General features: G+C 51.5%; 4 protein-coding genes and 1 non-coding gene across 5 annotated transcripts; 4 read left to right on the top strand and 1 right to left on the bottom strand.

Moving 5' to 3' along the window:
• Nucleotides 1-1,515: 1,515 nt before the first annotated feature.
• LMOD1 (leiomodin 1) lies at nucleotides 1,516-32,944 on the bottom strand. The gene is made up of 3 exons (XM_045536221.1): nucleotides 32,433-32,944; nucleotides 3,057-4,571; nucleotides 1,516-2,254 (listed from the first exon to the last, which is right to left on the bottom strand). The coding sequence occupies exons 1-3, from the start codon at nucleotides 32,691-32,693 to the stop codon at nucleotides 2,228-2,230; spliced, it is 1,803 nt and encodes a 600-aa protein (XP_045392177.1). The 5' UTR covers nucleotides 32,694-32,944; the 3' UTR covers nucleotides 1,516-2,227.
• A 5,208-nt stretch (nucleotides 32,945-38,152) lies between these two features.
• On the top strand, nucleotides 38,153-48,870 carry TIMM17A (translocase of inner mitochondrial membrane 17A). Its single transcript, XM_045536222.1, has 6 exons — nucleotides 38,153-38,253; nucleotides 39,642-39,741; nucleotides 39,881-39,944; nucleotides 44,269-44,397; nucleotides 45,185-45,295; nucleotides 48,404-48,870. Exons 1-6 carry the CDS (start codon nucleotides 38,228-38,230, stop codon nucleotides 48,487-48,489), a joined length of 516 nt encoding a protein of 171 aa, XP_045392178.1. The 5' UTR covers nucleotides 38,153-38,227; the 3' UTR covers nucleotides 48,490-48,870.
• An 8,246-nt stretch (nucleotides 48,871-57,116) lies between these two features.
• LOC123626944 (arginyl aminopeptidase) lies at nucleotides 57,117-73,609 on the top strand. The gene is made up of 11 exons (XM_045536223.1): nucleotides 57,117-57,634; nucleotides 60,710-60,850; nucleotides 61,183-61,331; nucleotides 65,786-65,902; nucleotides 66,659-66,894; nucleotides 68,273-68,386; nucleotides 69,242-69,354; nucleotides 69,530-69,638; nucleotides 70,736-70,960; nucleotides 71,782-71,924; nucleotides 72,998-73,609. Exons 1-11 carry the CDS (start codon nucleotides 57,182-57,184, stop codon nucleotides 73,154-73,156), a joined length of 1,959 nt encoding a protein of 652 aa, XP_045392179.1. The 5' UTR covers nucleotides 57,117-57,181; the 3' UTR covers nucleotides 73,157-73,609.
• Nucleotides 73,610-76,824: 3,215 nt separating this feature from the next.
• Nucleotides 76,825-81,813, top strand: ELF3 (E74 like ETS transcription factor 3). Its single transcript, XM_045536224.1, has 9 exons — nucleotides 76,825-76,952; nucleotides 77,336-77,506; nucleotides 77,831-78,052; nucleotides 78,181-78,276; nucleotides 78,470-78,589; nucleotides 78,720-78,809; nucleotides 78,961-79,077; nucleotides 80,120-80,315; nucleotides 80,974-81,813. The coding sequence occupies exons 2-9, from the start codon at nucleotides 77,344-77,346 to the stop codon at nucleotides 81,086-81,088; spliced, it is 1,119 nt and encodes a 372-aa protein (XP_045392180.1). The 5' UTR covers nucleotides 76,825-76,952; nucleotides 77,336-77,343; the 3' UTR covers nucleotides 81,089-81,813.
• Nucleotides 81,814-89,097: 7,284 nt separating this feature from the next.
• On the top strand, nucleotides 89,098-89,204 carry LOC123627166. The gene has a single exon (XR_006731168.1). It is a non-coding gene; the product is annotated as a U6 spliceosomal RNA (small nuclear RNA).
• Nucleotides 89,205-134,203: the final 44,999 nt, after the last annotated feature.

Below are 134,203 nucleotides of genomic sequence, written 5' to 3' on the forward strand. Positions count from 1 at the left end.
TTCCTGCCCCGTCGAGGCCGCGGGGCGGCGTCGCCTCCCTAGACGGTCCCACCCGCCCATCTCCCCCGGGTCCCCAGCGCGGCCGGTGGAGCCGCGGGGAACCTGGCCGCGGTCTGCCCCCAGGTGGCGCTGCGCCCCCGCGTCAGGTTCAAGTGCACCAGGGGAGTGATGACAACAACCTGAACCGGGCGGCGTCCCCCGGCAGCGCGGAACAGGGGCTCGGAGACAGTAGGCAGTGGTTTTTCCTCTGGCTAAATCGTGTTTTAAGTTTGGTAGAAGGGCTTCCCAAGGTGACAGGTTCTGTTGGAGTCTCAAGATTCGCTTCCGGTAGGTTAGGCTTCTAGTGCCTCCCGAGGGACCGTCACTGGTGTCATTGCAGTAAGGGGAGGAGGGGAGCTGTCATCAGAAGCAGTTCTATGGGCTAAAGACCCGAGCGCTGCCTTTTATTGGCTGTGAGATCATGGACGTGTTACCCTCTCGGGGCCAAGCTCTACCTGCAAAATGGGGAGAATCTTGGCATCCAGCTCACAGGGCGAAGGAGCGGCTGAGGCGGCTTAGAGCATCTCGCTGGTGCCCGGCGCCCAGCAGGCGCAGGGTGGACGGAAGCCCTAGCTGGGCTTAGCTCCGGCTAACACCCTTTGAGGTCCAGGAGCCAGCAAGTGTCTGTCTCTGTGTCCTGGGCCCGCCATTGCTTAGGTTACTGGGGTGACGGGCAACGGGTGGACGGAATGGTGGAGTACCGTACCCAGATCTGAGTTCTCTGCCCTCTGGTTTTGGCCAGACCTAGAGCAGCGATCCTGCTTCCTAGCAGGGGCCCCTCACCCCCACCCCAAAGACGGTGGAGCTGCTGTGCTCCCTGCTGCTGAGGCAAAACCTGGAGGCAGAAAAACCTGCAACTGACCCAGCCCCAAGGTGGCAGTTCCACAGTGCGAAGGGGTGCCAGCACCTTCAAGCCAGTAAAAGAAAGATGTCTCTGATGTCCACCTGTGGTGGGCGTGGTGGCACTGCCAGGTCGGGAGGGGCCGCAGCTGGGGCAGGAGGCAAAATCGGTGACGGGGGAGGGCTGGGGATGATTAGGCACACTGGTGGGGGTGCTGCTCCCCGGACAGTCACCCCACTTCTCTGCCTGCTGCCTTCCTGGGCCTGTGACTGCTGTGAGGACCTGGCCCCGAGCCCACAGTTAGGAAGAGTCTTGGAATAAGCATCCCCTGAACATGCCTAATATAGCCATCGCAGGGCCCTGTGCTCTGCTCTGCCCCGTCACCCCGACAGCTGACTCCGCAGCAAGACAGGCGCGGGAGCAGACCCGGCCTGGCCGCCTGGGCCGGACAACCAGGTGCGTGGGAGTCTTCTACTCAGAGTCCGGGCTCCCCGCCACGCTGCACCTCTTGCGGACACGCACTTACTTCATGGTCAACTTGGGTGGCATGGCAGGGACCTGAGCATCCCACGTCCCCCAGGGAGGCCAGGGTGAGGAGCAGGCCCCCAGTGCAGCACAGAGGTGGGGCACAGCCGTTCACAGCTAAAGGTTTGTATATATTATCAAAATCTTATGGAAAAACAGATACACAGCTATTTGTACAACAGCAGGTGGGTGTGAGGAAAATGTCTGCTTTGGCATCAAACCTTCAGGTCCAGCTGCTGTGTGTCCCTCTCCTCCCGTCTGGAGCCTACTCCCCCCAGGCACTGTCCACCCAGGCCAGCTGCCCCCACCGGGTCTGACTAGCCCGGGCCAACCACAGGGAGGGGTTCGGGGTGTCCTCAGCCCCTCCCTGCTCTCCCCTGGGGCCCCCATGCCCGCTTCCTCCTCCTGCCACTGCCCCACACACAGTGCCACTGGCCCCACAGCTGGCCCCGTGGGCTCCTCAGAGGCCTGAATCCTGGCCCTGGAGGGCAGTGGGGCTGGGGTGGACGTGTGGTCCCTGCGGGACAGCCTTCCTGGATCATGGGCCCGGGGCAGTGACGTGCTGAAAGGACTCTTCTTGTCTGGAAACCTCAGCTCCTGGTACAAGAGACATCTTTGGAGAGCCTCAGAGACGAGAAAAGGAAAGTGAGAAGAGATAAGGCATCCTTCCTTGAGCGTGGCCCAGGCCTCAAGCTCTTCCACGGCAGAACAGAGATAGCCACGGCAGGTCGGCCAGGGGTGGGGTGGGCAGGGTCTGCGTGGCCCTGGGAGGGGAGGCCTGGGCAGTCATGGCATTGGCAGACAGGGCCTGGCAGCCTGGTCCTACTGAAGCAGTTTGGGCACTTCCACCTGTAGGGGCAGAGCAGAGTCAGGTTAGGAAGGGAGCTCGGCAAGGGGCCCCTGGAATTCACCCCACGGCCCTCCCTTCTGGAAGGACAGCACACTGGAAACCCCCCTGTGTTGTGTCTGTGGGATGAACAAGGAGGTGCTGGCACCGAGGGGACATTTTCCCTTTTCTTTAAAAACTGGATGCCATCAAATGACCACTGGAGCTACAATCGGGGTTGTCCTTTATCTCCTGGTGTCCGGTCCCACACGGTGTCATGGGGCAGAGTACCCAGTCAGATGGGCAAACGGCCATGGACTCTGCCACCCAGGCGGGACTTCCAGGGAGGCAGGGCTTTGAGAAGCAGGTGTCAGGGATGGCTCATGTGTCCGTGGCACGGGGAGGTCAAAGGCAGGCTCTCCTGAGGGGTGAGCCCCACAGAGACCTTCCGGACAGACGGATCTGCAGGACGTGGCCGGTCCTGAGTGGGCTCAAGTAAAGCAGAGGTCACTGGGAGAGGCCGTTTCTCCATTTCAAGGAGGAACAGGTGTGACCGCAAGATGGCGGGGTCAGAGTGTGGAGTGAGAGGCCAAAGGAAGCCCCTGAAGGAAGGCTGGAGTCTCACCCCAAGAGAGGTACAGGTGTGGCCTGTCTGGAGGCAGGAGGCTGGCTGAGGTGACCTGAAGTCCCCCGGGGCCCCCGGGAGTCTGTGTATCGCCTGCAGCCGACGTGAGCACCTCTGCGTGCGCTCCCTCTGCAGCCCTGCCCTCCCCTCCCGGCCCCTGCCTGCCCCGGCCCTGCCGGCGCCTGCCCACGACTACTTAACTTCTTGAGCTGCTTGAGGTTGCTGGAGCGGATGGCGGCCAGTAGCTGGTCACGAGAATTCTTCTCCTGGGCAGGGAGGACTTTGTCTCCCATCTTCCTCTGGGTAGCTGGTGACAGTGAGTTCTTCAGGTTCTCCATGATAAGGGGTGGAGCCAAGGGAGGGGGCGGCGGGGGTGGGGCAGCTGGAGCACCCCCTTTCTTGGGCGAGTTCTTTGGAGAGGGCTTTGGAGATGGTTGGGGTGAAGGTTTGGGGGAGCCCTTGGCCAGGGCCCCAACCTTGGGCACCTCCAGCCGATCCTTCTTTTCTCCGCCGGCTTCCTGCGCCTGCCTCTGCTCCTGCAGCCGCTTTTGCCGCTGCTTGTCCATGTTGCGGCTGAGCAGGTTGGTGACCGTCATGCGGGGCCCGGCCAGCTCGAAGTGGTAGCCCAGCTTGAGCAGGGTGGTGTTCTCCTTGAGCAGCTTGGCGATCTCCATCTCCGTCTTGCCGCCGCAGATGTGTCGCTGGTTGTGGAAGCGCAGCTCGGTCAGCGTGTTGTTCTGGAGGAGGGCCCGGAAGATGGCCAGGATGCCTTTGCCGGTGATGTGGTTGGAGTCCAGGTTGAGGCTGGTGATGGTCTTGTTGGCCTTGAGCATGATGGCGATGGCGAAGGCCACGTGGTCGTCCGCTCGCGTGTTGGCCAAGGCGAACACCTTGACCACAGTGTTGAACTCCAGGGCCTCGGTGAACCGGACCAAGATCTCGTTTGTGATACAGTCTGAGTTGTTGACGTTCACCTCGGTCATCTCGGGGTCGTTGTTCTTCACCTTCTCCAGAGGCTCGTCGAATATGCTGGGGGCCGCTTCCTCCTCCGCCTTGGCAGGTCCCTCAGAGGGCTTGGGGGCGCCGCCAGGGGCCTGTTTCTCTGCTGTTTTGGTCTTGCTCTCCTCCTTGGCTTCCTTTTCATTGCGGGACTCATCCTTCTTGGCTTTTCCGTCCTCCTTTTTCGCGTCTGTGCTCCCAGTTCCTCTCTTCGCCTTGTCGTCCTGCCGTTTCGTGTCTGTGCTGCCAGCTGCTCTTTTCATCGTCTCGTCCTCGGGTCTGATGTCTGTGTTCCTACTCTCCCCTTTGACCTTCGCACCATCCTCTTTCTTGGCCACGTCCTTCAGCTCCTCTCTCTTTTTATCCTTGTCTCTGCTCAAACCCGTGTTCCTGTCACTCGCCTTCTTCTCCTCCTCCTTCCTGGTGGCCGCCGTCCTCTCCTCCCCCCTCCCGTCCTTCCCCCCCTCCTTCTTGTCCACCGCAGCCCGGACCCGGCCCCTGTCGATGCCCCTGATGGTCTTCTCCTCCTTGGGCTTCTCGCCGCTTCTGCCCTCAGCCTCGTCTCTGTCTCTGGAGAAGCTTTTCTGCAAACCGCCCCTCTTTGGCTCCTTCCCCAGGTCTGAGTCCCGTCTGGGGCCCAGGGACTTTTTGCTGGCATCTTTGCCCCTTTCCTCTCCATTCTTGGCATCCGTCTTGGTCTCTGCTTGCTTGCTCTCCTAAGAATTCAGAAAAGAAAAATAAACATGAAGTGCTGGCCACGGAGGGAGGAATGAGTCCGGGGCTGGGTGGGGGGCGCTTACATAACTGCCCTTGGCCTGTGGGGGACGGTGGCGTTTGGGGGTGGGGGATGTCTCCACTGAGGGTGGCAGGACAGGGACTTGGGCTCAAGCCACAGAGCGTGGGCCGACTCAAGGCCTCAGGGTCTTGAGCCCCCGAAGTGGGCACCTGCGAGGCTGCAGCAGCGCCTTTCCAGAGCATTCTCAGGCCCAGAATTGCCCTCCTCTGTCACGGGTGACTTGGAAGGACTGCTGCCAACCACGCCCTGCCAAATCGTGCGGGACCCTGCGGCAAAAGGAAAACTCCCTAACACTGATCTTGTCTTTATTTAAAATTTTGCATTTCTGTTCATCGTGGATTTTTTGCATTACTATTTTTAAAAATATACATTAAAATACCAGCTGTCTTGCTCACGGAGTTTCCTGGCACTCGCCCACTTGCATTCTGTGCCCAAGGCGAGTGCCTCACGTCCCCCACCCTAGTCCCGGCCCTGCTTCTAAGGGGTAGGTCAGTGGTCCTCAGATACTGCAATTTTGCAAGCCAGTACGTTTGCAAAGAAAAAATAAAGTTGGGGAGATCCACATAGGGTTGCTGACATTTTACCAATTAAGGATATTTATAAATTATATCAACTATCATCATCTCATTGAATTAAGAAGGAGCTAATTATAAAGTAAGGTAGACAGAATAGAGGATATACTTTAACATCAAGTATGTGTGTCTTTTTTTAAAGATTCACAGTACTGTCCCTATTTTATAGCAAAAACTCTGCTAAGGACAAGTACCTTCCTGTGAGGAGCCTGGCGTCTGCCGCGTCAGCTGGGAGGATGCTGCAGGTTGGGGATCTCAGAGTCTGCTACTCCATTTTGGCCACCCAGACACTGAGAAGTTGCTGGGGGGGGATGGGACTGGGCCAGCTGAGCTGTCATAGGGGCTTGAGTTTTACACGCGGCACAGGCCACCCTGCACCTCCATGGGGCCCTGTCCCTTCCTCCACGAAGCCGCATCCGGTCTGAGCCCTGCCTTGGGAGTCCTCGCTTCTCCCCAGCAGAGACCGGATTTACCTGCCCCGCTGTGATGGAGACCGCAGAGCAACCGGGACTTAAAGGGATGCTGTGACGTCCTTCCCTGATGGTTTTGTAAGAGGAAGAGTCTGTGGTCTGAGTATTGGAAGGGTGTTCTGTCTTTCAGGAGTGCCCGGCTGAGGGTGTGAAGAGGGGAAGGAAGAAAGGGAACACAACTCTCCTCCAGGGCTCTGGCCCACAGAGCCCCGCAGAGGGAAGACATGGAAACAGTTTGTACCTGCACTGCAAACACATGCCACTGGGGACCGGCCCCTGGGTTTATTTAGCAGCGAAAGTCTTTGGCTCGTCTGCTACAATCACAAGAGGCAGCCAAGGGGCACGGGGCCTGGTGAGATGGGCCCTGGAATGTGTCTGTCCTAGCCTCCTGCCCCAAGGCCCCAGGGCAGCTGCACTGCAGGCCTCCCCGGGGCTGTGGAGAGGGAGCCGGGGCAGAGTGCACCCCTCACACTCACTCTGGCTCCCAGGGAACTGGCTCTGACCCTTCAGATCACCCTGGGGCAGAAATGATGGTCACTTTACTGGACCTTGATTTGAAAGGGAGAGAAAGAAAGGAGAACGCAGACAGCATGGAAAGGAGGAAACCCGGTGGGTCAGCCCTTTTAGGAAGCTCTTGTAACAATCTGCCCTCGGTCCTTGGGCAATTCCCTTTCCCCCTCCCAAATGCCGCCAAGTTAAGAGTGGTGTCGTCACAGATTCCGTCCCCTTTGGGAGCCTGCAGGTGACAAGCTGGATGGAACAGCCTCTCCAAGCCCGAGGTCTAGAGGTCAGGCCCCCAGGGCAGACTCCTGCCCTCCTCCCCTCTTCCCTCCCTTCCCAAAGTGTGCCCCCTTGGAGAGTTCTGAAGCCCACTGCGCACAGCCCAGCTGCCCCTGCAGAGTTCCGTGCTCCTCACAGCTTCAGTTACAGGGAAACTGGGATCCAGAGAGATGACAACTTAACCAACCTCACGGGCAAGTTCAGGAAAACCTGGGTTTCAGACCCGATGGTCTCACCAGCTGCCATCAAGTCAACGTCATTGTGTCTGACCTTCCCCATCAGGGTCTGAGTGCCCTGCTGTCCACAGAACCTCACCCCCCAGCCTCCTCCTCTCGCCAGCCCCCTTCAGACCCAGGACTCCCGTTCAGAACCTTCCAGCCAGGACTCAGTTTCCAACTTGTTAACCCTCTCCCTTCCCTGACTGACACCCCACATCCTGACTTCTCCCCTTCGTCCTCATCCGGGACTGCTCCCCACCCCCCCCACCAGGTGCTCCCCTACGCTGGGGCCAGTTGGTGAGGATCTGCCGAGTGTCTGTCCCTGAGGAGGTGTGCCAACCCTTTAAAAAGAACCTAATGAAAAACAGGCTGGGGGAGGAGGGAGAGGGCTGATTAATCATCAGTTTCCTCCAAATAGCCAGGAATGAGTGGGGCTGGGGCTTGTTGTAGCTCGTGAAGCCCTGAGAGCTCAGACGTTGCCTTAAAAGGAGAAGGAGCCCAGAGTCCTCCCCGCGTTGGGATTTCTGTTGAGCTGAGAGCTCCGCACATAGCAGAGCTGTTTCCTTCGTGCTTATCTGAAAGGGGGACCGGGACAACGTCTTCTTGCTTCTGGAACTGGTGGTACATCCTGGTGACTTCCAGAGGTTATTTATTTGCCTGTGTTACTGCCCCTGGGCCTTACTTGACCTTCCCTCCCGTGTAGCGAGAGGACTTAGGTCAGATATAACAAAGAACCTCCATGCAGTGAAGGTCCACAGGCCTCTGGATGAGAGACCTTCGTAGCGGTAATCCCTTTTTCTCCTTGGGAGAAGCTTTAGGGTTAGGGGAAGCCCACAGGGGTGGTTTGGGGGTCCCGAGTAGAAGCAGGGGAAGGGAACGGTTGCCTTCCGAAAACCTCTAGTGACCTGTGACACCCTGAGGGATCTAGTGATCAGGCTCAGAGGTAAGAAACAGCTTCTTGTCCCCACCTCCCCCAGGCCCTGTGGCCACATGATGTTGCTCTGTGTCTGTCACGGAGGCAGGAGCAGGGGACATGCCTTTGGTAGGTTCAGATGGGCAGAACACAGCGTCTTCTCCCTGCCTCGGGCCCTCTGAGGCTGCCTCGTCTAGAAGTCCTGTCCCATCCAACAGAGCAGAGAACTTTGCACCAGCTCCCTTGCCAAGGGCCAAACGGGGAGAGGAAAAGAATTGTCTATCCAGACATCCCTTAAACATGAGAACTTGCTGGGGGCTGCACTTAGCACCCAGCCCCCCCATGGCAGTTAGTTCACACTGACCCTGCCCCGGGCCGTCCCTTTCCTTCCTGTGACTCATCACCTGAGGACAGGGCACCTCCCTCTCTGCAGCCATCCTGGCCCCAGGCAGCCGCAGATGGACCCGGGGGAACGGCTCCCGCAGGAGCTGGGGAGGTACAGGACTGCCTTTGCCTGCAGAGTTCACTTGCCAGCCGCCTGCCCACGGGCGACAGAGCCAAAGAGGGCAGGGCTGAAAGGCAATGACTGCACCCTCACCTGTGATGCCACCGCCATGAATTCAGGAGCATTTGTTCCTTTCCCAAAGCAAGACTGATGCGATGCCGTTTCAGGTGGTTCCATGCCACTCTTGCCATGTCCCCCCGGGCTGCCTGGTGGTGCCCTGAAGGCTTCCCACTGGAGGCATCCAGGATGCCCCAACTCAAGTTCCAGGCTGGGGACAGGAACCGTGGGGTCCCCAGCTCTGCCTTTGGTAGACTCTCTTCCCAGGCCTCGGCTCAGGGCCCTGAGGGCACTGACAGCCTCGGGGACCGTGGCTCTGGCGCTCGCTGGGAGGCAGCAGCGTCGTCACCTTGCACTGGGCCGTGGCTGCTGCTTGTTTCTCCCGAATCAAAGTTACATTTACCAGGAAAGTGCCTGGCAAATATGCGCCATCTCCCAGTCCTGCTCCAGGGCACAGACCCCTTACCACCTGTCCTTCCCGGTCCTACACCAGCGTCCCCCACGCTCCTGCCATGGAGCTGTCCAAGCAGAGGGCTGGGGCCCTGGCCCCACTCCCTCCAGCCACCAGGGGACTTCCTGACATCAGGCACTGCAGCTGGAGTGTCATCTGTCTGTACAAGTGAGGGCAGAGAGGAGCTGGCCACAGGCTGGGGGGCCTGCCCATGGTCCCCTGGAGGGCAGCTCCCTGACAGGGCTGGTGTGACAGGCAAGGCGGGCAGCAGGGTACTGGGCGAGCAGGGACCAGGGGAGCTCACCCCTCTATCTCCTGCCTTATTCCACGTGGGGTGCCACCTCTTTTATTGTCTTCCACCAAGAAGAAAGATGCTAGTTGCCATTGTTGGTGGGGATGATGCCTGTCCCTCTCCCACTCCACCCTGCCTCTGTCACCATATGATCGGTGTGACGGAGGGGGAGGCTTCCCACAACAGCCTCATCCCTTCCCAGCTTTAGGGCAACCAGCACTTGTGGGGACCTGTACTTGTGGGGCCCTGTGTCTGGCCTGTGGTCTGTCCCCTAGAGCCAGTCCACCAAGAATCCTTCTGGGGCCTTGCTTGCTCATGCATCCACGGCTTCACTCACGGGAGGCTTCTATCAACGCCATACTAGGGGCCGGGCGCCGTGGCTCACGCCTGTAATCCTAGCACTCTGGGAGGTCGAGGCGGGAGGATGGCTTGAGGTCAGGAGTTCGAGACCAGCCTGAGCAAGAGTGAGACCCCGTCTCTACTAAAAAATAGAAATTATCTGGACAACTAAAAATATATATAAAAATTTAGCCGGGCATGGTGGTACATGCCTGTAGTCCCAGCTACTTGGGAGGCTGAGGCAGGAGGATCGCTTGAGCCCAGGAGTTTGAGGTTGCTGTGAGCTAGGCTGATGCCACAGCACTCTAGCCCAGGCAACAGAGTGAGATTCTGTCTCAAAAAAAAAAAAAAAAAGCCATATTAGGGACACAGTGCTACATGAGACACGGTCTTGCCCTTGAAATTTAGGGGACATGGCAGACAAGGGGACAAACTGACACCAAAGTGTATGCAGCAGAGGGTGCTGAGGACACGGACCCCCCCAGAGCAGGCTGCTGCCTCCAAGGGCTTCCTTCCCTTCAGGGCAGCCACAGGACCAATGCCGTCTCCCTAAAGGGGCCAGGCAGTCCCTTTCTGAGCCATCCCCAGACTGAAGTTCCTCAGTCCCCCCCAGCAGTGGCTCAGGGACTAGGCCTCGGCTCCTCCCAGAAGCCCTTTCTTTGCTATCCCAGTCCTGACTCCTCCCAGGGCACCCTGTGCTGCTTCCCCTGTTTCAAAGTCCTCTGCTCTGGGCAACATTGTCTCCACGGCCCTTGGCAGGGTTGGTGCTGAGAGACCCCATCCACTCACCCCTCGTAGCTATAAGGGGCCTACGGGGAAACTGAGACTCCAGAGATGGGGCTGGGGAAGGGGGGGAGGAAATGGGAAATGGGTGACAGTAAACCCTCACCTCCTTGGAGTTAACACCTCTGGAAACATACTTTCTGGAAGGTTCCAAGGCTTGTACACAGAGACCCACACATAGACTCAGCGGCTGCCCATAACTGGAGTACAGCTAATCCCCTAAGAAACGGGTGCTCAAAACAGAATTGCTAATTTGAGGTTAAAGCCTTTGTTACATGATGGGGGCTCCAGAATTGCCTTCTCACTGTGCTTTCTGAGACCACCGGCGACTCTGCAGGGCTGGAGCTCCCAGCCCTTGACTGAGGCAGGAGGGAGTATAGGAATGCCCAGCCAGGGGGTCTGTACATCGTAGGTGCTCTGTGAATGCTTGTTGGCCACGACAGCAGAATGCACCATCCCCAAATAATCCACAGGGGAACCGTGAGAAATGGAGAGGCATCAGGCTCAGAGAGACCCCACCCGTGCCCCTGCATGGCCCCCCAACGCCAGAGCCCAGCAGAGCTCCCGGCCGGCCCTGCTGCCAATCTGAAGCCCTGGTGACAGTCTGAGAGCCGGTCCACACGGACACACATGACAAGCAATGCTGGGGGCTTGTGCCCCTCGTTCCCCAAAAGAATGCGGGCCATTTGGGCACAGCTCAGGGCTTCAGAAGGGTCATCCGGGGGGCCCCCCCAGGGGAACGTGTGTACCTGGTAGGCTCTGGGCAGAGAAGCCAAGGCCCATGCAGTCACGGAGCTAAGAAAAGCTATGCTCCTGCAGGCGTCCCAGATGCCTCCTGCTGCCCCGTCCCCACCCTGCTTGACCTCTGTCTGGCTTCTCCCTGCTTGCCAGGAGCCAGCCCACTTGTGCGCATGGCAGCAACTCCCGGGGGTGCACACGGGCTCCACGGCCTGGCAGAACATCCACAGATGGGCAGATAGTCTGGGAATGGCCATCCCTCCTGCCAGGGAAGACACCAGAGGAACTCTGAAACTGCAGGAACTCACTTCATAGCTTGGAGCCCGCATTTCCACAGGGCATGGTCCCCACCCTGGTCGCCAGTCCCCCTGAGAGGCAAGTTCTACAACCTGTGTCCAACCGCTTTCGCAGGTGCTCGGTCCAGGGAGTCTCCCAGCAGCTTCCCAACGCCTCACCCTCATCAGCACAGTGGCTCGCTCCCTTTCCCACAGTAGCTGACCTCAGCGAGCGCGGCCCACGTGCTGCTCCACCAGCTTCACAGACAGTCACCAATCTGGGCAACTCCAAGAGGCAGTGAGTATTTTCATCCCCATTTTACAGAAGAAGAAACTGACGCGCAAGATCACACAGCTATTCCACGATGAAGCAAGGATTCAAGTTCAGGTTCTCGGGCTCTGGAGTCTGACCTTTGAACCTGTGTACGGCACTGTCTCGTGTGAGTGGGGCTGCACACCAAGCCACCTTCCACCTGCACACCCGGTGCAGAGACGGCCCTTCCCCCCAGCCGCCCAACACCGACACAAGAACGTTAACAACAATATCCACAGCCACCATTGAGTGTTTACAAGGTGTGAGACACTGAGCCAGGTTTACACAAGTCATCTGCGTAATTCACCCCTCAGCACTGCCGTCCGAAGTGGGCAGAGCCTGGTGAGGCTGCAGTCCCAGCAAGAGGAGGCCCGAGGGAGCAGCCCTTTCGGGGACGGCCGGTGGGAGCCAGGGCCCTTCACACTCGGTGACCTTCACTTGTGTCTCCCGGTCTTCCTTTTCCACTGTTCCCTATACACTTATTTTCACTGTGGTCTTAACGACCATCATATCACTGTAGCACCAAAGAAATAAACTGCTGAAAATTCACCACTTCTGGACAACGGGGACTCATGGCTCCCAGGGTTGCCGTTGACCTTTTCCGCATTTTGTCAATGATGTCATTCTTAAACAAATTATGTAAGTAGTAAGTGGAAGGACTGGAGTTCAAGCTCGTATCTCCTGGGCTCTAACACACATGCCCTTACCTACTATGCCACGCTTCCATTGTCTCAGTGATGCACCAGGGGACGAAAGCCACACTCCTGCCGGAGCTCCCCGCAAAGCACATCACACACACACAGAGAGCCCGTGTGGGCGTCCGATCACTCGGCCCTACACACGCTTACTGAGTGCCCAGGCACTGGGCTCAGCTCCGGGGACGCAGAGACGGATAGAGCGGGAATCTCTGCAGTGGCTGGTGAACTGAATGTCACCCCGAGGCTGTGGGGACACCCAGCGTTCCCTTGGACTTTGTGTCCAGGGTGGGAGGAGGGAGCACCTGGGAGGAAGGGGGCCCATGGCTTTTGCCCACCTCTTGGTGGGCTTCTGGGAGGGCAGCAAGAGCCACAGCACCGCTGCTCCGGGCCGGGCCGTCTCCCCCAGTTACTACTATTCCCTTCACTGGAAAGCCTGGCGCTAAAGCCATCAAGAAGTGTCACGGCGGTCAGGATTCCTCCTACTTTGTGGCAGAGTGTGGTGGCACATTCAGTGCAGGAGCCCAACCACCCCAGTTTGCCCATTGTCACGCCACTGTTCACACAGTTCCCAGTTTCTTCTTCCAGGCCTGACTATGGAGTGGGGTAGAGTTTTCCCACCTCCGTTTATTTCATTTTTAGTCTCAAAGCTAATGCACACAGGCCATTTCAATTTAAGGGTCTCATTGCCAAGCACTGGGAAAACTAACCCAGGAGAGTGACAAACTAAGGTGGCACACCGTGGGGACCCAGGCTATAGACCCTGACTCCTGATGGGGTGAAAATTAGATGCTCAGTGGGCTTCTGACCTTGGTTTTACCCTCTTGAGGCTGCCTTCTCCCCAACCCTGCCCACCAAGAGGCACCAAAGGAAGGCAGGGTGAGCAGTGCTTGCTTCTACCAGGCCCTGCTCCTGCCACCAGGGCTCTGAGTACTGGATAGACGACAGAGGGGTTCTGCGGCGAGGGCTCCGAGCCCCGGCCTGCACTGGCAGCGCCGCTCTGCTTTCTGCCCGGGGCCTGTGAAGAGCCCATCTCTGGGGCTGACAGTCCTAGTGGCAGATATTCTCTGCCGTTGAGGGGTCAGCTCCAGTGCTCTCTGCAGATCTAAATGTCTTGCCAACTGGTCTGGTGACTCATACTGGGAAGCTTGTAGCAAACCCCATTTTTGGAGAAACCAGGAAGCCTCTTTGGAGAGACAAACAAGTCGCTTTAGCACTCTGCTCTCTGAAATGCCTGGCCAGTACTTTCTGCTGCTCCATCTCATCCTAGCACAGACGAAAACCCAGGCCAGTCTGGAAAACTCTGTAAAGATCTATACTCACGCAAGCTATTTGTCCCAGAGCGCTGGGTCCCACTCGGGTCCCGGGGGGTGGCAGGAGGAACATGCTGTTCTCTTGCTGCCTGGGGCTGTGAGCAGGGCCCTGGCTCTCACACACTCCCCCCGTCCCGTGTTCTAAACAGAAAAGGCTGCAGTGGCCTCATCAGGGCCAGCTTCGTGGGAGTTTGACCTCTGAAGTCCCACAAGGCCCCATGTGCAGAAGGGCCCTCGGCTCGGTTCAATGCTCTGCAGTCTCCGAGCTTTTGCTTTAATTGAAAGTCTTAATCATTCTTGAACAGGGGGCCCCAGGACCCCACATTTTCATTTTGCACTAGGTCCTACACATGCTGTAGCCAGTCCTAGGCTTGATAGAAAGGCAGGAGCAGAGGATGTTGGGTGGGGCAGAGCTCCACCTTCCTGCCTTCTCTACCTTCTGGAACAGCATCCCCTGCCCTCACGGCGCTCCCTGCATCCTCCCTCCCTAGCATATCTGCGATCAGCTCCCTCACCACCCCTCCCTCGCTACTGCTGTGCTTGGGGCCACCATCATCTGCCTCCCAAGTGACTCCCTGCCTCCTGCCTTCCTTCTCCTTGAGCCGTCTGCACTCTGCAGCAAGGAAGAGCTTTCGAAAATGTGAATCTGGTCAGTGGCTCCCATGCTTTCGGAATGAAATGCAGACTCCTGAGCTGGGCCGTCTGTGGCCCTGCCTGCACCCCTCTGTACCCTGCTGCCCCACGCTTGCGCTCCGGCACAGCGACCAGCCTTGCTGCCTTTAAGTGTGCTGCACCCCCTCTAGGATGGATGTCCTCTCCTCTTCTCTGCCTGGCGCATTCTTCCTTTCTTCCTCCTCCTTCTTTTTAGCGTTTTATTATGAGAAATTCCAAATGTACACGAACTAGAGAGAACAGCATAAGGAACCTATAACCCACTGCCCACCTTCAACAGTTCTTGACATACAGCCAGTCCTGTTTCATCTATATGCCCGCCCGTTTTTCTCCCGCCTGCGGATTATTTATAAGCAGATTCCAGATATGTCATTTCATGCACACATATTTCAGCGTGTATCTCTAGAAGACAGAAACTTTTTAAAAGATAGCTATGATACCATTATCTTACCTAAACAGTGAATAGCACTAATTCCTCCTAATGCTCTAGCAACACTCAGCCCCAGGGCCCTGTCCCTGGCCCTCACCCAGCCCCTGCGTTAGGAGCCCCCCGCTGTCCCCCTGTGCAGGCTGAGCGCAGGGCGACCCCTCCACTTACCGCCATGCTGAGCCACTGGAGGGCAAGGACAGGTCCTTATTTTGATCCTCAGTGCCTGGCCTGGCAGAGCACTTTGCAATTAATAAATACTTGCTGGGATGAAATGCAAATATTTCAATCCTACCTGTAGTGTCCCTCCCAAGCAGTTTGTGCTTGAACATGTCCAGTGACAGGGAGCTCAGTTCTTCCTGAAGAAGCCAAGCTTTTTTTTTTTTTTTCCTTCTTCTTCTCCTTTAAGCTGACTCTATCTCAGAAGGCCCTTCTGGTTCTGGTTATGTCCCTGGGGCCATACAAAACAAAGCTACCCCCTCTCTTCCATATGAGGGTTCTCTATGTATTTGAGATTAATGTGCTCTCTCCTTGAGGCTGTTCTTCTCTAGGCTACAAAAGTTCATCTCTTAGACTAAGCCCATCATTCCAGCCTGACCAGAACTTTCTGGATCCTGGTTCTGCTATTTAAAAGCTCACTGTAGGTCAGGCATGGTGGCTCATGCCACCCAGTACTTTGGGAGGCTGAGGTGGGAGGATCACTTGAGGCCATGAATTTGAGGCCAGCCTGGGCAACATAGCAAGACCCCATCCCTACAAAAAATTTGTTTTAAATAAATAAGTAAAAATGCCCACTGTTCCTCTCAGCTTCAGGTAGTCTGCAAGCCTAATAGGTAGGCCTTCTAGATCTTTATGCCCACTGGACAGGGCAGAGTCGAGGGCACAACTCTCTGGTGCCCTACTACACACCTCCAGGGAGCCACCAAGCAGCATCCAACTGCACCTCCTTCCATTCCACATCTCTCCAGCCTGGCCACTAAACTATTTTTTTTTTTTTTTGAGACAGGGTCTCGCTCTGTCACTGAGGCTAGACTAGAGTATAGTGGTGTCATCATAGCTCACAGCAACCTCAAACTCCTGGGCTCAAGCGATCCTCCAGCCTCAGCCTCCCAAGTAGCTGGGACTACAGGCACATGCCACCATGCCAGGCTAGTTTTTTCTATTTTTGGTAGAGAGGAAGTCTCATTCTTACTCAGGCTGCCACTAAACCATTGTGAGAAGCCTCTTCAACATCTTTCTAAAGTCTCCAGAGGGGCCCAGGACTGTGGAGAGAAAATGGAAGATATTGGTTTCAATGCCACCTCTGCTCGCCACTGACTCTTCTTGGGGTTTTTACCCCAGTAAAATGATATACCTGGAGCCACCTTTTCCCAGGCCTTGTGGGTTGTTCTGGAAAGACATCATGCTGTGGGGCCATTAACAACTCCCAAATGCGGCTCCCTTCTAGCAGCTGAGGCCCTGGGAGACACAAGATCTCCTTGTGCCAAGGCCACAGAGATGGGATCCCCTTGCTAGCTGAGGAAGTCAGAGCTGGAGAACAGCTGAGCGCCGAGCTGAATCTTTAAGCTCAAGGCCAATGGGAGGTGGGTCTGGTCATTCCACTAGGAGGGAAAATGAGAATTCAGGATCTAGGGGGAAGAGAGGCAGCCAACAAGGATGTCAAACCACTCAATCAAGGATGCCCAGTGGTCTTACACAGCGAAAGACCCAGCAAATACACAATGCGGTCATGGGGCGGGGTGCCTGGAGGAGGTGGGAGTAAAGCTTTAGAGGTGGCCTCCTACCGAGGACGTCATTTGGGCATAGGAGACAAGAGGGGACAAAACAGGCAAAAGCATGTGATTTATGGGAGCATGGCAAATCCAGGGATTGTTGAGGAGTCCTTTGTAACTGGAGCGGGGCAGAGGAAGTAGGGGTGGGACATGTGCCAGAATTTGCCCTGGAGCCAGGTCACAACAGACTTTATGCACCACGTGAAGGAACCTGAGCTTCACTCGGTGGGCAAGGGAGAAGCGTACATATTCTTAACCAGAGACATGACAACTAGATTTTCGTTTTAGAAAAATAGCCCTGGCAGCTGTTTGGAGAGTGGAGTTCAGGCTGGGAGAAACTGAGGGGAAGAGACCAGTAGGAGGCTACTGCCAAGTTCAGGCAAGACATTATGAGATCCTGGACCAAGGCTGAGCAGTGAGTTCAGAGGAGGGAGATGCATCCCACAGACAGTTCTGCAGCAGAACTAATTAATAAGAGTCAGGGAAGCGGAGAAGGACAAGGAGGAATGAAGGATGACTCCAAGATCTCCAGTTTGGCTGACTGGATAGGTAGTGATGCTTGTAACCATGACGGGTAATACGGAGGGGAAGACGAGGATGGCAATGGAGATGATGAATTGTTGTGGCCACAATAAAATTTAAACGCCTAACAAGTTGGCATTAACAAGGATCTGAGGCTCAGGAAAGAGATTTGGGTTTGAGATGTAGGTTTGGGAGTCATAAGTGTAAAAGTAGCAATAAAACCCACAAAAGTAAATATGATTCTGGAAAGTGAGTCATCAGAAAGACCAAAGGGACTTAAGGAATAGGAGCAAGGAAATTGCCACATTATTTAATGAAATAAAACCCATTTCCTTTGAGACTGGCAAAACCACGATGAGACACACTTCACACCTACTAGGTGTCTATAACAAAAAACAGATAATAATAAGTGTTGACAAGGACATGGAGAAATTGGAACTCTCGTACCTTGCTGTTAAGAATATAAATGGGGCACCCATTTTGAAAAACATTCTGTCAGTTTCTCAAAAAGTTAAATATAGTTACCGTATGACCCAGCAATTCCATGTCTAGCTATGTGCCCAAGAGAATTGCAAATATATGTCCATACAGAAGCGTGTACACAAATGTTCACAGCAGAACCACTCACAATAGCCACAAAGTGGAAATCACCCAAATGTCCCTTAACTGATAAATGTGTAACAAATGTGCTATATCCGTACAACAGAATAATATGCAGCCATAAAAGGGAATGAAGTATCATGCGATGTAATGAATGAACCTTGACAATATGATAATTTAAAGAAGCCAGATCCAAAGGGCCACATATGGGATGATTCTATTTATACGAAACGTCCACAATAGGCAGGTCCACAAAGCCAGACAGTAGATTAGTGGTTGCCGGGGGCTAGGGGAAGGGGAAGTAAGGAGTGACTGCTGATGAAGGGTTTCCTCTGGGGGTGATGAAAATAGTCTGAAATTAGGTAGTGGTGTTGATTGTATAATTTTGTGAATATGCTAAAAAAACCCACTGAATTGCACACTTTAAGAGTGAATTTTATGGTATGCGAATTATGGCTCAATACAATTTTTTCTTAATTTAAAAACATTTAAATTTAAAAATTTAAAAGGGGCCAGGCATAGTTGGCTGATGCCTGTAATCCTAGCACTTTGGGAATATTTTTCACTTCAACATGTAATCAACATGAAATTAAGATATTTTACATTCTTTTGTCCCTGCTAAGTCTTTGAAATCCAGTGTGAATGTTCCAGTTACAGCCCATCTGGATTCACAATGGCCCCATTTCAAGTCAGGCGCCTGTGGCAGGTGGTTACCATAGTCAACAGCATGGAGTGAGAGCGGTTGTCACTTCCCATGTGGGCCAGGTCTATTCCATTTGCAATAAGCAATTAAAAAACCCCTAAATCATACAGGGCTTGTGTGATGGGCCCCAGTGTCACCGGGAAGAGGCAAGCTGGGGAGACCAAAGCCTCTTCCACAGCAAGGCGTGGGGAGAAGAACCTCAAGGGAGAGAGAAAGCGGCAACTTTGAGGCGGGCGGAGAAGCCAGGTGAATGAGTCTCTGAGGGTGAAGGCTGGGGGAGGAGCCGGGGCACGTGGATTTTACCAGGCTGGGTGATTCCCGGCAGCTGTGCCCCGGGGTCTATGGGAGGGCAGCGCAGCGGCCTGGCCAGAGCCCACAGGCAGAACGCGGAGGGTCTCCAGAGCACAGCGCGGTGGCAGGAAAGCCACAGGACTGAGCGGCTCTGATCCTGGAACTGGGCATACGGTGGGTGTTTCAGAAATGCCGAATGAACAAATGTATCTCTCGTTCTAGTGGGGGTCCAAAAAGAAGGCTGGAGGGACAGATCTTTTTTTTTTTTTCTGTTAAGTTATGCACAGTTTGTTGCAACTTGATGTCAGAAGAAAGTGTTCAAGACTTTCAGCTGGGTGACCTCTTTAAGCTTCAGTTTCTTCACCTGCCGAGCAGATTACAGCCCACGCACCCAATTCCCCTTACGAGGCTGACGGGAGGATCAAATGAGGTACCGTACGTACCAGCGCAGTCAGCTCAACACAGATGCGGGGCATTAGGTTCTGTCATTAATACTGTTGGGCCTGGATGAGCTGGGGCGTATTGTGTGATGTCCCACGACAGCAACTGAGCGCTCACCTATGCGCTTGGTGTGAGATACTCTTTTTCTAATTTTCTCGGAAGGGAAAAATTACTTTGCCTCATGACCTGGTGTCGTGCGGATCTGGTTCTGGTGTGCCATTGGTATGGAGTGTCTTTGGGACAGGGCCCTCGGGAAGCAGGAGGAGGAACTAGTTGACCTTCCCTGCTTGTCAGCCTCCCTAGACCTGAAGTTTTCTGAGGCTGGAGCCTTGATTTTCTTTTTAAGTAGGAACAATTCTTCCCTCCCAAGACAAGGGGAAACCAGGCACGTCTGCTGCACCCACGGTGCCACAAACCGACACATTCCCCGCAGGAGTCAAAGCGAGAAGGAGGAGGGGTTAGCTTGGCTTGGCGGATATTCCAACATCAAGAACTTGGTCTTCGGCCAGGCGCGGTGGCTCACGCCTGTAATCCTAGCACTCTGGGAGGCCGAGGCCGGTGGATCCTTTGAGCTCAGGAGTTCAAGACCAGCCTGAACAAAAGCGAGACCCCATCTACTATAAATAGAAAGAAATTAGCTGAACAACTAAAAATATATAGAAAAAATTAGCCGGGCATGGTGGCACATGCGTGTAGTCCCAGCTACTCGGGAGGCTGAGGCAGGAGGATTGCTTGAGCCCAGGAGTTTGAGGTTGCTGTGAGCTAGGCTGACGCCATGGCACTCTAGCCCGGGCAACAGAGCGAGACTCTGTCTCAGAAAAAAAAAGACCTTGATCTTCTAAAAAATAACCTGCGTGGCCTCATGTTTCCCGGGGCTGCGGAGCGTTTGCACGGCGAGCTGACCCTCAGTCCCCTCGTCACCAGCGCCCAGTGAGTCCTTTCTCTCCTTTCGGAGTTTTGTTTCACCCGTCTGGCCTTACGGCCCAGCTGAGGGAAGAGCGTGTTAACAGTTCTATTTATCATCTGTTTGGCTGGCTCTGTCTCTCCGGGGATGGGTGCCAGAGGCCAAGGGAAGGAGCTGTGCTGAGGCTCTGGGGATCTGTTTGGGGCCTTGGAAAGTATATTTATTAGGAACCATGTAAATGTCCAAATATAGGCAAATGGGTCAACACAGCCATACGATGCACTATGATGACATCTACTGAAAATGATGTTTAGGAAGAATTTTTAGTGATGTGGGAAAATGACTATAATATGATAAGCAAAAAAAAAAGAGGGAAACAAAAATTTATGTGAATATGTGTGTGTGCATTAAATGATCTCAGCTACAACAGGAAAAGTACATATAGAAGTATACACAGAAAAATTGACCACTCCTAATACCTTTAGTTAATAAGACAAAGAATTATTGGCTATTTTCTCTTTTTTCACCATGTTTTTTATATTGTCTATATGAGCCTTACTACATTATAATTATACATTTTTTGAAAACAGTAAAGGTAGCAATAGAATGCTTATACTCTGTACACCACCCCCTACTCCTGCCTTTCAGGTAACAATTACAGGGACTGGGAATAGAACCAAAAGCCTCCCCACCCGAAAGACCCTTGCCCATTGGAACACTTGAGTCTTCAGTACTTCAGGGTCATTACTGGTGACTTAGAAATTAAGTTCTGCTTTTCAGTGCAGTAGAGGACATGGGACTGGTGGGTTATCACTAAGTGGCAAGTGGAAGAGATGCTGCCATCGGGGTAGGTGGGATGATCCACCTTGGCAAAACCTGGTGTAAGCAAAACGGCCCAATGTCGGGCTCAGGCAACCAGAATTCCAGAAGAAAGTTTAAGCCCTTAATGCCCTAAGGCATCCATTGTACGTGATCAATAAATTTCTTCCTTGTGTATTGAGAATGGGACCAGCTATTTAGCATCTTTGGGAGTGCTATGCTTGGAATGTGTCTTCCAAAGTTCATGTGTTGAAAACTCAATCATCGATACAGGATGTGGGGAAGTGGGGCCTAATGGGAGGTGTTGGGTCATGGGGGCACTGCTCGTACGAATGGACGAATGCCATTATCGTGGAAGTGGGTCCCTTATAAAAGCACGAGTTTGGCCCCCTCTTGGCCTCTCTTGCTCTCTCTTGTCTTTCTGCCTTCTGCCATGGGATAATGCAGAAACGAGTCCCTCACCAGACACTGCCCCTGGATCTTGGACTTCCCAGCCTTCAGAACCACAAGTCAAATAAATTTCTGCTTGCTATAAATTACCCAGTCTGTGGTATCTTGTTACAGCAGCACAGAATGTACTGAGACAGGGAGAATTGAGGAAGTCACTCAGTTCATTTTCTGTAGGGCTCAATTCTCTTACAGAAGCCTGGCTGAGAAAAGCCGATCATTTGTCTACAAGGACCTAATCCCAGCTCTGCTCCTCCTTGACTCCAGCCTCACAGCTCAGGCTTCCGAAGGGCAATTCTTCATCTATATGGCTGCAGAACTGGTGTATCCAGACCTTCTATGTCATCATGCCCACACATCCGGGCACTGGGCCTTCCATAGGGGTAGGCTCTGGGGTACCGCGAGGAAGGCAGCTCCCTCTCCTGCTCTTATGGGTATGATCCAAAGGGAAATCTGCTTATATCAAGTTCTCTAGGAGAGCTGTATTACTTTTTCTAGATCTAGAGGCAAAGCTGATGAACTTCTCCACGTATTTTAGGGAAGAATCCAAATGATGGGAGCTGAAGGCCTCAGCTGGCTGCGTACAGAGCAAATTCTGTGGCCCCAGGGATCATAGGTGGACACGACTGGGTCAGAATGCAAACGTTAGCCTGCACTCTCAGATCCCTACAAAGCTGGAAAGAGAAGAGCAAGAAAAGGAAGAAAAAAATGGAACAAGTTCAAACTGAAGGGGAAATACGGCAGTGACCTATCCCAACCATTCAGACCCCAGGGTGTACATTTTGGACCGATTTACTCAGTCGTTTACAGAAACTGGGGGGAAAAAGGGTCACTGCCAAATCTCCCTTCATTTGAGGAGTTGGACACAAAATCATATTTTCAAACAGTCTCAGAAGAGTATAGATGAATTACAACTTCTGTAAATTCAATCAAGTTTGATAAGAATGGTATTTGCAAACTCTTCATCCTTTGTTCATTCAACAGGCATTTATTAAACCAGGTATCGTTCACTGCTGGGGACACAAAGATGAATAAGAGTCAGCCCCTGCCCTCAAGCAGTTTGGACAAAGCACAGAAACAGACAATGCTGAAATGATGTGTTACGTGTATATGGTACAGGAAGTGCCGGAAGCTGCAGAAGGTGTTTTGTGGACACAGAGGTGGAGCACACAACCCAAACTAGATGGGTCAGGAAAGCCTTCTAGAAAAGGTATCAACCAAGCTGAGCCTTGAAAGAGGAATAAGGGTTGGCCGTGCCTGCCATCCCAGTTAGAGGTGGTGGTATGTCCAAAGGCCCAAAGGAAGCAAGATAAAGCATGGCACCTTCGGCGCACCAGTGGTCAAGTATAACTGCAGCAAAGGGCAAAGGTCAAGGGGAAGAGTATTAGTAGCCTGAGAGATAGGGAGGATAGAGAGGCATTGGATTGCCAAGAGCCTTCTCAGCCATGCTAAGGACTGTGAACTTGATCATGGAAGCTCTGTTGAGCAACTGAAGACTTTTATGCAGGGAGAGTCAAGATCATGATTTCATTTTAAAATAAGACACTGGCAGCTGTGAGGGGGATGGATTGCAATGGTGTGAGAAGAGAGGCAGGGAGATCAGTTAGGAGGTCACGGCATTCTTCTAGCTGATAAGTGATACGGGTGGAAGTGATAGAAGTGGAATAGGGAGGAGGGGCAGAGCTAAGCGAGATCACAGAGGTAGAATCTACAGGATTCTATCCCCAGGAAGTCTGGAAACACTGGGAAAGGGATTAGAGCAGGATAACTCCCAGGGCTATGACCTCCGTGTCTGGTTAGATGCTGCTGCTATTTACCAAAGCGTGGAATGTAGGAGGAAAAGCAGGTTCAGGGGTGACGTGGGGTGACAATGATTAATTTATTTCCAGACTAGTTGAATTCGAGACACTTGAGGTGTCCAAAAGGCAACTGAATGATCTAGAACTCAAAACAGAGATCTAGGCCAGAGATAGAGATAGAGCATTTGGGTGGAAGCTGACTCCATGGAGTTGGAGGAAGGTCCCGGTGAAGACTGCATAGGAAGGACAGAGCCCTGGGGAACAATATTTAGGCATTAGAGGAAGAGTTGCTCTCAGAGGAGACTAGAAAGGAATAGCTAGAGAGATAAAAGGAAAACCAGGCAAACATGGTATCTTGGCACCAAGGGAAATGAGTGTTTTAAGAATGAGAGAGTGGTTAAATGCCACGAAGTAAACAAATGGGATAAAGACTAAAAAGTGTGCCCTGGATAAAGCAACAAGGAGGTCCTTGGATACCTGGTCAAGGCTGATGTCAGCACAGCCATGGAGCAGAGACTTGCAGGGTGACAGTGAACGTAGACACCATTCGCTACAGTGTGGATAAGAAGGAAAGGAGAGAAGGTGGAACTGCAGAGAAAGAGCCAACAGAAAGAAATGTTGAAGAGAGAGAGAGAGGTTTACAGGAGCAAAGGTCCCTGTCCTGTGGAGGCTGGAACGAACGAATCTGAAAAGTGGGAGGGGGGGATGCTAGCCTGGGACAGGAAGAGGGATATCCTTCCCATGAGAGAAGAGAGAAAGGGGAAACCTTGCATATATGGCTGCTTATAAATTTTCAGGTGGCAGAAGAGGAATTTGAAGGCATTCTTCCCTTATGGTTTCAAGTGTCTCAGTGAAGTAAGAGGCTAGATCATCTGTTGAAGGTGAAAAGAGAGATGGTGGGACGAGCAGGTTTTCAGAGAAAGGTTACCTTTTGGAATAAAGTGTAAAGGGAGTAAGGGGTACACGTAGAGGTTTTCTGGGCTGAGGTTATTGGATCTTAATCCACGGAGGCACCTATATATGGCTGTGTTATATTCTCCAGGTGTGATCAGCAGCTTGGGTGTAGAATAGGAATGCCAAGTGGTTAGTTTCATCCAGGCTGAGGGTGATGAAAGGCTGGGAGGAACGAGCACGAGAATTAAGGATAACGCTGAGAACGACCGAAGTAAGAGATAAGCTAAAGAGGAAAATAAGGCCAGAAAGAGCCCCAAAATTGGATGGAAGAGAAGTCGGTCCATATTGGGAGTAAGTAAGGCTAAGAATGAGGAGAGGCCATGAAGTGGGATGTGCCTTTAAGTCATTATCTTTGGGAAAGTTAGGAGTCCTGGGGTAGGGGAATCTGACCTAGGCCGTAGTGAAATGTCCAAATCTCAACAGAGAGGGTCGGAAGGACAGCAGGCAGAACGTGCTCAAAGGATATGACAGCTCTTAAAGATGGACTCCATTAGAAATGATGTTGGCTATCAATTAAGTGCCTACTATTTGCAATGCACCATGTTAGACCTTCTTCAGACTTTTGTATCTGATCCTCACAGAGACCTACAAGCTAGGTAGTACCATCTCTACTTACAAATGAAGAAATTAAAATTCACTCTGCATTCTCCATGACCCAGCCATTCCCAATGTACTGTCACAGCCTCCTAAGTTTCTCCTCCCTTCAATCCAGCCTATGGCCACCAGCGTTGTCCTCCCAGAGCAGCACCTTGTACATGTCAACCCATAAGACATCAACCTCATCCTCCCCTCACCACATTTGTCATCCTGACTGCACCCTCGCCCATCTGCTGCCTCCCCCACACTGAAGATGACCGCCTGCTGCTGAGGCAACCCCTCCACTCCAGCGCACGCCACCCCTCCTTGCCGCCTTTCCTGCTGTCATCAGCGTTTCCCTCTCTACTGGATTGTCCCCATCAGCGTATGAACTGCTGTAACAGTCCCTGTCTTAAAGAACATCCTGCCTGCATTCCACATTTACCTCCAGCTGCCACCCTCCTTTTTCTTCCCATCAGAACACAACTCTGAGAACAAAAGAGACTTGTCTAGACTCTGTCTCTAACCCTTATCCACTACTCTGTCTTTTGAGTCCACTCTTCAGCACAGTGAAATCACTCTTGCCGAGGTTCCAGTGGCTTCCACTTACCAGTACTATGGTTGATTCTCTGGCTCATCTTGTTAAACCTCGCAGGAGGAACGGACATGGTAGAGTACTCTCTCTTCTCCGAAGCCCTTTTATCACTTGGAGTGTCATCCCACCTCTCAGTCCCTTCCCTGGCTCCTTCTCTGCCATGACTGAACGTGGGCATGGGAATAAAAATCCAAACTCCCTCTGCTGCCCTAAAAGGCCCTGCATCATCTGAACCCTCCTTACCTCTAGGGCCTTATCTCCTGCAGCCTTCCTCCCGGCTCGCACTGGCCTGGCTTCTCCTCAACACATTAAGCCTGCTCCCACCCCAGGGCCTTTGCATTTGCTGCTCCCTCTGCCTGGAAAGCTTTTCCCCAGAACTTTCCATGGCTGGCCCCTGTGGTCCACCCCCGGCTCTGCTGCAATGTCACCTCTTTGGTGGCAAAAACCCTGACCGCCCTGTCGGAAATGGACCCACCACTATGGTCAGTCATAGACTCTTTCCTTAAACAGCATTATTCTTCTTTATAATGTACATGCTGTGTGCATATTTGCTCTGTGGGATCTAGACATGCATGTATGGCTACTGTCTGTCTCACCCAGCCCTGTATGGTCTCCATGTGGGCAAGAACCTTGTCTGCCTTATCCACTACTCTACCCTGGCATTTAGAAAATGCCTAATATAATAGGAACCCACTAAATAGTTGGGGGATTAATGACTTAATGGCGTCATCTTCCCCCTTGCACACACAACATCATGGTGAACCCTGTCCATGAGAAGAACGAAGAGAATGGGGATGGGTGGCACAGACAGCAGGGAAAGGTGGGGAGGAGACCAACGTTCACCCGCCCTTACCCCCAGGTTTCCAACCCAGCGCTCTGCTCGGTGCTTTCTGCAGACTATTTGGCTTAAACCTCACCACTATCCTACACCAGGCATTGTAATTTCCATTTTATAGATGGGAAACTCAGGCTCAGAGAGGTAAAGTAACTTGTTGAGTCATTTAGCCAGCCACAGGCAGAATAGGATTCGAATCCAGATCCAGTTGGCCTCTGAGGAGACTATTCTAACCACTCGACTCAATGCATTCTGCACCCAGAGCTTTGCCTGGGACTCCTGCCACAAGGATGCTGCACCTTTCACCTGCCTGTCTCAGAGGGCGGGGGTCCTGCCAGTCCTGCCTGTTTGGTCAGGAAGTAAGAGCTAGCGAGGTGACAACCTGAAGGAGCCCGTGGGTCCTCCATGAGGGAAGGCAGGTGAGGGGAGGAGGCGGTGGGGGGCCATGGGAGCAGGAGGCCCTTCTATTCCTAGCTGTTTGTAAACAGCATCCTGACACTGGCTTGTCCTTTCCGCAGTGGACCCCAGAGACAGCTGAAGCCTCCAAAACAGGCTTGGCTTTCTGAGCTCATGCCGGGCTGGAAGGCTGCAGGCGAGGAGAGTCCACCAGTCTCGAAGCTCCCCCTAATCTCCTTTGCTCTGCCATTTTTCCAACCCAGCAACTCAGTTTGGACCCCTGAGCCGGGGGCGTAAAATAAATTAGGCAGAGGCTCAGAGAAATCAGGCCACGGGGGCAAGTCAATAAGCCCCGCTTTCTTCCTCGAACTTAGCTCCTTGCTTTTCTCCCCCCTTCCCCCTGTCCCTTGTCATGCCTTCACTCCCACTGACAGTATTTTTTTTAACTTCATGAGAGATTTAAAAAAATGTTGATTTAGCATACATACAGGTATGAAGTCTAAAGAATTTAGAGTGAGCCAAGGTCTCTCATGCAGTGCCAGACACTTTCAATATCTTATCCTATTCAATCTGCACGACACCCCTTCAAGGTTGATGTTTCATTCCCACCTGACAGGCACAGTACCTGAGCCTCCAGAGGCTGTGCTAACGGGGTGACACCGATGAAGCCTTTGGCACCAGAAGGGACTCAATAAAGTTAATGTTCTTCCTTCCTCAGGTAACTTACTCAGGTCCACTGGATCCGTAGGGGCAGAAGCAGAATTCAAACCTGGACCTATCTGATTCCGGACACCTACAGGCCTTCCACCTCCCCCACTGCCCAGATGCTAACAAATCCTTGGGGAACTGTGCGCTGGAGCCAAACCGCTTCCTCTTCCCTGGTTATGCCAGAAGTGCTCTGATAGGCAAGGAAGGCCTGATCTGCAAAGGCCTGTGTTCTCTAGCTCAGGGTGTTCCTGCTCAGCCTGGCAGGCACACGGACATCAGCTTCTCTTGCCCTCCCCCGATTCCTTGTGCTTTTGGCAGTTCCTCCGTTCCTGCCGTGTGTGTGTGTGTGTGTGTGTGTGTGTGTGTGTGTGTGTGTGTGTGTGAGCGCGTGTGTGTGCACATGTACGTGTCTGTCTCTCCCAGTGTACTTCAGTCGGGCTTTGCACACTCCGGGCCCAGCTGTGCGTATGCTGACGGCGTCTGACACAGATACTCCAGAGTCTCTTGGTGGAGAGAGAGGCCGAAGGAGCACAGACAGGTTAGACCAGGACTTTGTCCTCACCTTCCTGTCCCAGCCCGGGAACCATGAAGCCCCCAGAAACCTCGAAGCCTCCAGTCTTCCATGAGGGTGGTAGCGGCCCTCCCCTTGGTCAGTAGGAACTCATACCCCCCCCTTAACCATCTATATCCCCCTCCCACTGGCAAACCGTTTCATGTTCCAAGCACTCCTTGGTCCTATCCACGTGTCCTGCCATCCTTTTGCATTTGCCGTCCAGCCAAGCTCTTACACCTGCTTCCCAGCAAGGAGAAGGCAGCACGGGGGCGGGGGGGGGGGGGCAGCACTGGGGGGGGGCAGGCACGATGCCTCGCTTCTCGCTTACTCAACACTCTGTAAAGATGATATATATACAGAAGAAAACTTATGCGAGCAAGAACAATATTTAAAACAAACGCCTGTGGATTCCACCACCTATTTTAAGAAATAGTCAGCTGCTCTTTCAAACTCTGGATGGAGGCAGCTTCAAACTCCAGGGAGAGCCTTGCCCAGCCCTCTCTGGGTGGCTGCTTTTGCCTCCCTGGGTCAACAGGCCCCCATCACCTCTCCTGCCCTCTCCACCCTGGACTCTGGGGCTATTTTGGGTGTGTACCAGTCGGGGTTAATCTCCTTAAGCGACCAGCCGTGCTGCCCAGTGCACTCCTGACAGGGCCCAGCCCTCTGCAAAGGGCATTCTGAGGGTTGGTGCTGCTGGCCTCAGGCCTTCCCCAAGGGATACCACGGACACTGAGCCGTGAACTAGAACCGGTGGGGGAGGGGTGAGTTAGCACTGCAGGGGGAGGGGGCTGCGAGGCTGTGCAGGCAGCCGGAGGGGAAGGTCAGGAGGCTCAGGCCTTGTGGCTGCTGGCTAGTGAGGAGCTTCAGGTTTGCTTCTCAAGTTTACCTCTAGTGAGAACCTCCCTCCACCCCAGCTCGGCTGCCCCCGCCCTGGTCGGGTGCAGGTGCTAATCCCCAGTCCCTGGTATCACCAGGGAGAAGGAAGGGGGAGGCAGGCTGGAGATTTTCTTTCCCGCTTGGGAAGGAAAGAGAACACATGAGTTGACCCGTTGGGATCCGGTTCCTGAAACCTGAGCCCAGGACACGAGTTTCACCGAACTGCTGGCTACACGCTTGCGCAGGGGCTTTGTCTTCCACCTGGGCTGAAGGTGAGTTACCAGAGGACCGGGTGGAGCCACACTGGCCGAGAGGTCTGGCCCTTTAAGGGGAGGGAGAGAAGCCGGGTGGGGTCAGTTCTTCCAGGCTCCACCCTAACCTCCTGCTAACCTGGTAGCATTCATTCAACGAACAGAGGCTGGGGGCCTACTGTGTGCTGGGCCCTGTGTTAGCATTTGCCCTCCGGAATCACACGGGCTGGTAAGGGAGACAGCCAAGAAAGCAGGTAATTCCAAAAAAGCCAAGTCCTGAGGGGGATGGAACAGAGAGGGTATTGGGGGCTCAGACAAGGTGCCTAACCTTGTGCGGGGGCAGGGACGACTAACCTGCAGGAGTGGTGCCCCAGACAGGGAAGGACAGATGGCAGTTGGTCTGGAGGTGAGGGGGCATATTTATGAAAGAGGTGGTAAACAATCCAGAAGACCCCTGGAATATCCCACCCTGCTGAGGGAGAAGCAGCCCAAGGTCCCTTCTGCAGTCCAGACCCACTTGGCATGTAGCCAGAGCATGGCTGTTGGGGCTCTCCCCCCAGGAAAAGCCAGAGCTTAAGGCCCACACTGGGCCTGCCTCCCATTCTTGGTTTCTATTTTTTTTTAAATTCATTATGAAACATTTTAAACATATACAACAGAAAATAATATAACGAACACCCATGTAGACTCATCACCTCGCTTCAACAATTATCAGCTGGTGGCCAATCTTGTTTCATCTATATTCCCACCCAGATCATTTTAAAGCAAATTCCCAAATCCAATCAACTTTTCCCATAAATATTTCAATATTTATGTCTAAAAGATGAGGATGCTTTAAAAAGCTTATGTACAATACCATGATCACACCTAAAAGGAATGAATAAAAATTCCTTAATACCACTCAGTATCTCGTCAAGATTTGCTGTCTGTAACCCACCCTTGCTTTTAATAGTTATGTTCCTACTCACAGGGGTGGGGCGAGGAGCATTCAGCCAGACTGTATGACAGCCACTGCGCCTGTGACAGCCTGTGAGTGTGGGGACACAGCTCCGCAACACTCTGGTGGCTCCGTACGCATGTGTTTTGTGACTCTAATTAGGTTGTACATTCTCGAGGGCAGGGACTGGCATTATTAGGGTGGCAAAGATCTCAAAGTCAGGCAGGCCACTTATTAGCCGTGTGACCCTGGGACAGTTATTCCACCTCTCTGAGATAAAGGGAATAAAAATATTTATCTCCCAAGAATTGTCAGGCTTAAATTAAAGAAAGGGTGAATGTGGTTGGCATGTAGAAGGTTCTTAGTAAATGCTCATCTTGCTGTTCTTCCTCAAGTCAAGAGAAACAGGCTCACATTTCCTCCCTGTTGTGACAATTGTCTAGCTCCTCACACGGAGTGAAGGCCGCTGTTAGTGAGGGCTGCAGCTGGTCCGGCAGCCGGGGTCCACCCACCGTTCTGTGTCGGTGGTGTTGGTGACCCCCACCCTAAGCACCCAGGCTTTGCTTGTTTACTCTGGCCACTCGGTGACCCAACAGGCATGACTTGCACAGCCCTCAGGGGACGGAGGGAAGGGAGGGGCTTGGCAGGGGTAGAGATTTGCTTTTGGCTTGCTTTGCCAATTTCTGGGTTCCTTGACCCAAAGGAATTAACTTCATAGCTGCCGTTTATAGAGTGTTTGTTGTATGCCAAGCTCTGAGCTAAGTGCTTTACATTGTTACCCCTTTTCGTCTTCACAGCAATGCCCTGAGATGGGTACTGACATCCTCATTTTGTAGACGAAGAAACTGAGTCTTGGTACTCAAACCAGGTTTCTCTGATCCTGAAATCCAAGTTCTTTACTGCACACTCACTATTTTGCTAATGGTGCTAAACAGGCCACTTGCTAGGGTTCATTCCCATTCACCCAGATTTACAAAGATGACTTCTGCCCACAGCTCAGTAAGCACCCCGAACTCCAGCCAGCCGTTATGCCGACGTGTGCCCTCAGACTGGGGGGAACAGCCCAACTCCATGAGGGAAAATGGTCCTAAAGGCACCTCCACATACCAAGGCGGTGCACACAAGCACGCACGCCACCCTCTGCTCCTTGCCTCGGGCTCTGTCTGCAGAGAGCAGTGTGCACCTGGCAGGGGCGGGGAAAGCGGGGCAGGGGCGGGAGGCTGGCCACGGAATTCACTGGCTGAGCAAAAGGCTATGAGGATGAAATTTCCAGGAACATGAGAATTCCTCACACCGTGGCCTGAACATCTTGCTTGTGATTAAGAGTGTTTTGTTTGACTTCAGCCTCAGGAGTAGCTTTCTGAGCACTGGAAGCAGCCACTGGGCATGAGGCAGTGATGGGCACAGGGCCTGGGGACCGGGAGTGAGGGACAAGTACAGCCAAAGATTTACAGGGGTGCCAAGGCCTTTGGCTGTGTGTCGTTTCTTTCTGCTTGCCTCCTGATAGCTGTTTTGAGGCACCAGGCCCTCACAGTAAGTGCAATCGTTTTTTCCATAAACGTTTTCGTATTTACTCATCATGATCATAGTTACATCAGGGCAACCACCTGGTGCACAGGACATAAATTCCTGAGCCTCCTGGCTTCCCGCACTCTCCCCTCTTCTTGGCAGAGCCTTAACCACAGGCCCCGGCAGGGGGCGGGGGAGAGATTCAGGGCAGACAGAGCTCCAGCTCCTCCCCTCCCTTTGCCTTCCCCTTCTCGCCTCCTCCCTACTGTCCCATCCCTGCACGCAAGGAGTCAGGGCTGTGTCCACCAACATGCTCGGGGACTAGCAGTCGACAGAATTTCATACCCAGCCAGATATTCCACGGCAGTTTTAGATAATATTCCCTTCATCAGTTCCTCTGTGAAAATGAGCATGTCATCTCAAGCTCTGGGCCTCAGTTTCCATAGAAGTAAAACAAAAACAAGAATTGAGACTGAACTTTCTCTTGCAATAATTCACAAGTAACAGCTAGTGTGCAAGAGATGTGGCTGAGCAGAAGAGAACTAGTGCAGATAATTAGAAGAACAGTTTTCCCACCAAACACTCTTTCCTGTGGGCAAAGGGATGCTAGAAAGTCATTCTCAATTGGAGGGCAGGCTAGTTTGTCCAAAGAAAACACATATGAACACAATGGTGAAAAAAAAAAATTCCTTTGTGCCAGCCCTGAAAAGCAGAAAGCGAGTTTTGCTTAAGCCCATCCGAAAGTGGGCAGAGGCTTCCACAGACATCTCTCCTCTCCCCTCCTCTGTCCCCTTCCGGTGAAATATCTTCATCCCCCAGCAAAATGGCCTTGCTCGCTTGTAAAAGGGAGAGTGCAAAAACCAACCAAACAAAAACATCTTCCCTGGGAATAAAATTGAAGCTGCCACATTTTGAAGACACATTTCCCAGCCCATGGGCCCCTGGCCCTGTCTCCCCCTTTGCTTTGGGAAGCCCACCTGCCCCTGCCCCTCCGCGAATGGTCCATGTGCCACAAGAGGCCCACAGAGACGGGGGCTTAGAAATGAGTCTCTCTCCCATAAGGAGAGTTTAGCTTGCTCTTTCTGGGTGGCTGGCAGGAGACTGCAAGTATAATTCTATCCGTTTGCCCCTCCTCGTGTATGGGGTGGGATGAGTGCTGAAGAAAAATAAAGGCATTGAGGGACAGGGATGGAGTCAACTTGACAATGAACTCTTCAAGGACACCTTCCAGCTCCCATTCGACTAAGAGGCCTATTTGATTTTGTGGGATGGTGTGTTCCTCCAACACGTCCAACTGCCGCTTATAGAACAGAAATTAGGGGTAAGAGGTTCACACTGCTAGTTCAACGTAGAGTAATCAGTTCTGCAGCATTAAATCCTTTGTCAACAAGAACCTTTCTTCTAAGGAAAGAAGCATCCTAGTCCCAGAGTCACAGTCTCCAGCCCTCCGTCCCCCCCTTCCCTCCTTGTGCTCACTCACGTCCACGGACATCTCCCTCTGGATAAGTTTCTTGGTCTCCTTTTCGCAGAAGTTGAGCATGGCTTCCCGGTTGTACGTGCCCGTGGACTGCTTCTCCGTCTGGTTTCTCTGCCGCAGCCCCACGGGAACGCTCCCGTCTGGGTCCACCACATCCAGCTCCTTCTCCAGCTCCTCCATCTCCTCGGGAGACAGGGTGGACAGCAGGCTGTCGATGTCGGGGTCTTCGCTCACCTGCCGGCGGTACTTGGCTACCCTGGACATCTTGGCAAAGTGGGCTGAGGCTCTTGCCAGAGGCTATGGGAGTCCTGGGGGGCAGGGAAGGGAGAGGGTGAGCTGATCTGGAGGGAGCAGAGTGGGCTTGGGAGCAGACCCCCAGCTGGTGGAGGACTGCAGCTCCTTGGCCCTGCTGTGCTACAGGTGCTGAAGTGTTAACTGCTCGCAGCAGCCTCCCTGCAGCCCAGGGCTAGTGGACCCTGGCTGGTCTAACCAGCGGCCAATAAGACGCGACAACTGCCCAGCCCCGAAAGGGGAAGCCAATACCCGAGCTGGGGGCGGGTCTGCCTCGCTGTCAGAGCTGTTTGAAACTTGAGGACATTCCAGGGAATCTTGGAGCGCTGCGTGACCAAATTTAGTACAGAGCAGTTTAGCCTTTTAAAGACAAGGGGGCCACGCAATGAGAAAAAGATACAAAAATGCAGAGGCTGGCAGAAGCAGATCACAGCCACGGAGAGCCAGACAAGCAGGGACGAGGCCATGGGGGTTTGTGAACTGGCCGGCGCGAGGCATGTTCAAGCACATATTTTACTTCTCCATCACCGGGTGGATGTCGCTGTGGTCAGTGTGTGTTTCTTTGACTTCTTGCTACTGTATTTGGTAGTGTGCTGGGGGACTCCCAGGCACTTATGGCCCCAGGAAAGATGCTCAAGATGAGGGGCCAATACCGCTAACCACCCCTGTACCCATTCTCTTCTTCCAAGGACAACCTGAATGCTGAGCATCCGACACTCTAGCCTCCTTTGGCCACTTTGAGAGAGAGAGAGGAAAGAGAGAGAGAGAGAATCCTTCTCACTGTGTACCAAAACTGAAAACTGGCAGGCTGTTTGGGAAAGAGAGTAGGATCTGCAGAAGTCAGGAAACTCTTAAAGGGCTGTCGCTTTCCATGAAGCTCCAAGCCTCTTGGGAAAAGGGCTCAAACCTCCTCCAGTTCTCAGATGCTTCTTCCTCTCCTGGGGCATCTGTAGACAGACCTCCTTTGGGAGCACAGAGGAGGAGCTGGCAGGTTGCCACCCACATATAAATCCAGAGCACGATTTAGCGTGTCTTCAGGGAGACAGAATGCTGGGCTGTTGGGAGAGATACTATTGCAACAGGTCTGGCATGTTTCGTAGAAGGGCTTTCCACTGCTCATCCATCACGCTGCCCTGCACAAGTCACAGAGACATTCAATCTCCTGCCCCCCTCCCTGCTGCCACAAAATCCCTTCTAGAAGCCCTGGTGTAACCCATCGGGGTAGATGCTTCGATCTTTCCTGGCATCTTTCCATCCTAAGCCAGAGAGAGACAGTCACTTGATCAGCATTTGCTGAGTCCAGGGATCGTCTGGGACTAAAACTTGGCAGTGGCATTTAATGTCCACTAGCTCAGCTTTAGGTTAAGGCTGGGGAGAGGAACGGTGCTCGCTGGTGGGACTAGAGGACAGAAGTGACGCAGGGAAAGCCCAGAGGGAAGAGTGGGGGAAGGGCTCCGGGAAGCCTGGGGGCTGTCAAGTTAAAGTCAGCAGACAAGCTGTTGGTCAGCCAGTAGGTACATATTAGTATTTATTGATTGCCTATTGTATGTCAGGCATTGTTCTAAGAACAAAGGATATAACTAAAGATACAAAATCAATGTGGTCCCTGGCTTTTTGGACTTAAATTCTATCAGTGAAGATATAATAGTTATTAAACAAATAATTTTAAATAATCCATTAAATAGTTAAAAGTCAGCAAAATGTCTCAAAAGAGAAGTACAGAGGTTACGGGGAAAATACAACAGGGGAGGCTGGATAGCAGTTTGGTTTCACAGTTAAGAGCTTGGGCCCTTGAAGCCAATGGACCTGTGCTAGGTTCTGGTATCGCCACTAACTGGCCACGTGACTTTGGGCAAGCCACCTTCTTCTCGGAGACTTGGCTTCACCATCTGTAAAATAAGGACAACGGTTGTGCCTACCATGCAAGATTTCTGTGAACATTAAATTAGGTCACACACATGAAAACATTTAGTTGATATACCTGATTCATGGTAAACACAATATTTATCAGTACATAAATATTATTATAATTATTTCCTCTTGTCCTATCTTCTTTTCTCCCCATCCTACATCTTCTCTCACCTTTTCCTCTCTTTCTTTCAACAGTAATCACCCTCACATACACACACACACACACACACACACACACACATACCCCTTCTCACCTGGCTCTCACTTCATTCATTCATTCAAGCATTTATTCAGATACTATTTTATATATGTAGCACCCTGCCAGGCACTATGAGGAGAGGGAAACAAAAATAATCACAACATTGTTACTTTGTTATTCTCTTAAAAATGTATACTTTAATGGGATAAAAAATAATTAGAATGTAAGGCAAAGTAAAGCAAGCTAGAGAGGTAAAGGAATGGTTAAGAGAGCAACTGAAGACACATTAACTTTGTAGGGAGACAGGGTCAGGGTGTGGTCACAAAGGACTTGAGCTAGACCGTCCCTGGCTTTCCCTTTGATTGCTGGGTGGCCACAGCACGCCTTGCACTCATGCCCTGCCCCCATGCCCTCTCAGGTCAGTTGCTCTTCACTCTCACGCTGCCTAGAAAAGGCATCACCTTCTGGGGTCCCTGGCTCTGGGGCCAACTTAGCCACCCTCTAGTCCCCCAGTCAGCTGAAAGCAGCTCCCTTCCCAGCTTCCAAGGAGTCTTCTTTTTCAGGATTTTTGCAAATATAGTCACTGCACCCTGTGGAGGAGTCAGAGCCTAAAGGCAAGTAAGGATCTTCAGCCCCAGGGTCAGCCCCCGGCCCATCTGGTACCAGTGGCCTTTTCTTCTGGGCCCAGTGGTCTCTGCTCTAGGAACATCCTCAAAAATTAAATGCACAATTTCCAAATTTAAAGGGCAGGACTCATGGCCTCCAAAGGTTTCTACACATAAACCCCTGTATCTTTTCTGCCTCAGGTCCCACAATTCCAAATAGCTGGCTTTTCTGACAAGCCTTGGACTCCACCTGAAGCCTTTTACTCCCTAGGGCCCCAGGGAGACTGCTCACTGCTCTGAAAATCTTCCCTTGGGTTTCCATTGCTTTCTTCTATCCTGCCTTTGTATCCTGGACCATTCTATCAGGTAAGGCCACCACAGTCCCCTAGACTTCTTTAAGACTCACTAGGGAGAAATTAGAGTACTGATTTCTTTTCTTTGCACCCTTTAAAAAAATTTCTTCACTCAGCATCCTGGAGCCAAATGGAAGTGGGTTGAGGAGGGATGACATCTTCCTCCTCTAGCCAACAAAGACTAAATCCTGGGCCTCGCCCAGCCAAAACTATCCTGTAACTGTTGCAGTTAAAAGAGAGCAGAGAGAGAGAAGTCTAAGAATGCTTGCTGGCCCCTTGAGCAAAGCCTCCCAGAACAGTAAACTTCCAGATAGGAACTTTTGGAATGAAATGAGCTGAGTAACCACACCCAGATTCTGGACTTTGTAAACTCAGAAACTCAGTGTCACGGTGATGGTTAATTTTATGTGTCAACTTGAGTGGGCCATTAGGTGCCCAGATTAAACATTGTTTCTTCATATGTGTGGGAGGGTGTCTCCAGAGGAGAATAGCGTTTGAATTGGTGGACTAAGTAAAGTAGATTTCCCTCCCCAGTGTGGGTGGGCATCATCCAATCCATTGAGGACCTGAATGAAAGAGCAAAAGGCAGAGGAAGGAGAAACTTGTCCCTCTTTTCCTGCCTCATGGATGAGCTGGGATATTTCATCTCATCTTTTCCTACCCTCGAACTGGGATTTGCACCATCGGCTCACCTGGTTCTCTGGCTTTTGGACTTGGACTGAATTATACCACTGGTTTTCCTGGGTATTCAGCTTGCAAACACAGATCATGAGACTTCTCAACCTCCATAATCACGTGAGACAATTCCTCATAATAAATCTCCTTATATATATACGACCTATTGGTTCTGTTTCTTTGGAGAACCCTGACTATTCTTGGTGATTGAGTCAAAAGAATCAGCCTCACAAGATGCATAAACCGGTGTTAACTACCAAGTGGACAAGAATAGCTATGAGCACAGGTCAGGGCATTCTCTCCTGTAGGGAAATCTATTTAGAAGCCAAATAATAATTAGAAGACTGCATAATGAATATGGAATAAGAGCAAAGAGAAGTAGCTAGAGCTAAGGGATATTTCATCTGGGTCCTGGTGAAACACGAAAAAATATCCTTGCCCCATGAGAGCGTAAATCTCTAGTTACTGAAATATTTATGTTCACTAGGTCTGGGGTGCTGACTAAACATCAGGTTCTTGCTGAGTTCCTCCTTTGAGGCTTCATGTTACTCCTCTCCCACATTCTCTCTTCAGCTTGTACACTTAATTAGATTTAAGTGTTCTTAATTACAGTCACATTCCAAATAGGCCTTCTGGAACTTATACATCCAAATCAGATGAACTGTTCTCACATACAAGACATATTTATTGATAATCTTTAGTTCTATGGAGGGTTCAGTTCATCTGTTTACCTCATTTCCAAGCTTTTGGAGGGAACTTCACTCTTCTTTGTAGTCTTCTATTACTTATTACACTGACTTTTCCATAAAATAAATGTGTACATTTTAAAAAATTTATTTTTCTTAGAGACAGGGTCTGGCTCTGTCCTGCAGGCTGGAGTGCAGTAGCGCCATCATAGCTCACTGCAGCCTCAACCTCCTGGGCCCAGGCGATTCTACAGGCGCATGCCACCAGCCTAGCTAATTTTTTTTTTTTTTAATGCTTTGTAGAGATGGGGTTTCTCCGTTATGTTGCTCACGCTGGTCTAGAACTCCTGGACTCAAGCAATCCTCTCGCCTTAGCCTCCCAAAGTGCTGGGATTATAGGCGTGAACCACCGCATCGGGCTGTTTCAAAGTCGATTGCAAAAGTACAGAATGGAGAAGAGCACCTTTAACAGCCATCACATGATTGAGGTTTTTTTTTTTTTTTTTTGGTTTGGTATTTTTTTGGACTTTGTCCCCGCCCCTTTAGTCTCCTCTTCTCGGGGCTGAACATCCCTCACCCCTTCTGGTGATCCTGGCGTCTGTGGCTCGCAAATCGGGGGCTGCAAATTGGTCACGGCACTACAGATGGCCCAAATAGTTCCGCTTCACAAACACTGAGCATCTACTGCATTCCGGGCACCTGGTTACTATAAAGGACTATAAAGGACTGAGCCCTAAAAGAGCTACGTGTAGTCGGTAAGATGTTCACAATCCATGACGAATTAGGTAGCGTTAATTCACAGTTGACAGCAAAAGTACTGGAAAAAAGAAACGTATTTGGTAAGTTTGAAGAATCCTAGCGAAATATCAGGTTTACCCCAGGCCACGGAAACCGGTTACGGGGTAAGGAACGCTTTGTCATTCGCAGCTTCCGGGGAGGGCCGGCTCCCATTGGCTGCGGGGGAAAACCATGACCCAATCCCTGCAGACCTCAGCGCCCTCCTCTCGGGAATCACTTCCGCGGTTGGGGTCAGGCTCCGCCCAGCTTGCCCGGCATCCCTTGCGCCGCTGGAGTCAAGATGGAGGAGTATGCTCGAGAGCCTTGGTGAGTCTCACCTTCTGTCCGCGGCCCTCGCTGTCCCCTCTCTAGTCTCCCGAGCTGCTGGCCGTACGCAGCCGCAGGTTCGTCAGCTTGGGCCAGCTAGCCGTGGGCAGTGCGGACTCGAGCGGCCAGTCGGCTTCTCAGCCCCGTACCCCACCCCGTCCGCTCGGCCTCGTGGACCCCGCCGCCCCCAACCCAGCGCTCCTGTGACCTTGTGGTGGATGAGGAGGCGGTTCAGGCTTGGGTTTCTTGGAGCCTCGGAACCTCCTCCCGACGCAGGGCACAGTTGGCCTCGTGCGGGGTCCGTTGTCCTGTCTGCCCGCTGAGGTGACCTTGGACGCGTTCCCACGCCTCGCCTTGCTCGGTCCCTGTGTTGAGGAAAGCGAGATAGGCCTCTGAGGGAGTGCTGTGCTTGAGGCCTTGCTTGTATCGTGGTGCGTGTCCGCAGGGTGAAGCATTTCAAATGAGTGGAGCATGGATTTTACCCAAGGGGGTTGGATAAGCTCCGTTAGGCTAGAGTCTTGTTTTCTTGCTTGGAATTACCCCTTGGAGGGGAGGGAGGGGCAAAAGTTATCTGTAACATAGGAAGAAATAGTAGCTTATGTGTTGTGAAAAGCCATTAGCAGAAATTCATTCTTTCATTCAGCATTTATTGAGTGAGGGCTCTGTGTTAGCAGTTGGTTAGGTTCAAGGAATAAAAACATGAATAAATTAGGCACATAGATAATTATAAAACGGTGTAATTGCTATCAGAGAGTAGTCCCAGGTTGTCTAAGTTTAAAGTTTCTGGGATCATAAGTGAAAAATCAAATCTCACTATTTGGGTTAATCACATTTTTGATTATGTAGGAGCAAGAACCAAGGTGTGCTCAAGTTGTGAAGATGCCCAGGACTCTGAGTTATTATTACATTACTATCCTTAGCCCTGAAGCCTGCTGTATGCTTCCTCCCCCCAACCTCCACCAAATGGCATACAAGATACATGTTTCAGTGCCTCCTGGCTCTTCCAACTTACCTACTTTAAAGGCAGTTATCCCCTTCCTGGATTGTGTTCAGATACGCAGGACTCAGCATACTGTAAACTGCTGCTTGATATTGGCATAATGACAGCTTAACAGGGGGGTAAATTATTTAACTTTGTTGAGATAAAGATCTTATAAAAATAATGAGTTTTCTTTTACTATATCAGTAGGTAGCCCTTTGTTTTCTCTTAGTACGTATGTCCTAAAGCAATATAGTCAGTTATCTGATTAGTTTTGTAGTCAGAACTGCTTTGATCTTTGACTGCTCTGTTGCTGTGGAAACTGTTGCATCCCTTACTGTGTTAGCAAAGAAGGCTTTATGGTTTATGAATGAGAAATATGATCATCTTTTTTTCCCCCCGTTCTTAGCCCCTGGCGAATTGTGGATGACTGCGGTGGGGCCTTTACAATGGGTACCATTGGTGGTGGTATCTTTCAAGCTATCAAAGGTTTTCGAAATTCTCCAGTGGTAAGTAGGTGATGGTCTTATTTTACCATCACCTGATAGGTGGCTTTGGTAATATTACTGGTGGTCCCATCAGTGGGTAGAAGTGTATTATACTTGCAATATATTGTATTTTTGGTTGCTTCCTTTTGTTTTATTATAGGGAGTAAACCACAGACTACGAGGGAGTTTGACAGCTATTAAAACCAGGGCTCCACAGTTGGGAGGTGAGCAGAATTTTTTCATTTGTACTCTAGATCAATTTTTTTCTGTTTATTTGAATATGGAGCTATGCTTTTTCTTTTTAGATGATACCAGTTAGTGATTTTAATTTCGTCTAGCAGCTTGTCACAAACTAATATCTCTGTAGGTTCTTCTTAATTTATGGTTTGTTCAGAAAGTTGGCTTGAATTATTGTATTCATTTGAAAATTTTGTCTGTGTCCTTCAGATGCTTAGTGATTTTTTTTTTTTTTTTTTTTCTTTTCCTTCTCCAGAAGGAAGACAATGTGTTTAAAGTTCAGGTTTGTGAGAGTCAGGAACGATAGCTTCTGAGGTAACATAAAGCTGAAGCGAATGTGATCTGAAGGATTGGGGTTTCATGAGAGAGAAACTGATCAGCCTGATTGGGCTTTGCTCCAAGGTTGGCTTTTAGACATTGTGCAGAGGTCATTGCAAAATTTGAAAAGATTATATCCTTTGTGCTTTTTAACACATTGACTGCCACACTAGAAAAAAACTTTTTTTCCTTGTGGCCATGGTGTTTTATTACCAAAACAGAATAAAAACTTTGAAAACAAATGACCCTTTCTAATTTAATGAAAAAACGTTGTTTTTTATTGTTTTCTGTGCGTGAGTTAAATGCAGCTTGAAAAGTAGTTCACATGGCCCCCCAGGTAAAGAGACATGTGCATAGCCAGGCACAGTGGCTCACACCTGTAATCCTAGTGCTCTGGGAGGCTGAGCCTGGAGGATCGCTTGAGGTCAGGAGTATGAGACCAGCCTGAGCAAGAGTGAGACCCTGTCTCTACTAAAAATAGAAAAAAATTAGCCAGACATGGTGGTATATACCTATAGTCCCACCCAACTACTTAGGAGGCTGAGGCAGGAGGATCGCTTGAGCCCAGGAATTTGAGGTTGCTGTGAGCTAGGCTGAGGCCATGGTACTCTAGCCCAGGCAACAGAGTCAGACTCTGTCTCAAAAAATAAATAAATAAAATAAAGAGACGTGTGCATTACATATGTTTCACAAGGCCCCGGGCTCAAAACTAGTGTGAGTTAAATACAACTCACATGGAAGTTAATGTATTAAACTTGGTTATTCAGAAGCTGGAAAAAGGGAGATGACAAAAAAGTTTGGAGCTTACATTCACTTACAAAGATATAGTCAGATTGGAGAGACTGTATGTAAGACACGAAAAAGACTTAACACTTCAGTCATCCTTAGAAATTTTTTGCCTCAGAATAATCTCTGTTTTTAGCATATTTTTATTTTGAAGACAGTAGCTAATAGCTGCCATTTATTGAGTGCTTACTATTTGCCAAGTGCTATACTAAGTGTTTTACAACATTATCTTATTTAATTCTCACTGAAGTGAAAGAAGTTAGTACTGTTATTATCCTCATTTCTAAATGAGGAAATTGAGGCCTTGAGGGTTGAGGTGATTTGGTTGAAGTATCTTTTTTGTTTCCTTTCCCCTTTGTAATAATTGCATACTCTGGAAAGTAAATAGTAACTAATTTTCCTTTGTATTTGTGGTTACTGTGTTGTTCAAGAATGAAAAGTCACACCAAACCCTGAACCTCTAGTATATGCAGAAGCCATGTAGGTTTTTACTTGGTTTTTGAGATGCTGTTTCTATCACCTTAACTTCACTGAGTTAAAAAACAATCAGATAACTGTCACTGCCAAGAGAAGCCTAAGGAGACATGGCAACTAAATGAAAGGTAGTGCCCTGGAACAGAAAAAGGACATAAAAACTAAGGAAATCTGAATTAAGTATGGACTTCAGTTAACAATAATGTATCAATATTGGGTCATTAGTTGTGACAAATCCCCCATGCTGATGTAGATGTTAGTAATAGGGAAAACTGGTGTGAGATATATGGGAACTCCATACATTCTTCACAACTTTTCTAAATATGTCTAAATGTGAAATTACTGGAGCCTGGCTCAGTGGCACATGCCTGTAGTCCTAGCTCTTCAGAATGCTCAGGTGGGAGGATCACATACGTCTAGGAGTTTGAGGCCAGCTTGGGCAACATAGTGAGACCCTGTCTCTTAAAAAAAAAAAAAATCTAAAACTATTGCAAAATTAAAGTTTATTTTTTTAAAAAGCAGGGTAAAATACAGGAAGAGTGGATGGTGGTATGAGTGAATAGAAATCATCCATTTCAAATCCTTGAGATCAGCCTCTTTTGGGAAACAGTATATTGAGAAGTCCTAGTCTTGAATTCCAAAAGTAGACATACACATATATACACAAGTACAAACATCTAAAAACATAACACCAAGATTTTAATTGTCAGCATTTCTGGGGGTGACATTTTCAATTTAATTTGGTGTGAGCATTTACAACGGCCTTCAAATCAAGATTCAGGGACAGGCAACATGGAAAAATCACAGTTGTATCCTGAAAGGTTTTATATTTTCATAGGGGGAATAAGATAGGGTTTTGGCATGTCTTTGTTATTCTTCAAGTACTTTCTTGCATTTTGGGAGCTGTTCTGGGCTCATTTTGTACTTTCCCTGTCTTAGCCATTGAGTCTGCCATTTCTCCTAGTTCCTTTTAGTTGAGAATGGTATTTAGAAGCCAAACTGTGGGCACTGAGTGTGTTGTTATTATTATTATTGGGGTGTTGCTATTCCCATGCCCTCTTTGTAATAGAGCTTGAAAACATGTGTCCTGTGTGTGTATGTATATATAAACATACACTAATTACATACATACACACGAATTTATATAAATCTGAATATATTAAAAATCATGAGTTCACATTGATACCTTGTGATTCCAAATCAGCCCCATGGAGTTCATTATTTTTTCATATGTATACCTCCCTCCTTGCCCTGCTTGGACTATTGCACTCTGCAGCAGGGTGCCCTGGATATACTCTGACACTCCATGCCAGGCTGCCCTTCCCTGTGAGTCTGTCCTTACTCTGCTCATTCTCTGACACCCAAGGGTGTTGACTTCCCGCTCACCTTGCTCTGGCTCCCCACACCAGGCTACCCTTCTGCGTAGATACCCTCCTTACCCTGCTTGGACTCTCGTATAACCTTAGCTTACTCTGGCAGTGATTCTTAGGGAATGGGGAGATTTCAGACCCTTGTGAGGAAGTGGAAGAGTCTTGTCTGAAAAATTTAGTGAAATAGTTGTAACATACTTAGACATCATAAGCGCTTTCCCAGGGCATAGAATTACTGAGGTAAAACAACTGATTTATTGTTATGTAGTATATGATATCTAATATTGTACCAAAAATGAGGGAGCTTTTGCTGTAACTTCCACTGGTACTATCTACTAGATTTAACTGATAACGTGAGAACTGGGAAAGATCCAGGAGATGGGCTGGTTCAAATATTTGGTGGAACTCAGTTTATTGTTCCTGTTAACACATCGTGTTACCTGCTACCTTGAGATTTTTCTTTTTCTTTTCTCATTCTTTCGTTCTTCCTAGTTAAATGCAGCATTTAGTATAATCACCCTTTTCATATGATAAAGATCTTCTGTATTCATTTTAGAAGATTTGGAAAATATAGAAAGGCACAAAGATATTAAACCATCTGTTATGTCACCCAGAAATGCTGACAATTAAAATCCTGGTGTTATAATATTTTTAGATTTTGTTTGTACTTGTGTGTCTATGTGTATGGGTCTTTGTTTTGTAAAATTATTTTTGTGTTTAGGTAGAGTTTAAGTGTCAAGTAATCTGCTGATGTAAAGTTGTTTTTAGATTTGTGCTTGAGAAATAAAGGATGGAAAGGTAGTTTCTATTCTCTTGATGTTCCATAATTCTAAGTACTTATATCGTTCATTTGCCACTTGAGCATATATTGGCTTACACGTGTAATACATTCCAGAATAGCTGGATTTCTTTTGTATTAATATTTTCATCAGTGATTTTTAGTGACACTTAATAAAGAGAGGAAAAAATAGAGGTAAGTAAAGTTAGAAAAGAAAAGGAGAAGGTAGGAGGAAGCAGGGTGGTTTGATCTTGTGTATTGCTGCGTAAGCAGAGATGTTGTTCCGAAAGGGTGATTTGCATGTTGCTAGACATATGCAGCCTGACTATCAGTCCTGGCTTATTTCTTCTAGGCTTTGGGCCATTGCTAATTTTGCAGCTGATATAAATATAATCCGAGCTTTATTCAAAAGATAAATATTCTTACTTTTGTTCAGTGTTTATTCAAACCTGTGTTTACATGTATTTTTTTGGAGTATGAGGGTTTTGAAAATATACTGAGTGTTATATAAACTTATTCTTGACTATAACATTTCAAATATTAGGTGAAATTAGTATTTGTTTGTTTCTTTTTAAAATGAAATAGGTAGCTTCGCAGTTTGGGGAGGTCTGTTTTCCATGATTGACTGCAGTATGGTTCAAGTCAGAGGAAAGGAGGATCCCTGGAACTCCATCACGAGTGGAGCCTTAACAGGAGCCATCCTGGCAGCAAGAAGTAAGCAATCACTAAAGACACGGGTAGAAGCCACACTTTTTGGGAAAAACTTAACCTGTCTTAATGGAATGACATCTGTAATATGTAAAACTGAGCATTGCTTAATTTGGTATAGCATAAATACACCGTATTCATGTTATTCAAATTCACTGTATCAGTATATAGTGATTTGAAAAAAATTAAGCGTATTCATTTATTTGGAACTTTTGAGAATAAGATAGCATGGGGTTCTAACCCTTATATTACAGTAGTTAAGAACACTTTAGGTCCCAGTTCTGCCATTTATTAGCTGTGTGACTGGGCAATTTACCAAACTTTTTGTGCTATTGTTTCTTTATCAGTATTCTGGAATTAGTAATAGTACCTGCTACATAGGATTGTTATAAATAAAGAGCTTAGAACTATCTTCTGGATCTTTGGGACAGAGAGCAACCCAGAATTTCTTTGGGCTTAGTGGTTTAGACCAGGGTTCACAAACTGTTTCTGTAAAAGGCCAGAAAGTAAATATTTTAGGCTTTGAGCAGCTTTGTGGTCTTTGTCACAACTACTCAACTCTGCTGTCATAGCATGAAAGCAGTCACAGTTATATAAGCGAAAGAGCATGGCTGTTGTCCAATAAAACTTGCTTTACAGATACAGGCAGTGGGGTGGATTTGACCTGTGTGCCATAGTTTGTTGACTGGGTCTTGGACAATGAGAACAAGAGTTTGGAAATGGGGACAGCAATATAGATAGCACCCTCCTTTACTATCTATTGAAGTAATCTCTTTGTTATTAATGTCTTCAGATGGACCAGTGGCCATGGTTGGGTCAGCCGCAATGGGTGGCATTCTCCTAGCTTTAATTGAAGGAGCTGGTATCTTGTTGACAAGATTTGCCTCTGCACAGTTTCCCAATGGTGAGTCTCCTTTCTACTTAACACCATAGTGCAGACATTTTGGAATGGTTTCCGGATGTTAAGAAAGACAAATTTTGTCTGGTAGTTTTTGATTTCTCTACATTATGTACTAATATGGTGTGGTTTATGGGGACTACGATAATAGGCTCTGGTTCTAGTTGAAAAGGTGGACATAAATGTAATCATTTTTAGCCACAAAAACAAAAATGCTTTGGTTAGATAATTTGCTGTTGATCTTTTATTATAGTTCTTAAGTTTTATTAGTGCTTATTTGCTTCTTCTAAGAAATTTATGGTGATTCTAAAGGTGCTTGAATAATGGTTATGCAGATGTGTAACAATAATGGTAGTCAGTTGACAACCTCTTACTGTACATCTATGTGCTGGGCACTGTTGTGGGTGCTGAGGATACAGTAGTAAACAGCACAGTCCCTGCCCTCAAGGACTTAACATTCTAGTGAGGGAAGACAGACTAACATTCATAGATAAATGAGATTATTTCAGATAGTGTTGCTTGCTTTGAAGAAAATAAAATAGAGTGGTAGAAAGTGACTTACGTTTGGAAGGGTCACTTTAGAGTTTGTAGGAAAAGTCTCTTCGAGAAGTTGGTAATGTAATTTGTTGCTAATTGTTCCTCTTATGTGATGCATAGGAGAAAAATTGTGGGCAGAATGATCATTACATGGTCATAGAATAATATTTGGTTAGCTGTTAACTTGTACAGTTTCTTCTATTTTTATTTTTTTTAAGAGACAGAATCTCGCTCTACTGCCCAGGCTATAGTACAGTGGTACAATGATAGTTCACTGCAACCCCCAATTCCTGGGCTCAAGCCATCCTTTTGCCTCAGCCTTCTGAGTAGCTAGGACTACAGTCATGCACCACAATGCTCGGCTAATTTTTTAAATTTTTTGTAGAGACAGGGTCTTGCTATGTTACCCAGGCTGGTCTTGAACTCCTGGGCTTAAGTAATCCTTATGCCTCAGCCTCTCGAGTAGCTGGGATTACAGGTATGAGCCACTCTGCCCGGCCGTTAACTTGTACAGTTTCTTGTAACTATCAAAAATTTCAGTGTCTAAGCTGGACACTGTAGCACGGTAGCAATGCACCTGTAGTCCCAGCTACTTGGGAGGCTGAGGCAGGAGGATCGCTTGAGCCCAGGAGTTTGAGGCCTGCCTGGACACATAACAGGACCCTCTCTCTTTAAATTAAAAAAACAAAACAAAACAAAAAACAAAAAAAACTTCAGTGTCTAAATCAAAATATCCCTTGACGTTGGAAGAAAGCAGAAAGATCCTGTATGGTTTATAGTAGTGAAAACATACATGACCTGGCATTTGGGAAGGAAATATATAGAATAGTGAGATGTGTTGAAAATTATTTTTGGAGCTTGGAAAAGATTCAGCATATACTTAGGAATAGCTCATACCTCCCAATTTGATTTGATTTCCCTCAGGCACCTAGCAAGAGATTCGATATCTCTGGCATGATTTTCAGGCGCACCTACATATGCTAGTGGGGTGATCTAGATGGCCTTATGGACCCTGTCACCTCATGTTTCTATTTTTTCAGTCCTTACTTGTGTGTTAACACTCTGTTATGATGGTCACTTCCTAATTTTGCTTTTTAATTTGTTTTGACCAATTTAATGTGAAAAATTTCATATAAAACATCAAAAGATTGTTCCATTATTTGCAGAAATTCAGAAATGGATATAACAAACTTAACTAGTTACATTGTCTTATGGGAATTAACCTTGGTTACTTTGCTTTAGGCTTTTTCTCTTAGAGGGAATCTCCTTTTCAGTAATTAAAACTAAGCATTTATATAGAAGCAGCTTAAAAGAGGTGTATTTTTAGACAGGAAGTGTGTTTCTGAAAAGCTGTATGGGGGGAAATCTGTGACATTAATTATATTTTTCCAATGAACTTACATGAAAAAGTTCTTAAAACTGTGATAAAAGATTACATAGAGGCCAGGTGCAGTGGCTCACAACTGTTATCCTAGCACTTTGGGAGGCCGAGGCAGGAGGATCGATCGAAGTCAGGAGTTTGAGACCAGCCTGAGCAAGAGTGAGACCCCATCGCTACCAAAAATAGAAAGAAATTAGCTGGACAACTAAAAATATGTAGAAAAAATTAGCCGGGCATGGTGGCGCATACCTGTAGTCCCAGCTTCTCGGGAGGCTGAGGCAGGAGGATTGCTTAAGCCCAGGAGTTTGAGGTTGCTGTGAGCTAGGCTGATGCCACGGCACTCTAGCCCAGGCAACAGAGCCAGACTCTGTCTCAAAAAAGAACTGTATCTAAATGGTAACAATGTTTGTCTTTGGTTTATCTTTTTCACCCAGTATCTTTTCAGTTTTTCTATAATGAACAGATATGACTTGTATAATGAAATAAAAATATGTGGCTGGAATAAAGCACTTGGCAAACGTCAGGGAATTTTGCCCTCTTTCTCTCTTCCTTCCAGCTATTTTCTAGTCTACTTCAGTTTCCCTAAAGAAAAAAAAGATAGATTAGTACTGTAAAAGTCTCCTTTTTTTAAGAGCTGCATTTTTTTCTTAGTTTATAGGCCCTTCCATGTTTTGAAAACTAAAACTGTAAGACTTTGTTCTATAGCAAGCTACAGGGTATCTTCCCATTTCAGAGCTCATTTCTTGCTTAATTGGTTATATAAATTGGATTACCAAGTTCTCTTAAAACATGACTAAGATACTTAAACTTTGTGAAAAAAAATTTTTAAAAGCTACTGGAAAATAAGAGGTGGGAGAGATTCTTCCAATCTTGATATATGGCAGCTTGTTATAGCAATTGGTTTAAAAACTTGAATGTTGCTTCTTGATATAATTAATCCATCTGACTTTCCTAGCATAGCATTTGAAAGCTGTTCATTCTGGAACATAACAGAAATCAGTCTGTCATATATTATACCAAATTTGAAGGTTCTCCACTATGCTAATGACAATTAAGTGGGTGTATAAAGAAATTCAAGTTACAACTGTAATATAGCAAGTATTTTTTAGTTGATTGATTTACTTTCTATAGAGACTTGTTCTTTTTAATTATATAATATTCAGATGATTTCTTAAAACCTTTTTTCTTACTTGTAGGCCCTCAGTTTGCTGAAGACCCCTCCCAGTTGCCTTCAACACAGTTGCCGTCCTCACCTTTTGGAGACTATCGACAATATCAGTAGGACATCTTTCCCAGGATTTCTTTAAACAGAATGAGCTGTAGTTTGAGAAGGATTTCAGAAGATCAAGTCACAATCTGTTTTTAAAACCATAGGTTTTTAAAACTATGGCCAAATAGGCTATGAAGAGACATTTAGTACTTTTTTCTATTTAAAGGAACATGGGGTAGGGGTCTTAAAAGATAATACATTTATTTATTCACACTTGAATTGCATTTGTGATCCAAATAAGTGTCTAATATCATGAAAAGAACATATAAGTGCTTAAAAGATGAAGGACCAAAGGTCAAATAACAGTGAGACGTGACCATCATTTCCTTGAGGACTTCTCTGCCTGGTTTTGTGTGTTCTGTTACTCAAACAATAAAAAGCTCCTGGAACTTACTGTTTTTTTAAGATAAGTTTTAGAGTTCTACTTTTCATGCTCGCATACTTCAAATAATGCATGTTTTATAGTTCGTCCCTCATCTAACTTGAAGTGAATGACGTGTGAGAAGAATCATGCAGAGTCAACGTGAATCATCTTACAGTGGAATGCTCTGTGGTTTGAAGGATATGGTAAAATATTTGTACTCTACTTTGAAAGTAAAGTATGCTGTGTCTTGGTTTTGAAGATGTTAGATACAAAACTCTCTTACCTTTAGGGCTGTTGTGTCTTGATTCCTGATAATCAGAAACTTTACCAGAAACAACTTGCTTCCAATATACTCAATTCTATATGAAGAATTCACGGAGGGTACAGCAATACTGGAAAAGTCTGATGTTCATTATATGCTTAAACATAAAATATGTGCTATTTTTGATGTGTTCCAAGTCCTCTGAAGCGACTCGTCTATAAAGGGTGTATTTTGGGCATTGTTTGGGCCTGGAAAATGGATTAGCATTTCTGAGGAGGACATTTTCCTGAGTACATTGGAAGTGACATGTGGCTTTATAGAAGGCGTGGTATTAGTAATTCCCGGTTTGCCCGCATGTGTCTGGAATGGAGAGCAAATCCACGTGTGTGCTATAAACACAGATTTGTCTTTTGGCCCAATGCCACACATACAGCAAGCATTTAATCACTTACTGTGATATGATAGTTTAGGGTTTTTATTGTGATAAAATATACGTAAACTTTTATTATCTTAAGAATTTGTAAGTGTACAATTCAGTGGCACTGAAATTGTTACAATGTTGTATCACCACTATGCATATGCAAAATGTTATCATCACCAGTATAAACTCTGTACCCATTAAATAACAACTTCCCATTCTTCCCCCACCCCCTGGTAACCACAGTTCTACTTTCTGTCTGAATTTGCCTATTCTGGTACCTCATATAAGTGGAATCCTATAAGATTTGTCCTGTATCTGAATTAGCATATGTTTTAAGGTCGATCCATGTTGTAGCGTATATCAAAACTCATTCCTTTTTATGGCCGAATAATGCTCCATTGTTGTATATACCACATTTTGTTTATTCATTCATCTGTGATGGTCACTTGGGTTGTTTCCACCTTTTGGCTATTGTGAATTATGCTGCTATGAACATTGGGGTGCAGATATCTGTTTGAGTCTCTACTTTTGGTTCTTTTGGATATATACCTGGGAGTGTATAGCTAGGTCATATGGTAGTTCTGTATTTAACTTTGAGGAGCTGGTAAACTGTTTTCCCATCAGCTGTACCATTTTATATTCCCAACAGCAACACAAGGGTTCTAATTTCTCTATGTCCTTGCCAACATTGTGTTATTTTCCTTTTTGTTTTTTTGTATTATGGCCATCCTAGTAGATGTGAAGTCGTATCTCATTGTGGTTGTGATTTGCATTTCCGTCATGACTAATGATACTTAGCTTTCATGTGCTTATTGGCCATTTATATATCTTTTTTGGAGATAATTTGTTTTTAAGTCTATGGCTCTCCAACTGTCAGTCATAAATACAAGGAGTCGTATGTTCGAAGAGCAATTCAAACTGAGAACATGTTGAATTGCCAAGCAAATGCTTTACATTTCTTAAGGTCTCCTAAATTCCTTTTAAGTGGTGTATCAGTTTGGAAAGTAAGGTCCTTTCGTGCAAATTCTGACTTTTTTTTTTTTTTTAAAGATAGGATCTTGCTCTGTTGCCCCAGTTGGAGTACAGTGGTGTAATCATAGCTCAGTACAACCTGGAACTCCTGGGCTCAAGTGATCCTCCTGCCTCAGCCTCCAGAGTAGCTGGGACTACAGGTGTGTGCCACCATGCCCAGCTAATTTTTTTTATTTATTTATTTTTGTGGAGACGGATCTTGTCATGTTGCCCATGCTGGTCTCAAAACTCCTGAGTTCAAGTGATCCTCCCACCTTGGGCTTCCAAAGTGCAGGGATTATAGGCGTGAGCCACCATGCCTGGCCACAGATTCTGATTCTTTCAGGCTTGTGTATATGTTATGCTGGTGTGTTTTTGCCGTTTTATTGGTTAACTCTGGTGTCTTCAACTCAGCATATCTGAAGTACTACCTGTTTACGGATGAATTTTCTGGAATTAGGGGTGGGGCAAAAGAGTGGAACATTACAAAAGATAGGAAAAACAAGTTTTTTTGGAAGGACTTCAAATTTTATCTACCATATGCAGGACACTAGGTAGAAACCCCTAGAAAAACCTTTCCAGTTATGTTTCCTAGACTTCCTGCCTCCTTTAATTTTTTTTTTTTTTTTAAGAGACAAGGTCTCACTGTATTGCCCAGGCTGGCCTTGAACTCCTGGGTTCAAGTGATCCTCCTGCCTCAGCCCACAGGCTCTTACCACCATGCCCAGTTGCCCTTTTTGCCTCTTTCCACTTGGTTGGTAGCCTCCTTTTTCTTTATCCTATAGTCAGGACAGGCTCTGTTCTTGTGGCTTTCCACCCTTAGTGCTAGAGCTTGTCTTGGAGCCATTGGTTTATACCCTGATGTGTCCAGTTTGGAGATGGAAAGTAGAGGAAAAGAGGCAAAAGCAAGCTATTCTTTAATTTTCACTTGAAACCGTAAGTATAATACCATCTGTGGTGTTCCTGGCATAAGTGTTTTATAAACCATCCAAAAGCAAACTTGTGCTATCTCCTCTGCCCACCCCCTTTTATTTGCTGGCTCATACTTGATAGTCATCTAAGACCCAACTGAGGTGCCTTATTTGCATTCTGCTCAGGGTGCTTGGACTGGGCCTTTCCCTGTCTTGTCACACCCAGCACAGTAGAAGAGATTGGAAGAGGTTTTTTAATTTTCATTTTTCTCCCTGTCCCCCTTTTTCCTAACATTTTTAAATGAAAATTCTCAAACTTGTAATTATAGTTGAGTTTTACAGTGAACACCTATAGCCCCACCTAGATTTCACTATGAACTTCTTACAGTATTTTTTTATTATATACCTATTCATCTGTTCTCCCTCATTTCCTACTAACACTGAATTATGAAATCCATTGATAAGTTTTTTGGAGGTGTGTAGGTGTGGTTTTTTGGGTTTTTTTTTCCCAGTTTAGCAAATGAGAGGAAACAAGGTAGTCTAGATTATAATAAATACATTTTTTAAATACTGGCATGAAATATTCTAAAACTAAATTTGGTATACAGAGTAGAGCTTAGGATAAAAGGTGAAACACCCAAATTGTTTTAATCCCAAGATAAATAATTGGAGCAACAAGCAAATAGGAAGGAGCTTTTCCCTAGGTCTTTCCTGGAATAATGGAGTTAGTTTCTCAATTTCAAGGTCGAAATGCCCATCAGAGAGATCCCATCTGTTTTTCCTAGAATCTGACGCTTTGTGTGAGATTGGCATGCAACAGTGAATTTCTGGTCAGGGTTTGGAAGACGTCGGTACAGCTGCACCTGCTGTTGAAAGAAATGTCTACCGATCACGAAAGCACGATCATAGCTCCACCCTGTGGTATGTTAGTTTTAGTTAAAACTCATTGTCTAAATTCTGTTCAGTCTGTTACATCATGGCTCAGCACACCACGCCCAAGCTATTTTTGTGAATAACTTACAGAACACAGCCATGTGTTCGTACATGTATTGTCTGTGGCTTTCTTGCTATAATGTCAGAGTTGAGTCCTTGTGGCAGAGACTCTGTGCCCACAACCAACGCAGGAGAAGCAGGATTGAATCTCAATAGATGATGAAATTGAATTTCTTGAGTATAGGAACCATATTTTATAATAGATAACTTGATAAATATTGAGTGAATGAGTAAACTATAGGCAGATGTGACTTTACCTAGTTCAAAAGTCTGAAGCTTTTTAAAGAGATGTATCGTATTTTGGGCATGCAAATGTAATAAAAATATATTTAAATATCCATGTACCCTCCCCATACCATAAGAAATAAACATTCTTCACACGGTTGGAATTCCTTATGCATAGCTCCCTAATTTCATTCACCTACATCCCACAAGAGTTACCTGTTATCCTGAATTTGGTGTTTGTCATTCCCATGTATTTCTTTGTATTTTTTTATATTAAATTGTTTAGTTTTGACATAACCTTAGAGTTACAGAAAAATTGCAGAAATAGTTCCAGTATACATTTCACTCAGCTTCCCATTATGTTAACATCTTATATAACTATAAAACAAGTATCAAAACTAAGACATTAGTTACATTAACTAAACTACAGACTTTATTTGGATCTCTCCAGTTTTTCCTGTAATGTCCTTTTTCTGTTTCAGGACTAATACAGGATCCCGAATTCTGTAAATTGTCTTATCTCCTTAGTCTTTTCTAATCTGTGACAGTTTCTGTCTTGCTTGTCTTTTGTGACCTTGATACTTTGGAAGAATAGTAGCCTTGTTCTGAAGAAACCCTTGGTTTGGGTTTGATATGTTCTTATTAAAGTTATGCATTGTTGGAAAGGACACCACAGAGTCAATACACTCTTCTCAGAGCATCGTATCTGGGGGCAGTTGGTACCTGTGTTTATTACTGGTGATACTAACCTCGGTCACTTGGTTAAAGTGGTATATTCTGGCTTTCTGCAGTCAATAGTAAAATTACTATTTTTTCCTTTTGTAATTAATAAATATTTGGGGGGAGAAACTTTGAAACTGCAAATATCCTGTTTTTGCTTACACTTTTGTCCACTAAGTTCAGCACGTGGTGTTGTAACAGATTTTCTGTTTCTCATTTGTTTTGCATGTATTAATTAGAATTCTGCTGTAAGGAAGAATCATCTCTTCTCTCCCATTTATTTATTTACTTATTTTTATCAGTATGGACTTGAGTATTTATTTCTTTTATTTGGGTGCTATAATCCAATACTGTTATTTATTTGCTTGGGTGGTTCTAACTTCAGCCATTGAGAGCTCTTTCTGGATGACGCTTAAGCTCTTTCAACATTGCTTTTCATTTTTGTTTTTTGGTTTTTTTTTGCCCTTAATTACTTGATAGCACCACAAGATGCCCCCGGCTCATCTTGTATTTTCCCTGCCCAAACCCTGAAATCAACCTCTTCAACAAGAAGTTCCTTTTACTGGAGAATGGTATTTAGAAACCAAAATCTGGATGCAAGATAGGCTCATTGCCACTAGGTGTCATTGCTTCCAGGCCATTCCAGTGCCAAAAGCTGGTACAGACATGCAAGATATAACCCATGCTCATGTACGTCTATGTTTATTTCTGTTTCCGTCCATGTGTTTATAAAACAAACACCACCAGTCCCTCCAACTCCAGTCTAGCACCACAGGATTGATTTTAGCCATCTTTCTTTCCTCAGTTGTAACAGCAAGAAACCTGGCTCTCATTATAATAATTTACTCATTTGTTCAATCCTAGTTAAATATAAAATATTTTGGACTTAATGAAACCATACTTCTGTGAGTATGGTTTTGCCACCTAGACTACAGTGTTTTTACACAGTTCTTTTTAGTCTTTTGGTATCTACTCAAAACATTTTCCAAAGTGATTTAGGTCTACTCCTTTCTTCCCCACTCCCTTCAGTGTGGTTATGTGATACAGTTGTATTCGTTTCCTCAGTCTTCATTCCATCCTTCTCTCCACATCTTGGTTGATTTTTTTTTAAATTTACATTCAGTAAAATTTAATCTTTATGGCGTACAGTTCTGTGCATTTTCACAAATGCATGGAGATGGGTATCTGCCACCACAGTTTGTCACAGAACAGTTGCATCACTTCCCAAATTTCCTCATGCTGCCTTTTTATAGTCAACGGTTCCTCCGAGTCCTTCCATCCATGGCAACCACTGATATGTTTTCTGTTCCTATAATTTTGTCATTTCAAGAATGTCATATGAGGGAAAAAAATGCAAGTTCCCTACCACAGAACAGAAACACTGTGCTAGCCTGGAGTGCTCAGCAAAACTGCTACAAAGTAGACGAGCAGGTACCAAGATAACTGCTGGACCCAGGAAAAGTACCCAGCGCTTTATTGGATGCCTCGGCACTTTCTTGCCTTGAAATGGCGACCACAGACCGGCTGTCAGTGCTTTAGAGCTGGTGGCTGTCCTGTAGTACCCGTCAGCTAATTGTCATACTAAAATCCCCACTTAATGGAAATTTGTAACATTAACATAACAGGTTGCATGACACCATATGACGATGGTCCTGTGCCTGTGTGATTTGTTTCACTGTGAGCAAGCAAAGATACAATGTAAGAACTTCGCGTTACTCATTGGGAAGAGATCTAAACCAGCACCACAGCAGGGGGCAGATGCGGATTTTGCTGGCAAAGAGCTCCTGGGGAAGAAATTCCTGTGCTGCCCAGGAGCAAGTGCCCTAATAAGTAACCTTTAATAAACTCATCTAACTCACCAAGCTGGACTTGCCAGAGTCTTTCTTTGATCTATCGGTTCCCTCTCATTTTGGGGGTTTTTCTATACTGTCCCAGGATTTTCCCAAAACATCATATAAATGGAACCATAACAATATGTAGTAATTGGATCTCTTCTCCCTCAATTTAGCAAAGCGCATTTAGGATTCATCCATGATGATGTGTGAATCAACAGTTTGTTCCCTTTTTTTTTTTTTGTTTGAGACAGTCTCGCTCTGTTGCCCAGGCTGAGTGCCCTGGCGTCAGCCTAGCTCACAGCAACCTCAAACTCCTGGGCTCAAGGGATCCTCCTGCCTCAGCCTCCCGAGTAGCTGGGACTACAGGTAAGCACCACCATGCCTGGCTAGTTTTTTCTACATATTTTTAGTTGTCCAGCTAATTTCTTTCTATTTTTTTTTCTTATTTTTAGTAGAGATGGGGTCTTGCTCTTGCTCAGGCTGGTCTCGAACTCTTGAGCTCAAATGATCCACCCACCTCAGCCTCCCAGAGTGCTAAGATTACAGGTGTGAGCCACCGTGCGTGGCCACTCCAAACAGCTTTTACCCTGTAGGCAAGAACAACTTCCTCCAGCAATACTTAGTTGGAGGGCTCAGGCTGGGTGTCTCCCGTTTGTGCTCCCACTGCAAACTTTTCTTCCCACATCATGGCACAGCACATGGAATTGTCATGACTTGTTTTCTTGTGTGTATGCTAAAATGTGAGCAAGACTCTGAGCGCCACAAGGACAGGGACTGTCCCAGACTTATTCCAGTTATATCCCTAGCACCCGGCCTAACAACTGGTATATAGTAGATACTCAACAAAAACTTATTGCATAAGATTAAATAAATTCAAGGTAGATGTATTAAATATGTAGTATGTACCAAGCACTGTGCTCAATGCTGTAGGAAAAGTTTCCTACGGTTTTTGGAGTTAAGAAAACTGACATTGAACTTATATGAAATTATTATCTACCATAAGCATCACTTCACAAAATAAAATCTATTTCAACTCTTTAAAACTAGGATACTATTTCTTTTTATGAAAAACTTCCTACATTGTCCTCTTTAAAAATCTCATTTCCCAACTGATGGGTGAAAATATCATCATTATTCATAGAAAGGCCACTTCCGCCCGTGGAGCAGAGGAGAGATGGAGCATGCGGCAGGGACGTCGCTAGCTCAAAAGCTGGACGTTACAGTAAGGGGAATAACAGCAACAGGCGATGGCCAGCTAAGGGCTAAACTGTGCGGTGCGGTCCCGGGGCCTTGGCGCAAGGATGGGAACAGGCCTGCCTGGAGCGCTGGGGGAAGAGCCTGGATCTGGTGTGGAATTCCGAGACGTTGGATAGGGTTTTACTGTCTACCAAGCGCATTAGACACATTACTCGTGCGACAGTTATTGTTATTATTTTGTAGGTGAGAAAGAGGCTCGAAAAGATTCACCTTTCTTGGCCATCTGCCCAAGGTGAGACACAGTCTTAATCATGGGCCGAGCCCAGAGTGTGGGATCTTGAACTGCGGCCCGTCCAGTCTTGGGTCCGCCCCTTCCCACCACCTTCCTGGAAGACGAGGAAACAGGAAACAGCAGCAAAGAAGGGTGATGACCCCCTGGGATACTGTAACGTCACAGTAGGATAAGTCTGGGCAAATGTGGCCCCGATTATCCCACCGCCCTCTTTCACCCCAAATCCCGAGGTCCCCGGGTTAAAGCTACAAGGCTGGGGCTGCGGGGCGCAGGGAGGCGGGTGCGGCCTGGTCCGGGGGTTGTGGGCGTGGCTTCCTTGGTGGGCGGGGCCCACAGAGGGGCGGGGCCGTGTCGGGGCGGGGCTTCTCGGGCGGGGCTTCTCGGGCGGGGCGGGGCCGTGTCGGGGGCGGGGCTTCCCGCTGCAGCGGGCCGAGCGGCGACCGTCCCCGCGGAGAGCAACGGCGCTGCGGGCCATGGCGAGCTGCGAGCCCTCGGCTGGCGGCGGCGGCGGCGCGGCCAAGCGGCCGCTGCACTCGGCGCAGGCCGTGGACGTGGCCTCGGCCTCCAACTTCCGAGCCTTCGAGATGCTGCACTTGCACCTGGACCTGCGGGCCGAGTTCGGGCCGCCGGGGCCGGGCCCCGGGAGCCGGGCGCTGAGCGGCACGGCGGCCCTGGACCTGCGCTGCCTGGTGCCCGAGGGCGCCACCGAGCTGCTGCTCGACTCGCACCCGTGCCTCGAGGTGACGGCGGCGGCGCTGCGGCGGGGGCAGCCCTGCGCGGAGGGGCCGCCCGCGGAGCCGGTGCCCTTCCACACGCGGCCCTTCTCGCACTACGGCCAGGCCCTGTGCGTGGCCCTCCCGCAGCCCTGCCGCGCCGCCGAGCGCTTCCAGGTGCTGCTCACCTACCGCGTCGGGGAGGGACCCGGGGTGAGTGCGTCCCCGGAGCCCAGCGCGGCCCCAGGCCTCGCCCGGCCGCTTCCTTCCGCCCGGAGGCCTCCGACCGGCGCTGACCCGCCCCGGAGGAGGGAAAGGGAGAAACCCTCGCCGCGCTGCCCGGGAGGGTCCCCGGCGCACGCCCCCGGCCTCCTACGCAGCGCCCCGCGTCCCTCCCGGGCTGGGCGGCCCCTCTGCTGGGCGCCGGCGGCTCTGGCCACCGTGCCGTGGACGTCGGTCCTTTCCCCCCTGCCTGCCTGTCCTCCCTCCTCTGTGGCTTGTCTGGATTGTCCCACGTTCCCTCTCGCCGTCGCCACCGTGTCTGATAGCCTGCGTGGCTTCTGGATAACGAACGATGCAGACACTTTAACTTAATCCTGGCTCAGATTTTTGGGCGTAGGTCCCTGATAATCAGGTACTTTACTTCCGCTTTTTGGTGACCCTGGAGAACGTTGGCTAATCAGCCAGATGCTGGCTCGGCCCTTTGTTCTATGTGCCCTTCTAGTTCCTCGTCTTAAAACGACTCCGAAGCCCTGATAATTACTTTGGTTTCCTCCTGTGAAGTCTTGGATTTGATTAACAGAAGAATTTGAGTAAAAGAGAACTGGAATTAGGGTGGTCTAGACTTTATAATAGCTTGGCCTTCTCACTGTTGGTTGACTCTTTTTTTGCAGGGGGGAATATTGGAAGTAAGAGGGTGGAAGGTTATGTGGCCTACTACATCTATAAGAGAAAATCCTTCATGAGAGTCCTCAGGCTGTGGGTGCTAGTTTCTTCCAGGATAGGGTGGGTTACAAGTTCCACAGTAAAGTGCTGCCTGCATTTGAAATTTGCTTATCTGGCCAGTCTCCTTTGCTCTTAGACTGGCTCAAAGAGAAGCTGTTTCCACCTTTCACTACTGGGGAATATGTGAACCCTGCGATAGAACTTATTTAGAAAATGAAAGTCCAAAGCACACAATGATATGGCTAAGGCAAAGGAAAATTCCGGTGCCTCTAGGGAAACATAACCTCTGTTAATGTGTTTGGTTGCTGTTATATTTTGGTTCCTGATTTTTGGCAGGAACTAAAAATTAAACAGGGTGATTGGAAAAATCGAGCCCTCCCTGTCATTGTCCACTGAAAGTGGCACCTCAACTTAAATGTCATAACCGAATAGTTTTAACTTAGAGTGGCAGAGTCTGCACTTTACAAAGCACTGTCCTTTCCGCTGCGAAGATCTTCCTTCCTCTCTCTGCTCATTGCCCCCATTCCCGTGGGAGTTCTCACCCTCATCCCTGTAAGTAGCACCCAAAGAGTGCGTACTGCCAGACCCTGTGTTCCGTTATCCTTGTGTCATTTAAAAAAATAGAAAGAAACCCCCAGCAAAGATGATGAATAAGGAATTTTGATGGAGGGGTTGATGACTAATATTTATTAAGATGTGCCAGGAACTAGTCTAAGTGCTTGAAATAAGTTAAATTATCTTTACATAAGTGCCTGGTACAAGTGAGTAATCTATAATATATAAGTGTGAGCTCCTATTGCCAACTCATTTTTTTAAATTAATAGGCTTTATTTGAAAAAAAAAATTGAGTGGATAATACAGGCTTCCCATACACCCCCCCCCACTTTCTCCTATTGCTACTGTTTTACATTAGTATGATACATTTGTTACAGTTGATGAACCAGTACTGATACATTATTACTCACTGAAGTCTTAAGTAGTTTTTCAAATTTCTTTTTCTTTTCCAAGATCCCATCTAGAATACCCTGTTATATTTAGCTGTCATGTATCCTTAGATTCTTCTTGGGGCTGTGACAATTCTCAGACTTTCTTTGTTTTTGATGACCTTGACAGTTTTGAGGGATGTTGGTCAGGTATGTTGTAGGATGTCCCTCTACTGGAATTCGCTGATTTTTTTTCCTCATAATTAGTCTGGGATTATGGGTTTTTGAGCAGAAATTCACCAAGGTCAAGTGCCATTTTCATCACCTCATATTGAGGGTACATAGTAGCAACATGATTTATGACTGTCCGCGCTGACCTCAGTCACCCGGCTGGTGCTTGTCAGCTTTCTCCACTGTGGGGTTATTCTTTTCCTCTCCTCTTTCCACACTGTGCTGTTCTCCTTGGAACGAGACTAAATTTTTCACACACAAACAACTCAAGCAAAGGAAAACCCAGCATCCCAGTGCGGCTTCTTTATGCCTCTTATAATAGGTGTCAGATACCTCTGTCTTCAGAGCCCTTCGTTACACCTGCCCGACATGCCCCCCCACTCCGCCTCCAGAACCTCCCACGCATTGCCAGAGTCTGCAGCCACGTGTGCTCTGCTCTTGCTTCCGCTCATCTCCCTGTGACTGTCCTCCTGCCTTTCCAACCGCCTGAATCCTGCTGGCTTTTGAAGGCTCAAACAGAAAGTTTTGCTGCCCCTCTGCAATCTTCCTGCCATAGTCTAATCCTTCTCTAAATTCTAAAGGGTCCTTGTCACTGACGTACCTCCACCCCCATTGTATCTGTGTTGTAAGAGAACTCCTTTTTGCTGTAGGCAGAAATTGAGTTTGTTGTAATCACTCAGATTTGCCCTTGGTTTAAGGGCTAACAGAAAACAAATTAAGAATCATATAACCAATGCCCATAATATAAAATATATGTATTCTGAGAAGGTCAGTTTTAGGAATGAAAAACACATATTAATCACATGACTCCTAGCTAGGTTCTGCTTTTCTGTGTCTTCTCTTCTCCAAGTACAGTTGCTGCCTTATTTGTTTGTTTGATGAGAAACTTCTACAGGGAGAAGAACACAGGAAGAGGCCAGATGACAGGGTCAGAGGCCAGGTCTGGGATTTCTGAGATGACCCACGGGGTAGGGTGAGGAATGGGCTCTTGGTGGTGGCTCTGCCTTGTGCAGTGGATTCCAGGGTGAACTAAATACACAAGAGGAGACAACTATCCCGTCAGAGCCAAACTGGCTGGCAGAAAGATTTTATGGCTTACCTAAAATTTTCCCATGCCCGCTAGCTCCTTTCTCTGGCCAGACTGAGCTCATATAGGAGATGTCCGTTCTGAAATGTTCTGTTCTCTTAGGTTTGCTGGTTGGCTCCTGAGCAGACAGCGGGAAAGAAGAAGCCCTTTGTCTACACCCAGGGTCAGGCCGTCCTCAACCGGGCCTTCTTCCCATGCTTCGACACCCCTGCAGTGAAATGCAAATATTCGGCTCTTGTTGAGGTAAGGGGACTAAGGTTAGGTGCACCTGCCCTTGGGATTAAGAATGTAAGTTTAGATCTGTCAGGTCACATTTCAGTTGGTAAATTGTTATATCCATCCAGTGGTACCTCTGAACGATTGCTTACTTTTAAATTCTAACTGAAATTTTATATGGCCTTCCTCCAAATCCCATTAGTTTAGCACAGGTTTAGTTTCTCGAAGCCGTTGTGTTCTCCAGGGTGGACTCTGGGTCACTGTCGTGCACCAGGCAGGTTGCTGGTCGTGCTGTTCTTCGAGCTAATCAAAAGGAGAGTCTCTCCAAGTCAAGTCTCCTAAGCGTTCTCTGTTGTCAGGTCCCAGATGGCTTCACAGCTGTGATGAGTGCTAGCACCTGGGAGAAGAGAGGTCCAAATAAGTTCTTCTTCCAGATGTGCCAGCCCATCCCCTCCTATCTGATAGCTTTGGCCATCGGAGATCTGGTTTCGGCTGAAGTTGGACCCAGGTAGGAAACGAAGACCCCACGGGGAAGGTTGGATTGGCCTCAGAGGCAAGGAGGACCCTGACCAGTGGACCTGCTGGGGGGCTCTTGGGGCAGTCTCGGGCCCTCTGTCTCAGTCTGGAGCCGTTCTGCAGCGGACGAGCCTGCAGCATGAGTGCCGCTGCAGGACGCACTCTTCCTCCCCCCCTTCCTCTCTCCTGCCCTCCAGTCCCACCCTGCCGTCTGGAGTGAGACCAGCAGTCCTGCTGGCAGTCGCTGCTGTCCTGCGTTGCCTTGCAGGGTGATGCTGCAGCGTGGGCAGCAGTTTTGGAAGATTGATCTTGATTAGTATCTTTAAGTTCTAAATGCCCTTCTTGCAACTATATTCACTTTTTTACCTTTGTACCAAATCTCCCCATTTTCTCTGGCACTTATTTCCTGGAAATGTACAACTTTGGTGTCATTGTTACTCTCTAGAGAGGGAAGCAGACTCTCCTTTCTGTCTGCTGCAGCTGCATGAACTTAAACCTGTGGTTACAGGGATACCTCTGTGAAGTTAGATGGATTTAGTGGAGATAAAAAAGGGTTTTGCAAGGTTTCCTGAGAAAAAAAAATTGACCAGGAGTATTAGTTTTTTCCTGGCTATCATATTATCTGCCAGTATAGCTTAATCTCTCTGTGAGAAGATCAAAGAAAGGTTGGGCAATAAAGCTGTGACCCTTTTCCTGCCTCTGTTGCTGTTCTTAATCGCTGACCTTGCTCTCAGCTCCCGGAGGCAGTGGTGTCCCTGACAAGATTAGTTACAAGCCTCGGACTTCACACCTGGGCTCCGTAACAGTGCTAGTCTCAGGAGTCTTAGTTCTGCTGTATCAGATGGAATAGCAGACGGGATCCCACTGGTGTCTGCTTCCAGCACACGTCCAGACAATACCTGGAAATTCAGTCCGGAAAGACAAAGCGCCCTCCGACAAAGGGCTGTCTTCCTGATAGGCAGGGTGGCAGATAACCAGAAGGATGTCATCTTTGCAGTGGACAAGAAGGAATGTCACTACCCTTCCTAAGGTTCTATTAGTAAGAGTATGCACTATTAATGGGAAAAGGGAGAACAATGGATTCTGAACATATTGGATAATAATTATTTTTTTGAACCCTCTGTAATAGAATGACAACCCAGCATATTGAACTGGGTGACAGAATCCATTTAACTGGTTGTGATGACTTATTCCTTCCCCTATCAGATGGATAGTCCGTGGCCCATGGGTCACGTCTTAGGATCTTACCGGAGTAAGTTATATGGGCGGGGGGCCTTCTGGCAAAGCAGGCCTCCTGTCCCAGTCCCCATTCCCACAGGGAGGAAATCCTGGACAGAGAGAGTTATGGATAGATCCCAGGAAGCCCTTTTATGGAGAATCTCTTCTAATCCTTACACAGACTTAATGAGGATGATGTTGTCTCCATTTTGCAGATAAGCAAACCAAGGCTCTGCTGGCATGTCTTGCAGAAGGTCATGCCAACAAAACATTAAAATTCAGGTATTTCTATGATAAACCCAGTGCCCTCTGCACTATGTGTGGCTGGTGATGAGATCCCAGCTTGACTAGAGCATCTTAACTTCTTTTGGCAGGAGCGTGCGTACTGGGGGAAGGATCATGTGCTTGCTTTGGCAGCGCATGCACTGAAACCAGGGAAGGATCCTGGGTGAGCCTGCCTGGCCTGTGTTGATCCTTCTAGTTGTAGTGAGGTGAAGTCCACTGGGCTGACGGATTTTGTTCACTTGCGTATCCAAGCTGGTGGTGAAGCAGTTCACAAGTAACTCCCCGAAGACTTTGACCCCTGTGCCATGAGCTTTTTCTTAGCCTGGTGGCCTGTCACATCCTCTTTGGTGGCTTTTCACTCCACATGGATATCACATCTAACATATAGGGTTGAGGGTAGCTTCAGGTTTCTCAGCCTCCTCTACTCAGTCTCCACTCCGTCAGCCACGCTCTAGGGCCTAGACATCGCCATTGTCGTGGACTGACCATATCAGAGCTTGTAAGCACCTTGCCCTCATTCACCTTCTGACTGCGCCCTCCTAACCTTCCTCTGATGGCCTCACGCCCACGTATCCCGCCATGTCTCCTCCTTGTGCTCGTGGCGGCCTCCCTTCCTTTAAGCTGCTTGCTTTGTCCACAGCAGGCACCCGCTCCTGGCTTCTCTCCCTGACCCAGGAGTGCGGCTGATGGTCTCATACCAATACTCCAAGCCCCTGTGCCCACGGTCCTGCTGCTGTCACATCCCAGCCCTCAGTCACATGTTATAATTCCCTTTCTGTGGGTGGGCGTTGGGGAGATGTAGAAAATAATGAAACTGCACAGCGATCGCACTGTACATGCCTAGTTTCTTGGTGAAAAGTTGGGATTAAAGGAAAGTTGAAATAGACATTGGTGTGGTTTTCAAGAAAAACGTACCCAACGTTGTCTCCAGCTGCAGGTGTGCTTGCAAGATCGCTCAACAGTCCTTTTATTTCTGTTTCCATCTCACTTCCCTTAAGCTGTTCTAGGACTTGATCATTGTCTTCAAGTTTGCTATGGAAACCCCATATCCCCACCCAAGCACACGATCTTATCTCCTACTTTCCTGAGAATATTTACTTCGTCAGATGTGATGATGTCCACTTCCTCTCCTCTGCTTAAAAAGCCTTCTTCATTTCCCTCCATCCTTCCAGACTCTGACGGGGGTCCTTCCTCATTAGAGACAGGTGTCTCTGGGCGGTGGATGCAGTCCTTCCCCGTGTCCTGTGGGGCTGCGTTCTACCATTTACCCCTCTGTCTTCAGGTCTGCAGCCTCCCCCTCAGCCCTGGGGGTGCTCCAGTTTCCCTCAGACTAAAGCAAAGCAAAAAGCAAACTCAAAACCGAAAACCCCCTTGACTCCATGTTTTCTTCTAGCACGCCGGCCTCTCCTCCCTTCGTAGGAGGTCACCTGAGTTGCAAGCACACACCTGGCTCCACCTCCCACACCCCTGCCCCTGTCATGCTGTTGAAACTCTGTAGGAAGAGAGGCCACTCGCCTAAATACAGAAAACACCCTGGGTGCATTTTAATCCTTGTCTCCGTGTTCTGCTCTTTTTTCCTGCCTCTGTAGACCCTCCTCTGGCTTCCTGACACTCCCCTGTCCTGGCTCTGAGGCCCCCTGGTTAGTCCTTCCTGGTCTCTCCTGTGCCCAGCCCCTAGTGTGTTGCTGTCCCAGGGTTCTGTCCATCACCCGTTCTCTTCTTTGTGCTTTTCTTGGGGAAGCTCACCCATTCTTGTAGGTTAACTTTTTTTTTTTTTTGAGACAGAGTCTCACTCTGTTGCCCAGGCTACAGTGCCATGGCGTCAGCCTAGCTCACAGCAACCTCAAACTCCTGGGCTCAAGCGATCCTCCTGCCTCACCCTCCCGAGTAGCTGGGACTACAGGCATGCGCCACCATGCCCAGCTAACTTTTTCTATATATTTTTAGTTGTCCAGCTAATTTCTTTCTATTTTTAATAGAGACAGGGTCTCACTCTTGCTCAGGCTGGTCTCAATCTCCTGAGCTCAATTAATCCTTCCGGTCAGCCTCCCAGAGTGCTAAGATTACAGGCGTGAGCCACTGCGCCCGGCCTATTTTTTATTTTTTGAAATAAAATTTTTTTGAAGGCTGGTCAAGTGAAGCAGTGGGAGTGGAGAAGGAACAAAGGAATCTGTAACTGGTTGTGATCAGTTAGTCACAAACACCACTGCACTCGGACCAGCCTTCCCATCTTTTTAGCATGAACATTTCAAATACACAGAAAATTGAAAGGGTGACGCATTGAACGCTTGCATGCCCGTCCATTTTGCCGTATCAGTTTTACTCATGAGTGGATTTGCATTTGTTGTTGCTAGTCCATTTAAAAGCAAGTAATTCAGTGTGCCTCTCTGAGAAATAATGACATTCTCCCTTATAACCACAATACTGTTATTGCACCTAAGACAATTAACAATTTTCTATTAACATTAATAGGTTTATCTCTTAAGGTTTCTTTCAATTCCAAAGATTCTGTTATTAGAATACTTTCCTCCCCTCCCTCATACGTAGGTTTACTGTATAAGCCACTGTATGAAGGCTGTTGCATGCTGTTGTATTTAATCTTCACTACAGATGAGGAAACCGAGGCTCAGAGAGGCGAAATGCCTTTTGCGAGCTCGCAGTCAGTGCTGAAGCCGTAACCCGCAGCGCTGTGGGTTCGGATCCTGTTACGTAGAGGAGGCAGCAGCTGCCTCCACCAGGCTATCTTGGGTTCTCATTTCCCAGGTGTGCTGAGCAGTCTCTCGGATCCGTGCAGGTGATCTGACCTTGCATCTCTTGTCTCTGTGGCATGCCACACTGTCACATTCATTTGGCCCAAATACGGGACTGGGGCCACTTTTCTTCTACAGGTGCTCTTTGGATTGGGTCACAGCGACAGTCTCTAAACAGCACTCTTGTCTTTAGGAGCCGGGTGTGGGCTGAGCCCTGTCTGATTGATGCTGCCAAGGAGGAGTACAACGGGGTGATAGAAGAATTTCTGGCAACAGGAGAGAAGCTTTTTGGACCCTATGTTTGGGGAAGGTGTGGTATAGCGCGAGTCTGACGTCTTCCGTTAAACCGAGTCCCCGGTTTCCACTCTCACTTCTGGCGTTGCCTCTCTTCCTTCTCCCAGAGCAGCGTTTCCCGAACCCCGTTAGTGAGGGAGAGGAGGATGAGAAGAGGAAGGGATGAGCCAGGCTCCCCAGCATTGCTGAGCAGGGGACCCCGGGAGAGAGGTTCTGGAGGTGACAAAAACGTGCCTTGCCGTTCCCAAGTTTGAGACGGGGAAGCACTGTTGGGGCCCTTTCAGTACATGTGCTGCCCAAGCGAACATGGTGGGGCCCTCGCTGGCCTGTCTTTCCTCACGGCTGGAAGTTGCCCACACTCCATTGTTTCCTTTGACATCTTCTGTCTTTAGGCTCCTTAGATGAAAGGCTCCGCTTTGGTCTTTATGACCCCAAGTTGGCCTCCAATGAGCTAAATGTGATAGAGCTGATAATAACTCACATCGTGCTTGGAAGCAGAGAGGGAAACAGAAAGGCTTAGAGAGCCGTCTCCAAGAGAGCAAACCCCACCTGGAAAAAGGAAGTCCCAGCAAGGCAGGAAAGCCACCTGGGAGAAGGATGGAGGAGCTGGACTTCATTGTCAGCACTGGGCAGAGGACTGTACTCTGCCTGTGTAGTGGGTGCATGTCGTAGGGCTTGGCAGGGGACTGGGAAAGCCATTGCTCAGGGCAGCGAGGCGGGGTCTGCTCCGGGGAGCCGGGGCCTCTCTGTGACCCTCCCACCCTCTCGGCAGGTACGACTTGCTCTTCATGCCACCATCCTTTCCGTTTGGAGGAATGGAGAACCCTTGTCTGACCTTTGTCACCCCCTGCCTGCTAGCAGGGGACCGCTCCTTGGCTGATGTCATCATCCACGAGATCTCCCACAGTTGGTTTGGGAACCTGGTCACCAATGCCAACTGGGGTGAATTCTGGCTCAACGAAGGTTTCACCATGTACGCCCAGCGGAGGATCTCCACCATCCTCTTCGGTACGTGCCCGCCGTTCTCCCAAGGATTCTGCCTCCCATTCCTTGGCCTGCAAGGCCAGTGGGATCTGCCTTTGGGGTTTTAGGGTACAAGTGGGTGTGAAGGGAGGAGGTGGTACTATATCCTTTCAAACATTTTTATGTGTGTGTGTGAATTATCAAAGCATACAGTGTTTTACAATTGGCTTTTTTTTAACTTAATAAAATTAAACACTTCCCTAATTAAATTTTCTTCTGTAGCTGCATAGTATGGATGTTTTAGTCAATCTCCAGTTGTTAGAAAGCTCATTTGTTACTGATTTTCCATTGAAATATTTTGAGAAACAATGCATATCTCAAGATGATTTCCATAAGGGTAAATTCTTAGAAACATAATTTCTGGGTCTGAACGTTTTAAAGTCTTTTTAGTATAAGTTGTCCCTTACCTCCCAGAAAGTTCATGTAAGTTTATAGTTTCATTCAGAGTATATAGCCAGACACAGTAGCTCATGCATGTAATCCTAGCACTTTGGGAGGCCAAGGTGGGAGGATTGCTTAAGGTCAGGAGTTCAAGACCAGCCTGAGCAAGAGCGAGACCCCGTCTCTACAAAAAATAGAAAAATTATCTGGGCGTGATGACATATGTCTGTTGTCCCAGGAGGCTGAGGCAGGAGGATCGCTTCAGCCCAGGAGTTGGAGGCTGCAGCTATAATACCACTGCTCTCTAGCCCAGCCCAGGCAAAAGAGCGAGACCCTGTCTCAAAAACAAACAAACAAACAGAACAAAACAAAAACCCACAGAATATATAGAGCATGAGCATGTTTTTCACTGTCTTAATCAGCTCCTAGGAGTCGGGCAAGCAAATATTATTACCCCATTGTGCAGAGGAAGAAACTGAGGCCAAGGGAGGTTAAGTCACTGGCTCAGAGTCAGAGCATCTGGTGTGTGGCAGAGCTGGCTGTTTCAAAAACCTGGTCCTCTTCCCCTCCACTGCGCTCTCAGTCGTTATTTTTAAAGGCAGAAGGAGATTTAAAAAAATTGGGGGGTGATAGTTTCTCTTGTCCAACAGGAGCAGTCAGGTAAAAACAGTCTAAGTTTTCATAGAAGATCAAATTATTATCTAAAAATATGTTGATAGAAAAAGGTAACCGTCAGAGAAAAGATGTGATTCGCCCAGTCCTTGTAGCCCGAGCAGCGGGCAGCTGGGGGCGGAGTCAGGGTCCCCGCCAGTGACCCTGTTTGCTCTCAGGTCCCCACGAGGGTCGTAGAGTATTAAGCTTCAGGCATCTGTCGCTGTTCTTCTTGCGACCACAAGGGGGCAGCACAGCGCCAGCGTCAGGAAAGCTTGTCGGACGCGGTGGCAACAAGCCTTCTGGGGGCTTCTGTTTGGTTTTGCCGCAGGGGCTGCGTACACCTGCTTGGAGGCAGCGACGGGGCGGGCGCTGCTGCGCCAGCACATGGACATCAGCGGCGAGGAAAACCCGCTCAACAAGCTCCGGGTGAAGATCGAGCCAGGTGCAGCAGGCTCTGTCTGCAACCCCCTCCCCTAAATTGAGCTTGGAGCCCCGCGTCAGCCCGAGCTCCGCGTGGATTAGCGCAGGCTCACCATGCTGTCCTGGCGGGGGGGCTTCCAGGGCTCTTGGCAGCCAACGCTCTGGCCTCTGGGCTGCTAAAGCCAAGCCGCTTTAGCCAGGTGGGAGTGCCGTCCAGCTCTGCGCATCTTGCAGGTCCGTATCATTTCACGAAGCTCCTTCCCCCCGTTCCTTTGTATCAAGCCAGACCTGTGGGTTCTGTAAGCTATTAGCCTTGTTGCATAGAGGACAGGACCGAGTGCCAGACAAGTGAAGTCACTTGTCCAAGGTCATGCCTGTAATCAGGGCACCACTGGAACTCAGACCCCGGTCCTCACTCCAAGTTCAGAGCTTTTTATTTTCTAACATTCTTCTTCAGTTCCGTGGGTGACTAATCCAAAACGTTTTTGTGCACTTGAAGCTCATATTCCTTGATGCCGCTGACTGTGGAAATGAACTTCTTACAGCCTGGCAATTAGCTGTAGCCCAGCGCAGCTGTAAACAACACTTGCTCCGGGAGGGAGGTTGAGTACACAGGTGGTAACCACCAGGGCTGGAGCTGCCGTCTTTGTCCTCTTAGTGTCTGTCCTCTCACTGGAGCCATGGCGAGTGGCCCTCTGAGATCTCTGCCGTGCCCTGGGCGAGGCCAAGATGCATCTGCAAACCTTCTTGGCCTTGCTGTCCCCGGGGAAGCCGAGTTCTGGTCTCTTCCACGGTTAGTCTGTGGAGCTGGGGCTAGAGAGGAGAGGAAGGGTGACAGTTACCAGGCTCCAACCCCGTCTGTCCTCTCCTCCGCCAGGTGTTGACCCGGACGACACGTACAACGAGACCCCCTACGAGAAAGGTTTCTGCTTTGTCTCGTACCTGGCCCACTTGGTGGGGGATCAGGATCAGTTTGACAAATTTCTCAAGGTACAGTCACCTCTCTCAGGAGGGGAGAAGGAAGAGGAGCAGACGGCGCGGCTGGGCCGGAGCGCGAGGGTGGAGACGGGGGCGGAAGAGGTGAGGGGCTGGAAGAGGCCACGACACGGAGGGCTCTGCTGCCCCCGGGGCCAGGGGTCCCTGCACAGCACTGCCCTTCCCACAGGCCTATGTGGACGAGTTTAAATTCAAAAGTATCATGGCCGAAGACTTTCTCGAGTTCTACTTGGAATATTTCCCCGAGCTGAAGGAAAAGAGAGTGGATTCCATTCCAGGTGAGCAGAGCAGCTGGCCCACAGGCTTCTGGGAGAGAGTGGAGAACTGTGTGGGAGTTACCTTAGGAAAGACCAAGACAGGCAGGAGGACGCTGGGTCACAGTCCTCTGGTAAATGGTGCTTTGGGAGCAAACCCAGCGTCTGAGGCTTTATTCCACAGAGATGACTTCTCTGCCGCTTCTCTGCCTCGTTTTCTGACCCTCTCCGCTCTCTCCTGTCTTCCTCAGCCCTGGGCGTGTAGTCAGGCCCTTCGCTGGGCCCAGAGCCTTGTTGCTGCGGCCGCAGCCCCTGCCTGAAGGCTGTGGAGTGGCCCGTGTGGCCAGCCCAGTGGCCGCCCTGCTTCCTGGAGAGAGTGGAAATGTCCTGTCGTGGAAGGGACAGTCTCTTAGACATACCCTCACTTGGCACCGCGAGCCCTGAGTCACTCTGGCGTTGGTTTGGTGAAGTTGGCATCCTCTGGCGGTGGGGACTGGGCAGGCCTTAGTGGTGCCTGCTCGTGGGTTGGAGGCCTGCGTTTCAAGGCCATGAGACGCTGTAGTCAACAACAGTGAATAACGACTGAGTCCTTACCGTGCACCAGGCAGTACGTGAGGCTTTTCATGTGTATTTGCTCATTTAATCCTCACAGCTGTCAACTAAGGTAGGGCCTGTCACTCCCCACTCCCCGCCCCTGGCCGTTTTACAGATAAAACAGAGGTCCAGAGAGGTGAAGTGACATGCCTGTGGCCTCCCAGCTAGCTCATGGCAGGGCTGGGTGGGAGCCCCAGTGCTAAGCACAGTGCTGTCCTGGGATTGGGGGAGCGTGTTCTGGAATACGGCACCCGCCAACTCGGCTCTGACGGCACAGTGTAAATTTGGTACAAGAAACACTGTCCCAGTAGAAGCAGACACAGCCCGGTCTTACTGCGAGAGCCCCTAGCCATCGTCACGATTGGACCCCTGCTGGAGCGAGTAGTTGTGTGGGAAGGTGATGTCAAACGCTGGAGAGAGAGTTTGGGGTGGAGAGAGGCAGGAGCCCCGGGTCTCTGGGGGGTGTTTGGGCACGTTGACTGTGACCTGGCCAGAGGATTCGGACAGTGTCTCCTTCTACCAAACAGGGTTTGAGTTTGACCGGTGGCTGAACACCCCTGGCTGGCCCCCGCACCTCCCCGACCTCTCCCCCGGGGACTCGCTCATGAAGCCTGCTGACAACCTGGCCCAGCTGTGGGCGGCCGAGGAGCTGGACACGAAGGCCATCGAAGCTGTGGCCATCTCTCCCTGGAAGACCTACCAGCTGGTCTACTTCCTGGATAAGATCCTCCAGAAATCCCCTCTCCCTCCTGGTAAGAAAAAGTGGGTTGTTTCTTCAATGTGCTGAGTCAAGGCTCCTCGTGTGCAGAGCTTTATACCGGGGCCAGAGGGAGACTCAGAAAAAGTTGTGACGCGTGCCCCTCGGGGACTGCCGAGGTAACAGGGAGTCTGGCACTTTGCAGGGGACGTGCCATCCAACGGCTGCGGGTTACACCTGTGACACCTGCTCGTACCTGCCGTTCACCACGTTGTCAGGCTCTGCAGGGGGCTCTCGTGCGCTCTCTGTGCCTATTAAGTTATTTCATCCTTGTTACTCTCTGTGACGTGGGTGCTAGGGTTATAATTCCTAGGTAACAGACAGTGAACTTGAGGTGCAAATGGGTCACACAGCCAGTAAATGGGTGGGTGGGATCTGAACCACCCACAGCTCTTAACCACTAACACTTCGTTGCTGCACAGTCGGAAATAGTGTTCACCAAGGGATGGAAAAAGGCTGAAGCTGCAGTGATTTCTAGGTTGGTAGGAGAAGTGGGGTGGGGTATTTTAGGGGAATACCTGTGTTTTAATCTGGGAAGGAAAATAGGGTGATTACAAGAAAAGAGTAGAAGGTCTATAGTAATATTAAGGGACAATTGGTGGAAGAGCCTTGGAAATTCAGTAAAGGTGGGAACAGAACATCAGCATGTCAGAGCATGAGATGAACGGAGGGAGGGGTGGAGTGGGAGGGGGAGCCTCCTGGAGGTCCGTCCCGGCACTGTTGGGGGGCCCAAGGGCCGACGCACGGTGTCCCCGAGAATGGGGCTTCCCGGCTGCCTCTGCTGGTCGTTCACGAACCATTGTTTTGTATTTCCAGGGAATGTGAAAAAACTGGGAGAGATGTACCCAAAGATCTCAAATGCCCGGAATGCGGAGCTGCGGCTACGATGGGGCCAAATCGTCCTTAAGAACGACCACCAGGAGGACTTCTGGAAGGTGAAGGAGTTCCTGCAGAGCCAGGTGGGTGACCCGTCCCCTGTCCCCCCACCCCACGCTGTGGACCACTGCGCCACGCTTGACATGCTTGAAGCCGTGGTGTGGGCAGAGCTGCGTCTGAGCGACAGAGGAGGGGTCAGGTGACCTCCTGGAGGCTGCCGCTCCGTCTGGTTTTCGGTGTGGCCGGTGCCGGCATCGCCCTGGGGAAAGGGGAAGCCCACAGGCTTGGGGAGCTTTTGCATCAGCTGGTGAGACCTGCGGGGGAAAAGCCGGTCAGAGCTGACCCAAAACTGGGAAAGAGGGTAATGCGTAACGCGGGGGCTGGTCATGGGGAAGACACAGAGGGAAAGGGGCCAAAGGACAGGCGAGACGGTGAGGTAAGATGATAGGTCTCCGCTCCGGGGGAAGAAGCCTTGTGACTCGAGAAGAGTTGAGACACCGGCCGGATCCTACATGACCCTGTGAGAGTTGCCCTGTTGGGAAGGGCCCGGGGCTCTCAGGGTGACTCTCAGGGTCATCAGATTCCAGGGCAGGGAGGGGGCTGGCCTGGACACAAAGCCATGCTCGGAGTCCCTCACCTGTGTGACGTGGGAGCCGCCTGCCTGAGTGGGGACATTCTGAGCCTGCCCACGGCTTCCTCGAGCCTCGGGGTTGTGGGAGCTTGCGATGTAGCTGGCTCCCACCCGTGTGAATTTGACTTGTGGGTTTTCTGTTACTTAACTGCAGCTGGACCTTAGGTGGCCCTGAGCTTGTGTGCTGCAGCCTTTGATACCTGCTGTTACCTGGGTGGCCGGCCACCTACAGCTTTCCCAAAGCTTGGCGTCCCACGGCGTCGACCCATCTCACTAGTTTTGTCACGTGTAGCTGTCCCTGTGTTAGCGTGGACTGGGATGCACACTGACATCTATCTCCACGGATCCCTGACCCCCGAGAAGATGTCAGAATTAGAGCCCTTCTGACTGGGAAACTCCTCATCCCAGGACGGGTCCCCACGTCCCCGTTAGCACCTGTGACTGCTGCTGGGGGCGAGAGGGCTGCACAGGCCCCCTGGGCGGGCTGCTGGGGCACACGTGTGTGAGCGTGTGTGTTTCTTGCAGGGGAAACAGAAGTACACCCTGCCGCTGTACCATGCCATGATGAGTGGCAGCGAGGTGGCCCGGACCCTCGCCAAAGAGACCTTTGCGTCCACCGCCTCCCAGCTCCACAGCAACGTTGTCAACTACGTCCGGCAGATCGTGGAGCCGAAGGGCAGTTAGAGGCTCGTGCACAGGGCCTCTGCCTCTCCACACTTTGCGGGCTTTCAGAATAATTGTTTGTTCCCAAATCCCAGTTTTTCAATCGACTTCCTAAAATTTGTATCCCCTCGGAATAATCTGTTCTCTGGGCTGGGCATCCGTGGCTCTCGGGCTTCTGCTCTGCTGGGAACCTCTCTGGCCCACTGAGTCCTGAGGACCTGCCCACAGCTGTCCTCCCCGCAGGCTGCTGGCATCGAGGGACAGCTGGCCTTCTCCCTCCTCCCGGCTTAGGTCTCCGGGAGAGGTGAAGAGGGCTTGCCCGCCTTCCTCCCTCCCTGCTTTCCCTCCTTCTCTCCCTCCCTCCCTTCCTCCCTTCCTTCCTTTCTTTCTTGCACTATGCAAAGGGCTGCCACTCTGGTTTTTCTTTTTTCGGGTTTAATCCTTATTTTAATAAATGTTTTTAAGCAAAAAATAGATAAGTTGGAGTTATCTATTAAATTTCATCTACCCGGGGTCCCCTCTGTGTGTGTGTTCAGAGACAGTCACTGGGGGAGACTCGGAGAATGACAGTGTTTCCCTGTCCTTAGCGAACGGCCAGGCTGCAGGAGGTGTGTCCCACACATGCGTATGGGAAACATATGGCCGAATGGCGCGGCTGCTGCAGGAAAAATGAGCAAAAGCGTAGCATTCCGGCTGTCTGTGCAGGCAGCTGAATTCTCTCTCTGCAGCACCATTCCCATTCATCTTTCCCATCACTAAAATAGATGAAGCAATAAAATGTGTATTCTGGTGTCCTTCCCCTGCCCTTCTCCCCAGCCCAGGGGCTTTGCCGGGCCTCACCTGCCTTTGCTCCTGGATAACCATCTGAATGGTGTGGTCATCAGGAGTCTTCAGCACTTGGCACTAACTTCTGATTTCCTGGCCTCGACGTGGGGATCTAAGCAGTTAGCAGCTTGGGTTTGGGAGCGGGATGAAGGGAGGACTGGAAGAAATATTTAAATATGTTTAAGTTTCCTTTCTTAGAGGGCAACCCCGAACCAGTCTCTGTCTGTGGCTCTGCCCTGTCCTTGGCTTTAGGTCATCAACACAGCCCTCTTCCCTCCCCTGCACAAGGGTTGGGGAAGAAAGCTTAAGCTTTGGCCAGTGCCGTGGCTCACGCCTGTAATCCCAGCACTCTGGGAGGCCGAGGCAGGCAGATCGTTTGAGCTCAGTTCAAGACCAGCCTGAGCAAGAGCAAGACCCCGTCTCTACTAAAAAAAGAAAGAAATTAGCAGGACAACTAAAAAAAAAAAAAATATATATATATATATATGTATATAGAGAGAAAAAATTAGCTGGGCATGGCGGCGCATGCCAGTAGTGCCAGCTACTCGGGAGGCTGAGGCAGGAGGATTGCTTGAGCCCAGGTGTCTGAGGTTGCCGTGAGCTAGGCTGATGCCACGGCACTCTAGCCCGGGCAACAGAGCAAGACTCTGTCTCAAAAAAAAGGCCACTCCGACTCCACTCACTTTGTGAGGCCTCCAGTGTGGCTGCACCTGTGCCTGTCCTTTTATAGGACATCCTCCTGTCCCCAAGATGAAGCTGTGTCACCATCTGGGCAAGCTCTCGGGGGAGGTTAATGGGCCGCGAAAGCCCCCAGCCTCCTGCTCAGTAGCTTCTTTGACCGCCACCCTGGAACCTCTGCCCCACCTGGTCCTCATCCCCCCAAGGCTCTGACCTCAATTCCAAGTGTTTCCCACTTAAAGTGCTAGGCTATAGGAATTCCTTATCTCAGCTCCCTTTCTCCCGGGAAGAAGCCTCAAGGGAGCTGATACCCTGATTCTCCACGCATCCTCCTGCTCTCCCCTGTCCGGAACCCTGGCCTGGGCCAGGTGCTCTTCAGGGCCGGGAGCACGTGAGCAGCCCCGGGCTGGAAGCCGGTTCTCCCACATTCCAGGGCGGGTGACTGGGCAGAGGGTGTGTCGCCTCAGGCTCCCTGGGGGAGGCCCCCTTAGGGGCTGGGGGAAATCCTACCCGCAGCCCCAGACTCTCCTGCCCCCCTGGCCTCGTTGGGGGGTTCCTGGGCTTTAACCTTCTCTCCTGGGCACCCAGTAGTTTCTGAGACAAGGAAGATGAGAAGCAGATTCTCTGGAAAGGACTTTCTTAGTCCTCGGGCTATAGAGTTAAAGACAAGCATATATCTCTGGAGGTGGAGTCACCTTTTGTTTGAGTAACCATTTCACCCACCCTCTGGCTGAGGAGGCGGGGGCCACCTGTGTTGTGGCGTTAATGAAGCGGAGGAGAGAGACACTCCGGTCCTATGTTTTAGATACATAAAAAACTAGATCTGGGAGAGATCTTAGGGATTATTGAATCCAAAAAGCCTCGTTTTTACAGATGGGGAAACCAAAGTGCAGAATCCAAGGGTCCTGCCCAGGGTCTACAGGACACAGGCCATAGAGAGCCACCGGCACCGGGGACCCACCAGCGAGGGCCCTGGCCGTGGAGCTGGGCGGGAGGACTCTGAGGCCAGAAGAATCTGGCGCTGTCCGGGGAAAGAGTGGGAGTGTCAGCGTGCAGCATACCTGCATTTAAATCCCAGCCCGCCGTCTAACTAACTCTGTGTGGTCTGGCCAAGCCCCCCAACCCTCCAAGCGGCAATTTTCTGGTCTATAAAATGGTGATAACTGTGCGTTCCCTACTAGCTGTTTTGTGTGTGAGCATTAAGTGACAGAATAGGTTTAAAAGTGCTTGGTAAATAGTAAACACATGCTATGCGTCCCCCTTGTCTCCTTTGAGTGACGTGACCCAGGGAGCCGGGCTCTGACCGCTAGAGGGCAGCAGACGGGACCTGGACACGGGAGGGCAGAGGCGGGTGAACCTAACCACGGGGGCGCCGCACCTCTGGCAGCCCCTGGGCAGGAGGGCGCCTTCAAGTGCTGAGGGAAAAACTCAGGTATCAATACAGCCCGGTCTCTGCAGAAGTGGCTGGAGCAGCCCTGATGCTTGGATGGAGCCCAGGCAGGCAATGGGTGCTAAGGCCTTGCCAACAAAGCGGGTGCCAACGACTGGGCCCCATGCTGGGCACCTTGAGGGGGGAGCCTGGGGGGGGGACTAGGCTGGCAGGCCTGGCCCTACCCATGAGCCAGTGAATATTGTCCAGTGTCAAGCCTGCAGGGCCTCCCAGCCTGTGCCCGGAATCCTGGGTGTTGTGGGAAAAGTCCCTAAACCCCAGTATCTTCTCTCTCTATTAGGCCCCCTTGTCCCCAGACGTCTGGAAATCTGGGGGCCAGCAGCCTTTCTGACCCGGTTCAGCCAGGAGTTCAGGTTCCCCCACTTGCCCTTCCCCTGCCGAGCCCATCCCCGGCCTGGCCCCCGGGAGGAATTTCCTGGGCCAGAGGGCAGCCGAAAGCACAGACGAGACGCCCACCCCAGCACCGTTCCCGCCACCTGCCCCGGCCAGTGCCCTGTGCCCAACCCCAGAGGGCGCGGGATGACAGGCTCCGATAATCATTAAACCAGCAGGGCCAGATTTCCCAGCACCGCCTGCCAGGATCCCAGGTAAGTGGCATAGAATATGCAAATCACATGGGGCCCGGAGCCTGGTCTAAAGGCCAGGAAATCCCCTCCGTCCAATGAGCCGGCAGCTCAGGTTACCGCTGGGGACACACTATAAGAGCCGGGCTCGGGGCGGAGCTGCCGCGCAGCTCTATTTAGGCCGGGGTGGGGGACCGCCCTGGCCACACACCTCAGCGCCACCTGGAGAACTGTACACAGCCCGGATTTCTCCCCCGCCTGCAGCTTCAAAGCCTCCTGCCACACACGCACCCCGACTCCGGTAGGGCCCCCGCCTGTCGTTCCCTAGCCCAGGCCTTGGGAAACTGAGGCGGGGTCGAGTAGATTTGCAGTTCTGAACCTGCCCGCCCCAGTGCGGAATCTCCGAGCGGGACTGTGGGGCTGTCGGAGTCCCGAGGCGGGTAGTGAACAGAGACTGTCCTTGTCAGCGACAGTGTGGCCACGACTGCTCGTCCGGCTCAGGGGCCGGGCGATCTGCGGAGGGAACCCCGGCAGCGGGGTCTTGTGGCCCCGCCTTGCTCTGAGATCCTGAAGCCCTTGTAGAAGAGCAGGTGCCCACAGAGCTGTCGACCTTCTCGCCCCTTGGGGCTGCTCCCGCCCAGGCTGGGACCCCGGCCCCTCAGCAACCCCGTTCCCCCTCCCCAGGTAGCCTCATGGCTGCAACCTGTGAGATCAGCAACGTTTTCAGCAACTACTTCAGCGCTATGTACAGCGCGGAGGACCCCACCCTGGCCTCTGCCCCCGCCGCTGCCGCCTTCGGGGCTGATGATGCGGCGCTGACCCTTGGCAACCCCCAGGTGTCGCTGGAGGGTACAGGTGGGTCCCACAGGGTGGGACGGGCTGCCTTCGGGAGGGGGAGACAGACCCATCCAAGAGCGTGTTAGGCAAGTGGGGGACCGGGCAGCGGGGAGGGTCTCCAGGCGAATTCCAGGGCTGGGCCGAGGACGCAGAAGGGGCTGAGGTGCTGGCGTCTGTGGGCGCCGTGTCAGGCCGAGGTGGGCACCAGGTGCCAGGACCAGGGTGCGCGAGCGCCGCCTCCCCACTGCAGGGAGGCTCAGGGCTGGGTGGGAAACCCCGGTGGGTGCCAGGAATGGGGCTGTGGGGGCCGCCGGCCGCCTGCTGAGCCTCTGTCCCTCGCAGAGAAGGGCAGCTGGTCCGGGGAGGAGCCCCGGTTCTGGTCGAAGGCGCAGGTCCTGGACTGGATCAGCTACCAGGTGGAGAAGAACAAGTACGACGCGAGCTCCATCGACTTCTCCCGCTGCGACATGGACGGGGCCGCCCTGTGCAGCTGTGCCCTGGAGGAGCTGCGTCTGGTCTTCGGGCCTCTGGGGGACCAGCTCCACGCCCAGCTGCGGGACCTCAGTGAGTCCAGGCCACTGGTGCCACCGGGGCCCTGGGCCAAAGGCGGGGGGTTGGCTCCATTTCCTGAGTCCTAGAGCTCAGGCTGGGCTGGGGTGAGGGGATTGTGACCCTCCTTCCTTCCTCACCAGCTTCCAGCTCCTCCGACGAGCTCAGCTGGATCATCGAGCTGCTGGAGAAGGACGGCATGGCCTTCCAGGAGGCCCTCGAAAACCCAGGCCCCTTCGGTGAGAACCCGTGTTTGCTCCCTTCCCCAGCCCGTCCTGTCCCATCCCTGCCTCTCCCCGGAGTGCTACAGACGACCCCTCCTCCCAGGACTTCTTCCTCCGTCAACTAGAAAGTGCCAGCAGCCCTCTGGGCAGCCTTACCTGTCCTTCCCGGTCCCCTGAGCCCCCTCTGAGCTGTCACTCCTCTCCCCAGACCAGGGCAGCCCCTTCGCCCAGGAGCTGCTGGACGACTGCCAGCAGGTGAGCCCGTACCACCCCGGCAGCTACGGCGCGGGAGCCCCCTCCCCCGGCAGCTCGGACATCTCGACCACAGGTGAGGGGCCTGCCCAGGCCACGGCCCCGCCCCCACGTGCCCCTGAGCCCCCGGCTCCCGGCACTCACTCCTGCCTTCTGGCACCCCGAGAGTGGGGCCGGCAGGGCGCTCACTCGGACCTCGCCCCCAGGGACCGGCACTCCCCAGAGCTCCCACTCCTCGGACTCCGGTGGAAGCGACGTGGACCTGGATCTCACTGACAGCAAACTCTTCCCCAGGGGTGAGAGGAGGGCGCCTCAGTCCCCAAGAGGGGGCCCCATTCAGCAGTGCCCTCCCCACCCCTGCTCTGCTGCAGGCTTTTCCTGCCAGGGGGCTGCCCCCCAAACTCTGCCTCGCCCTCTCTTGACCGCCCACCCCTCCTGTCCCCACAGATGGCTTCCCCGACTATAAGAAGGGGGACCCTAAGCACGGGAAGCGGAAGCGGGGCCGGCCCCGAAAGCTGAGCAAGGAGTACTGGGAGCGTCTGGAGGGCAAGAAGAGCAAGCATGGTGAGCACGACGCCCGCGCCAGGCGGGGGCCACTGCCCCATGGAGGGGCACCTCCTCCTGCCGCCCTGGCCTCTCGCACGGCCACCCTCCCTTCGGGAAGCCCGGGCACAGTGGTGGCGGGCAGGGGCATCTGTGGCATTTGTCAACACCTGATTGTGGAGCCTAGCTGTGTGGTCCTGCAGAGGAGGGAAACTGAGGCTCCTGGAGGGAGGCCCACGGCACCGGAGCTCAGGTTTCCTGCCCGCTCGCTCCAGTTGCCTGCACCTGGCCGCTGTCCTGCCTGCTGGGACACCCTTGATGGTGTGGGGAGGCAGCTGGGGGTGCTTGGGTGGCCCCGAGAGTCACGGGGGGCTGAGACTCCAGGCAAAGAGGACAGTACCTGGACTGCTGGGCTCCCAGCCTGCAGAGGGTTTGGAGGGCCCTGTAGCCATGAGTCATTCTGTCCCTTGACCTCAGGCACTGTGTGCTGCAGCCACTGTGAACCACGGGAGATCTCCACCTCCTCCTTCCTCCCTCCTCTCTCTCCCTCTCTCTCTCTCTCTCTCTCTCTCTCTCTCTCTCTCTCTCTCTCTCTCTCTCACACACACACACACACACACAGACACGGGCCTGGTTTTCTTCTTGTCCTCAGGGGGTTATTTTCCCTGGCAGCTGTCCCCTCATCCCTTAAACTGGGGCCAGCTCTCCGGTCCCTGTGCTCTCAAGCTCTCCCCACCCATTGGTGTGTTTGCTTTCACTGTGGCCCCCAGTGGACCGGGAGCCCCCAGATGCCTCAGTCACTGCTGGACCCAGCCAGACGTTTGCTCAGCATCTGCACGAGCGAAACATCTGGGCTGTCAGTGGGGCCTCCCCGGAGCTCCCGTCTAGCGGGGAGGTGAGGAGGGAGCAGCCTCTACAAAACCCGCACAGAGGGCTCAGCCAGGGGCTCTGGAGGGGCCTGTCCCGTGGCCACGAGTCGGCAGTGTGCGGGGACGGGCAGGACCCACTGGTCTTGGGTGGGAGGGGACACTGGGCTGCTAACTGATGGCATCTGGCCTTGCAGCCCCCAGAGGCACCCACCTGTGGGAGTTCATCCGGGACATCCTCATCCACCCGGAGCTCAACGAGGGCCTCATGAAGTGGGAGAACCGGCACGAGGGTGTCTTCAAGTTCCTGCGGTCCGAGGCCGTGGCCCAGCTGTGGGGGCAGAAGAAAAAGAACAGCAACATGACCTACGAGAAGCTGAGCCGGGCCATGAGGTGAGCTGGTGGCCAGGACTCATGACAAGGATGCACACGGCACCTACCTGCCCAACTGAGTGTGTGTGACAAGTGTGAGCCCCGCAGGGTGAGGATAACGGCGTGTCGGCCTGAGTGCTCGTGTGGAGGCGTGTTAGCCTGGCGCAGAGCACGCACAGTGCCATCGGCAGCACTGCCCGGTGTCACCAGCAAGGCTTGTCTCGGGAAGGCACCCGAGGGTGGTGAAGAGGGCCTGGCCCGTGCCCACGCCAGGCCTGGCCCTCTCACCATTGAAGCAATTAAGTTGCTTGTTCCTGGGCCTCAGTTTCCTCCTGTGTACGACAAGGGTGGCCTAGACCACCTTAAGGTCCCGAGTGGCCCTAAAGTCACGTGGTTTCATGATAAGCCCCACGACACAGCCATAAGAGCCAGGGAAACCGGGGCAGAACCAGGCTCCCCGGACACGGTTTCAGGCCAGAGTGGCAAAGGAGCAGACAGCTCCTCCACGCAGGTGGGAGGGAGAGCTCAGGGAGTGGGGCTCAGGCTCCAGCTAGTCGGGTGGAAACCAGCGGGGACAGGTCACGTGGGGATAGCTCGGCCAGAGGGCAGGCAGGCGTTGGCGGTCCGGGGCTTGTCTCGTGCCTGAGCTCCTCCAACCCCCCTTCTCCTGCCCGCCCAGGTACTACTACAAACGGGAGATCCTGGAACGGGTGGACGGTCGGCGGCTTGTCTACAAGTTTGGCAAAAACTCCAGCGGCTGGAAGGAGGAAGAGGTTGTCCAGAGTCGGAACTGAGGGTCGGAACTGGACCCGGGACCAAACTCACGGACCACTCAAGGCCGGCAGCCCTCCTGGGAGGAGGCAGGCCGGAAGGCCCCCGTGCGGGGCCCGCTCCCTGCTGTGCGGGGGAGAGAAGCTGACATTCTGGTGTAGCTGAACTTCGTCACCATCGTCCTGGGCTTTGGAGCCTGTGTCCTCTCCTCCCTGCCCTCCTGTTGGAATTACAAGCTGGGTCGGGGGGGTTGAAGCGACTGGTCTGCTCACTCCGCCACACGTGCGTCTCATTTTACCTGGTGCCTCCTGGAACTCAACCAGCGGCAGACCACACCTGACACCCTCCTCCTGCAGATGACTGGGCTGAGCCAGCGAGGCCAGGGGTGGCCCTAGGCTTGCACTGTGACGGAGGGGACGGAGAGGCCTGCACGGGGTGGTCCTCCAGCGCCTCCTCTCCGGACTGGTTTCCACCTCCCTGTCCAGCGCTCGGGCTCCATGGGTGGGGGTCAGAGTACTCCCTAATTTATGTGCTATAAATATGACAGATGTACATAGAGATCTATTTTTTCTAAAACATTCCCCTCCCCACTCCTCTCCCCCCGAGTGCTGGTGGCCAGACTGACTGTTGTAGGCCTTGGTCTGGGCCAGCGAGGGTTGGGGCGATGCCAGAGCCCCCAGGCTGGGCTCCTGGCTCCTGTGGATGGAGGCAGAGGCCTCCAATAAAGTGCCTGCTGGGCTTTTTCTAACCTTTGTCTTAGCTCCCTGTGTACTGAAATTTGGGCCTCTGGCTTGGATACTTTCGAGGGCTGGAGGGGAGGAGGACAGGGGAGCGGAGGGGGGTCTACTGGGCTGAGGGCAGGGTAGAGGCAGGCGGGAGGGCAGGTGTGGATTTTCCAGAGCAGCAGGGCTGGGCTTACAGACTGAAGCAGGGGAGGAAACATTTTACAAGACTTCGCGCACACGAGGACGTGAGCTCGGGAAGCTGAGGCCAGGGTTTGTCCTGCTGCCATGACACTTTGCTCCAGTGACCTTGGCCAAGTCTGTCCTCTCTGGGGCAGCTTCCTCCTGTAAGGCTGGAGTTTGGACCTGATGTTCTCTAAGAAGTCTAGAGTTGTACGTCCTGCCTTGCGGAATTGACAGTTTGTTGCATTGCAGCCAAGTTGGCTGTAAGCTGAATATCAGCAATGTGAATCTTAGCGTTCGTGTCGGACATGAAATCAGAGTTAGGATCTTATGAAGGGAAACAACAAAACCAGATGGAGATGAGGGAGAACGGGGGAAGGAACTGGCTCTTGCTGGCAGCAGAGTCTTAACGCCAGGCACTGTGTGTGGCACCACTTGGCCTCATTGAATCCTCTCTCGATGAGAGAGAAGGGGACTGTTGTTCCCATTTTACAGATGTAGAAAATAAGGTTCAGTAGGTGCACCTGGGGTCTGTCCTCCAGCCTTTCATGGGAGCTTTTCTCCATTTGGGGCTCTTCTAACTTAATTCTCAGTAGATACCAGAACTATGTTATTCGATTTCCATAGTGATAATGTGTCTCGGTTTTTTTTGTTGTTTTTTGTTTTTTTTTTTTGAGACACAGTCTCGCTTTGTTGCCCGGGCTAGAGTGAGTGCCATGGCGTCAGCCTAGCTCACAGCAACCTCAAACTCCTGGGCTTCAGCGATCCTACTACTGCCTCAGCCTCCCGGGTAGCTGGGACTACAGGCATGTGCCACCATGCCCGGCTAATTTTTTCTATATATATTTTAGTTGGCCAGATAATTTCTTTCCATTTTTTTTAGTAGAGACGGGGGTCTCGCTCTTGCTCAGGCTGGTCTCGAACTCCTGACCTTGAGCAATCCACCGCCTCGGCCTCCCAGAGTGCTAGGATTACAGGCGTGAGCCACTGCGCCCGGCCTCGGTTTTATTTCTTATTTTTGTTTTTGAGGCAGAGTCACTCTGCCGCTTGGGTAGAGTGCAGTGGCATCATGATAGCTCACTGCAACCTCCAATTCCTGGGCTCAAGCCATCCTCCTGCCTCAGCCTTCAGAGTAGCTGGGACTACAGGCGCTCAGCACCATGCCTGGCTAATTTTTTCTGTTTTTAGTGGAGACAGGGTCTTGCTATTGCTCAGGCTGGTCTTGAACTCCTGAGCTCAAGTGATTCTTGAACCTCGGCCTCCTGGAGTGCTAGGATTACAGGCGTGAGCCACCACACCCGGCCACTGTGTCTAGGTTTTAGAGAGGACGTTTTATTGATGGGTTTTACTAACAGAATACCTTCCAGGTAGAAATTTCCTTAAGTTTGAGGCTTCAAATTCCATAGGACACATTAAAATCCCATTTTGTAAATTTGAAATATTTGTTGGAAATGCCAGATTTGCTGAAGGGATTTTAGGAAAGCAGAAGTGATTGTGTGTGTGTGTGTAAATGGGGCTTGCTCTGGAGAAACAAGGAATGGTGGGAAGGAGGGTGAGGAAGTTGGCTGGGGAGAACAGTAGGGTCTTGAGAGAACCAACCGAGAGTCCTCTGGAGCCATTTTGGAAGAAGACGTCTTTCACATTCCCTTTCTGAAGGGTGAGCTGGCACAGGACCACCCTCAGACCCAGCAGGCTCAGGGCCACCCTCAGACCGAGCAGGCTCAGGGCCGACCTGGCCCTTATTGGTGGGGGGGACCTTTGGCAACTACTTAGCCTCACATCTTGAAAATTAGTATGTGCTAAACACATATTAATGTGCTGATGACTTCACCCACGTTATCTGGGGGTCTTTGCATCCTTAAGCCAGTGACCCAGTGTTGCCTGAAGTCATCCAGCCGAGCAGTGAGGGAGGAGCCTTGGGAACCCCAGACATACTTGCTGCGCCTCCCGTGACCCCCATTTCTTCAGCTCTGAGGAGTCCAGCGAGGCGAGTAGCCCAGAGGTGAGGGGGGGAGGAGGGCCGAGACCGCAGGCCAAGCCCCTTAATCCTCCACCGCCGAAGGGCTGGGAGGCAGCTGCCCGCACTGCTGCTGACCTTTGTCCTGCCATTTTCAGTTTATGAGGCGCTTTCCTCATCCCATTATCTCATTTGATCCGCCCCACAGCCCTCCGAGGAGACTGGGTGTCCCCATTTCGCTGCTGAGGCTAGTGGCTGGCCCAAGGTCACCGGCCAGGTGGGGGTGGGGGCCCGGGTGGGGTAGGGGCCCAGGTGGAGGTCGGGAACCAGGTGGGGGTGGGAGCCCGGGTGGGGGTGGGGACCCAGGTGAGGCTGCCCTGGAGGCTGGGGCAGAGGGGCAGAGCCAGGAGAGGGCCGCCCTGGAGAGAGCCACACTTCTCACTCAGGTAGTCTTTCTCCCCAGCATCCCTGTCCACCCCCCACCCCCTCAAGGCACTGCAGAGACCTGCACAGGCACCCAGGCTGGCCTTGCTTGGCCCCTCCCTGCCCCCCTCCTTCCCCTGTCTGTCCCCTCTCTGTCCCCTGGCGCTCTCAGCAGCCCAGGGGCCTCCGAATGGGCTCCTACCCTACCCTTCGCTGTCCCCTTGGGTGTGTCCTGGGCTGGGGAGTGGGGGTGGGGAGAGGCCACAGGGCCGGGCTGTTTATATCCTGCCCTGAACTGCTGGTCACCTCTTATCTGCTTCTGTGGGTCGGGCGTGTCTGTCGCTGTGCTGGTCAGAGGGAGGTCACTGCTCCCGTGTTGGGGTGTGTCCGCAGAGGGGCTGGGGTCGGCCTCCCTGACGTCCCGGATTCCCGCACAGCCCCGCCCTCCACCCATTCCCAGGAAACCCCGAGTCAGGCCCTGTTGGGTGAAGCAGGTAACGAGTGGGCGTGTTTATCGGGGGTCTTACTTCAGTCTGCTCTCCTAGTCCACGACCTGTTCGCACGTCTCCCGCCCGAGCTGGGCTGTGAGCACCTCTGGATCACTCACCCAGCCCCTCGCACAGTGCCTGGCCCAGAGAAGGTGCTCGATCAATATTTGTTAAGCTGCCCTGTGACTCTCCCTGTCCTGGCCACCACCTCGCCTCGACTCACATGGCACACAGCACACATGCACGTAGCACCTACGCTCACGCACACTCACCTGGACCCCCACACACACACCCCACACGCTCACATGCCACACACGGTCATACGCACTCATGAATCACACTCGAGCACCCACACACCACACACACTCTTGTGACCCGCACTCACACACCACGCACTCACACACCACGCACTCACATGCTAACGTACATCCTCACACTCATGCAGACACGCTCCCAAACCCTCACTCTCATGCACTTGCATGCACTGCAGACACTATGTGCATACACACACAGAGCACGCACACACACACACACACACACACACACTCTCTCTCTCACAGGCCACAGTCTCAGCCGCACCCGCTCACACGCGGGCTCGGTCCCCTGCTGCGGATCAGCCTCCGGCTCACTGGCTCAGCCTTCTGTTTCCTCTGTTCATCCCCTGCCTCCCACCTAACCGTCTAACTGGTCCCTTCTTTGAAGCATTTCCTGACCTCCCTTCTGTCCCTCCCCCCGCCAGGTGCGTTCAGCCCCTCCCTGCAGTCAGGACCCACTACATAATTTGCAGAGCCCAGCGCAAAGTGAGTATTTGGGTACTCGTAAAATTTCAACATGGCCACAGCAGTGGCGCATTAACCCTTTATGGGGCCTGGTCCTCTAAGCTCAGGGTCTTGCAGGATGAGTGCACGGGTCACATGCCCATGAAGCCACTGTGCCCTCCTGCCCCCTGGGACTGGTAAGAGCTCCATGGAACTACCCATCATGCCTTCTACTACAGATATGTTCGCAACAGCCACCAAAAAATGAAAAAGTTGCCAACTTTTTAAAATCAGAAAAATTTTCACAGAAAAAAACTGAATTTGTGGCTTCTCTTTAAAAAGCAATCAGAAGACTGGCCAACCTGAGCCAGCTGTCCCACTGGACCACGGTCTGCAGCTGTGGAGTCATGAGGCCACAGGCACCCCCTCCACGTGGAGGCGTTGAGTTTTCAAGCCCTGGTTGAGAACATCTGTGCCTGACCCCCACCTACTGCTTCCAGGCTAGGAGCACGTTCTCTGCCCCTCTGCCTGGCAAAGTGACGGCCTGTTGAGGATGTCAGTGAGTAAACAGATGATGGGGCTGGGGGCGTGGGGGCATAGCGATGCTCATGGGCATGAAAACCCAGCCCGCCCCTTCTGTGAGGGACTGGGATGGGCCCCAGGGCCCCCTGAGACTTACTGGAAAGTAGCAAATGTTCTCACCTCCAAGACCATTTTTAGCCCAGTTCAATGCATGGCATATCGCGGCTCTCATGCATAGTGCAGTATCTCTGCACGGCCCTCTGGGCTTGGCACAGGTGCTTAACTCACAGTGCCCAAAGATGCCCCCACTGCCCACAGTCTCCTCCCATCCATACACCTCACTCTCTGCTGGGGCGGAGAGTTAGCAGAACCGCATTTGTCTATACAATAGCTGTTCGTATATTCTCCCCCCAACTCATCCCTTTTCAGGAAAAATAAGTGCCTTAAATTAATCCGCACATCGCAACTCTTTACCAGTGATTTGTAGCACAAAGCACTAGATCTAGAAGAACAATCTGCACTTTGTAGATGAGAAAACTGAGATTCAGAAAAGGAAGGGGACTTGCTCAAAGTCACACAGCATACGGATATAGAGCCTGAGCTTAATACTGACAGCTGACCGATGTGTCCAGTTCTTGTTTTATATACGTCATTCATTCTCTCAGTGTCATTACTGTCTGCTGTGTGCATGGCTTCATGCTGGGTGCAGGGGATCCAGTAGGGAAAAGTCTTGTAAAATTAGCCAGGAATGGTGGCGCATGCCTGTAGTCCCAGCTACCTGGGAGGCCGAGGCAGTAGGATCGCTGAAGCCCAGGAGTTTGAGGTTGCTGTGAGTGAGGCTGACGCCATGGCACTCACTCTGGCGCGGGCAACAAAGCGACACTCTGTCTTAGGCTGGAGCCTAAGAACTTCCAAAGACATCTGTGTAAACCTCCAAACACGTCTGCGAGGTAGAGGATGAGCATCTCATTTCACAGATGAGGAAGCTGGGGCTTTAGAGAGGTTAGGAAACAGCTCACGTTTTCAGAGCTAGTAAGTTTAGGACTTGAACCCTGGCTTCCTGACCCACTCTCTTCAACTCCACAGCTGACGCTGTTTTGAGAGGGGCTAAATAACCCAAATGTCTCCCTGTTGCACAGGTGCCTGAATCTCACTGCTAGATGTGCAGTTTGAGAAGTGCCCTGTTGACACACAAACATGCCTGGGGTCGGGGGTGCATTCGGTTCACGCTGCTTTCCCGAGACCCCTGGGTCCTGGGGGAAGGATGGGAGCTGAGTTTTCAGTGCTTGCGATTCTCATGGTGGCCATCCCTTGGTAGTGTTGCCTTCTCCATTCTTGTCCTGCCCTCCTCCTCCTCCTCCTCCTCCTCCTCCTGCTACGTGCAGGGCTGGGCTGAGGCAACAGCAGCAGCAATTAGCCCAGCTCAGCCGCCCGTTACTGGAACCTGCACGTCAACTCTGGAAACCACGCCCAGTGTCCCGCATGACTCAACCTCACCTGCCCACCTCCACACCTGCCAGCCTCAGTGACCCAAGCCACCATGTCCAGGGGAAAGTCCCAGCATCCTCTGGTCTGTGCTCATCTCCCTCGTGTGCTTGCAGGGCACGCTGGGGTCTAGAGCGCTTGCATCACGGGCTTGCTCCCCTGGCTGATTCCTGGCCGAGAGGGAACGCGCCAGGCAGAGCAAATGCTGGCGTTTGGAAAATTACACTCTCTCTGGAGAACGCAGACAGACACATCTACTGTCTGCCCTCTCCTTGTCTGAGATGCAAAAGCAGCTTAAGGTCATTGGGGATAGTACTTTTCATACACCAAATCGGGAAAAAAAATGCAACTGATGTCTAGAGCTGGTGAGGATATGAAAAAACTCAAACCTGAGATGAACCACTGGTCCAGATGTGAATTGGGAGATGCTTTCGGAAGAACAATTGCACATATTGTTTAAAAGCCTTAACACAAGTATTCAGCATCAAGGGATATATTTTCAAGCAAATAATCAGATTAGTGTACAGAGATGTATCTACGAGGAGATTCATGGCATCTTGGTAACAACCAAAATGTCCAGAGAAAGGGGATTTGTTGAATAAATTGTGATACTCGTACAAGGAAACATTATGCAGTCATTACAAATAACGATCTATGATATTTAATGATAAGGAATGTTCATTATATACTATTAAGTGAAGAAGGCTGGTTATGAAAGAGCATGCATTGTATGTCTCAGTTTTGGTTTGAAAATGTAGAAATAACTATGGATATATGTATCCATAGAAAACAGTCTGGAAGGATATATATCAGCAGGGTAACAATGACCATCTTTGGCTAGAGAAATTATGCATGATTTTTACTTTTGTTTTTATGCCTTTCTGTATTGCCTGAATTTTCTTTTAGAATAAGGTTGTATTTCTCTCTCTCTTTCTTTCTCTCTTTCTCTTTATTGAGACATGGTCTCACTTTGTTGCCTGGGCTACAGTGCAGCAACCTCTCTGCAACCTCAAACTCCTGGCTCCAGTGATCCTCTCGCCTCAGCCTCCCTGGTAGCTGGGACTACAGGTATGTGCCACCATGCCTGGCTAATTTTTCTATTTTTTAGTAGAGATGAGGTCTTGTTCTTGCTCATGCTGGTCTCAAACTTCTGGTCTCAAGCAATCCTCCCACCTCGGCCTCCCAGAGTGCTAGGATCACAGGCGTGAGCCATCGCACCCGGCCTGTATTTCTCTTAACATAAAAAAAGAAGGTGGAGGGTGGATTTAAAAAAAAGAAGAAGAAGAAGAAGAAGAAGAAGAAGACTTCATGCAGGATATGATTGGAATGAAAAAAAAAAGAAGACAAATGCTTTTACTATTTTGAAAAATGAACATAAGTAATTCAAAAAAGTGAAATTAACAACATGTTTAATATTTGGAATTAGTTAACCAAAGTATGACTCATATGTTTATAATATGGAATGCTATGCCTCTATTAAAAATAATGATTCATATGCTCACTTTGGCAGCACATACACTAAAATTGGAATGATACAGAGACGATTACATGGCCCCTGTGCAAGGATGACAATAAAACAATAACAATAATGATTCATTAAAGAATCTGCTTTGTGCCAGGCATTGATGACATAAAGGAAGCCAAGACAAGGACTCTCCCCTCTTGAAGTCCTATGAGTAAGCGGATGCTTCACACACTGGGAATAACAGTATGATGAAAGGAGATATAAAGTGAAACTCAAACCACAGAGCAGAACACAGGCTTTGGAACAGGTGTGGGTGGGTTCTGGGGAGATGAGTAGGAGCTCCCCAGGGCACAGAGATGAGGGTCACCCAGGCAGAAAGAACGTCATGTGCAAAGGTGAAGATGCGTGAAAATGCTACCATTTATATAGAGAATGGGAAGAAACGGAATAGGAGAGGAGCCAGCATCCCAGGTGGGGGTGGCCAAAAACGAGGCTTAGTGGTATATAGACCCTGGAATGCTTCGTTAGACCCAAAGGTAAAGGCAGGCGCGGGATGGGCCAAGGTGTTTATAGTGGGGGACATCGTCATAATTGCTTTCTGGAAACATCCCGTGGATAGAGGCTACGTTGATGGCGTAACATTGAAGGCAAGGACACTAAGGAGAAGGCCGTTACAGGTCCCAGGAGAGGACCTGCCGGCCTGAGTGGCAGTGACGGCAGCAGAGACCAGGCGTGGGGCGGGGCCAGTGGTCAGAAGGTGTCACCATGGCCTAATGCGAAGGCCCCCAAGAGGCGGTGGGAAGACAGAGTCAGGGTGGCACAGAGATTCGGACTTGGCTGGGGGTAGACGGGGCTGCGGCTCTTCAGGAGGAAGAGCAGAGTGTGCCGGAGATGCTGACCCCACGGCTGACTTGGTAGGTCTGAGGCGCTTGAGATGGTCAGTAGGCAGGTGTTCAGGAGGGAGGCTTGAGCCCAAAATACAGCTTTCAGGGTCATCAAGCATCTAAATGATAGTTGAAGCTCAGGGTTTGAATACCACTCAGGGAGAATGTGCAGAAAAATGGAGGGAAACCAAATCCAAGGGTAGAACTACTGTATGTTTAGGGGCCGGATGGAGGAAGAAGGCCCCGTGCACTGAGCAGTGCACTGCAGGGGTCGGGCGGCTCCACAGGCACCTGCAGAGCCTGGGTGGGAGGAGTGAAGAAGGTGGCTTTCTGGGGCCACAGCACCTAGGAAGAGCAGGTGACTTAGGTCTGGTCCTTTGTGTCAATTAATCACTTTTAGTTCCTTGAAAGGGGAAGTTGATTAGTTTAAAATCACCTGGAGTTTTCATTGGGTCCAAATTGGCTTCTTAATCTTTATTATCTTATAGCTTCCTCCAAACTCCAGTCTACCCTTTTAAGGAAATGGCTGGGGCTTGGCTTTTTACGCTATTTTATAAAATTATGAATGGAAAAGGAGCCAAACGCTGTAAAATAATGTAAAGAGATTTACTCTGAGCCAAAGTTGATGACTATGGCCTGGAGCCAGGCCCAGGAAGCCTTGAGCAAGTGGACTGGCCGTGGCTGGGTCACAGTTTGGTTTTATACATTTCAGGGAGATGGGGGTTGCAGGTAAAGTGATAAATCGATACATGGAAGGTGGACATGGGTTTGGCCAGAAAAGGTGGGCCATCTTGAAGTAGGGGCTTACAGGTTATAGGTGGGTTTAAAGACTCTTTGACCTGTAATTGGTTAAAGACATGAAACTTTGTCTAAGGGCTTGGAATGTTTTAAAAGCAAGTCTGTTAATCAGACACAAGCTACTGGCCATATATTTGTGGTGTAAACTGAGGACCTGCAGGAGTGACTAGCAGAGCCTCAGCCTGTCAGTGAGTCACAGAGGACGTCTCCAAGAAGGGAGGGGCATGAAGAGGCAGGTCTGACCCCCTCCTCGTGGCCAGTAACTCAGTTTCAGGGCCTCCCCGAGGCCAGGAGGGGTCCGTTTCATCAGCCGGTAAAATTTTATTTTAGTTCACAAGATGGAGATCGAGGGAGATACCAGAGGGCTCTAGAGGGACGGACCCCAAGAGGCACAGCAGACACAACTGCCCTCCAGGGATGGGCGCAGCAGGGGGGTCGGAGCCTTGGAGGGCCGGGTCGTCACGTGCGCAATCTGGGTAAATGGGATCGGGCTGTGCAGAAGCGGAGATTTACGTGGAGACGTGGAACGTTATCCTTAAAATCGCTGGGCTCCGAGGATCCGGACCTCGCCGTGCCAGCGCTGGGAGGGGCCCACCTGGGCGCCATCTTCCCTGTTACCCGAGTGAGAGGCGGAATTAGAACCGACAGGCACCGTTGGAGGAACGAGGAACGCAGCCTCCGCAGGTCAGGAGCTCACGGCTGTGTGAGTCTAGCGGGCGACATCTTGGCTAGCTGGTCCCCGAGCCGTCCCGTCCATGCCACCCGAGGGACGGTGAGTGAGCCACCGGAACGTGCAGGCCCCGTGCCGCCAGGGAGCCTTTGCAGAGCTGTGCTTGCGTGCGAGGGTGTGTGGGGCTTCTGGGGTGCTGAGGGGTCGTGCAGGGCTGTGGGGACCCCAGGCCGCCTCTGTGTGCAGGACAAGGACCAGCTCTGGGCTCCCTGCAGACTGGAGCCAGCTCTGGCCCCGGCGCCACCTTCCTCCCTGGCGAAGCCTCCTCCTCACCTCATTTTGGGGCTAAAGCTGAGGGTTCCAGAGTTGGGGGCAGGTGGGCAGTGAGGATTCATACTTGCTGATGAGTGTGACTGCTCTGTTATCGATAACGTGTCCGGTGGCTGCAGACAGGGCTCGTGGTTTGCTCCCCAGTTCAGAGCCCTAAAACCTCCCCACAGGAAGTCCAAGCCCCCCTGGACTGAACTCGACACAGTCACTGGGTATCTTCCGTGTGGCATAAACAACAGCACACGAGTTTCTACCAATCTAAATAGCTTTGCAGGACGCTAAGGAGAGAAGGGGGAAAGGATGGGAACCATCACTGATTATATGATGTCGTCAGTGCTGGGTCAGGGGTCCGCAGCTGCAAGGGTCAGGCTGCAGTGGCGCGATTACAGCGCACTACAGCCGCGAACACCCAGGCTCAGGTGACCTCCCGCCTCAGCCTCCCGAGGAGCCAGGACTACAGGTGTGCATCGTCACACCTGGCTGCCTTTTAATTGTTTCTTCTCGCTGTGTTACTTGGCCTAGCACCTGTCACCCGTGGGGGGTCCTGGGTGGGCGCTAAGGGTCTCGGGGTGAGAAGGTCCCCAGTGCAGTCTGCGGAGTCACCTGGTCCTGGGAGGGTCATCCTGGGGGAGTTGGCGGATGGGCGGCCCCCTGTGAAGGGCCATGTCACCCCTCCCGTGATAGGCCCACGGGGACGGGGAGGTGACTGTGAGGACGGGTGGGAAGACTTTGGCAGGTGGGAGGAGCGAGGGGCAGGGAGGCCACAGGGCGGGGGCGGGAAGGATTTTGTGTGGTGGGGAAGGGGGTGTCACGAGGAGGACTTTGTCCCAAACGGGCTGTCTGTGCCGTCCTGGTTGTCTGAGAAAGGCCAGGACGGGTGGGACGTGAACCTCCGTGCACCCACTGGGCTCTCCGGAGACTTAAGCCGTACAGTGTGCATGGAGAGGCTCGTACTGGGAGCTGGCTGTGTGACCCTGGGAGGCGGCAACTCTGAAATCCCTGGGGATCCCGTCCCGAGCACCCCCCACAGCCCGGCAGCTGGGGCTCCTCGAGGAGGCAGCTCTGGCTGGGACAGGAGCCGGCCATGCCAGCCCGTCCTGGGTGGGCCCCGCTGGGCTGGGCCTGGCAGGGGCTCCGGCGCTGTGGCCCTTGGGGCCCTGTCAGTTCTTCTGAGCATCCACCCCGAAGTGGCATTGCCACACCACGTGACACCTGTGCTCAGTCTTTTGAGGCCACACTGGTTTCCACAGTGGCCACGCCGTTTGACGTCACCAACACAGTGCGCAGAGGTTCCGATCTCTCCACGTCCCCCGAAACTGTCCTGCTGGTTTGATGGTGGCCATCCCAGGGGGGGTGAATGGGAGCTCACTGTGGTTTCCATTTGCATTTCCCTCATTTGTGACGCCGAGAGTCTTTTCATTTGCTCATTGGCCGTTTGTGCGTCTTCTCTGCAAAAAACATCAGTTCGAGTTCTCTGCATAGTCAGGGTGTTCGTCAGATGTGTGATTTGCAACTATCTTCTCCCGTTGTGTGGGTCGCCGTGTGACTCTGTCGATACTGTCTTTTCACGCACAAAATTTAATTTCCACGAGGTCCAATTTGCCTGTTGCGTTGTTGTCTGTGCCCCAAGTGTTGTGTCTAAGAAATGATTCACAAATCCAACGTCGTGATGCTTTCGCTCTGTTTTCTTCTAAGAGTTTTATACTTTTTTCTATTTTTGGTACAGATGAGGTCTCGCTCTTGCTCAGGCTGGTCTCGAACTCCTGAGCTCAAGCAATCCTCCCGCCTCGGCCTCCCAGGATTACAGACGTGAGCCACCACACCCGGCCGTATTCTCCTTTTCCAAGATTATTTTGTCTATCTGGGATCCTTTGATATCCCGTAAATTTTAGGATGGATATTTCTATGTCTGCAAAATATATCATTGAGATTTTGGTAACGATGACATTAACTCTGTAGATTTCTTTGGGTAGTATTGACATCTTAAGAATATTAGTTCTTCAATCCATGAACATGGGGTGTGTTTCCATTTCATTTGTCTTCTTTAATTTTTCTGTTTACTTTTATGATTTTTCCATTTAATTTCTCTTTTTTAATATCTTTCAGCAATGTTTCGCAGTTTTCATGGCACAAGTCTTCTCCTCATTAGTTAATTCCTATGTATTTCTTTCTTTTCTGTGCTATTATAAATGCAGTTGTTTCCATAATTTCCTTTTCGGATTGTCAGTGTATGGAAAGGCAACGGAGTTTTGTGTGTTGACTTTGTATCCTACTACTTTGCTAAATTCATTCATCAGCTCTAATGGTTTTTTGTGGAATGTTTAGGGTGTTCTACCTAAAAGATCTTGTCGTTTGTAAACAAAGATAATTTTATTTCTTCCTTTCCAATTTGGATGCCTTTTAAAAATCTTTTTCTTGCCTAACTGCTCTGGCTAGAAGTTCCAGTGCTATGTCGAGTAGAAGTGGGGAAAGTGGATGTCCTGTGTGTACACTTTTGTTGTTGGGCAGTGTGTTCTGTGTATGTGTGTTAGAGCTAGTGGGTTTCTTGTGTTGTTTCCTTACTTACCTTCCGTGTGGTTGTTGTACCCATTACTGACACCAAAGTCTGCAACTATTACTATATAACCCTCTACTTCTCCCACCACTTATGTTTATTGTCTTTTTTTTTTTTTTTTTTTTTTTTTGAGACAGAGTCTCACTCTATTGTCCAGGCTAGAGTCTGTGGTGTCAGCCTAGCTCACAGCAACCTCAAACTCCTGGGCTCAAGCATCCTCCTGCCTCAGCCTCCCAAGTAGCTGGGACTATAGGCATGCGCCACCATGCCCAGCTAATTTTTTCTGTATATTTTTAGTTGTCCAGCTAATTTCTTTCTATTTTTAGTAGAGTTGGGGTCTCGCTCTTGCTCAGGCTGGTCTCGAACTCCTGAGCTCAAGCAATCCTCTCGCCTCGGCCTCCTAGAGTGCTGGAGTTAGGCACTCTGCTGGGATTAGGATTAGGCCATCGCACACGGCCTGTTTCTTTTCTTTTGTGTTTGGTAGATATTTTGTAATGAGATGTTTAAATTCTTTTCTTATTTCCTTTTGTGCATATTCTACAGCGATTTTCTGTGTGGTTACCATGGAGGTTACATTTCATATCCTGAAGTTATAACACTCAATTTGAATTTACACCAGCTTAACTTCAATAACATATGAAAACTCTGCTCATTTTCAACTCCACTCCCACCCGTTTTGGTGTCTGATGTCACAAAATTACATGTTTGTACATTACGTGTCCCAAAACATAAATAATTGTTTTAAGTGCATTAGTCTCTTAAATTATGTAGAAAACAAAAAGTAGAGTTATTAACCATTGTTATAATAATACTAGCTTTTACAATTGCCCATGTAGTTAAGTTTATTGAGATATTTATTTCTTCCTATGGCTTCAACTTACTGTCCAGTGTCCTTTCATTTCAGCCTGCCGGATTCCCTTGAGCATTTCTTGTAGGGCAGGTCTAGTGGTAACATACCCCTGCAGCTTTTGTTTATCTACGAATATCTTAATTTCTTCCTCACTTTTGAAGGACAGATTCTTGAGTGCCACTTTGAACATACTGGCCGACTGCCTTCCGGACTCCATAGTCTCTGATGGGAAATCTGATAGTCTTATCGAGGGTCTCCTGTTTGTGAACAGTCGTTTCTCTTGCTCCTTTTCGAGGTTCTCTCATTGCCTTTGGCTTTTGAAAATATGATAACGTGTCTTGTTGGGGGTCTCTGTGAGTTCATCTTACTTGGAGTTCCTTGAGCTAGTTGGATGTTTATATTCTTGTGTTTCATCAGATTGGGGACGTTTTCAGCTATTGTTTCCCCAAATATTCTCTGTGCCCCTTTCTCTCTCTCTCCTCCTCCTTCTGGAATCCCACAGTGGATAAGTTGGTCCTCTTGACGGGGTCCTGTGGGGTCCTTTAGGCTCTGCTGACTTTTCTTCAATCTTTTTTCTTTCTGTTCCTCAGTCTCTGTAGTTTCCACTGTCTATTTTCAAGGGGACTGATTCTTCTGCCTGCTCAAACTTGCCTGTCAGTTCCTCTAATGAAGTTTTCATTTCAGTTAGTTGTTATACTTTTCAGCTCCAGGATTCTTTTTGGCGCATTTTTAGGTTTACTATCCTTTTTATTAACAGTTCTATTTTGTTCATACATCATTTCCTTATTTTTATCCTTATCTTCCTGTAGTTCTTTGAGGATCTAGAGGAACACTCTTTTATTTATTGATCTTGGCTAAATCAGGACATTTCTTCCAAAAGACAGGAGGAACACTCTTTGAAATCTTCACTAAGGACATCTGCCATCAGGCCCTTTTCTGGGGACAGTGTCCCTTTCTCTCTCTCTCTCTCTTTTTTTTTCTTTTGAATGAGCCATACCTTCCTGTTTCTTTGTACACCTTGTGATTTTTTCATTGAAAACTGGACATTTGAATCTCATAATGTGGAAATGCTAGAAAACACATTTTCCCCCCTTCCCCATGGTTTCCTGTTTTTTCTTGTTGTTTATTGTTTTTGCCTTTTTGGTTGTTACAGTCTGTCTCTGTGCCAAGGATCAGCCTGAGGTGCAAACTCAGGGTCTTTTCAAGTCTTTTCTGAGCCTTTCCCTGAGCATGTGCAGTCACCCTCTCACTTGCCCTGTGTATGCAGTTGTTTTGAATGTCCCCATCTTTAATGTATTGCTCCCAAAAGGGGAAAAAGAGAAATACAAAGGGGAGGAAAGGGGCCCCAGCCCTTTAAATCCCCCCAAATCAAATCAGCTGGAGGGGGAGGGGCTTGCAATGGAGGGGAGGTGTAACACACTGGCCACCCACCTCTTTGCCTGCACCCTGTGTCCAGAAGCTTCAGTCAGAGCACAGACCCCTGATGTTTGGAGGACAAGGTCCTTGTGGCCCAGTCTGGGTCAACCAAGCTATGTGTAGGCTGCTCCAAGAATAGTGCACAGCTGCCTAGCTCAGGCCAGTGGTGGGGCGTGGGCAACACTACTGTGCCAAGACCTGAAATTAACTAGAATTGACCACCCAAGCCCTCCTCTGGGAGTTGCAAGCCTTCAGTGGACTCCAGAGTTTCCAAATAGTTACATCAGACACATTCTGTCAGGTGGGAGATGGATTCCAGTTCTTCCTGCTCTGCCATCCTCCCCAAATCCTCTCTTTAAGTATTTTGTGTCTTTAAAAATTCCTCCCAAACCAAACTCCCAATGCATAATATTATCACTTACGACATCACATTTTATTTAAAAATATGCTTATTTGTTAAGTGAAAAAAAAATAAAATAAATAAATGCATGTGTACCCATCTCACACCTCATAAAGAAGTTAATGGGGCCTGATGCAGTGGCTCATGTCTGTAATCCTAGCACTCTGGGAGGCCAAGGCAGGAGGATCGCTTGAGCTCAGGAGTTCAAGACCAGCCTGAGCAAGAGTGAGCCCCATCGCTATCAAAAATAGAAAAATCAGCCTAGTGTGGTGGTGTGCACCTATGGTCCCAGCTACTCGGGAGGCTGAGGCAGGAGGATCACTTGAGCCCAGGAGTTTGAGGTTGCAGTGAGCTATGATGGTGCCACCACACTCTAGCCCAGGCAACAGTACAAGACCCTATCTCACAAAAAAAAAAAGCCACTAGTTTACATCTTTGAACCCCTAATTGGTGACCTCGGCAAGGCTGAGGACCTAAAGGTCTGATCAATGGGTAAAGGTTGACCTCTTTGCTGTTGTTGACTTTTCTTCTCCACCACACCCTTGGGCTGGATGGGGAAACTGAATCAGCTCTCCACAAGCCTTCCTCTCCGAGATAGAACCACAGGCACCAGGGTTTGCAAGGGACTGGATGTGAAAAGGCGGAGGCGGAGGGAGGGGGACAGGTGGGATGACATTGTGGCTCAGAGTGCTGGAGCCACCTGCCTGGTTGAAGTCCCCAGTTAGCCTTGACTGCTGGGTAATCCTGGGGTGGGAGCTTCCCGCTGGCCGCCTGGGCTTTCCTATCTCTACAGTGTGGCTCACACCTCCACCCCTCTCCTGGGTTGTCCTGAAGATTAAATAAGATCGTCTATGGCGAGCGAGCACCTGGCACACAGCAGGCGCCGAAAAGCAGAGAGGGGCCGGGACTGAGGGTCCGCAGACTCCTCCTCACCATCTGCAGAGTCACTTCTCTGCCCCCAGCCTGCCCCCCGCCAGGCCCCCTCCACCTAGGCAGAGGGGCTCCTACGGATCTCTTTCTTTCAGCCTGAGGTCAGTTCTGCTGCCCCAGGGCCCGGGGACTGGCTGCTGGTTTCTCCCAGGACAGCCCAGGGGGTGAATTCAGTCAGGAATGTGCCCTTAGCCGGAGAGCCCCCCACCCCTGCCCCGGCCTGGCTCCCTGCCTCTGCGGGGGTCGGGGTGACGTCAGCCCTGCAGTGCAGGCTGGGCTGGTTTACCCAAAGTTATCGCCTCTCCCTAGGGAGATCAGATTACCTCACCCCGGAGCAGAGCGAATGGTTAACCAACCTTGTCCCAGAGGGCCTCGGAGGCCCACCCGGCCGGGGCTCGGGTATGTGGTGGCCCCGTGCTTGCTACCGGCATCACTGCTTAGAAGTGTCGTAAATACTTGTCCGTAGTATCCACAAATATACATTTGACATGGAAGGCTTCCTCATGGCAAACATTTTACATTTTACACGAGCTTAGGTGGCTTTTTATCTATCTAGCATTGTTCTAAAGTGTATATTTGCAGCTCAACTTAAATGCGTATTTAAAAATCTCTTTTTACCACCCAAGATCTTGGCATTCTGTTTGCTCCGTTCGTTCGTCAGTGTGTAGATTACCCGTGACACCAAAAGCACTTCCCAGCCCAGAAATAGACTCATATCCAACATTGAACTAGTATTACCAGCTTGGGGCAGCAAGTTCTTGACCAGGAAAAACATGAGTTTCTCTCATTAAGGGATGTTCCTCCAAGGGAAAGTCCCACGGAAGACCTTGTGGCTGGAGCTCTTTTTCCCGTGAGGACCCCATTCACGCTTGAAGCGCGTCCTTTTTCAAATCAACGTTTCTCATGATCGCTGTGAATTTTAAAAAGGAACTATTTTCTAAGACATAGTCCTGCGTAATCTTTCTGTTTTCAGAAGTAGAAGTACTGACCTTAGCTGTTGGTAAATGGTTCTCCAGCGATGCAAATGCAAATTATACATTAGAAAACTATTTTTTTGCTCAAGAAATATCACAAGATTCTGGATTTCAGAAAAATTTATTGGCCAGGTGCGGTGGCTCATGCCTGTAATCGTAGCACTCTGGGAGGCCGAGGAGGGAGGATCCCTTGAGCCCCGGAGTTTGCAGTCACGATGATGCCACTGCACTCTACCTAGGGTGACAGAGCGAGACTGTCTTAAAAAAGAAAAAAAAAGAAAAAGAAAAGAATCTGATACTGCTGATCTCAAATATTAGTCTAGAGATTGTCGGTCCCTAATGTCAGAGACCAGCATTTATATGTGTATATGCCAAATTTTATTGATTCGAAAGATATTTTTGTTATATTTTAACAACTTTGAAAGAGGACACATCTTTCAGTTCTCAATCAGTGGCTTCTTACAGTCACCGCTGGCCATTCTTTCACATGACCATCTCTGAAATTAGCATGCTTCTGACAGTGAATAAGTACCATCTTATATTTGATTAAAAAATGATATGTTTAGCAAAAATAAGTTTTATAAATCAAAAAAAAGAAAAAAGAAAGAATCTGAATCAAACTCCCGTGCTGATCAGTAGTGGGGTCACTCCTGTGGGTAGCCACTGTACTCCAGCCGGGGCAGCATAGTGAGACGCCATCTCTTTATAAATAAATAATAAATAAGTAAAACCAGAAAGGAGTAATCTGAGTCAGAAGCTAGAATTGATTGGCTTGCAGGGCTGGGCTGCACACAGGTATCCAAACCGCAGACGGAGCTGGAGAAGGTACCATAAGCCTGGAGCAGGCACGGCCGCTCAGCACAGAGTACCCACAGCATACACATCACATTTGCTCAGAAAATACCGGGCAATGAATGTGTCCTTTGGAAAGAAACCTCACATCCTGATACCTCTGGTTCATGGGGCCTAGAGACCATGTGCCAGGAGTCTGCCTACTGTGACCTTGATCCTGAATTCTCCCTCTCTGTTCTGGAAATGCCTTCATTTGTTTCAATCCCAGAAGCCTCCAATCCCTGGAGATTTCCCAAACTTACTCTTGTCTCTGCTGAGGACTTACTCTTGTCCCTGCCCTACGTTTTATCTCCCCTGTTGACTCAGAACTCTGAGATCTAGCACATCTAGTCACTGGTTTCCGCTGGGTTTCTTGGAAGCATCTGGGTCAGCAGCAGTACAAAGTCCCTTGGATGCCTTTGCTTGGGCACTACCCAGTCAGACAGGTGCAAGAAAATGGCGCCAGAAGGCTTGGAGCGGAGCCCGGCTCCTTTCTGGAGGCGCAATCCGTCGCTGAGCCGCGGATCAGCTGCCTGCCAGGCAGGTCGAGGTGCACAGCCAGCCCTGCCCCACAGGCCTGGGAGCACAAGGGCTCCCGAACAGCCAAGTAACACCTGCTCGACCTTTGGTGAGGACTTGCACTTGACCCCCTTTCTACCTCCTCTTCCTCTTGTTCCCAACATGCTTCCAGAACGTCCCAGCTTAGCAGATCTGGTCATGGGCTTGTCCTCAGGGACAGGGATGGCTGAGAAGGCCTCTGGTCCCACAGCCTGTACCATGTCACACCGCACACCTCCTGAACTATCATGTATTGCCACGTGTTTGCTTTAGGCTCGTCTTCACAGCACACGTGAAATAAGCCGGACACAGGAGAACAAATATTACATGATCCCACTTATGTGCGGTGCCTAGAACAGGCAAACTCACGAAGACAGAAAGCAGGATGGAGACTGCCAGGGCCTTCCAGGGGTGGAGGTGGGGGAGGATGGGGTCAGAGTTCCAGTCTGGGAAGATGACAGTTCTAGAGACGGGTGATGGTGACGACTGCACAGCAGTGTGACGACACTGTAATGGCACAGAAATGGATGCTTAAAAATAACTCAAATGGTAATACGTCTATTTTATTAATACCACAATTTTTAAAAATCCCGGTTCATAAGCATAACATTTTGATGTGATACCTGGAAAGTTAAATTAGAAGTGAATTGAGACCTTAGGAAAAAAAAGATTTCCCTTTTTACTTAAATAACATTGAATTCAAAAGGAAACTTTCCAGTTTTATGTCTCTTCAAGGATTTGACTGTACATTAAAGTGAACCAATACTTAGTAAACTTTTGGACATGTTTCTCCATAAACCACCGAAGCCCATCTTATGAACCGCTGTGACCCACCGAGGGTAGCACCCTTGCCCCACCTTGGGTGGCCCTGCCTTTCGGAAGGCAGCCTGCGATGTGACAGAGTGCACAGCCTGCGATGTGACAGAGTGCAGACTGCGGAGGCCGGCAGGCCTCAGACTCCACCCTGGCATTGCCAGATAGGAGCTGTGTCATCTTGAGCAAGTGGCTGAACCTCTCTGAGCCTCAGTTTCCTTAGCGTCCCTGCCTTGCGGGGTTCGTGAGAAGGCTAACTGCTGTCATGCCCGTGCAGCTTGCAGAGTGGCACACGGCGTCACTCCGTAAGCTACACTACTGCTGTTATTACCGAGCAGAGGGTGACGCGATGGTATTTGGAAACCTTCCCTGACACTCTCCTCCTCTGGCCCAGACTGGGCTCCATACTCCTCTGTGCTCCCCAGATTCCCAGGAAATATCTCTGTCCTAACACTCGTATCCAATAGCAGTCAGGGGTAAGGGACTGGTGTAGTTGCTTGCAGGGGCTTCTACCCTAGGGTGGCTGGAGCTTTGGGGAATGCTCAGGGGCGTGGTGAGCAGCACAGATGCGGCAGGAGGGGGCTCTGTGGTGTCAGGAGGCTGTCGCAGGAGCTGGCTTCCCTGCCCTGCGTTAGGGTCAGCACATCAGCCAGGAAGGGCCTTTTCCTGCAAGCCCCAGACCATGGACCCAAGATCTGCAGCTTCCCACCTGCCCAGCACTGGGTGACCCGCCCTGTCCCTTTACTGTCTGGAAGGAAGCTCAGAAATGTCCCCAGTGCAGCACGTCCTATCTCATGGCCAGTTGCACAGACCCGCCTGGGGACAAATAATGGTACCGACAATCTTAACATTCAAATCGGGCTTTACCATTTACAAACGTCTTCACATTCCTCACCTCTTTGGGTCTTCATGTGACAGTTCTCGGGGAGTCAAAGCAGGTATCATTATTACCACTTAATAACGAAAGAATAAAAGATAAAAGCGAAGTGAAACAGGCCAGATGAAAAAGGACACAGGCTGCAGGACCCCACTGACCCAGGTGCCTAGAGCAGTGGGAGTCACAGAGACAGAAAGTCCCACGGTGGCTGCGGGGCTGGGGGCAGGGGAGCTACTGTTTAACACAGTGTCAGTCTGGGAGTCTGAAAAGAGACGTGGAGGTGGCTGGTGGTGATGGTGGCACTGTACTTAATGCCACAGGACTGTATGCTTAAAAATGGTTAAAATGTTATGTATATTTTGCTATAATTTTTAAAAAATTTGCAAAACTGATAGCTAACAGTTTTTTGTCTCATCCAGCAGCCAGAGCCATGCAGTTAAATCACAAGTAAATTCATGACGTTCCTCTGCTCAGAACCCCCCGGGCCCCAGGTCTGTGTTAGGTGCCCTGCCCGCCCCCTGCAGGTGCACCGGCTTCTCCACTGGTCCCCCAACTTGTCACATATGTTCCCACCTCAAGGCCTGTGTTGTCTCCTTGCTCTGCCCAGAATGTTCCTCCCTTCCAGATTCCCCAAGGTCTGTCTGTCGCTTACTGGCTTCCAATCTTTACTCAAACAACCTCTTCATAAGGAGACCTCCCTGGCAGCCCTCCACCCCCCGTGCTTTCTCGCTCTCCCCAGCACGCGTCTGTATCTATTGCAGGACATGTTTGTGTATTTATCTTGTTTCATGCCTCCCACCCCCTAGAATGGAGGCTAGCATGGGCAGGCAGGGTCTTTGTTTTGTTCATTGCTACCTCCCAGCCCCTAGAAGAGGGCCTGAAACCTGGTGGATAGTCAAGGAATATTTGTCAAATACTTGGAACTTTTTGAATTTCCCATGGATCAAGCACTGTGAGCATCCTAAGTGGATCCTAAGTACATCGTGAGTGTTGTCAGGCTGCCTGGGTTCCCACTGACTGCTGCTGAGGCCCTGCCAGGTGTCCTGGCCTGCCAACCTCTGTCTTCTCTCGGGGAAAACGAAACCCAAGCGCCTCCCTCCTGGCTGAGCAGGCCACGTGGCACATGCTGGCCACTGACTCAGCACTTGCCACTCTCTGTTTGAGTCCTGGCCATAGGCTGAGTTGGGGGGGGGACTTGCCTAGGCCAAGACGGTGCTGGGCAAGAGGACAGGTGGGCCAAGGATGGCTCTGGCAACAGACACGGGATGGGGATGGGAGAGGTAAAACCTTGGAGGGGAGATGGGGACAGCTTGTGGCACCGCATGCTGCCCCTTTGTGGGCAGGTCCCAGGTCCCAGGGTGCCAGCCCCCCAGGTGTGAGGTGAGCAGCCTCTGAGCTGAGTGAGGTACAAACAAAAGACCCAGGTTGCCTTTGTCCTCTGCCCGCCCCTTGTCCTCTGTTTACATCCTCCCTTCCCGTAAGTGAGTTGGGTGCTGGGCTGCTGGTCCTGAGCCAGACACACCTGTAGGACAGGTTGGGCAGGGCTCTCAGGGGCGGGGAGTGGTGGCAGTACTGGCAGGGGACTCAGGCCCTTGAGGAGCAAGCTCTGGTCCTTTGCATGGCAGCACAGGTGCCAGGCTCTTGCTGCCTTGGGCCAGGTGTTCTTGGCCAACTTGAAGAGGACAGGATGCCTCTAGGGGGGCTACCTTGCCCGGGGAGTGCCGGAAAGTTGTGTCCAAGTCATCAGACGCAAGAGGACCAAAAACTCTTCATCCTCAGTGGGCACTTTCTAGAGGGAAACTGAGGTTTAGAGAGAGACGGAGTAGAATGGGCAGTAGGATCTACGCCTCAGCCACTGGTCCTTGATGAGAGACCCCACGGTGACATGGGTACCTGGGGTGAGGTGGCTGCACCAGGCACCCCGGTGGCTCTGACCCCCTTGGGCTTTGTCCTGCGGTCAGGTCAGTTGAGGAAGTGAGAATGAGCCTGGAGCTGGGGGTTCTGGAAGGAGCAAGGAAAAGGCGACTTCGGGAAGGGCTGCAGGGGAGGACTAGAGGTGCTGGGTGAGGGAAGCCTGAGTCAGGAGGCAGAGCCTCTGTCCTACAGGAAGAGGAACGCTAGTGTCCGGCCCCTTGGACGTCTGCAGCCCCCAGATTTATCTCAGGCAGGTCAGAGTCAGGCTCCTGGGCAGGGGCAGGAGGCCTTGCGTAGGAGTGACTCACTTGGGGGAAGAAATTTCCTCTTCCATCGGAGTATTAACTGACCAAGTTCACGTAGGATGTGTTTTCCACCTGACCTTTCTGTCTCTCTCAACGGTGATGACTGGGCCCTCATTCACCAAATATGTACTGACTGCCCACCATGTGCCCAGCCCTTTGCTGGGTGCTTAGATCATGCCAGTGTTCAGCGGTGACTCTACCACCCCCGATGGCATCCATCCAGGCAGGCGCTGCCCCAGTCGGCTCCTTCCCGCCCCCCTTTATCTCCTCCGACTCTCACCAAGCGATCTCGCTCTCTCCTTCCCCAGAAGGCCAGGATCTCAGACAGGTCTACGGCCACACCACCACGAATGTGCCCGATCCCGTCTGATCTCAGAAGCTAAGCGGGGGCGGGCCTGGTTAGTACTTGGATGGGAGGGTCTCACACAGGACATCCTTCATTGTCCCACCCTGCCGCATCTGCACCACCGTCCCTCCAGTGGGGCGGAGGGGGTGCCGGCCCTGCTCCCTGTGCTGGGGTCCCATCCCTGCTCAGCTTCTCAGCATAGCGGGTCAGCACACAGAGGCTCAGCTCCAGGACCACCTGGGGGGCCTACTTTAGGGGGTCCTGCTGAGCAAGCGGGAGGCTCGCTGTGCCCACAGCTGAGGACTGCTGGCTTGGTCTGCCTTCCTGCGTGTGCCCGCGATGGCTGTGCCACGGCCTCGCACCCCCCACACCTGACCCTGAGTGTCCTGGGACACAGTGACTTGGATGTCGTCTTCGCCTGTCCTTTGCTGAAGACCTGCCTATATTGTGATGACGGGTGGTTTCTCTGACAGATCTTTGAGAGGGAGAGTCTCTTGTTTCCTCTGCAGGGGGCACCGAGACGAGGCTGTGGGCAGCGGGGGCCGGGCTTGCCTAACCTGCCCTGAGTGGAGCAGTCCTGACCCCCAGGGAGTGTGGGGGCTGCAGCTCCAGGTCGGACTGTCCAGTGCCCATAAAGGCTCCCAGCCCTGTGAGTGTTGCTCTCAGCCCCCAGCCTGTCTCTCAGCTCTAGGAGGAATCGTGCCAGGTCCTCCAAATCCGTGGCCCGTTGCCTACTGCCGCTTCCCACAAGGCCACCGTGCCGAAACCCAGCGGAGCATGTCACCAGAGCTGGAGAATTAGCTTTGTTGCTGCCCCCGCAGCCCCTGCATTCCAGCCCCACCCCTGCTGAGCTCACAGCCCACGGCCACCAGCCCATAGCAGCTGTGGCTACCTCTCCCCTGCCTTAATCCACCCCCCTGCCAGCATCTTGGACATCACAGTGGCCTGGTAGTAACCAAATAAGCTGCAGGCCTCCCACAGGGACGCCAGGGCGCTCACTGGCAGACAGAGGACCAGGCCAGGAAGCTGATGGGAGGTGGGATATCTGCCCTCAAGGGCTAAGGGTCTAATACTAATTAAAACAAACCTAGAGAATGAAAAACTTCTCCTCTGTGGTCTTTGAGTCTGTTACTGGGCAACAGAGCTGACCAAAGACAGATGAACAAGAGAAAAGGCGTTCAATGTAATTGACGTTTTTAATTTTATATGCATGGGAGCTACACAGAAAAGAAATGAAAACCCAAAGAAGCAGTTAGACTCGGGGGCTTATATACCATTTTAACAAAGAGTGAAAAATTGTGGAGAAGTGACTAGATAAGAAAAGGGGTTTGGGCTTCTAGCGGCAGTAAATTGTGGGAAAGTAAACATATGGGGGAAGCTAATGGTAGATAAGGATTATTTAGTCATTTTTTTACATGCAGACTCATCTTGGTGAGTCTCTGGCGATCAGGGTTGTTCTCCTCCTCCTGGTACAGGAGAGGGAGGCAGCGTCCAAGGGAAATTTGTGCCCTACAGGGAGAGGGCAGACAGCTCCTCCCGTGTCTGCTTTCTCAGTCATCTTCAGCTCAAAGTAACCCTTTTGCCAGACTGGCATATTTTGGGGTGGCACATTCTGATCTCCTTCCCAGGTTAGTCCTGGTCCTGGCACAGGCACCCCGAAAGGCTGAGGTGCTCAGTACCGCACCTGCTGTGTCTAGAAGGGATTTTCCAGCTCTCCTGCTGGTCCCCGACTCCCTGGAGCCGCGACTCTGCCCGTCTCCGCCCGTGATTGCTCCGTGGCTGCGTCTCACACTGGGTTTCTCTGTGTGTCTCAGGATGTGTCATTCCAGAGTCACAGAAGGGCTGGGAGGGGGTGGAAAGGAGGCGCTGCCACCTGTTACGTAGGCGAGTGTTCTGCATGTGTTAGCTCATCTGCAGTCTTTCAGCAACCCTGTGAGGCAGGCACTGCTACTATCCCTTTTTACTTAGGAGGTAACTGAAGAGTCACACGGTTGAGTCCTCACCCAAGGTCAAACTGTGAGCATACAGTGGTGGAGGCTGGACTCCAGCCAGGTCTTCTACACTGCGGTGAATGACCAATTTTGTTTTGCTTTGCTTTGCTTTGGTTTGTTTTTAATTTTCAATCTCATATTGCTGGGGAGCGCAGAGGCAGTGACCTGACTGGGCTCCCATGACTCAGCCCCAGTGGAGCCGCGTGACTCCTCTCTAAAAATTGAAAATTAAAAAAAAAATTTTAGGCCGGGCGCGGTGGCTCACGCCTGTAATCCTAGCACTCTGGGAGGCCAAGGCGGGAGGATCGTTTGAGCTCAGGAGTTCGAGACCAGCCTGAGCAAGAACAAGACTCCATCTCTACTAAAAATAGAAAGAAATTAGCCGGGCATGGTGGCGCATGCCTTGTAGTTCCAGCTACTGGGGAGGCTGAGGCAGGAGGATTGCTTGAGCCCAGGAGTTTGAGGTTGCTGTGAGCTAGGCTGGCGCCACAGCACTCTAGCCCAGGCAACAGGGTGAGACTCTGTCTAAAAAAAAACGAAAAAAAACAAAAAAAACAAAAACAGACCACCAGGTGGATAAGGGTGCTGAAGACACGATGCCCAAGTGTGGAGCTGGAGAGGGAGGCAGGGCTGGGAAAGGGGGTCTAATAGGGTGCTGGGCGAGGGCTCTCGGAGATTGGAGCTGAGACCTATCTGGGAAGAGGATCAGCAGGTGGGCCTCGAGGCAGAACAAAGCTGGGTGCTCTGGAGAACCAGGGAGGTGCTGAGGCCTGCTACTACATGGAGGCAGACCCCGAGGGATGTCGCGCCCGCCTCGCCAGCAAGGAAGACGCGGCAACAGGAGTTCTTCTACAGTGCTTTATTGGGGATCCCTCTAAGCTTCAAGATGCGGAAGACCCTGAGCACAAGCTCTCACACAGTAATATACCCTCAGGGAAACAGGAAGTAACAGAGATAGGTCAAAGTCAATCACAAGCGGTCACCAATAGGCCAAGCCAGAAAACCTCATATGCATACTTATGTAACAGACCTACAGATGTACTGCGCATGCGCCACACTTGTTTACCTCAGCCAAGCCACCGGAAATCGGCACCATCTTGTAATGGCGTCCGCGCTCCCCACAGAGGGAGCAGAAGGCACAGGGTCTTGCAGGCCAGAGCAAAGAGCTGGGGTGTCCTGCTGTGGGTGATGGGAAACCATAGTTTTGAATCAGGGAGTCATCCAATATGACTTACGTTTTTATATTATATTTTTTTATTTATTTTTTTGAGACAGAGTCTCCCTCTGTTGGCTGGGCTAGAGTGCCGTGGCGTCAGCCTAGCTCACAGCAACCTCAAACTCCTGGGCTCAAGCGATCCTCCTGCCTCAGCCTCCCAAGTAGCTGGGACTACAAGCATGTGCCATGACGCCTGGCCAATTTTTTGTTTCTATTTTTAGTTGGCCAGCTAATATTTTCTATTTTTTTTTTAATAGAGATGGGGATCTCATTCTTTCTCAGGCTGGTCTCGAACTCCCGCCCTCAAGCAATCCTCCTGCCTTGGCCTCCCAGAGTGCTAGAATCACAGGTATGAGCCACCGCGCCCAGCCCTGACTTACATTTTTAAAAGCTCTCTGTGGTGACCATGTGGACAGAGGACCAGGAGTGGAGGCGGGACAGAGGCTAGGCAGCCATGGCAGTGGCCCAGTGGAGATGACGGCGTGTTGGACTAGGGTGGAGCGTGGTAAGAAAGGGAGAGAGTGGGATTATATTTTGGTGGTGGAGCAGAAAGGATTTGCTGATGAATTAGCTATGACACCTGAGAAATAGAGGAATCACGAGTGGCGTCGAGGTGTTTGCTTAGAGGATGGTATCGCAGCCATGAGCACAGGTGATGGAAGTATCATGCCCGTGATCGACAAACGGTCCCTGCTCTTGCTACGATTATCCGAGCTGCTCTCCCCAGGTGCAGTGGGGTCAAGATGGGGAAGGGCTAAGGCTGGCACTGACGCTACACTCAGGGGAACGGGGCAAGTGTGGACAAGCCCAGAGTGGCTTGATGAGGCTCCATACAATGAATCCTGGGAAAAGGGAAGTAGGGCTGTCCCCAGATTTGGGTGGCTATGACAACGAAGGCCGTTGCACGCCCTCACTGGTCTCCCAGAGGCCTCAGATGGCACCCAAGCCCCCACCCAGCCGCAGGCCTCCTTTGTAGCCGTGGGTGCACTGGTGTAACCTGAGCTGGCCTCGCTTGTGTGGGGGCGGGTGCGTCGAGTGGGCCCAGGGCCAGAGAATGGAGCAGAACGTCCGCTCTGTCAGCCGCCAGCGCTCTGCAAACAGGCTGGAGTCACGAACCCGGCACAGCGCTCGGCTGGGTTGTCAGCGAGGTTGTCAGCTAGGATGCACGGGGCGACTGTAACTGCAGAGGGTGGGGCCCAATCATGCTGTGGTGGCCGACGCCTGCCTCCCTGCTGGGGTCTGGCCCGGAGGAGACAGGCTCCCCGTGAAGGGAGATTAGTACGGTTAGGGGGGTAGCCCGGGGACCCTGGAGCCTGGCAGGAAACGTATCCTGGGGGTGAAGGCGGGTAGGGAGCCAGTGCAACTGCCTTTTCTGGTTTCTTTCCCGCAGCCCTTTCTCTGGAGAGACAGGCTCTGCTACGCTACAAGGGGCGCATTCCAGGAGGGGCTGATGGCAGGGATGAGGGGACTGGGGAGGAGCTCTGTCACCTGAGGCTGCAGGAGTAGAAGGGGACAGGGGAGCCCAGAGCTTCTGGTTTGCCTCAGTCTGGGAGGGGGCAGGGGAGGCTTAAAGGGGAGGCCCTGATGCGTCCAGTCCCAACTGGAAAGGCACCAAGTTTATGTTAATGCAGCACACACCTGTGGAGCACTTATTTATAGATAAGACGAAGCTGAATCAGACATAGAGTCTGTCGCTGTGGAGCTTGGAGTCGAGTGAGGCTCCGAGACAGAGGCCTACCCATGTCGCCTCCACACTGCCGGCTCACGTGCCTGTCGCCTCCTCCAGAGTATCGGGGGTTGTGTGCTGGGCAGCACTGCGTACCCGGCACTTAGTAGGTTCTCTGTAAAAGTTTGCTGACTAAATAAATGCACGATTGAGCATAATACAACACGCCTGAGACGAATGCCATAAGAGAGGTTTTGTGTCTTTATTACCATTAAATCTCAGAGCCTGGAGCATCGTAATTGCTCAATAAACATTAATTAGAACAAAAATGAAGGCCAGTGTGGTGGCTCACGCCTGCAATCCTAGCACTCTGGGAGGTGGGAGGATTGCTTGAGGCCAGAAGTTTGAGACCAGCATGAGCAAGAGCAAGACCCCATCTCTACAAAAAATAGAAAAATTAGCTGAGTGTGGTGGCTCATGCCTATAGTCCCACCTACTCGGGAGGCCGAGGCAGGAGGAAGGCTTGAGCCCAGGAATTTGAGGTTGCTGTGAGCTAGGCTGATGCCACTGCACTCTAGCCCGGGCGACAGAGCAAGACTGTCTTCCACACCGCTGCATCTGCAGCACCTAGAACAGTGCGTGGCCGATAGTAGAAGGTAATGCAGCATGGCCTTGATAATTATTTTTTTAAACAGCTTTTCTGAGATACAACTCACATACCGTACCATTTATCTATTTAAAGTATACAATTCAATGGGTTTTAGAGAGCCCATTCAGAGAGCCCAAGGCCACGGCCTCCCCAGGGCAGGCTGGACCTGGTGACTGAGCAAGATGGGGGAATAACCACCTGGGGCCACCTCGGCCCCTGCAGGACAACTCTGACAGGCACCGCTCACTTCAAAGCTCTCTGCTGGCTGGTCCAGGCGTCAGAGGTCTGCACGGCAGATGGACTTCTCCCTCTGTGCAGTGCTGCTGCCCTCCCTTACTGTCCCAAACGTTGATCCCTGGTGAATTTCTGATGCTCTGTCTGACGTCTGCTTCCAGAGAGCCCAGTTGGGCGTGTCCCAGAAAGCAGGTGATGAGCTGGGGTTTGGGAGCTGGGCCACCCATGCCCAGTGGCCATAAGGGCTCATCGCTGGTGGTGAGTGAAGCGTAGAGGGCTTTGGGCACAAGGTGACGCTGCTGGAACTTTCACTGGTGGTAAATCGGGATGGCGTGCCAGCCGGAGAGAATGCACCGGAAAGTGCCCCGTACCAGGGGCGTGATAGGCGTGGCGGACCCGGTGTCTGTCAGGAGAGGGACACTAAAGGGCTGTTGCTGAGCCGCTAAAGCTCTGCAGAGGGACAAGGAAGGGCTGAGGGGGCACGTCAGAGGCCTCTTTGGTTGTGTAATAGATAAAGGAGCTCGCATCAGCTGCTGTGGGAGGGCCCAGAAAACTGAGGACTGAGCCTAGGATTTAATAGTCAGACAACTGGATTTCAAAGCTGGCTAGATACTTAGTCAAGGCAGGTCTGTCATACCAAAGTCACAGTCCTGGTGAGAAAAGTCGGGGCCCCTGACACGTGAGATGGAGACATGTGTGGAGACATCTGGGGGAAGTGTCCTGAGGAGTCTGACACTCTAGGCTCCTGAGTCTGCAGCTGGGGCCCAGCCTCCAAATTTAGAGCTGGCACAGCCGCACCCCCAACCTTGCTCCAGGGCCATGCAGTGGCCTCTCCCCAGCAAGACAACTGTGCCCCATCAGGACCTACCCCCACCTCCTATTCTGCATTCTCAGTCTGTAAGTCAGGGTCACCCCACTGGGGCAGTGCTGGCCCTAATGACAGAGAAAAGGTACCATATGAGCTGCGGGAATTAGTCACCGCACAGCAGGGCCAGGGAGTTTGAGTGGAGCTATATTCTGAGGGTGTTTGATTAAGGAGCTGGAACATAAAACTGGACAGGACTCTGGGTTCAGCTTCTAATGCCATCATTTCCATTTGGGAAATGACCCAAGACATATGACTTAACTGTTCTCTGCCTTGGTTTATTCACCTGTAAAATGGGGGGTATCCACCTGTGACATGGGTACTTCTCTCCATTGTGAGGATCAAACAAGGCACGGCACTTGGAACCACACACCACACAAAGAGCCAGTGAGTGCCAGCTGTCACTGTGACTGCTCATGCGAGGCTGATAACCCAGAACCTAGGGTGGCCTTGCCCCCCAGTGTGCCTGGGCAGTCCTGGCCTTTGCCTGCTGTTCCAGTATGAATGTTAACAGTGGGCCCCTTTCACTCTCAAATGCATTTTAGTTTGGGTAACAAATTACACAGCCACTCTAATATGATCTGGTTTAATCATTAAAATTCTATGAGATCTGCCGGGCGAGGTGGCTCACGCCTGTGATCCTAGCACTCTGGGAGGCTGAGGCGGGAGGATTGTTTGAGCTCAGGAGTTCAAGACCAGCCTGAGCAAGAGTGAGACCTCATCTCTACTAAAAATAGAAAAATTAACTGGGCGTGGTGGTGTGCACCTGTAGTCCCAGCTACTCAGGAGGCTGAGGCAGGAAGATCGCTTGAGCCCAGGAGTTTGAGGTTGCCGTGAGCTAGGCTGACCCTGCGGCACTCTAGCCCAGACAACAGAGCGAGACTCTGTCTAAAAAAAAAAAAAAAAAAAATTCTATGACATAGATGTTGCTCTTCCAAATTACAAACAAAGGATTATGAGGCCCAGGAAATGCCGTAATTTGCTAGGTGGTCAGTCTGGGTTCCTGGTGACAGTTTTGTTCTTCACTTCCAAGGACTCAAAACTCCTAACTGGACAGCAACTCCAGGAAATTGACAGCAGGTTTGTGGGGAGAGCCAGGGAGCACGAGAAGGACAGCCCTGGAGGGGTGGGGGCAGAAATAGCCACCCAGCGTGGGCCAGAATAGCCACACAGAGCCCAGCTGCTGGCGGGCTGGTGCCGGACCTTGAGGGTTGGCCCTGCCACTCCAATGCACACGGACACACCCATGCAAACTCAGGTCCCTCCTGATTCGGTCACTATCCTGGCCAGCCTTCCTCTTCCTTTCTCATTCTTCCATGTTCCCAGCTATTCAGGGGACTGAGGTGAGAGGATCACTTGAGCCCAGGAGTTGGAGACCATCCTGGGCAACATAGCAAGACCCCATCTCTTAAAAAAAAATGTTGTCTTCCCTTTGGACCTTCCTGTTCTGTGATGCCCACACCTAGGGTGTCTTATCCCCCTCAGAGCAAACTTTTGAGGCACTAAACAGCTGGCTTTAGGATTCTGGGAGTGAGAAAACTGTGGATGAGACCAAAATAACAAAGTTACCATTTATTTGACATTTGCCAAACTCTTGCGATGAATGACCTGATTGCATTCTTCCAATTCCCTAATGGAATATGGAAGCCAAGGGGAAACCGAGGCTGAAGGGGTGCCCCAGATTGGCATCAGATGGTGCAGCCAGAAGCTGGACCTGGACTCATCTGAGTCCGGGATTGACCACTGGGCCACAGAGGAGTGTGGGGAGGGACACACAGGGGGCAGCTCGAGTGTGCTATGGTTACTCAGAGGCGACTGGGGAAGGTTTCAGAGAGGTGCCACGCAGTCATTCAACAAGCACTTGTGGAAACCTACTGTGAGCCAGGCAGTGGGGACACAAAGATGAAAGAGCCCCGGCCTCGGTCCTCATGGCGCTCACATCTGGGTGGAGACGTCGAGTAAACAGGTTATTGCCGAGCAACCGGAGTGCGATGTTCGAGGTGTGTGCTCTGTGCAGTGGAGGTAAAGAGGGCGTGATTGGCTCTGCCGTGTGTAAAACAAACACAAGTGATCAAGAGCTTCCCTGTGGGCCGGCCGGCACCGGGTGTCGAACGAGACACAGGAGGTTGGGGGCGGGGGGTGCATCCTCCACAGACGGGACAGCGCGTGTTATGGTGTGGAGACTCAGGCCACTGCGGTCACCTGGGCGGAGGGGGTAGGCGTCAGGCTGGACACTGGGGTGCAGACAGGGACCCAGGGCTGGAGAGCAAGCCTGCTCCACGTCACGGAAGGCTTTGCAGGCCCCCAGGGTTTGGGGTGCCCTGGGACATGGCGGCTTCCCCAGCCTTTTGGAGAATGAAGACTCCTCTTTTTCAAAAGCAGTTTAAAAACTCCCGAGGAGTCTCCACATGCTAGGAGTCTGCCTTTCAGTGTCTTTATGTTGGGAAAATGCACGCGCCCCGTGGACTGTCTCGAGTCATCCGTTTCTCTCTCGCACTGCTGGCGTCTCCTCCCACAAGTGGGTGTCCCTCAGACCCCTCCCTACTCGCTGCAGCCGGAGGGTCTTTCAAGCCTGTGCATCTGGGGCTGTCCCTCCTCTACCAAAAGCCCTGCCACAGCACCCCTCTGTCCCTAGGTTACGTCCAAGCTGCCCCCTCTGCCCCGATCCTCTGGCCTTCATTTACTGATGAACTGCCCTGCACGGGTGCTGACGTGCTGTCCCCACTCCCCTTCTGCGTGTGCTGCTTCTCCTTGTCGGCCCCTTGTGCGTCAGGCAGGGGTCCGGACAGCTTCTAAAGATGCTGAGGAAGCTTTCCCATCCTCCACACGTGCACGCACTCCTGCAGCTGCTGAAGGCAGGGCGCGGTGGCACGCCCTGCTGTGAAATGAGGCAGGTGGCTGTCAGCCTGTGGCCTCCCGGACTTCACCCGAGCTCTGTGAGAGGACGTGTCCTGCTGGGGTGGTGAAGGGGGTGAGGAGACACATCCTGTACTGCAGAGTGACCCAGTCTCCCTCACGCCCATCTGGCTTCAAAGTCCTGGAGGTGACCTGGTCCTAGGTGGGTGAGCAGTGATTTCTCAGCGCAAGGTAGACTGAGGCACATAGAAGGGCCTGCTTCTCCCTGGTAAACTTGTCTGCTTGCACGGAAGGGTGCCGCAGACTGGGGTATTCTCAGAGGCCTGGCATCTGAGGCATGTTTTGGGGTCCCGGGGGGCCTATTTAAGACTTGAACCCATGGCTCAAGTGGTAAGAAGAGGCCTAGGACCTGTCACTTGAGTGGTTGGTGAGACCAGCTGGACACATGAACCGAACTTTGTAGCTCTGACCTCACCCAAGGCAGCTTCATGAGATTCAAGCTGTCTCCTGCCCTTCCCCAGACTGTGATAAAGGACCTGGGGGCTGGGAGAGAGAGAATGGGCCCTGCCCCGTGCAGGGAGGGAAGACTTGGGGGCCTTCCCCACGCCAGGCTGCAGACCTGGCACTGGGCTCTGCTCCTAGCAGCCTGGAAAGCTGTTATTCTAGAACCTGATAACTACCTGGGCTGGGCTGCAGATAAGAGGCAGCTGTTTGAAGTCCAGAGAGATAACAGCTTCAGAGAAATGTGATAAGAGGAGTGAGATGCACTGGGTTAAGCTCACCAGCCTTGTCTGTTTGCTTTTTGCCAGTTTTAATAACCAGCACTCTACCCCCACCAGTCAGATTCCCCAGCACAGCAAGGAGCCTCCGTATCATGGGCCTTTTACGGTAATCTGTGATCTGTCCTGCGGCCTCTTGTCCTGTGGGACAGCTCTCCGCAGCCAGCCCTGGCGGCCTTTCCAACCCCTTTTCTTTGCTGCCATTGGGCCGTCTTCCCAATGCTTTCACTCTTGCATTTATTCATTCAACAAATATGAAATGAGTAGCCACGTTGCGCCAGGCACAGTTCTGGGCACCAGAGACACAGTGGGGAAGCCACCAGGCATGAGCTATGTTCTGGGTGACTAGGGACAAACGATAAACCAATAACTATAGTGGGTGTGAGTGCAGTGGAGGACATGCTAAAAGAGGTGTGGCAGAGGGCAAGCAGGGGAGACCAGGGGGTGGTCTTAGAGGAGACTCGGTGGGGAAGAATGAGCCCAGGCAAAAGCTTCCTGGAGAGGAGTGGGCAAGTGCAAAAGCCCCCGGTACGTGTGAGCATGGTCTGTCTGGTGTCCACAGAAGCTGGGGGTGGCAGGAAAGAGTGGTGGGCAGAGGCCCGCTGAGGACAGCCAGGTGGCCCAGGGAAGAAGTCTGGAGATGGTTATAAGCAGAAGTGGAAGGCATGGGAAGGTGAGTTGGAGGAATCTGATTTACATTTTGGGAAGCCCACTTTGGCTGGTGTGTGGAGGCCGGATCCGAGAGACATGCACGATAGGCAGGAAGCACAAGGGTGGAAGGACGGCTCCTGGCTCTGCCACACTCTGTTAGACCCCAGGCCTGCCACTCACCCTCTCTGGTCTGCTCTCATAGCTGTCGCTCTGCATTCAACCTGTGTTGCCAGACAGCCTATGGCCTGCTGGGCCTGGTGCTGTCCTGGGAGTGCGACGCCAAAGTGAAGGAGACAGACCCAGCCCTTGGGGGGGCCTCCATTCTGATGGGGGAGTCAGACACCAAACCAGAAAACCTGCAGGGAGTGCCAAGTGCTCTGTGGCGAATTAAAATAGGGATTGTCAGGTTGTTAGAGGGTGATAGGGAGTGGCCAGAGAAGACTGCTCTGAGGAGGTGACATTTAGTCTAAGACCCAAATAACCCTGGGGGGGGGGTCTTCCAGCAGTGGAAGGGCCCTGGAGGGAGGGGCTTGAGGGGTGGTAACAGTCCCTGGGTTGTTAGGGGCCAACAGACTCTGGCCTGTGGCAAGCGCAACAAATATCAGTGTTGATAAAGATTACTGTTCTGGCGGGGGAATTAGGGAGAATTGTAGGTTTGCAAGTTGATCAGTTGTAGGGACTGAGGGAAGAGGAAGAATGCAGAAGACCCCTAAGGCTCTGGCTTTAGGGTACGTAGGGGATGTGCCTATTTACGGAGGTACAGCTATTAGTTGCAGGGTCCCAGGGCCCTATCTCACTGGCGGAATTTTGAAATCCTCTGGATTGGTCCTTAGCAAGGTCCTCCCATCGCTCCTCCCCCCATGTCTGTCCTCGGCGGCGCACGGGCTCAGCTCAGAGCCTGGAGCAACCCCCGCCCCCAGCCCCGCCGCCACCCGCCCCAGGGCCGCCCGGCACAGCCGAACCGCGGGATGGTGATGGGACTTGAAAGGTCCAGTTTAGGCCCCTCCTACTTTCCATGCGGGGAAATTGGGGCCGCGTAGTCGATCTAACGCCCCTTTTCCTGCGTTCGTGCAACAGGCGTCATTGCTCTTCCTCGCGCTCCCGCTGTGCTGCTGTGAGCACTGGCGGAGAGACTGCAGTGAAGAAAACAAATTCTGTCCTCATGTGGCTAATGTTCTACGTGGGGACACTGAGGGTAATTAAACAAGTGCATCAGGGACCCATGCGTTCCCTGAAGGACAGCAAAGCAGCACAAAGGGATGGAGATGAGGTGAGGCCTGAGGACGACAGCCATGGGGCCACCTCGGGCAGGGACTTGCAGGCTGGTAACAGACGGCGGCGGGTGTTGGAGCTCAGAACACAGTACCCCAGAGCAGGGCGCCTGGGCACGCTGAGTGCTTTGAACCCAAGGAGACGGGAGACCGAAGGCCTCAGAGGCCGGGTCTCTCCGGCCCTCCCCGGCCCCCGTCTCCCGTCCCTCTTTCTCCCCCTGAGCAAGTCACGGAAACCAGATTCCTCTTCCCCAAGGGACCTCAGGGAAACTCTAGCCCTTCTCCCCCAAAGCAAGGCATAGACCTAGAGAGGTCGCTTCTCCCTTCGCCCCTGAAGACCCTCGCTCCAGAGGGTCCTGCCTCATGCCCAGGAGGAAGGAACGCTGCCACCGAGAGGCCGTGAAGGACCTGAGCAGACCAGGCCCTGCTGGGCGTCCCCCTCAGCCTGTCACCATGAGACCACGCCCTTTCATCCAGTCGCCTTCGCACACGGCTGTCCCTTCTTCGTCAAACCTAAGCGTAAAAACAGTTTTCTTGGGTCTTTGGGTCATTTCTGAAGGCTCTTTTGTCACATAGAACTTTAACTAAATGAATCTGTTGTTTTTCTCTTGTTAACTTGTGTTTTGTTGTAGGAGAGTGGGCCACTGTCACTGGCTCCAGGAACCTCTATGTGTTTTTTCTTTTTTTTTGAGGCAGAATCTCGCTCTGTTGCCCGGGGTAGAGTGCCATGGCTCATGGCAACCTCAAACTCCTGGGCTCAAGCAATCCTCCTGGCTCAGCCTCTCAAGTAGCTGGGACTACAGGCATGCGCCACCATGCCCGGCTAATTTCTTTCTATTTTTATTAGAGATGGTGTCTTGCTCTTGCTCAGGCTGGTCTCGAACTCCTGAGCTCAAACGATCCTCAAGTGATCCTCCCACCTTGGCCTCCCACAGTGCTGGGATTACAGGCTGAGCCGCCAAGCCAGGCCTGAAATGATGGATTTTCTTGACAGCCCCAGGGCAGACTTCCTGCCCCGGATTCTCCAGTCCCCACGACCTGCCCCCAGTGCAAGTGGCCCCTTGTGAGATAAGTCATGACCTGCCCCAAGGCCCATGGCCCCTCCTTTAAAGGCCCATGGTAGCCCTTAGTCAGGGAGACTAAGAGCTGAGGCAGTTTCTCTTGGTCTTCTGATGCGACAAGATGTGTATCATATTAAAAACTTCTTTCTTCTTTGGCAATCCTTGTCTCAATAATTGGATTTTTGTGCAAAGAGACACTGGACCTAGACTGAAACCCGTTTGTGGTTTTGACAGAGCCATGACCCTTATCATGGGTGAGGAAAGCTCTGACACCTTTCTGCCCCTGGGAGGGCGAATAGCTGGAGCCCGAGGCTCTGCGGGTACAGCGAGGGGGGCCGTGCAGTGGGAGTAGAGAGGAGGAGGGGGTTGGGCAGAAGTGAGGGACGGGAGGCCAGGTATCACAGGGCTTTTGCAGGACTTCTGCCTTTACTTTGTAAGGTGTGCAGTGGGGCCATGGAGGGTTTGCATTCTGGCCGCTGTGAGAAGAATAGAGTGTGAGGCCTTGTACCTGTGTCTTGGACAGAACACTAAATTTCTTTGGGAGGGGACCCCGGGTTGCACACCAGAACCCACTCTTGCTTGGTGTGCTGCCCAGCCTGCTGTCCTCGGGCCTCTCGTGCCCCTCGTGTCCGTAGCCAGCCTGGCTGAGGGTGGCACAGAGGCCCCGGGGCCTCCCTTCTTTACAGGCCTAGCTTTCTCATGCCTCTGTAGGGTGCATTGGGTAGAGCCCCAGTGTCCGTTCACACCCCTGTGACAGCTCTTATCATTCCATCTCTGCTGGGTCGTGAGCTTCCTGGGGGAGGGACTTGGTTTCCTAGACATTTGAATTGACCCTGACCTTCCATGCAAAAGGTCATAAACCCCTGTGGCGGGCGGCTGGCAGGGAGACACAAAGAGCAGGGTCCACACCTGTGGCCTGGGAATTAGGAGACCTGACTTTTCGCCTCAGTTGTGCCAGTAAACTTGCTGGTTTCCCACCCTGACCTCAGCCTTTTGTCTGTGCGATGATACAGATTGGGTGACATCAGTGACTCTTAGATTGTTTTGAAATACCAGCAAAATCTATGGATCCCTCCAGAATAAAGAGTAGGTACACAGAACTGCCATGGTTGGGAGGAGCAGGCAGGGCCACAAGCCCCTGAATTTGCCCCTTGGATCTTTGTCAGTTCTGATGATGTGGTTTTCCGAGTGCTGATGGCAGCTCAGCCCGGGGAGGCTCCAGCCCCATCCTCCCCCGGGGGAGAGACTGGTTTTAACGTCTAGGTAGGTGATTTAGGGCTTGTTATTTTGTGGGGTGAAGGGGGTTCTAAGAAAAGGTGTCTGGGTACGTTTGTGGAGGCAGAGGAGGAGTTTGTGGTCTGGAGCCTGCCTGTCCTCAGCCGCCCGGTGGCCTGCGACGTGGACGTGGGCGGGAGGGAAGGGCAAGGCCTGACGTGGGTGACGCCGGGGGAGGCCACCTGGAGAGCGGGGGAGACAGGAATGGGAGGTGGGAGGGGCTGGGGTGACGATGGGCACAGGGCTAGAGAACTGTGGCGGAACAGATCCTCCCGTCTCCGGGCAGAGACTCACCCTGCGCCAAAGCGAACGGGGAAGAGGCCCCTGTGAGGCTGAGGGGCTGCTCCCCACTTGACGATTGAGGTGGATCCAGGAGAGGGGGTGGCCCTGGGCCAAACCAGGCACCACCCTTTCTCACCAGGTAGTGCCTGTGTGCACGTTCACACCCAATGCTGCGCTGGCAGGGGCTGTAACCCGAGCCCCGGGTGCCCAGGAGGGGGAGAGACTCGCCCTGTCCTCCTCCTGCCTCCCCAGCTCCTGTCCCTCTCCAAGGCTCACGCAGCCCCAGCCCAGGGAAGAAAGGCAGGGATTAGGGGCCGATGACAGGTTGTCAGTGGCTCTGGGACAACTCCATGATCCCAGCACCCCGAGCTGCAGTGCCCTTTGATCCAGCCTCTGAAGGCTCGATTATGGGACACAGCCCATGTTTCCATAAAGGGGAGAACAATTGTTTCCAGCCCAGACAAAGGACTCTTTGTACAGCCCTGGGACCCGAGCCCCGGGAGCCCCGGGAGAGGAAGGACAGCCCCGCCCCGGGTGGGGAAGGGGGTAGGGACAGGGCAGTGCTGGGTGAGGCAGCTGCGTGGCTCCCACCGAGCCTGCTGCAATAGGCAAAGGGCATTGGTGACGTCCGCCCAAGGAGCATGCCCAGGCTCAAGTGGGGGCTGAAGGGGGCTCCTTTCTGAGTTGTTCCAGCCTTGGGCTCAAAATGCATGCCCACCTCTGTTGGGAGGAAGGGCTGGCTCCTTTTCCACACCTGAGCAAACAGGTAGAGAGCAGGATTTGGGGTGCAGAGTGAGAGTTAGGAGAACGTGGAGAATATTTGGAGATAGGAGGGAAGGGGCGTGTTGGGAGGAGGCTGTCAATCTGAGTGCAGCAGGTCTGTCCCCTCTGGAGCTGCCTCCTGCTCCTCCCCACCTGCCCTCACAGCTCCCCTGCGGCCTGGGCATAGGACGCCCTCAGAGTTTGCAAAACAAATCCAGCTGGAGAGGGTGAGAGCTTTGCTCCCCTTCCAGTGCAAGGCACAGAAGTCTGGATTGGTGGGGGCTTCTGCCCATCCCAGCTGCACCCCTCACCTATTTGTTAATTAAATCCAGCCCCTTCCCTCCCTGCCATCCCTTCTGTCCTCGTGGCAGGAGGCCTGGGCTTGGCCCTGAGGAGTTCAGGAGACACATCTGCTCAGGGGGCACGAGGGCCAGGTTTGGGATCTTATTGGGGCTGCACCTCTGGGGACCAGAATGACTCCTTTTGGGGGGAAAGATAAGTAGAGTGTTAAATGCTGGTGCCCCAAACAGCACCAGTACAACCTACTGATGACACCAAGCCCGGTTTCCTGTTCGCCTTGGTGAGGGAGACTGCCACTCAGCAGAGGTTTGGAGGGAAGGCAAGGTTGAAAGGTATCGAGAATTGCAAGTTTGGTTTGAGGTGGGCTCTCTGTGTGCGGGGCTTTGATTAGGATTGGATAAGGTCACCGTGTGGTAGGCAGATTGGTGTGAACAGCAAGGGGAGGAATTTCGAGGTAAGGGATTCAAAGAATCGAATTGTAGGTAGCAAACTCTCTGCTGATGCTTCCTTTGAAAAGCTGATGGGCCTTTTGGGTGGTTCTTCTAGTGTGCAATCCAGTCTTTCACCTGGGGGGAGGCCTCCACCAGTAGTAAAGTCATGCTAATGGAGACAATGGAATAGCAAAGTCATGTTAATGCACCATCTATTGTGTATGGGGTAGGTGGTTTCCATTTTTAGGTGTAAGTTTGGGGTAAGAGGTGGGGGGTGGCGGGTGCACGTCTGTAGTCCTGAAGAGAAATGACCAGAGTGCACAATGGAGACAGAGAAGTTTAGACTTGGAAAAATGAGGCAGAGAAACTCCAGCTGACCCCAGGAGAGGCCAAGACCAAGGCATGTGGGCTGGAAACCCGGCCTGCAGGTGCCAAACCTGTCCCTGCCCATGGAGACGGGCTGTGTTGACTTTGGCAGCCCCACCCTGAGCCTCCTCCCACCCCACAAGGGCTTGAAACTGACACTGGGCCCGGCCGGGGGCTGGAAGTGTTCCCAACCCATTTCCAACCCGGTCCTGCTCAGGCCGGCTGGGGCAGGCTGCCACCCTGGCAGAGGAGGCCAGTGGGCCTATATGGGGGAGGAAGGGAGGCGGCCCCAGCCAGGGGGCTGGTACCTGGGGCCAGCTGCAGAGGTCATGGCTGGGGGACATCAGGACTAGATGAGCAGGTGGTGGCTCACGCCTGTAATCCTAGCACCCTGGGAGGCTCAGGCAGGAGGATCGCTTGAGCTCAGGAGTTCAAGACCATCCTGAGCAAGAGCAAGACCCCATCTCTACTAAAAATAGAAAAATTAGCTGGGTGTCATGGCACACGCCTATAGTCCCAGCTACTTGGGAGGCTGAGGCAGCAGGATCACTTAAACCCCGGAGTTTGAGGTTGCAGTGATTTACGATGAGGCCACCGCACTCTACCCGGGTCAACAGAGTGAGACTCTGTCTCGAAGAAAAAGAAAAGACTAGAGGAGCAGCCTCTTGATCTCAGACTGAAGACCCAGGCAGACTAGGCAGGGGGAGGGAAGAGATGAGTTTTCGGGACATCCGCTGTCATCCTATGGACTTGTCTTTACGGTATACCTACAACGAGCTGAAATCTAGATATGAAATTTATCATCACAACAAGTCATTTTTAAGAAACCGAGGCACAGAGAACTTTGGTGACTGAACAGGCAGATGGGAGGGAATTCGAAGTCCAGTGTCGGTGTCTGTGGCTTCAAAGGCCAGCTCTCCGCTGTGCCACTTCACAGCGTCCTCCTGGGCTTCCCAGGCATCTGGTTCCTGCAGAGGCCGAGAGGGGAGCTCAGATCGCTCCTGCCCCGCTGGAGGGTTGAGGTCATAGCCAGAAACAGACCTGGGTAGGAGAGAGAAGGAAGAGAATGAGAAAAGAACAAGATTTTTATACTGGGGGTGGGGTGGTCAAGTATGCATATTCAGCAAGCCACAGGAGGAGTCATGAATATTTATGAAAAGAGAAATCATATGTATCTGTAATTGTGTTTTATCCCTCCCGTCCTGTCAAGGCTGGGAACTCAGTTTTAAGGTGTTTCTGGGGGTCCCCTTGGCTGAGAGGGGTCCCTTCAGTGAGCAGAGAGCTTAGGATTTTTTTTTTTTTTTTTGAGACAGAGTCTGGCTCTGTTGCCCGGGCTAGAGTGCCATGGCATTAGCCTCCCCCACAGCAACCTCAAACTCCTGGGCTCAAGCAATCCTCCTGCCTCAGCCTCACGAGTAGCTGGGACTACAGGCATGCGCCACCATGCCCGGCTAATTTTTTCTGTATATATTTTAATTGTCCAGCTAATTTCTTTCTATTTTTAGTAGAGACGGATGTCACTCTTGCTCAGGCCGGTCTCGAACTCCTGCCCTCAAGCAATCCTCCCACCTCGGCCTCCCAGAGTGCTAGGATTACAGGCATGAGCCACCATGCTCGGCCTAGGATTTTATTTTTAGTTCACACTAAAATCAACATTCCAAATGGTAAGAGTCACTTTCTGTTGTTCCCTTTCAGAAAGAGATGAGGACGGGTAGAATGGGGACCTAAGAGAGCCAGTGAGGGACAGAGAAGGGCAAAGACAGGTGCAAAGTTAGGCTGCATGTTTTCGGGGGAGGGCAGCAGAGGCAGCTGGGGAGACAGGCTAGAGGGGCGGGGGTGGGGGGTAGGCTGAGACAGATCTGCATTCTCCTCTGGGCCAGCTCCCTCCAGCTCATCACCATGGTGATGGCTGGCCCAGGACTTTGTGTCCAGCTCCTGCTGCCCATGGGTAGTCATCTGACCAAGACTCTGCCTGCTGCAGGCTGAGAGATGGGGACAGGGATGGGCAGGGGGCTTAGGAAGTAGAGAGGGGCGGGGCATTCGCGGTGCCCTGGGCTCTGGGCAGTAGGATTCCAGGCATGGCCTACCCACAAGAGTACTCTGCCTGGATACGGGGGACTTTCCTGAGAGAAATAGTATGCCTGGGCCCTATGAGAAGCCAAGAGCCATGTTTCTTGAGGAGCCATCATTTTTTCCAATATTTTGATCCCTGACTGGTTGACTCCATGGATCCAGAACCCACGATATGGAGGACCAGCTGTGCAATTTCAAAAAGTCAAACCCATGTCTCCTGCATACACAGTAAGCACAGATCAAAGATTTGATTCATTAATTAGTGTAAAGCTACTTCAACGGATGGTACAAGAGACCATATGTACATATGTAGTGGAAAAAAGAATGCTGGAATAAGGTTGCCATGTTGGATACAACACTAGTTAACATTCTATAAGGTGATACTGTATAATAATGTAATCTTTGAAATTGTCTTTTCTACCAGATAAAAATTATTTGCCATTTACCAATTTCCTACAAGTTAACATCAAATTTACAGAGCCCTGCTCAGTCCTAAGTAGTCAAACGGAGAGCTGGCTATTATCTTTAAAGTAGCTAATGAATCTTAGGTCAGATTGTTAATGCTCTAGAATGATTTTTGAAAGACCACACAGTTGGGTTTTTTTTGGCCTTATTTCCAAATTTTGGGTAATTTTTCTTTTCTTTTTCTTTTTTTTTTTTTAGACTAGTCAAGGGCAGTAGTGAGAAGGGGGGAAGCAGTAGAACAGGGAGTTGGATCTGTAACTGACTGTGAACTACGAGGTGAGACAACTCAAGGGTAATTTTCGTAAGAAGGCTTATCCCATGCTCAAGGTTCTACAAATCCTGCGTTCTTCCCTGTCTCCCTCGGCATAGAGCTTCTTTGCCCCTGGGCCCCGGATGCCTCTCTCCCTCTTTGAACCGATCTCCAACTCATGGTTTGAGGGACTCCACTCCCCTTCAGGCCTGAGGTCAGATGTCATATCTCTGATCCCACCCCAGTCTGGCTACTGGCACTTCCTGTGCCCCAGTGGCACTCCTGGCTTCCCTCCAGCCCAGCGCCCCTGCCAGTCCCTGTGGGGCTCAGTGTGCTTGTTGGCCTCCTCTGGGAGCCTGTGGGCTTCCATGGCGGGGACTGGTTTTCATTTCTGTACTCCCCAGGGCCTAACCCAGTGCCTGGCACCCTGTAAGCCTTAATAAATTGAGTGAGTTGCTGGCTAGATGCCTTCTCAAGCTCTCTTCCAGACTTTTCCATGAGTCTTCATTTATGGACTGGTCGCCATGGTTACTCACCCATTCCTCTCCTATCCTCTCTGTCTTTCTTTCTTTTTCAGACCTCCCCCCACCCCACCCGCTGCATTGAGATGCGAATGGCTGGGGGCCTTGGAGAAACAGAGGCAGCTCTCCGTCCCGAGAGGGTGCACTCAGCCTGGGGGAGTGTGCCTTGTCCTGGGAGGCCCCGCCTGGCTGAGAATTCAAATTTGCATGTGTTTGGTAGGAGGACTCTCAGGTCTCCACACCTGCACCCTGGGCACTTTGGGTCTCACACTTTAGCTGGGCCAGGCCCTCCTGAGACCACACAAGGATTTAGAAACACAAAGAGGTTGATTGTATGGTAATTTCCTCTTTACATACCAGCCAGGCCTATTGCATTCTTTGTACAATTTGTGCCTTTTCTTTTTGGCTTCCTAATTAGACCTCTGACACCCCTAATTGGCTTAGAAGGGGAGCTTCCCTCCTGAGAGGAGTTGCCACACCTTCCACCTTCACTTTGACCTTTCTCCTCTGTGGGTCCCTATAGTGTCGCCCATTGCCCTTAAAACCCAGGCCCAGGCTGGGACAGAGTGTTCCAGCAATATCCCTTAACATAGCCGGGAAAGTGAACAACGGGGTAGCAAAAGGAAATAATCAAGAAGTAGCAAGAAACCTTTGGTTGGCAAGACAGGGTTTCCTGTCCTGGGTTCTCCAACCCAGGGTGACTATAAAATGTATCCTTCAAACCTGGACACTCTGGTGGGTGAAAAGCGGTGCTATTAATAGTCATGACAGGACAACGGCATAAACCACGACTGTCCTGGGCACTTTGGGTCCTATAGCCAGGCCCCCTTCACGGACAGAAGAAGCCCAGGGAAACATTCGTCACCCAGGGTAGCCCGTTTCTCCCGTGCATTCATTTGCATTCATTTCACAAATGCCTACTCTATTTCTGCTGGGAATTCAAGACAGCAAGAGGTCCCTGGCCTAGGGAAGCTTACAGTCTAATGGAAGAGACAATTCATCACAAAATAGAATAAAAAACAAGAAAGAGCAGGCAGTGTTCTACAGCGGAGAGGCACTTTCCCCGTGCCCGGAGAGGGGTGTTGGTCTGGGTTAGCCTCTCGGGGGAGGTGATGTCTGAGTTCGCTTCTTCAGGGCTCTGACGGAGTAGAAATTAACTGGTAAAAAAGAAATGTGAAGGGAATAGCAAAGAGTTCTGGTCAGGAAAAAACTGCCTGTGTAGAGGCAGAGAGAGGAGGAGGTGCATTTGTTTTTGGAGTAACCAGAAGGCTGTCTTTTTCTGGCCATTTTCTCAGTCCCCTCTTGGGTCCTCTACTTCTGGAAGGGGAACCCCCACATCACTTCCGTTAACTTTGGTCAGAGGGGCCCTTCCTCAAAACCCTACACTCTTCTTCTGTGACGTAAACGCAAGGTTTAGAACTTTGGCTTTTTATTATTATTACAGTTTTCTTCCATGGTATTCGTATTTTATCTTTCAAAAATCGACCCACAGCGCTGCGTACCAGCCACTGTGCCCGAGCGCCGCGTAGGTCATTTCACTTGATCTTCGCAACCATCCTGCCAGGGAGGTGCTCCCTCGCTGATTTACAGAAGAGGCTCAGTGAGGTCAGGAACCTGCCCGGCTCTCACAGCTGACTGGTGACGAGCTGAGATTGGCCAGGATGACCCGATACTCTGAATTCTCTAAATTCCACCCTCTTAACCACACTAAGTGCAGTCAGGGAAGGCCTGACTTTACGTTATTCATAACTCAGCCCCGGAGAGCTGACTCAGACACCGGTGGCAGCAGCCCCCGGAGTCCTGGGTTTCAGGGGGAGTGGGGGGTGGGCAGCAGAGAGGCCAGCAGTTTCGGTGACCCCAGCAGTCAGTTTGCACGCTAGACCCGGGGGATCCCTCCGCCCTCCTCTCCAGGGCGGAACCCTTCCTTCCAGCAAAGCCGGTCCAGCCCTGTGATGTCACACCACTGGGCAGGGCTTCCAGAGAATAGTGACACCCAGCTGACGTCAGGAGGCAGGGGAGGGGCCGCTGGTCCCCCCTGTCCCCAGGGCAGTTCAGGGGCTTGACTGCATTTCAGCAAAGACTGCACTTGCAAATCTCTCTCAGAACCTGTGGGGTGGGGAAAGCTCGCTGGGAGTTCTGCCCCTGGCTCTGGGATTTGAACCCTTGAAACCAGCTCAAGAGACCTGAGACCACTGTGTGTCTCTAGACAAGTCACTTGTTCTCTACGAGCCATTGCTAGGGCACAGCCTCCTAAATCAATAAAATGAGCAGGTTGGAGGAGAGATTTCTGAGGACCCTTTCAGGAATCCCAGGGGAAGGGATCTTGGGGCCTGAGTCAGCCTGGCTGTGGCCCTGATGTGTCCTCCTCCCGTCTTCCACTCCTCCTCTTGTCCCTGGTGGCCGTGGAGCAAGGACGTGACTCACCCGGCTCCAGGCACCCAGTTTCAGTAGCGCCCCGCCCCCGCCCTGGGCCTTCCATTTTCTGTTTACTCCGGAGCAGGTGGCTGGGTCACCTCGCAGCAGGAGGGAGAGGTATCAGGCACTGGGCGCCTGGCAATGTGGGGCACACCTGACCACACCCCACAGGTGGCCCAAGGCCAGACCAGGGTCTTGGAGCTGCCTGGCAAGGTGAGGGGTTTCGGGGGCATAAAAAAGTCTCTGGATGGGACGGGGACACTGCTGAGCTGCTGAATCCTGGGCTGGCTGCGCTAATCTCTTCCCCTGGTTTCAGTCGTCACTCGTCCACTGCTCAGGGCAGCCCAGGCCCTGCCCGCAGCCTGAGGCCGCCCCCAGAGCTCAGCCAGCCTAGGAGGAGGAGGGCACCCCGAAGGTGGTGGGGGCCCCACAGCCCTGTGCCAACAAGAGGGGACAGGGCGTGTGTGTGGCGAGGAATTTCAGCTGGGAGCTCACGGCCTGATTCATTCTGGGATGGAAGAGTGAGGCTGGGGGGAGGCGGCCCTGGGGAATACTGAAAGGTACAGCGAAGGGCACTGGATTGCCAGTCTGGAAAGCTGGCTTTGAGTACTGGTGTGGCTACCACCTCCCTCTGTGACCTTGGGCATGTCCACTCCCCTCTTGGTGACTCAGTATCCCCATCTGTACCAGGCAGCAGCTCAGATGTGTAAGTCAAAGCTCCTTCTAACCCTGGGGCTCTGCTGTTACCCGGGTGGGCTTCACCATCCAGGGCCCAACCGGCCCATATCCCCCACTAGCTCCTGCACCTCCCCCAGGGAGGAAAGGGGACCCTGTGAGAGGCAGCCGAGGGCAGCCTAGGAGCTGTCCTCCAGGTACCCGAGGGGGCCTGGCCCTCCCCAGGCCCAGGCTCCAGACCACAGAGCAGACAACAAAGCCAGGCAGGTGGAAAATTCCCTCTGGCGCTTTGCCCAGGCACCCTGGACGGCCACTGTGCCAGCCCAGGCGAGCGAGAGCTGGGAGTCCAGGGTACTGGCAGCCTGGCAGCCGCGGGGAGCGGCACAGTCTCGCCAGCTCCACTGCCCCCTGCTGCCCAAACGCAGAAACTGCTCTGCTCAGGTGGACAGAGGGGAGGAGGGGGATGGGAAAATGGGTGGCTGTTTGCTGAAGTCTTTCAGAAGTCGCAGCCCTGAGCCAAGGCGACTGTGCCAGCTCCTCCCATTATTGTGACAATGAATGCAGGACCCGGGGCCTTGGCTGTTTTGGTGGACACACAGAAATGGAACTTTGCCAAGTGTCCCTGTGTCCCCTGGGCTCCTGCTGGCTGCCAGTCTCTGCCTTGTGACCACGGGCAGTGCGTATCCCCACCAAGACTGTGCCCATCTCTAACACAGGGACAGCCGTGTGGGCCCCGCCCTCCTGGCAGGGCATGGAGCCGTACCCGCACAAGGCCCAGGAAAAGTGAAGGGCTCTGCGTGAGCACGTGGCTCCAGGCTGGGAGGCAGAACGAGTCCAGGGACTCCTTGTGTCTAAGAGCCAGGGCAGGGACCCTCCACCTGCTTCTCTCCTGCACCCTGCCCAGACCCTCAGAAGATGGCTGAGTTACCATGGCAACGCTTCCTTGCCCATCTCCCCAGAGGCCTTTTCCAGAATCTGGAGTTGATTTCTAGAATGTTTACCTCCCAACACTTTCATGTTGCCAGTCAGTTCAGACGGGTCTTCTGGGACCGAGGAGAAACCCCTTTGTGGCTTTGCTGGGTCACAGCCACCTGGCCCCTGGAATCACCCCTGCAGGGCGCCATCCGCCGGGCACTGGAGGGCTAAGGTGTCAGGGCATGGTGAGATCAAGGCGAACCACACACTGCTGGGAAAGCTACCCAAAGGGCATGTCCCACTGACCCGCAGTCAGCAGCCTGCGAGCGTCACGGCCTGTGCTGGGAACACTGTCTAGGCTGGCAGGAGAAGGCCCTGGAGATAAGGCAGGGCATGAACCCGACTCCGTGACAGCCAATTAGCTCCGCGTCAAGAACCCAACCGCTGTGACTCACCCACAGCCAATCAGGAGGCCCTGGGCTAGATACCTTTTGCAGCCAGACACACCTGTAACCTGCTAGCCATCTGTTGGACCACACCCCTGCCCCAACCATTCTAGAAAGAAATACAAATCTCTTTATACAGCTGCATATGGAGAGCTCTGTAACTCTAACACGGAGGGAGAGGCACACGGACCTGTAGGAGGCCCAGAGACACATGCACCTGCACGGGTGAAAGTCCACCTGACCTTAGCCCTGCTCCTTCCTGCCTCTGCCAAGGTCACCACCGTCTCTATTCTTCCCCCACCCCCTGGGTCCAAAACTGGCAAAGAGAAAAGGTTCAGGGTTTTGCAACAGACCTGCCTATACCTCTCCAGTGCCCAGGGGCAGCTTTCTATGAATCATTAGGTCAACAGTGGTCCAGAAATTTTCCCTCGTCCTGTGCAAAGAAGAAACAAAACAAAAAAATCCTCACCAAAACCAAACAAACAGAAACATTATCAACTGGGCATCATCCCTCGAGGCTCCTCTGGGAGTACGGGTGCTTGGAGGGGACTGAGAGCCCCCAGCAAAGCCCCGTTTTAAATGCATGAGAGCTGGGGCCGGGAGGGAGGGGTTCTCCATCCAGAGGAAGGCTCAGTGCTTGTTATTGTTGGCAAGGGCATCTTGCCAAAGTCCAGGAGCCAGGTCAGACATCGGCCAGATGGGTCCACCTGGAAGCTTTCCTGGGTGCATGCCCCCCGCTGGCAGTGGTGGGTCAGGCATGCCCAGAGGAAGACCTGGGAAAGGGGCCACGAGCTTTTACGTCCTTCCCACCTTCCCACCCTAGGACCAGCCCGAGGGCTGGCAGAACTGGGATCTGACCAGATTCGGAGGGAGAAGAGTCGGTGCCTGGGTGCTGGGACGCAGTGCTGCATGCAGGGGGACCTCGATGGAGGGAGAGGGGGACAACCCCAATGTGTTCAGCATAACCCCGGAGGTGGCAGGCTAAATCCACGCTCGTGTTTTCAGGCCCTCCAGATGCAGGGCACTCACGCTACGCGGTACTGAGGGTACCGAGCCTGCCTGTCACACCCCCGAGCAGAGCCCTGCTAAGAACAAAACCAACGCGTGCGTATGAAGTGCGGCCTTTGTGTCAGGGGCTGTGCCAGGCACTGGGCAGGTGGGATGCGCTAGGTGGCTCCGCCCTGCAGTTAGTTAGTTCTCCTGTGGGGTATGGAGGGGGCTCAGCAAACGACCCCTCTCAGCCCCCAAGGTCATCGGCCCCAAATCAGGAGAGAGAATGAGCAAGTCTGCAGGGGACTCCAGCAGACCCACAGGACTTCTGTGCTGGTTTCCCCAGAGAGAAAAAGACTGGATCCCAGGATGATTCAGAAGGGGGCAAGGTTTAACCCCTACAGCCAAGGGCAAGCAGAAGTAGGAAGAGTTTCACCCATGGCTGGAAATTATTTTATTCATCCTAGGTCAAGTCTCCCCAAGGCTTTGGGCGGCCAGCGTGGCCTTGCCTGTCCAGGGAGCAGAGGCTCGGCTCTGCCTGGGGCTGCGACGGGTGGGGTCTCTGTCACCTGTGCTTCCCTCGCATGCAGGGAATTTTCTCCATCTTTCCCACATGGAGGTGTGGCCAGGGACCTTTGTCCCCGCTCCCTTTGAAGCACTCGGTGGGTGCTGCTTCTCCACACCGGACCAGGGCAGTGGCTAAGGTGGGCACAGAGTAAGCCCAGCACTCTAGGAGGGGGAGAGGGAAACCAGGGATCTTGGTGGCATGGCTCGGGGTCCCTTAGCTATCTGAGTCAGAGCCACATGGCCAGGCTGGCAGGACAGCAGGACGGACCTCCCAGCACGGGGGTCTGCCCCCGAGAGCACCAGGGTCCGGGGCACTTGAGCAGGGCTCGTAGTGGGACCAGGAGAAGGAGGCAGGTGTGTGGAGGAGGGAAAACGGGGAAAGAGGAGAGGAATTGACATTTGCTAAGAACCCACTTTGTCTCAGGCGTGTGCCACTTATGTAATTTAATGTCCAGGGCGACCTTGGAGGCACATGTTACTGTCCTCGTTTACTGGAAACTGAGGTAGTGACAGGTTAAGTGACTTGCACACGGCTACACAGCCAGGGAGGGAGGAAATGTGGGTTTGTGTGTGGGTCCGATTTTACGAGTCCAGGACGACCCCCTACTCCAGGGAAGGGGAGGAGGAAGGTGCGGCTCTGCGGTGCAGAGGGACTCAGAAATAGACGTTCAACCCACCTGTCCCTCAACACCCGCCCAGCCACCCCCCACCCCCCCCCCCGAAGCTGCCCTGCGATGCTGCCCAGGGAAGGGTTAAGCCTGCTCTCTCTCCGCACTGCATTCTTTTGTGCTGAGCTCTCTCGGTTGGCAGCTTGTGTCAGGACATCAGGGCAAGAAAGCAGAAAGGACATGGCCAGGGCACCTGGCAATGAATAATCTGCTTGTCTTGGCCCCGCTGCCTGTGGCTGTGTGGCGAGGGCTGGGGCCTGAGGGCAAGGCGGCGAGTGAGGGGCCGGCCAGCTCCGAGGCGGGACCCTGAGACCCCTGTAGCGCAGGGCTTGCTTCCTCTCCACAGGGTCACCACCATTACACAGAAACTACCCGGCTTTCCCCACTTCCCCCTGGCTGCAGCCCAACCCAGCACAGCCCCCGCCCGGGGCTTGGCTCTCCCCTGAGATTTTATCTCAGCCCTCCCCGCCCACCCCCAGGACTCAGAGCCAGGCCCCGGGCTGCTCAGGGCCCTCCGGGATGCGCCTGCGGGACAGGTGGGGGAGGGAGATAGGACAGGACGCAGGGCTGCCCTCTGGGGTTTCCCAGGCTCTTCCAGCCTCACCCCACCGGCCCTGGCTCCACAGCCCGGTCTTGTGATTTGAGGGCCAGGCTCTCCTCCAGCTGGGTGACAGGAGCCCAGCTGGCTCTTCCTGGAGTCAGTCTTTCCTGCCCCAAGACCCCTTCCTGTCGGGACTTCTGCCCCTCCTCCTTTCTGCCAAACTGGCTCCCTCGCTTCCACCCGAACTCGGCTCCAGAAGAAACCCCCGCTAAGGCTTCTCTCTGGGAAGCCTTCTTGGACTCCCCAAGCCCATCTGGTCCCCTCAACATCCCTGTCTGCTGGCCACCCTCACGCGCCTCCACCTGTGGCTGTGGCCACTGCCTACCCCGTGTCTGACGTTCTGCCCTCTGCCGCACACCTGGGTCCTGTGTGTGTGTGTGTGTGTGTGTGTGAGAGAGAGAGAGAGAAAGAGAGAGAGAGAAAGAGACACTTCTGTCACTTCCAGTGGACAGAACCAGAACCAAGGGGTGGATTTTCCTTGAGGATTTCTAATACGGGAGTAACTTCTGGATTATATCCATTCAAATCGGAACGGGCTGTCTTGAAAGGCAGTAACCTCTGTCAATGGAGGGTTAACAACCAGTGGTTTTGGGTGTCAATGATGTGTCTGCCACATGAAACCATTCAGTCAACATTTGTGAACAAACAGCAGCACGAATCTCTCTCCTCCTGCAGTATGTATGCATCTCATAAAAATTGGGGGATTTTGTTCTGTTGGGGCCAGTTGGATCCTGACAGTCCAGTCCCTGTTGTTATTCGGACGTCGAGGGGGTCCTTACTGAGAAACCCTAACCTGGGGAGCAGCCCTGGGTAAGCAGGAGAGGACCGCCCTGCCGCCCTCTCTTGGTCTGGACTCGGGAGAGCGTAGATGTTTGCGGACGAGCTCCTGGCGCTGGGTGTGAGCTGGGAGTGTCCGTGGAGGGGCTCCGTGTCTGGAAGGGGAGATGACGCCTTGTCGGCCAGATGGCCGGGCTCCGTGTAACGGGCTCTGCTTTTGTCTCCCTGGCATCCTCGAGCATCTCCTTGCATTGGGACGTCCCAGCCTTGCCTCAGCTGTCCTGCAGGACAGTGAGGAGACATGACGAGACGTGTCTGGAACATGGCATTCTGGGGGAGCCGGTGCTCAGAGTCACAGCGAAAGGTCCCCCGAGGAAAGCGGCATCTTGTGGCAGGAGGAGGAGATGGCCGGACGTTGTCAGTTGTACTTGTGTTGAGGAAGCCAAGAGTTCCTTTATCTCCCACCCCAGTGAAGAGATTTGGGCATCATATGACAGGACGGATTCGGTGAGCGATTTTTGCCTCCACTCACCATTTATTTACTTCTTTATTTTTCCTTAAGCACACATATCCACTGAGTGCCAGGCACCAAGGATGCAGATAGGGACATGTGAGCCTTGTTCGCCAGAGGTTCAGTGACGCCGTGGTCTGGCAGCCCCCCAGGTCCAGTGTCCCTCCCTCCGTCCCTCCTACAAGCACCTCCCCAAGGTCTGCAGAGGAAGCACCCATTGTAATGCGATGAATGAACTACCTTGTACCATAGTTCTCCAGCTCTGCCTTCATCGGACTGGGGGGGACTTGCCTAGCCCAGAGGGCCGGGCCCACCCTCAGAGCTTCTGATCTAGCAGGTCCAGGACGGGGCCTGAGAACGTGCATTTCAAATGTGTGTCCAGGTGTCGCCGACCTGTGGATCCAGCTGAGCAGCGCTGCCTTACATTACCGTGGAAGTTGATACTGTCTTTTAAAAATGCTTTCACAGTGACCACATTTTATTTTGATAGCATCCTTGTGAGGCCTCGGGCCCAGCATAATACTCCTTACCTTTTACCCGGGAGAAAACTGGAGGACAGAGAGGTTCCGTGACCTCATGGCACCCTGTTCATTTCCTCCATGCCCTTCGTCGCAATTTATAGTTATGTTATTCCGAGTTCAGCTTTTTCAGTGACTGCCTCCTTCACTGGATGTGAATTTCATGAGGACAGAGGTCATGCCACATTGTTCATTCTGTTTCCTCAGTGTCTAGGATGATGTCTGGCACACAGTAGGTGCTCAACGAACATTTGGAAACCGAGTGACTGAGTGATTACTGCCATCACGGGGCTGGTTAGTAGCAGAGTTGGATCCCTCAACTGTCAGAAGCACAAGTCCCCTCTAGCAGCCCTTTGCCTGTCCTCCAGGGCAGGACCCAAGTGACCCTGGGCCCAGGAGCCCAGAACACGGAGGGGAATTGACACAGTGAGAGCCAGTGGGGTCAGACAGCCCCAGTCTGTGCCCGTCACAGGCCAGATCAATGTCACTGTTCGGGCCTTGACCCCTGTTAGGGGGAAGAACTTATCTCAGAATTTGCCCTCCCTGCCTTTTTGGCTGCCTCTGCCTCTCTGTGCTTCCATTTCCAAATCTGTAAAATGAAGATAATAGAAGTATCTTATCTCATAAGGTTGCTGTGA

This window comes from Lemur catta, chromosome 23 (assembly GCF_020740605.2).
Source record: "Lemur catta isolate mLemCat1 chromosome 23, mLemCat1.pri, whole genome shotgun sequence".
Taxonomy (NCBI): Eukaryota; Metazoa; Chordata; class Mammalia; order Primates; family Lemuridae; genus Lemur; species Lemur catta.

Excerpts from the sequence above, each read along its gene's own strand:
- LOC123626944 (XM_045536223.1), top strand. The coding sequence starts at position 57,182 with ATGGCGAGCTGCGAGCCCTCGGCTGGCGGCGGCGGCGGCGCGGCCAAG. Across the intron at positions 65,903-66,658 it reads GGACCCTATGTTTGGGGAAG|GTACGACTTGCTCTTCATGC; the intron begins GTGTGGTATAGC and ends CCCTCTCGGCAG. Across the intron at positions 68,387-69,241 it reads CCGGGTGAAGATCGAGCCAG|GTGTTGACCCGGACGACACG; the intron begins GTGCAGCAGGCT and ends CTCCTCCGCCAG.
- LMOD1 (XM_045536221.1), bottom strand. The coding sequence starts at position 32,693 with ATGTCCAGGGTAGCCAAGTACCGCCGGCAGGTGAGCGAAGACCCCGAC. Across the intron at positions 4,572-32,432 it reads AGAGGGAGATGTCCGTGGAC|GAGAGCAAGCAAGCAGAGAC; the intron begins GTGAGTGAGCAC and ends CTGAATTCTTAG. Across the intron at positions 2,255-3,056 it reads ACCTCAAGCAGCTCAAGAAG|GTGGAAGTGCCCAAACTGCT; the intron begins TTAAGTAGTCGT and ends CTGCCCCTACAG.
- TIMM17A (XM_045536222.1), top strand. The coding sequence starts at position 38,228 with ATGGAGGAGTATGCTCGAGAGCCTTG. Across the intron at positions 38,254-39,641 it reads GAGTATGCTCGAGAGCCTTG|CCCCTGGCGAATTGTGGATG; the intron begins GTGAGTCTCACC and ends CCCCGTTCTTAG. Across the intron at positions 39,945-44,268 it reads CAGGGCTCCACAGTTGGGAG|GTAGCTTCGCAGTTTGGGGA; the intron begins GTGAGCAGAATT and ends AAAATGAAATAG.
- ELF3 (XM_045536224.1), top strand. The coding sequence starts at position 77,344 with ATGGCTGCAACCTGTGAGATCAGCAACGTTTTCAGCAACTACTTCAGC. Across the intron at positions 78,590-78,719 it reads CTCGGACATCTCGACCACAG|GGACCGGCACTCCCCAGAGC; the intron begins GTGAGGGGCCTG and ends CCTCGCCCCCAG. Across the intron at positions 79,078-80,119 it reads GGGCAAGAAGAGCAAGCATG|CCCCCAGAGGCACCCACCTG; the intron begins GTGAGCACGACG and ends CTGGCCTTGCAG.